The following is a 144,179-nucleotide window of genomic DNA, read 5'->3' as shown; positions in this document are numbered from 1 at the left end:
ATAAAAATAAAATCAAGAAAAGAATGTGTATTAAAATGGACCATTTAGAATAAACAATTAAAATAAAATATTAATATTAAATAAATATGAAAATAAAAATTAAATAAAATTAAAGAAGACATTAAGAAATATGAAAAATATTTTTTGGTATTTTTATGAATAAAGAAAATATTTTAAAATAATTAAAAGCAAAACAGAAATTAAGTGGAATTAAAAAAAGAAAATAAAAGGAGAATGTTGGTGGGCCATGAAGTGGAGGTGTGAAGAGCATAAAGCGCTGGCCTAGTCCAAGATAATAAATCCAGCGTGACAGCATGTGAAATGTACATTTTATTTTTAAAAGCATGTAACATGGTTGTCAATTGGTCAAGTCACTTAAGTGACTAAATGACAAAAACAAATGGGCGGCCACGATTAAAAGCTGAGCGATGGATCTAATGGTTCCTGAGTTGCCACGTCTGCATCTTCTTCCACACAACAAAACCCTAGCCCCCATGCATGCAAGAACACGTGAAAACGGCTGCGATTTTCCTCAACTTCCATTCAATAATGCTACCACTATAATGCACCAAATGCCATGAAATAAAAACCAAACATCAAGTACGAAATGTGTAGATCACCATGGTGACTTGTTTTAATAAAAATAATAGCTTTATCATGGAGAAAAGTTGACCACAAGAGGTCAACATGGACACGGCATGAACAGAAAATAACATCACAAATTCATAACATGAATCATTGCCTCGTGTTGAGGGCTTCACAAATACATGATTGGTATGGTAATGGCATAGTTAATAGTAATGATAATAAGCATGGTAATGGCATGAAAAATAGCATGGTGAACATGATGATGATAAGCATAGTAATCAATTCATGGCCATGGAAGAGGAGTGATAGAGCTAGCTAGTGAATGTAAGGTCCACTGCCTCTTTGATAGAAGAAGATGATGGAAGAATAAGATGCCTCCTTTGTGTTTCAAGAACCCTAACTTGAGCTTGTTGAGAGAGAATGGAGGCTGCTATGTGACCTTGCCTTGCTTGCTTGCCACGAAATTCACACTGCCTCCTCTAGGTTTAGGGTTTGCCTCCTTTAAATATGATGATCACATGCTTAAATGGGCCTTGAAATACTTGTTATCCATAACGCAAAGTGAGGTGTATTTGGTGAGGGCATGTGAGATTGTGTTATGGGCCAAATTTAATTGAGTAAAATATCCAATGCATGGCCAAATATGGAAAAAAACATGACTTGGTTCGTGCAGCATGCAACATGGTTGGTTTGGCAAGCAAGAAAAATATTCCAAGGTGGTGACTTTGTGACCATGTAACTTAATGAGCAAGCTACCAAATGATGAAATAATGCAAATAGTAGAAAGACCTCATGGAGCATAACATCTTTCATGTTGATCACAAGTTGAAATTATGAATGGAAGAAGGTGGAAAATGGCCCCAAAGTCATGTCATCACAACTGCAAAATTGATTGGGCCAGTTTGGCCTAAATGCTGCCTAGAAAATCATGTCATGGTGCCAACTTTAAGTGAATGCATCTCTCAAACCATAAACCCAAATGAGATGATTCTAAAAGGAGGTGAAAGAGGACATGGCAAGGTACAATTGTTGTGAAGAAAGTATTTTCAAATGATACCTTGAAGTGCAAGTAAACTGGCTAAGAAGTCTTGACAAACTTTGAAGATTTTTGGACTTAGAATTTTTTCTAAGTGTCCTAAAAAAATGTCTCACTTTGACTAAACATAAATTTCTTAATTCTGATCCAAATGGAGCAAACTTTATATCTCTAGAAAGCTTGGAACAAGAGGAACAACTTTCATGTTGGAGAAAGTTTCAAATGGAGCTTTTATCTTGATGGAAAATGGGCTTAAAGTGAGTGCAACAATCATGAAAACTTGCCCTAAATGGAAAGTCAACCATTTCCAAATTAAGTAACTTTTTCAATTCCTGATTAAATGATGAATCCATGATCCAACCTTGATCAAATTTCACATGTAGGCTCCCCTAGGCATGAACCTTTAGATTCCACTCTCAAAAAGCCAGGAGTTGACTTTTCTGGCCCCACTGTTGACTTTTCCCAAACCGTCTAATTCCCGATTCCAGTGATCAATTGAAGCACCTCTGGCTCAAATAAAGAGCTGATTTTTTGTATGTAGACCCTTGTGGACATAAGGAGGGCCATGGAAAAGAGTTTCACCCAAAGAATCGGAAATAAACTGATTTTATACCAAACCCTAGTTTAAGGCAAAATTGATCAAGGACTGATTGCACTGATTGCCAATGGATCTTTCTGAGATAATTGTGAGTCTTCCTAGGCCAAGATGCCTCTCCAATCATGACATGGATGAGCTCTTCTACTTCCAACCAAACATTGCCTGTTGCAGGTAACCATGAAACCCTAATTTTCTGATTAAATCGAGATGAACACTCTGATAGCTCTGAATCCTTCACTGATGAACTGAGGACCATAATAAGACACCTGGATCCCCCTGAGAACCTTGAGACTTGTATACTTAGATAATGAAGTCCAATTCTCAATCTTTCTTTGTGTGGGCTCCTTCTGTTAAGGAATGATCAATCAAACTCTGATTTCCATGTCACTAATGCAGTATGCAATGAGTATGACCTAGTATGATGCCAATGAAATGTGAAACATAATCTTATGCTTCCAAGAAAAATGAAGGGTAAATTTTGGGGTATTACACTAAGGTAGCAACTTATGATCTGCGACAACTTGGTCGATCATAGTACCTATCTCCATGATAACATTGGCAACTTCAGGGGAAGTTTCTAGCAGGTCAACTTGATTAAGAAGAGCCTTCAAGGTTAAGGGGGCAAAAGGATCAGCCAACAACAGTAGGAACAAGTCACCCTTAAAGATATTATCCTTAATCTTGGAAAGCACTTCATCCGCAGGAGTGCTCAAAGGTTGATCTTCAAACGCCGAAGCAGTGCTAAGGATTTTTTCAGAAGAACTTTCCCTACAGCTTAACATAACCTTCAAATATCCAAAGGCCTTGCTTCATTTCAAAATAGTCAGTCCTTCTGCAGAGAGACCCCCAGTACTACTTGTCAAAACTTTGCTTGTCGGAATAGCTGCAATAGTTGGAGTGGCAAGAGTTTGACTCTGAGCCTGCCTTTCGCCTATGTCGTCCTCCCTTTCTTTAGAGCATTCATCATCATCGCCAATAGGGATTGGGGTCTGATTACCTTTGTTCTCTTCCTCCATCACCCTACCTTCGCCATTTCCACCCTCTTCCTAGGTATCGATCGTTCCTTTGACGTTGCATGAATCGTCTCCAGGATTGTCTCCAGCTTGAACTCCTCCATCCACCACCATGGTATCTTGGTTCACTCCAATGTCATCTTCTTTGTTCGAAGTAGTTTCATGATCGGAGCCGATGGTGTGGGAGTGTTGAATAGTGGTCTTTGGTGGTGAAGTATCAAGGCCACCAGAAAGAGGTTGATTGATCTCACTCATGGAGCTTTTTTCAGATGACAGTCGATAGGTGGGTTCGCAAGCACTATTCAAGACATCTGCTATAGAAGCTGGCGCGAAGGAAGTTGTGGCTTTGGTTCGAACGGCGGTAATTGCGCCACCCTGAAATCAACACAATCGAAAAAATGAATGGTGAAAGATGATAAATAAACTAAGTAAGATAGAGTGAAGTATGTTTTACCTTGTCACCTTCGACCCCAGGGCTGAAGTTATCACTTTTACTTTGGGCTGCCGCTATCTTCGCCATGTCTTCAGGAGTAGGCTCTTGGATGGTAAGTGCAAAAGGCCTTTTCTTGGAATGTTTTGTTGGAGGCTGGCTTAAAGTGTCAGTAATCTTTGGTTGTTGTTTTCTCTTCCTAGAGGTTAGATCGAGCACATGCTACAAATCCTCTTCATCAGATTCTATTATGACGGGGGGTTTTGTGGGTTTTTGGATTTTTATGGGGGTTAGAGGAGGTTTTCGAGCAGCCTGAATTAAGCATTGGAATGTAAGTATCATTAAACATAACAAAGAGTAAAAAAGGATAAGACAAAGATATACCTTTGTAGGCTTGCTACCCCCCTCAGCCTTCAATTTGACTGGTCTTCTAATGGTTGTTTTCTTGGGTGGAACCCTGGTGGCTAAAATAAAATAACATAAAGCAATTAGTGTCAACAAAAGGTAAATAGCCTAAAAGAGGGGTTTGCTTCGAGGAAAACCTCTTGTGTCACACCATCATTATGCGAACATCTTTGATCCCTATTTGAAGATGCCCTTTGAAACTGTCTAGAGTATGCTTAGTCGTGAAGGTGAGAAAAACAAGAAAGGGGGGGTTTGAATTGTTTTGGAAAATAAGCGCTTTTCAAAATAAAGACCACACAAGGAATTTATACTGGTTCGCTTATAACACAAAGCTACTCCAGTCCACCCGGCCAAGGTGATTTCGCCTTCAACAAGGACTTAATCCACTAATCTTGAAAGATTGTTTACAACCAACGTCTAAGAGAAGGATCTCTTAGTCCTCTCAAGTATACAGACTGCGCAGAGTCACTTGAGGAAATAAAACAATAGATAAAAATTATGTAATCTAGAGTGCTTCTAAGACAAGCAAATATTACAACAGTAGGAACAAAAAGTGTTTCACGTTCTAAGCAAAAGCTTTGTGAAATATTGAGAGAGAGAGAGAATGTTTCAGTGTATGCTTGCGCGCCTCTCAATGTTGATTGTTGTCCTTTATATAGGAGTGAAAGGACCGTTGAAATTGATGGCAGATAATTTGTCTTGAATAGGAATTAATGCCATAACTTCTGTTGTTTCTTGCCAAAACAACTTTGTCTCCCTGAATAACTTCTTTCCAAAAATAGTTCCTTTCCATTTGAATTTGAAGTTAACGTTACTCTTCCTGTATTAGGAAATCCATTACCAAAATCTGCATGACTCTGGGAATCTTGGAATCTTGCTGTGTTGATTCGGAGCTTCTGGGATTGATATACCGTTGTTCAGAGTCAGAGCTTCTAGAGTGCACTTCTTCTTTAGTTGCTTCTGATGTTCTGCTGATTTGCTCAGAGTTAGAACTTCTTGAGCGTGTTTCTACTTCATATGCTTCTGATCTTATGATAATTTGTATCTGATATGATTCTGTATCTGATGACGTCATCAGATCTCTTCCTTCTTTCCTTAGAATCCTGCACACTTAGAAACTTTTCGTTAGGGTGCCATTTTTGGTTTCATCCTTTGTTATCATCAAAATCATGGAATCTGTTGTAGAGCAATTTTTGTTCTTACAAGTCGCAACCACCCACTGGGCTTTTTTTTCTGGGACTGCTGTCGAAGTATCTTAATGGAGTCCCCATAGATAAACCAGTCTGGAAATGGAGGGGAAAATGCCACTCCAAAGTCAACATTAGGCAGTGGAGGAAATTTTGGGGCAAACAGTTCGAAAGCCATTTTGTAGCGTTTCTCATGAGGAACGTACGGAGGAATTTTTAGACTTTCCATTTTCTTTGAAAATTTTTCTTTGAGCATGACAACTGCTTTGGTGATGGTTCGACTAAGATCATCAGGCCTATAGGCAGTTTGAAAGTAATTTTGAAAAGCTTGGATTTCTTTAATAAGCGTGTAGGTACCTTTTCTGGTCTTTTCCTGCACAAGAAGAAAAGTTTTGTCAAAATGTTGGATAAAGGAAGAGACATCACAAAACTCTTCAATATAGTATTTGGTTCATCATCTCCCAAATTATCGAGTGCAGAGGAAGTTAGGCTCTAAGTTGAGAGGAGTGAGTTGGGTCCTGCCAGTATATCTAGCTATCTGCTTGAGGGAGGTGGATTCATTGTGGACTGCATGTAGAGGAGAAGGTTATCCTTTTTATCATACAAGCATTTTGAGAGAGCCTGAATTAACCCAAACTGTCGAGCAACAAGGTTGGGTTGATAGGCGATCAAAGTAACCTGAACCTTTGAGGGGTTAAATCAAATGGTTAAGATCCTAGGGGTTAAAAAGGTTTCCTAAATCAGTAAAGATTATGTCTCTCGTTTTTTGGAGGGAGATGGGAAAGTCCTTGTAAACCATTATGGACCATACTTTCTAGAAGCAAATGGGGACATGCTCGAAGTAAAAACATGGTGCTTGGTGAACATCATTATGTAGCCCATGAAAGTTGGTTGAAGGGCTTGTCCTTCGTCATTGGGAGTCAGTTGGGCCAGTCGAATGCCTTCGATCCTTCTGTTTTTAACTCCCTCAGCTTCTTCATCAACGAGGCCTTTATTCGATAGACTAGCCTCGAAGATGGCATTAAGGGGCCAGAGAAGAGAAGATTCCATTTTTACCCAAATTCTTCAATTGAGCGACTACATCACTCAATGACTCATAAAGACTTGCCAGTATCATTTCACTTAGGCAAACATCATGTCCATCATGTAGTTGATTCACCAAGGTGAGGTATTTTTTGGCAACTTGCAGAGACTTCGAGCAGAAGACAGAATGAGACAAACACAAGGCTAAGAAAGTTATGTGCTCCACGTCAGAGACGATGTAGGTGTCTTTGTCATGATAATGGGCGATGTGAGTCGAATATGCTGCTCTAGAAGTCGAAAAGGCTATGGTGTCTTCAACATCAATCTCAAGGTCGTACGTATGTCCAGTGGGTTTTAGCCATGTGATAGCGGCTAAGTCGAAGAGTGTTGGTGTGGCCATGCCACATGGGAGATTAAAAGTATAATGTGTACTATCCCATAAATATAGTGAAGAAACTAACATGGGGGCACTATACTCAAATCCTACCTTCGACAACATTATCAGGTCGTAAATTCCTATATCTTTCCAGTTTTGGGCTTTTTATTTTTCTATTTTTTTAACCAATCCAAATAATATGTTGGATCTTTGAATGTGGGGGTAGTGCGGAAAACTCTAAATCCATTGTTCATGAACCTTAATTTATGGTTTCATTAGCATTTGGATTTTCATTGGCGATTATTCCAGCCCTAGGTTTTTTGCTTGCCCTATAGGCTTGAATTTATGATAAGAGGGGAAATACTCTCTAAGCTTTCTAACATCAGTGTCTAAATTAGTTAAAGGCCCAGATAATGCATGATTTTTTCCAGAAACAGAAACAGGGATAAGTACCCGAGAAGCATAAATTTTGCGTTGTTCCTCCGTTTTGGGTTATGGGATATATTGCTGATTACCCACCGTTACTGGATTAGGCAATGTAGGGAAATGAGGAAGCTCTGAAATCTTCTTGGAGCCTTTGATTTGACAATTATGGTCTTGATAGCTATGCTCACTTCTTGAGGGGATTTGCTTGAGGTTGCCATTTCTGTTGAAAGTTGGAAGAGGGAAAGATAATATGAGTTTTGGTTGAAGATTGTTTGAAGATGAATAGCTAGAGCGTTTGAAAGTTTAGGAAGCATAAAATGTGAAATTGGTAAGTTCATGGTTTTTATAAGCAAGTTTGGGAGAGGAAACACATCAAATCAACATTGATGGTTGACAAGTTAGTGGGACACGTGTCTTCCTTGGATAGTGTGGTGGAGAGGTGGTAATTAATGTATGAACCCACAATTTCCTAGAGTCTAGGAAACATGATGGTTGAAAATATTCGGTTGTGGGCTGAAGAGACGTGGTTAGGAAAAAGGTAATGATGACTCTGACATCACTAGACAGCTGGAGAAATTGAAAAGTTTTGCAACATTGGAACATTTGGCAAAATGTCAAAGTTGTTCAAGGTGTCGAAGCATGTTCTCAAAAAATGTCTTTTCTCTTAGATGTTGAAAATTAAAATTTTGGGGGGTAATTTGTTAGCTCATAATTTCGACGCCCACTTTAGAATTACCAAAATGGAAATCCCATGTGAAGATGTTTCGACCATGTGAAGATGTTTCGACTAATGGAGATGTTTCAACTGGATATAGTATTAGGGAGATCCAGTCGAGATCCCCTAGGTGACAAGGGCCAGCATGCAGTTACGACTTAGAACTATTTCTTTAAATTTTTTGAAGATATTTTCAACAGGAGATTCGAAATTCAAATAAAGGAGGGAAGTTTGCTCTTATCTGAAACTGATGAAGGTACACGTGGAGCATAATGGATAGTTGCATCCATGCAAGTGCCAGGTGTCTCGAAGTGATTGAAGGGCCGTTAGAAACATTTATTTCGATTGAGTATAAATAGAGGGTCTTAGTGTTAGGACCGGGGTGTGTGTCAAAGTGTGTATAGAGTCTGTAAAATTTACCAAGTACCCGTGTGAAGAGGAACCGTAAATTAAAAAATGTACGTTTGTTTACACCATTGTCAGTTATTTTGAAGTAATACAATTCATCTTTACCTTTTCCAGAAATACTTCTTCATTTCAAACAGTCTTAATACTTCTTTATTTCAAACATTTTCCTTTGCTATTTAGTTATCATCAGTTCTTTTACAATTTTTCTCATTAATTCGTATTAGTCTTTTACTGTCTGGGTTTTTAATCATCATTACCACAGACACTGTCGAAGTGTTCATATTTACTAGAATTTACTTTAAAACAATTAACACATGTCCTAGGATCAATATTATCGATCCTGTAAGTAACAAAATTTAGTAATTTGGAAGATCGGCGGTTGTTTACCGATTTTCACGGTAAACACCCGTAAATACTTCCCCATATATAATCCCCAGTAAATCAACTCATATCACTTTCATCCCTAGTATGGCAAATTTACGGATACTCTTTGGTATTTAATTCTCTCCTACCTTGAATGTATGAGAGTCGTTGTTATCCATACATTCAGGTCCGAGAAGATTAAATAGGGGCAACTATCATGCCCTTAAATTGACCATACCTTCATACAATCTTCATAAACCTTGTAGCGGTAGATTCATGATCATCAAGCTATGGATAAGCTAGACATCAAATAACAAAAGTCGTCACAACGCTTTTATTGTTTCCAAGGGAAAAGGGAAAAAGTACGAACAAAACCCAAAAGTAAGAAGTTTTCAAATCAAAACTAATAAAATGTCAGAGATTATAGGTAAGGGGGTTGATTACACAGAGGGAAGGTGTTAGCAGCCAAAGTATCCTAGGTACTCCTAGGGAACCTTTTTTGCGTGCATATGTATTTTGTATAAAATGATGTTTACAAACAAATAGAATGGGGGGATGAGAAAAGAATTCATTAATTATATTTTTCTGTTTGACAAGACCTTCGGACTTGTGTCTATGTACCAACATAAAAATAAGGGATCAAAACCTCGTAGTTCGTGATACAAATTTCAAAGTGGATGTATTGCTTTTAGCAAAGTTTAAGTTTGAAAAGCAACAAAGGCCTAAAAATGGTTTCAATGAGTTAGTTCTTTTTGGCCTTTTGAAAGTTTAGGTCAAGTATAGTTAAGTTTATTTACAAATTTGATTTAAGAAAAAAGGTTTGAAAATGCAATGGCATAAGGCCAAAGTTTCTATCTTTTTGCAATGTGGTCAAAGTTTAGAACAAAATAAGTTCAAACAAAGAAAGTTTTAAAAGGAGGGAGAGATTTTGAAATTAAAGAAACGGGGAGAAGATGAAGAGACTAATCCTATGCACAAAATTAAAAGTTAAGAGTTGAAAAGATCTGACTGACGGGTAGCAATCCAATAGGCAAGAATGCCATATAGAAACCCCAAATTCCCTTGGACATTTAGAATCAAACAAACACACCAATGCACAATTATATTAATCTTGAAGAGCAAAGGCATCAAATAAAGATAGCCACATCCAAGCTTAGCCACTCCATGATCTTCTTCAAATTAGCCCATGTAACAGATGAATTCCACAAGTCACAGGTTCAAAATAACAGCTTCACAATGATCATGTTGCAGATGAAATCAAAGGGATCTTGAATGATATATCAGATGAAGTTCCAAATTGCAAGCACTTGGTTTCACAAAAGTTGGCATTGTCCAAGTCCTTTAGCATAAGGAGGTTGCCTAAATTCTAAGTCCATTTGTCCAAGATCAAGCCAACAGTCCACATAAAAGTTTTTTAGGGTTTTTGTTGTTATTATGCATATTAATGGTCAAAGACCACATAAACAAGCAAAGTATACACAAACAAGATATATCACACAATATGGTCCAAATGGACAAAGTAAAAATTGCATCAACATAAACAATTAGAATGGTATGAATAATGGTAAATGAATAAAGACTAAAATTAAATGACATTAAAGTAAATGGCTTGAAGTTAAAAATTAGTTGTTAATGAGTTAGACGTTAGTATTGTTTTGCTTTTGCTTTTCATTTTAAGTCATTCTTTGGAGAACACTCAACCTACTTATCACAAGCATGGACCCTTGAGCCAATACATCTTCCAAAGGAAGGAAAAAAGGCCAAGTTTCCACACAATACCATGAAAGAGGGGAGGCTTACAATCTCACTAACTAGAATGATATGCCTTTTGTGTCACAAATTTAGCGCTATGTTAAGCAATCGTAATTGGACTTATGTAGAAGTCACAACTATTTGAGGCCACTTGATTTCCCTCATTAATTGAGGTGGCAGATCAAGTGGTCCTCAGCGCGCGTTCCACACTGGACACTAGTCAATGCGCTTCAGGGATGGTAATCAGAACTAACACGTGAGATTAAAACATTTGAAAAGGAGGACACAATATGAAAGAAAAATGGCGTAAAGCACGAATTTGACCTCAATTTCAACTAACTCCAAATATATAAAAAGATATGAGGAGTTGAGTTTTAAGGTGTGTCAACTGAGTTGCTTCGATTTGACCTCTAAGCAACTCAATCTTTTTGCCTACATTGGTAGAACTTCAGACAACCAAAGATCTAAGAGAATTGAGTAGAATTGAGTGAGAATCGAAGAGATGAAGTTTTTTGAAAATTACCTTCAATGTTGTGCAGTTCTTGATGTTGCTTGCTCCAAACACGATCTGATCACACTTGAGAAGCTAGCAGAAAGTAATTAGAGAGGTTGCAAGGCTTTGGATCATGGAGTTCTTTAATCTCCAACAGTTGAGATTCAAACTCAAATTTCAAATTGAAATCTCTCAGGTTTTCCTTTAGAATGAGAGGGTTTCAATGGGGGGCAAAGTTGGCGCGCAAAAAGTTGTTCAAATGAGCTCAGAGTCCTTCTAAGTGTCAAGTCATATATCTCAATATTCCACCTTACTTAACTTTTTATGTGAGCTTAAAATGAGAAAAGTGTATTCATAAAAGTTGTATCTATTTCAAAGACATTCAAAATGGTCACCAATTTCATGTAATTTGGATTTAGAATGATAGAGTTATGCATTTTTGAAGTTTGGAAAAATCACTTGTTCAATGGTATAGGTCCAAAATAACCTATAATGTAACCTCATATCACATGCTCATAAAAGTTGAATTAGCTCTCACTACAAACATCAAAGTTGAAGTAGACATATTGAATTTTCTTGTGAAACTTGGAAATATTTCATCTCATAAAAATTGAGCAAGTTATGGCCTTGGGAAGTTGACTTTCAAATTAGGGTTTAGACAAAATGACCTATAATGTTTCAACATAGAAAATGATATTCCAAGAAAAACTAGATCTAGGTATCAACATGAAAGTTGTTTAGAATATCATTTAGAGTAACTTTTCACTTGGAAGCATTTTCATATGGTGAAAAATGTAGGAGATAGGGTCTAGGGAGACCCAGTTTTGATTAGATGAATTCATCTGGCCAACCACCATCAGCCAACTTGCTAACCTTCAATTCTTTTGACTTTCTTGGCTCAGGGTAGATCATATATGCATAAGATGATGAAATTTGAACTGTCCCTTGAGAAATTTGATCAATTGGTGAGATAGCTTGTTGGAGAAGTTACTCAAGATACCCAGTCAAACTAGGGTTTCCAAGGCAAATCACCCTCAAACTCTTGAAGAACACTTGATCAATATATCACGTAGGAATCAATGGAACTTATATATGATGCTCATAAACATTCTTAGATCAATTCATGGTTGTGCTCTTTGTCACGAGGGTACAAACCCTAGATATGAACTTGATAGATCAATGGAGATCATGCCTTACCTACAAAAATAGTTAGGCAAATGCAAAGACATATTTTTGGTATTTTGGTTAGTAAAATGATGATATATAAGTATGATACAATCACATAGTGCTTGGTGATTTCTCCCAAAACAAACCCAATGAAAGAGGGGTATGGAGGATGCCAAGGTATGATCCCCATGCTAATGCATATGATGAAATTACATGAGGGATCTTAGGGTCAAAATTGGGGTCTTACAGCTGCCCCTATTTAAGGACATTCTAACTGAGGAGGCGAAGGTTAAAATATTCACGCCGACTCAGTAGAATGGGCTTAAATAACAACATAGAAATAAATTTTGGTCCCTAAGAGACCTCATGATGCAATTGATGTGAATGTAAAAGTTAAAGCTCTGTGAGGAAATATTGCCATGGAGGAAAAGAAATCAGAGAGACCGAAAGTCCGCAGGAGTATAATGCATTCCATGAGGAAAACTCATTGGGGAGACAAAGACTCTGGAGGGATAAATGAGGTTATGCGTAGGCTAGGCTACGACTTAAAACTGCTGGGGGACTAGAGGAATTCCATACAAAAACGGAAAAGACTCAGCGGGGGAACAACAACATCTGTAGGGGATACAAGTAAGTCAGGATAAAACTGAAGTACTTGAATCATGCAGGGAAAGAGATTTCACTAAGGAAATGCACACTCAATTCGACTGGGGAAGAAATAAACTTCAACACAGGAAGAGCATAAATCTATTATCTACTACCTGCTACTGGGTGAGGAGATAATAAAGATCTGACAGAAAGGACATTCGTTATCGGTTAGGATGAACATATCAAGGATGACTCACTAGGAACTACCAGGAGGGAGTATTCATTACCGGTTACTAGGTAAGGATAGCCTTGCTGGGGAAAACTTCAGAAAATAAGATTTACAACTACTAGTTACTGGCAGAAGACCGAGGATGAGAGTATCCGTCATCGGTTAAGATAGACTCAACAGGGAAGAGAATTCGTCATCGATTAAGATTAACATATCAAGGATAGACTTGCATGGGAATTGCCAAGGAGGATATCTGTCATCGGTTAAGATGAACATATCAAGGATAAACCAACCAAACAAAAAGTAAGAATTACATCTATCAAATGCTGGATAGAAGACCATCAAAGAGAAAATCCGTCACCAGTTAAGATGAGCATATCAAGGATAGACTGTGTGTGGGGAGAAAACAGGAATTACATCAATCAGTTACTGGATAGAATATCATTGAAGAGAAAATCCATCACCGATTAGGATGAACATATCAAGGATAGACTCTACGGGAAAAAGTAGGGTTTACAACTACCAGTTACTGGGTAGAATACCATAAAGAGAAGGAAACCCGTCATCAGTTAGGATGAAAATATCAAGGATTAACCTTCTGGGGAACACAATAGGGATTACATCTACCTTTTTACTGGGTAGAACACAATAAATGAGAATATTCGTCATCGGTTAAGATGAACATATCAAGGATAGACTCAGGCAGGGGAGAGAAAGACATCCGTCACCGGTTGGGGTGAACATATCAAGGATATACTTCCTGGGGAATCAGAAACAAATGAATCTACTGGGAACTCCATTGTTGGGAAAACAGGGGTACTTCTGCCGGGTATTGGGCAAGAAGTAACAAGCTGCAAACTGAGGAATATTATCAATTATTGGGTAATAAACTCTCAGGGGACCCAAAACATCTATCTAGGTAAGATCTATAGAGAAACGGTTAATCAAGACTCAACCCCATGAGGATATAACTCAATGAGAGTGGTCCAATCTAGATAATCAACTAGGAAGGAAACTAAAGTAATAATCATCCATGAGGAAACAACTCAGTGGGGAAGAGGAGAAAGGTTAAAGTCTATTTTGCCTAAGGGGATGACACTCTATAATTGAGGGAGGACAGACACCGAACTCGCATGGGGATAAAGTATCGCCATACAGAGAATGAGAATCTCAAATCGACAAATCAATCAAATATGATGGTGCCAATATGTAATTATGAAATTATATGAGTGTATATGTATATATATGTATATGATGATTATGCTGACAAAACGATCACGAAGGATACAAAGGTGTCGCAAAGAATTTGAATCATCGATACAATCCTCGGTCAATCCACAAAAAGAGGGAGACAACTACTGGAGAACAGAGAAACCAACATACCAAAGGCTCAAATCTAGCTGAGGGAGGAGATCTGCTGAGGAGAGGAGAAGTTATCGAGTCTACAGTGAATTTTAGGTCAACACCATACTAAATGGGAGACAACCATACAGAAGATAAACACAAAACAGCTGCTCAGAAACCATGAGGAAACTCTGACTGAGAGCAAGTCAGGTGGTGACTGGTGGGGAAACCAACTCGATCTACTGGGGAAAACATCTTTCTCTGCCGAAGATCAAACCTGCTGAAGAAACGTGAACTCCACTGGGGAAATACTACGCCGTAAGGTACTAAATCAACCAACTCAGCTGGGGAAAAGAATCGGAACTCTGCTAGGGAACAAATACTCCGCAGGGGAACCGGATCAACACAAACAACTAGGGATACCCAAATGGTTAACTGCTTAGGGAACCTCTGGTGTTTCGCACTTAAGGACTTGCTGTTCTTTGAAGTGCCGTTGATACTTCCTTTTAATTGCTTTGAAAAATTCTTATTTTTATATGTTTTAAGAAAAAAAAATGATTTTGATTAAAAATTTCAAATTTCCAAAATGATCATAATAAAATTTAAACTATTGGCTGAAGTAAATAAGAGTAGAAACAATTGGACAAAAGCTCAAATTTAATGGGATGGTAGTATGTAAATGACAAGACTCCATAGATTTTTACAAAGTTGAATATGGTAATTTACATGGAAAAGGGTTACATTGAATACAAATGATCCTTAATCCTTCTACCAACCCTTGATATCCACTGCACTCTTGACCACTACTGGGATGATGAATCAACGTCAACCCTTGTGCTCAACTAAGGCCTTTCTGATACTGGTCGATCAACAGACTGCAGTTACTTGCCATAATTCCTAATTTTCGCATAAGTTGCCCCAAGGCGGGGTACTCAACTTATCGGGAAATTATTTCTGTTTTTATGTCTCTAATTTTTGCCTGAATCGCCCCTTCGGGTTTTCAATCCACCGAGACGCTCTTTTTTGCCTAAGCCGCCCTTTCGGGTTTTCAACTTAGCGATTTGTTCTTTTCTTTTTAGGCGAAGTATTTCTTGACTGCATCCGCATTCACAGGACGAGTGAACTCTTCACCATCCATAGTTGTAAGAATCAAAGCACCGCCCGAAAAGGCTCTCTTAACAACATATGAGCCTTCATAATTAGGAGTCCATTTCCCCCTAGAATCTGGTTTGAACGACAGGATCTTCTTGAGCACAAGGTCACCTTCTGTAAACACACGAGGTCTGACCTTCTTATCAAAAGCTTTCTTCATTCTCTACTGATATAATTGACCATGACACATGGTAGTCAATCTATTCTCTTCAATCAAATTCAGCTGGTCATACCTGGTATGACACCATTCGACCTTAGTCAACTTGGCTTCCATGAGCACAAGTAATGAAGGAATCTCAACCTCCACGGGAAGCACTCCTTCCATACCATATACAAGAGAAAAAGGGGTTGCCCTATTGAAGTGCGGATGGATGTGCGATACCCGTGCAAAGCAAATGGGAGCATCTCATGCCAATCCTTATACGTGACAACCATCTTCTGAATAATCTTCTTGATATTCTTATTTGCAGCTTCAATAACCCCATTCATCTTAGGTATCTAGGGAGAAGAATTATGATGTGCAATCTTAAAGTCCTTGCAAAGAGCTTCTACCATACTATTATTCAAGTTCGATCCATTGTCAGTAATGATCTTGCTTGGCACACCATAACGGCATATGATCTGATTCTTGATAAACCTTACAACAAATTTCTTGGTTACATTTGCATACGATGCCGCTTCAACCCATTTTGTGAAGTAGTCAATTGCCACCAAAATGAAACGATGTCCATTCGAAGCTTTGGGCTCAATCATCCCAATCATATCAATTCCCCACATGGAGAAGGGCCATGGGAAAGAGATAACATTCAATAGTGTTGGAGGAACATGAATCTTATCAGCATAAATTTGACACTTGTGGCACTTCTTCACAAATTTGCAACAATCAAATTCCATTGTCAGCCAATAGTAACCTGCTCGCAACATCTTCTTTGCCATGGCATGTCCATTGGAATGAGTACCAAAGGAACCTTCATGCACTTTAGTCATCAACAAGTCTGCTTCGTGTCTATCCATGCATCTAAGCAAAACCATGTCGAAGTTTCTCTTGTACAGTATATCACCATTTAAGTAGAAATTACCAGCTAATTTTCTCAAAGTCTTCTTATCCTTCAAAGATGCCCCAAGCGGGTAAATTTGACTTTGGAGGAAACATTTGATGTCATAATACCATGGTTTCTCATCTTTGATCTCTTCAACATCAAACACATGAGCTGACCTATCAAGATGCATCACAGAAAAATTGGGAACCTCATTCCAATACTTCACCATAATCATTGATGCCAATGTTACAAGAGCATCTACCATCCGGTTTTCATCTCGAGGGATATGACGAAACTCAACTTTTGTAAAGAAAGATGAAATCCTCCTCGCATAATCTCTATATGGTATTAAACCAGGTTGATTTGTCTCCCATTCACATTTGATCTGATTCACAACCAAAGTTGAATCTCCAAAGACATCTAAATACTTGATTCTGAGATTCATGGCCTCTTCAAGCCCCACAATGCAAGCTTCATATTCTGCCATATTGTTTTTACACTTGAAAGTCAATCTAGCTGTAAATGATAGATGCGTGCCTTAAGGAGTAATGATCACTGCCCCAATGCCACTTCCATATTGATTAACAGCTCCATCAAATACCATGCCCCAACGGGAACCAGGTTTTGGCCCTTCTTCAAGCAATGGTTCATAACAATCTTTCATTTTCAAGTACAAAATCTCTTCATCAGGAAAGTCATACTGCACTGACTGGTAATCTTCAATTGGTTGGTGAGCCAAATGCTCAGCCAAGATACTATCTTTGATCGCTTTTTGGGATTAGTATTCGATATCATACTTTGATAATAACATCTGCCAACGGGAAATCCTCCCAGTTAAAGCAGGCTTCTCAAATATATACTTGATCGGATCCATTTTGGATATCAACCAAGTGGTATGATTCAACATATATTGACGCGGACGCTTAGCAGCCCAAGCCAATGCACAACAAGTCTTCTCAAGCATAGAATACCGAGTCTCACAGTCGGTGAACTTCTAACTGAGGTAGTAAATTGCAAATTCTTTCTTTCCAGTCTCATCTTACTGACCAAGAACACAACCCATACTATCTTCGAGCACAGTCAAATACATGATCAACGGTCTTGCTTCAACAGGTGGAGACAAAATTGGAGGTTTAAGCAGATATTCCTTGATACTTTCAAAAGCTTTATGGCAGTCTTCGGTCCAATCACAAGACTGATCTTTCTGAAGAAGCTTGAATATAGGCGCACATGTGGCAGTCATGTGGGAAATGAATCTGGAGATATAATTCAAGCGGCTGAGAAAACCTCTGACTTGCTTCTCAGTTTTGGGTGCAGGCATCTCTTGTATTGCTTTGACCTTGGCAGGATCAACTTCAATACCCTTCTCACTGACGATAAAGCCCAACAACTTACCAGAACGAACACCAAAAGTACACTTATTGGGATTCAAGCGGAGTTTATACTTCCTCAAACGCTGGAAAAGCTTCAATAAATGCTCAACATGTTCCTCTTTATCAATCGATTTAGCAATCATGTCATCTCCATAAACTTCAATCTCTTTATGCATCATATCATGAAAAAGAGTAGTCATTGCTCTTTGGTAAGTTGCATCAGCATTCTTTAGACCGAAAGACATCCCTCTATAACAGAATGTTCCCCAAGGTGTAATGAATGTGGTCTTCTCCATATCTTCGGGTGCTATCTTGATCTGATTATATCCAGAAAATCCATCCATAAACGAAAAGACTTTGAATTTAGCAATATTGTTTACCAACATATCAATGTGTGGCAGAGGGAAATCATCTTTCGGACTGGCTTTATTCAAATCTCTATAATCAACGCACATATGGACTTTTCCATCTTTCTTTGGCACTGGCACAATATTGGCCACCCATTGCGGATACTCAGCGGTTACAAGGAAATCGACATCAATTTGCTTCTGCACTTCCTCTTTGATGTTCGCAGCCATATGAGGATGCGTTCTTCTCAATTTCTACTTGACTGGCGGGCATTCTAGCTTCAACGACAATCTATGCTCCATAATCTCAGAATCCAAACCAGGCATGTCTTGATAGGACCAAGCAAACACATCTGAATACTCTCGAAGAAGATCAATCAACCTCTTCTCGACATCTGGACACAAGGGAGACCCAATCTTGACTTCCTTCACATCTTCCTCGGAACCCAAGTTGACTAGCTCAATCTGCTCTTCGAACGACTGAATGGTCTTTTCATCTTGCTCAAGAAGACGAGATAATTCATCACTCACTTCCTCATCACTTTCCTCCTCGGCTTCAAATACAGGGAATTCAAAATTTGGAGAAGGAGAAGGAGAAGGATCATTGTATTCAATGGGGTTAGGAACCAACCTGCATAATGATTTGATACTTTGATTTTAGAGAAGTAAATTTGTGACCAAATATTATGCAGATGGACAATTATATTATTTATTTATGTTTTTTGCAATTACCATTTTCAGAATAAAGCAAAAAGTAAAAACAAAACATCATAGATGTGGATGAATAGAATTAATTTTATTAATGATCAATTTGAAAATGTCCAACAATGTTCACTTCTCCCTTAGGCATAAGAGAAGGATTTTTAAAACATATAAAAGCAATTACTTAGATCAATGAAAAATAGCAGGAATATCAACAGCAGTCCAATTGTTGCAAGCCTTTCCATGCGTCACAAAATTGGTGAAGTCTTCCACTTTGTCATCCTCTAGCACAGCAGCTAAGTGTTGTTCATTGCCATGAATGAACCCCCCACTACGGAATCTAAGTTGCATATCTTCAGACCTTACGGTTGATGAACCTTTCTGAAACCCCAAATTGGTTCTGCCTTTGTTGTCGAAGACCTCTACCATGCGCCCCCACTGATCAACATCGCCTTCTTCCACAATCTTCTTATCATCTTTCAATGAGGACATAGGTGCCCCAACTCTCTTTTCAACAGCAATAGATAAGGCTTGGAATGGAGTTCCAACCTCATCCTCAGCTTCTACATAAGAGAAATATGACAAGTGGCTAACCAACAACGCTTTCTCCCCACCAACAATCACAAGCTTTCAATTCTTGACAAATTTGAGCTTCTGGTGCAATGTGGAAGTAACAACTCCTGCCTCATGAATCCATGGCCTTCCCAACAAGCAACTATAGGCCGGGTGGATATCTATTACTTGAAAAGTAATTTGAAAATCACTCGGACCTATCTTAACTAGAAGGTTCACTTCACCAATAACCGTTTTGCACGAACCGTCAAAAGCCTTGACGATTACACCGTTATACCTCATAGACGCTCCTTGGTATGATAACTTTGATAGAGTTGACTTCGGTATCACATTCAGTGACGACCCGGTGTCAAAAAGCACATTTGACAAAGCATCCTCTTTGCAGTTCATAGAAATGTGCAAAGCCAGATTATGATTCCTACCCTCCTTAGGGAGTTCTTCATCACAAAAGCTAAGATTATTGCAAGAAATGATGTTAGCCATAATATGATCAAATTGATCCACTGTAACATCATGTTCTACAAAAGCTTGTTCGAGAACTCTTTGCAGTGCTTCTCTATGCGCTTCAGAATTCATGAGCAGAGACAACATTGAGATTTTTGAGGGGGTTTGGAGAAACTACTCCACCATATTAAACTCACTCCTTTTGATCAATCGAAGTACCTCATCATCATCATTAGTCTTCAACTCGCTGGATTCACCAGACTTACCCTTTAAAGCACTAATCGGATCCACAACGGGCACTTCTACCTTCTTATTTACAACTGATTCTTCCTTATCTTTTGGGAACACCGGCCCAAACACTCGACCATTGCGGGTCACCTTGGTAACATCAGCAATGCTCACCATAGAGCTAGTCGTAGGCAACGGGACCTCTTGACCACCTTTTATCATTGTAGCATTATACTGATATAGCACAACTCTATCAGATGAATACGGGATTGGGCCCGCTAATCGTATAACCAATGACGATACTGATCTATTGCTGACATTGTTACTGTTGCTGCTATTATACTGGATTACCAATCTCTCTGGTTGCTTAAAAATGGGTACTATGACATTCACATTGTCATCTACATGACGGGATTGAACAATTTGAATCATGCCTTCATCCATCAGTCGCTGGATGTCCCTTTTCACAACTTCGCAACCCCTCAGGTTAATACTACAGACAACACAACCATCATGGTCATGCTCACAATCACTCACCAAACAAATGTCCTTATGCATCTGCACCAAGGACCTCCGGATAAAACGCACATCAAAAACCTTAAACTCACCAGGACAACCATTCACCATATTCACAAAAGTATTCCCATGAGTGGGCAATGGATTCGCTTTCACATTCGGCGCACGGTCCTCGAAAGATACCATTCCACTCTTCATCAGCTTTTGAACCTCATACTTGAGTAGATAACAGTTCTCTATATCATGTCCGGGTGCTCCTTGATGAAAAACACAACGGAGCTCAGGCTTGTACCACCAAGGAAATGGTTCTGGAATCTGTGGCGGGTTTCTCGGTTGGATTAGGTTCTTGAGAACTAAAGATGGGTATAATTCTGCATAATACATATGAATCGGGTCGAAAGAGACCTTCTTCCTCTCGAAGTTTTGTTGATGATGATTGTTGGTATTGTTGTTGTTGTAGGTGTTTGCTCGTTGTTGCGGTTGTTGTTGTTGACGTTGTGGTTGTTGTTGAACTAGTGTTGATTGTTGATTAGAAAATACAGGGATAACTGAAGATACTTGATGATGATGTTGACGGGATGGTGGATTCCTTCTGATCTGAGGCCTCATCTGCCTCCCACTGCTTATTGCATTCGCTTCATTGTCCTTTTTCTTCCCAAAATTGTTGTTATACCTCTTACTCGACAATGCTTCATCTTTCGACAAACGTCCCTCTTGGACTCCTTCTTCAAGTCTCATCCCCATGTTTACCATTTCGGTAAAGTCACTAGGGGCACTAGAAATCATTCGTTCATAGTAAAATGAACTCAGAGTTTTCAAAAAGATCTTTGTCATATCTTTTTCCTCTAGGGGAGGAGTGATCTGAGCATTCAATTCCCTCTATCTCTGCGCATACTCTTTAAAGATCTCCTTATCTCTCTGAGACATAGACCTCAGTTGGTCTCTATCAGGCGCCATATCCACATTGTACTTATATTTCTTGACAAAAGCCTCTCCAAGGTTATTGAAAGTATGAACGCTTGCACTGTCTAATCCCATATACCATCTGAGCGCAGCACCGGTCAGACTGTCTTGGAAGTAATAAATCAGCAGTTGATCATTGTCAGTCTGAGTAGACATCTTGCGAGCATACATCACCTGATGACTGAGTGGACAAGTGTTCCCTTTATACTTTTCAAAGTTAGGTACTTTGAACTTCACCGGGATCTTGACGTTGGGCACTAAACACAACTCAGCAACACTCTTTCCAAACAAGTCCTTACCCCTTAGCGTCTTCAATTCCTTATGCGACTCAAGAAACTGATCTTTCATTTCATCCATTTTCTCGTAAACATCCGGACCCTCAGACGGCTCAAAGTGATAAATGGTGTCCTCTACACAAGGTAAGGTGTGCATAATGGGAGGTGACACAGACATGACCGGGCTAGATGCCAGCATGGAAGCAAATGTAGGCGCAAAGCCTTCAGGCATAAAGTTGGACGACATTCCCCACGGGAATCCGGCAGGCATAGTGGGTGCAAAATAAGCGGTAGTAGCAGGCATGGTAGAGGTAGCCACCTCTGAAATAACTGTCCTCTGAGGAGGAGGAGTTGCAGGTGTTGGAGAAGATTGGCTTTGAGCAGCAAGAACTGACTCCATCATGGCAGTCAGGCGGGCGATCTCATCCTTCATCTCTCTGTTCTCTTGCTCTAGATGCTCCATGATTTTGATATGATTGGCGCGGGTGTTGTATCGATGAGTCATCTTGGCTAAAGCACAAAAGAAACACCAATGAGACATCTGGTGAAAGAGAAACCTGCTTATGCACATGATGCATGAAATGCAATGCTTGTTTTTTTTTTCAAGGAACTTACTATATGATTTGCAAATATATATTTAACAACAATTGCAATAATTTTTATATGACCAAAAATCTCTTTTCATTTATATAATTGGAAGGATTACACTGAGTACAATTTCAGAAACCAAATGAAAAATACAAGAGAAAAGGAGACTAGTCATCCTAAGGATCCCTAACAACAATTTCAGAAGACCTAGCTGAAGGCGCGTACTTCCTTTGGATGCGACAGATCTCGGTCTCAAAATAAGCCTTCATCTGAGTCTTCTCAAGGACAAGCTGATCAACAATCTTCTTCCAAGAAACGGAAGGCTGAGGCATGCTAGAAGATGAAACCTCTGGCTCTCCCTGTCTCTTTTTCACTCGGTCTTCAAGTAGCTCAATGAGTGCATATTTATCCTTAGACTCCAACTGCAACTCCTCATGCTTCTTACTCAAAGCGCATAAACGCTCTTCCCACATATCTTTCTCTCGCTACATCTTGACGAGTGTGTCTTCCAACTCCTCTACATCTTGGTTAGGGAGATTTAATGACTCAACCACCACCATAGACATAGGTCTCTCACAGGTATAAGGCATCTTCAATTCCAAAGCTCTCCTCTTCACCCAAAGAGTGTAAGATTCCAAAGCTACACAATTGCGTGGACCAAGCTCAGATCTTCATTTCCTATGCACATTATGCCAAGCATGCATAATCTTCTGCTTCAAATGTTAGGGATCTTTACACTCTTGATAGAAAAGACCTTCTAACAAAGTTTTATTAGGTTTTTCTCTTAAGGGGAACCCAAGTTGACGACGAGCCAAAGCAGGGTTGTAGTTAATTCCTCCTTGTGTACCAATGAGAGGCACATTAGAGAATTCACCACAACTATCAATAATCTACAAACTGCCCAAAGAAGGATCATACCAAACTATATCATCATTAGTGAGATACATAAGTCCCTGAGACCACCGTAGACATTATTTGTTCTCCACAAAAGCAGGTGTTTGAGGCAAGTGCGAAATAAACCACTTGTACAGAAGAGGGATACAACAGACAATCGTTCCAGCACCCTTAGAATTCCTTAGGTATAAAGAGAAATACATATTACCCAACATAGTAGGCACAAGATTCCTAATCAAGAAAAGTCTAATGGCGTTAACATCAACAAAACCGTCAATGTTAGGGAACAAAGCTGATCCATAAATGAACAACACAAAGATTGCTTCAAAAGCATCCATACTACCGGCTTGAGCAAAAGCAGTAGCTTCCTTGATGAGGAAATCATATGGCAACCCAAACAATCCTCCTTTCTTCACCCAATGAGCCTCTATATCAGACTTCTTCAAGTGAAGAGCTTCAACAATAATACTAGATCGGGGAATCTTCTCCAATCCACTAAAAGGCACTCTACTAGAAACAGGTATCCTCAAAAGATGAGAATACTCCTCCAAGGTAGGCACAAGCTGAAAATCTGGGAAAGTGAAACAACGGTAGAGAGGATCATAGAACTGCACTAGCACACTCAAAATTCCTTCAACCATATCAGTACACAAGATAAATAGAAGCTTCCCATGATGTTGTTTGAAGTCCAAGGGATCTAATACAAAAGATGCTACCTTCCTTAACTCTTTCAAGTCGGGACATCTGAAACTGTACTTCTTAGTGTTCCTTCGTCCACAATCCATGGTCTGAAAATGTTTGCAAATAATACCCCAATTCCTTGAAATTTTTCATGTGATGAATGTTATGATACGCATGAATGCATGGATACAACAATCATAAATAAGGGATCACATACAAGGAAAACAAAGGTCAAGGGATGAATCAAATCATTGTCAAGATCAATCATCCATTTTGGTGGATTATAGTTTACACCTTATCAACACCCAAGTTCCATTGATATTGACAAGACTTGATTGGATCAACCAAGAATCAAGGGTTTGTTGTAAGTCACGAGCATGGAGTCTGGGTAATAACCATCTCAAAGGAGTGAACTAAGGATAAAAACCTGTAGATCATGTTCTAAAGAGTTCCCAGAGTCTTAATTCCATCTATCGAACATTACAAGTTAAGATGGCTGACTTATCGACCCATAATATTCTCAAGAGAAACTCGTCTGAGTGTAGTATCGTGTAACAACTGTTATCAAGTCTACACTTGAACAGTTTCCGCACTACATCCTAAATAGGCCAAGAGGGGGTATATGTTCTACGGTCCTCAGCTTCTCGGACCCAAATTAGAGATAGTAATGCCTAACCACAAATACTTGTGTGACATTTCCAAATCCAAAAGAGTCTCCACTGAGCAGATGGATCTCAACCCAACTTCTTAAGGACTACTCCACACAAGTAGAACATGACTATACCATCCTCCTATCTTAATTGCACTCAAGTTCGGGTTAGAACTTATCTCACCACTCAGAGATCACCAAGCACAACAAGCAAGTTATATCACACATACATATATACAAACATAACACATATACAAATATATATACACACAAAAAGTAGGCTAAACCCACTGGAGACTACTCCCCATCCGAGTCGCCACTTAATTTTTGTAGCGGTAGATTCATGATCATCAAGCTATGGATAAGCTAAACATCAAATAACAAGAGTCGCCACTGCGCTTTAATTGTTTCCAAGGGAAAAGGGAAAAAATACGAACAAAACCCAAAAGTAAGAAGTTTTCAAATCAAAACTAATAAAATGCCAGAGATTACAGGTAAGGGGGTTGGTTACACAGAGGGAAGGTGTTAGCACCCAAAGTGTCCTAGGTACTCCTAGGGAGTCCTTTTTGTGTGCATATGTATTTTGTACAAAATGATGTTTACAAACAAATAGAATGGGGGGATGAGAAAAGAATTCATTAATTATATTTTTGTGTTTGACAAGACCTTTGGACTTGTGCTTACGTACCAACATAAAAATGAGGGATCAAAACTTCGTAGTTCGTGATACAAATTTCAAAGTGGATGTATTGCTTTTAACAAAATTTAAGTTTGAAAGGCAACAAAGGCCTAAAAATGGTTTGAATGAGTTAGTTCTTTTTGGCTTTTTGAAAGTTTAGGTCAAGTATAGTTAAGTTTATTTACAAATTTGATTTAAGAAAAAAGGTTTGAAAATGCAATGGCATAAGGCCAAAGTTTCTATCTTTTTGCAAAGTGGTCAAAGTTTAGAACAAAATAAGTTCAAACAAAGAAAGTTTGAAAAGAAGGGAGAGATTTTGAAATTAAAGAAATGGGGAGAAGATGAAGAGACTAATCATATGCAAAAAATTAAAAGTTAAGAGTTGAAAAGATCCGACTAACGGGTAGCAATCCAATAGGCAAGAATGCCATATATAAACCCCAAATTCCCTTGTACATTTAGAATCAAACAAACACATCAATGCACAATTATATTAATCTTGAAGAGAAAAGGCATCAAATAAATATAGCCACATCCAAGCTTAGCCACTCCATGATTTTATTCAAATTAGCCCATGTAACAGATGAATTCCATAAGTCACAGGTTCAAAATAACAGCTTCATAATGATCATGTTGCAGATGAAATCAAAGGGATCTTGAATTATGTATCAGATGAAGTTCCAAATTGCAAGCACTTGGTTTCACAAAAGTTGGCATTGACCAAGTCCTTTAGCATAGGGAGGTTGCCTAAATTCTAAGTCCATTTGTCCAAGATCAAGCCAACAGTTCACACAAAAGTTTTTTAGGGTTTTTGTTGTTATTATGCACATTAATGGTCAAAGACCACACAAACAAGCAAAGTATACACAAACAATATATATCACACAATATGCTCCAAATGGACAAAGTGAAAATTGCATTAACATAAACAATTAGAATGGTATGAATAATGGAAAATGAATAAAGACTAAAATTAAATGACATTAAAGTAAATGGCTTGAAGTTAAAAATTAGTTGTTAATGAGTTAGACGTTAGTATTGTGTTGCTTTTGATTTTTATTTTAAGTCATTTTTTGGAGAACATTCAACCTACTTATCACAAGCATGGATCCTTGAGCCAAGAGATCTTCCAAACGAAGGAAAAAAGGCCAAGTTTCCACACAATACCATGAAAGAGGGGTAGGCATGGCAATGGGGCGGGTCGGGGACGGGTTTTACCTCTCCCAAACCCAAACCCGAATCCCCAAACAATCCCCGTTCCCCGCCCCAAACCCAAACGGGGATGGGGAATCAAAACCCAAACCCGTCCCAAACGGGTTCGGGTTGGGTTCGGGTATCCCCACCCCGCCACCATTCATTTAGTAAAATCAATTTTTTAATAGAAATATTTATTTTTCCAAAATAAAATTACATTACAAATAATAAAATAAAACAATCTAAACAAATTCCATACATACATTTCAAATATTTTAAATAATAACTTCAAATTAAAATATCAAAATATTGACCACATACTTAATATTTTAAATTATCAAAAATAAATAATAATGTACATAGTAAAATAAACGGGGCGGGTTCGGGGACGGGTTCGGGGTGGGTACTAGTGTCCCCATTACCCGACCCGTCCCCATATTTTAAAATCGGGGAAAACCCAAACCCAAACCCAAACCCAGTCAAAGCGGGTTTTCCCCGTCAACTTCGGGGCGGGTTCGGGTTGGTACCCGCGGGTACGGGTTATATTGCCATGCATAAAGAGGGGAGACTTACAATCTCACTAACTAGAATGTTATGCCTTTTGTGTCACAAATTTAGCGCTATGTTAAGCAATCGTATTTGGACTTATGTAGAAGTCACAACTATTTGAGATTGGGCAATAGAATTTTGGTATTAATGCATGTTAGAGACATAGTATAATGGACTATGCTCATGAAATACACAATAAGAATATGCAAAAGAGGTGGCCTAATCTCATCCATACTTATGTTGATTTTTCAATCAACTAGCCTTAGGACTTTGAGATATCATAGACCAAATGAGATGAATGCATAAAGAATGGGAATGAGATGAAGAGGGGGGGAATGAATCAAAACTCAAATTGGTCAAAGGAGGACTTTTACCAAATTAATATCATCCATTCATTTTGGGAGATGGAATGTACATTCCATCAATCCCCTAAATCCAATGATATTAACTTGACAAAGTCAAATCAACCTTGACCAAGGCCCAACAACAAGAGTCAAACTCAAACAAGTCATCACAATGGGTCAACACAATTAATTGGCATTTATTCAAATTAAAAAGACTAAAATAATACATTTAAATTAAATATGGTTTGTCAAATTCCTAAAACCTCATCAAAACACCAAAGAAATGACCATGAGATTTATCATAGGTCAAACAAGGTCAAAGGACCTTGGAGAAAAAAATTCAGATTTTTTAAAGACTTAAAAGTATTTTTAAACAATTAAAAGTAAATGAAAAATCAATTAAAACATGAAAAATATTAATAATGATCCAAAAAATAATTTTAATTCAGAATATGAAAGAGGAAATTATTTGAAATTTTTTAGTGAAACTCTCATATTTTTTGGATCAATATTAAAATTAATATGAATTAATGAAAATAAAAGGATTAAAATGAAAATCATAAAATAGCAAAAAACGTGGACCACTTGATCTCCCTCATTAATTGAGGTGGCAGATCAAGTGGTCCTTAGTGTGCGTTCCACACTTGACACTAGTCAATGCGCTGCAGGGATGGTAATCAGAACCAACGCGTGAGATTAAAACATTTGAAAAGGAGGACATGATCTGAAAGAAAAAATGGCGTAGAGCACGAATCTGACCTTAATTTCAACTAACTCCAAATATATAAAAAGACATGAGGATTTGAATTTTGAGGCGTGTCAACTGAGTTGCTTCGATTTTACCTCTAAGCAACTCAATCTTCTTGCGTACATTGGTAGGACTTCATACAACCAAAGATCCAAGAGAATTGAGTAGAATTGAGTGAGAATCGAAGAGATGAAGTTTTTTGAAAATTACCTTCAACGCTGTGCAGTACTTGATGTTGCTTGCTCCAAACACGATCTGATCACACTTGAGAAGCTTGCAGGAAGTGATTAGAGAGGTTAGAAGGCTTTGGATCCTAGAGTTCTTTAATCTCCAACAGTTGAGATTCAAAATCAAATTTCAAATTGAAATTTCTCAAGTTTTCCTTTAGAATGAGAGGATTTCAATGGGGGGCAAAGCTGGCACGCGAAAAGTTGTTCAAATAAGCTTAGAGACCTTCTATTTATACCCAAAGGGAATGATATTTGCACACTTCAAAATTTGTCCAAAATTGGCAATGTGGATGGCACGAGTGCATGGGCATGTACAGGCCCATGATGCAATGCACTAAGGTCCAAAATGATTCCAATTGAGGTCTGAATGAAGCTTGAATGGCAACGAATTGTGAACTGAAGTTTGAGCAATTGATTCTTTCCAATGATGCAGCCCTGTTAAAGCCATGCGCAAACCCAACAATCTTTGTCCAAAATGCATGAACTTGGGTTCTTTGGAAATCTTGGATAAAGGGGAACAAGTTTGATGTTCAATACTTTTTCATTTGGAGCTTGGAACATGGAGAATTTTGAGGTGGAAGTTTGGAAATTTCAACATGTTGAAAAAATTTCTAAGTGTCAAGCCATATATCTCAATATTCCATCTTACTTAACTTTTTATGTGAGCTGCAAATGAGAAACGTGTCTTCATAAAAGTTGTAGATATTTCAAATAACTTCAAAAGGTCACCAATTTCATGTCATTTGAATTTAGAATGATAGAGTTATGCATTTTTGAAGTTTGGAAAAATAACTTGTTCAATGGTATAGGTCCAAAATGACCTATAATGTAACCTTATATCACATGCTCATAAAAGTTGAATTACCTCTCAACCAAAACATCAAAGTTGAAGTAGACATCTTGAATTTTATTGTGCAACTTGGAAATATTTCATCTCATAAAAACTGAACAAGTTATGGCCTTGGGAAGTTGACTTTCAAATTAGGGTTTAGACAAAATGACCTATAATGTTTCAACATAGAAAATGATTTTCCAAGAAAAAATAGCTCTAGGTATCAACATGAAATTTGTTTGGAATATCATTTAGAGTAACTTTTCTCTTGGAATAATTTTCATATGGTGAAATTTGTAGGATATAGGGTCTAGGGAGACCTAGTTTTGATTAGATGAATTCATCTGGCCAACCACCATCAACCAACTTGCTAACCTTCAATTCTTTTGACTTTCTTGGATCATGGTATATCATATATGCATAAGATGATGAATTTTGAAGTGTCCTTTGAGAAATTTGATGAATTGGTGGGATAGCTTGTTGGAGAAGTTACTCAAGATACCTAGTCAAACTAGGGTTTCCAAGGCAAATCACCCTCAAACTCTTGAAGAACACTTGATCAATATATCATGTAGGAATAAATGGAACTCATATATGATGCTCATAACCATTATTGGATCAATTCATGGTTGTGCTCTTTGTCACGAGGGTCTCAAACCCTAGATATGAACTTGATAGATCAATGGAGGTCATGCCTTACCTACAAAAATAGTTAGGCAAATGCAAAGACATATTTTTGGTATTTTGGTTAGTAAAATGATGATATAAAAGTATGATACAATCACATAGTGCTTGGTGATTTCTCCCAAAACAAACCCAATAAAATAGGGGTAAGGAGGATATCAAGGTATGATCCCAATGCTAATGCATATGATGAAATTACATGAGGGATCTTAGGGTCAAAATTGGGGTCTTACAAACCTAATACATGAGCATACATCCCTAATACATTTCATGTGCATCTACACTCATAGTGAACAATCTCAAACTCTAGGCATGGTGTTCATTTGAGAAACATCAAGACCCTTTGATCATGTTAAGGTGTGCCCAAACCACCTTAACTCTAACATTCTCAGGAATCCTTGGACCTTGGAGGATCACCCAAGTCATTCCGTCCACCTCCAAAGCCCTAATTGGATGGTAAGCCCTCATTTAAGGCTTTGAAGATTCACATGGGTCATCCATTGGACCCCAACCATAGTTCTTGATCCTCAGTGGCTTGTACAAGTCCTCATTCACTTTGTACCTTGGACATACCTTTGAGGACCCCTAATATCCAAACTTTGTTTATACCACAACCTATTAAATCATTTCAAAATACCTCTTGCACCCCAAAACCCTAATTTTTCTGAATATGGCCATTGGTCAAACTTGTGATCCAAGAAACCCTAATTTGTGTATCCCTTTGTTTCACGGCCTTGCCTCACTTGATCTCCCGTCATTAAACAGTCTATTCACCTTCAATTCAAGACATTTTCAACCAGTTTCTCATCAAACAAACTTCTATTTCACCATGGAACAATGTCCTTATTTTGGTCTTGATTCATCACATTCAATGCATTGGTTCCACCCATGAACATTGTTGCGCCGCAAAAAATACAGAGTCGCCACCGAATATTATTTATTCCAAAGGAAAGAGAAAATAGCGATAAAACCCCAAATGAAGAATGGTCTTGCAACCAGGAGCAGATTCGGAAGTCGGTTATGCAAGGGGAAGACATTAGCACCCGTCACATCCATCGTACTCGATGAGAACCACTTGCTTGTATTAATGTGTATGAATGTTGTTTACTTCTACGTTGCTTATCGGTGAATGAGATGGGGAAAGAAAATAAGTTTTAAATTAGTGTGCTCGCTAAGGATTTTGGCCCTTGCGCCTACGTATCCTCAAACTTGCAATGAGGAAGTCAGAGCTCCGTAGTTCCGCTCACAATGGAATATGTGTTTGGTTGTTTTTACTGAACAGTATTAATGTTCGCGTGCTGCTGTTCACTTGCTTATATACTCTGTCATGGGAGAGGGAAGTATTTTCTTGTTTGTGGTAATGTGGATGCACTTGGATTACACTCTAGTAGTTAAACATTACTTGCTCACACATGGAGGCTTAAGCGTTGTTCACGGTAGAACATAAGTAACACATCCTTTTTGAAAGGTTTTAAGAGATGTGCATGGAGGCAAAAGATGATTTAATTTGTCGGGGTTAATTTTATGTACAGAGACAAGCATCAGACCCTTGGCTAGATACAGTCAACAATCCAAAAACTCGGGAGTTGAGAGGAAAACGTTATCCTAACCAATATTTTTCGTCCAAAAGAGATTTGAATTGTGAAAGAGTTTGGAAAGTCTAATCATTGGAACTTAAAGGGAGACAAGTACCCGACCCTTGACTAAGTACAATCAACAATCAGAATACTTGGGAGTCGAGAGGACCATGGAGTCCTAACTACCCTTTTTCTCCCTCATAGAACCTACATATAACTTGTTTGAATCATTAGATATTTTAAGGGGGAATCAAGTGTCGGGTCCTCAAGGTAGGTATGGCCGACAACCCAAGTACTTGAATGTTGTGTACAAGCACGTACACCCCATTTTTGAATTCCAGTTTGTTATGAAAATGTTTTGAAAAAGGCACTTGACATTGGATCAAGTGTTTGAGTTTATTGTGAAAAAAGTGTGTGAAGAATGAATGTGAGTGGTAGAATGAGATTGAGAAGAGAATGGGGAAGAGATGTAGATCATGGAATGGATGAGAGATACTTGACGTTGGATCAAGTACTCGCGTTGCAATGGTGTGAGTTTTATTTAGAAAACAACTTGACGTTGAATCAAGTACCTTTTGTTTCTTTTGAAATGATTTGTTTTTATCGTTTTTTAAATCTTTTTAATTAGCATACATGATGAAATACTAAAGAAATAAACCTAGACTATTACATGTTCATGGGGTGGGGGGACATATGACCCATGTCATACCCCAAAATTCACCCTACCCTTCACATGTTCATCTAGGTCACTAACCATAAGCATTCACATATCCTAATAAGCATTCATCTCATCCACATATTCATTGTATCATAACACATTTCACTTGCATTTGAAAAATATAAAATCATAGGTTCAAGGGTTTTATCACACAAGGCATGGAATGAAGGTTAAGTCTCTAGGCTAGGGTTCATGTGATGGACATGGTTGTGTTGGAACTTTTCATCTTATAGGTATTCATCAGGGAGCATAGTGAAAACCCTAATTTAGGGAGGTTGCATCTGATTCGTTTGGTTCATATAAATGATTCAGTTGTTTGCTTAAGATTCATTGGTTAGAATTCATTTAAGATGTTACAATTTGTTGCTATATTAAGTATCATTTGGTTGGCTTGGATTGATCGAATTTTGAGTTTTGGAACTTGGCATATTTCGTCCGATTTGAAGGCACTGTGTTGTTCAGTCAAGTCCATTTTCATTCATTCTATCGAGTCATTATTCAAGTCTATTTCATACAAGTCATTATCTATCATTTCATCCAAAAATACATATTTTTACCTAAGTTGACTTTTGGTCAATTGTTGACTTTTTGGTCAACCAGTTGACCAAAGTCAACCATCTAAACAAAATCCATTTTTTATCATTTTCATATTTTGTAAGACCACTTTGAACTAGGGGTGGACATCGGTTGGGTTGGATCGGTTTTCGGGCCCAAATTCCCAATCCGACCTAACCATCGGTTGGAAAAAACATAACCAAAACCGACCGGTTTGCAATTCGGTTATTTTCGGTTTCGGTTTTGTTCGGTTCGGTTTCATAATGCGGTTTATTCGGTTTTAAAAATAATTGAGCTCATTCCAAAATAAACCCAACACAAGTGGATTTTATCTAGGATTTAAATAGCACAATTTTATACTAGTCTTTAAACTTTTAGTTTACTTATGAACAAAAAAATAAAACAATATATCTTAAAACTTATGAAATTGCTGCATTTTTCGGAAATGGATTGAACAATCATTGTTAACATTTGTATTCTAAATTTCTACTCATATTATATCTATCTTGCTGACATGGATACAGGGCCGTTCAATGTAACAAATGTCTTTGAGTTCCATAATGGACGGTGGTATATGGTTCATCATCACAGTTCTGTGATGAATGGGGATGTAGAGCAACAAACTATGCATGGATAGTAATAGTAAGGGAGATGATATGTTATTATGTCTGATACTGGTCTCAGAAAAGGTTTATTTGCAGAAGCAAGATGCTTGAAATTATTTTCGTAATTGGAAGTTTTGTTTTGAGCTTTGAATCTTTTGTTTTCATACTGTATATAATATAGGAAATTGCAATGGGGCCAAAAAAGTGTGAAAAATAGATTAAGTGGATTAAAGTAAATACAAAAGATCGATGGAAAAGATTACATGTGAATCAACGTCCAATACATCGGTGAGACTTGTGAAAAACCAAGGCTGTGCAGTTGCAGGAGTTACTAATTCAAAAGTATAGTCCAATTTTGGCGTGCATTTTAGTTCTCTAGCAGTGTGTGCATTTTTCAATATTGTAAGAGACAAGTCCATTCCGGCAATGCAATATCCAATCAACCTTCAATGCAATATCCAATCAACCTTACCTATAGATGATCATCAATCAACAATCGTATATATAAGAGCTAGTGCATAACAATTTCTATAACAAAAGATAAAATCAAATCAAATTCTTTTCATAAGCTATTACCAAGTTCAAGTGATGAACACGCGTTAACACCTTAAGCTCGGCAAAAAATTCTTTTGATGCTCTCATGTCCATCTTCTTTATTGCAGCTTTCTGTGTAATTAGATAGAACTTCAGCATTATCATATTCAACATTAGTTAGCATGAGAAAAACAAAAACCAAAACAGACACAATACATATCAACAGCATTAAACCAGAGGCCATGCTTGTTTTCACTTCATGAGCATATTCAGCACAAGCTAGACCAAGGAATGTTAAAGGGAATGAGTAGATCCACCATGTAATGTTTAACCTTTTTATAGTTTTCTTGAACAGTCCTGGCATGCAAATAATGTACCATTCCTAGTGAAAACATTGAAATCGCAAACTCGCTCCAACCGATTTCTGTCGCAACTTGAGCCGCCACCAAGTTTCCTATAACAGAAACAAGGTTAACAGGGTTTGCTACCACTGATAGAAACCTCTTTTCAGTAGGTAAACTTTGAGAACAATGGTCTTGTACTCACCAAAAACAAACATGGTAGCTCTGAATCTACCTTTCTTTCCCTTCCATTCAGCAAGAAGCTTGAGCTATTCAGTCTCCTCTTGATATGCCTGCAAAACAAAAAAAATTGAATCTCATCAACATTATGCATAAAAAAAGTATATAGAAAAATGGTTGAGTAAGAGTTCATTCAAATCCAAAACAGGAAAAAAAATTGAATTGTATTATTGATGATTAAGGGTACAGATTAATGATGCTTAACCAATCAATTATCATAATCATAATCAAACCTAACATATAGTATAGTATACCCCACGCTGTCTTTATTCCACAGCTTAAGCATTAGTACTGTAAGGTGAAATGTCTTGGGCTTAATGAATATAGATTTGTTAATCCCCAAGTCTGTAAGAGTGAAAAAAACCAGTCATATTTTAGATAAAAAAATAGCACATAAGCGAATGAGATTAAAACAGAAGCATACCAAAAAAATGTAACATTTCGAACACTGAATTGTTATGAAACTAGCAGCAGTGGCTGCCCAAAAAGTCTACCCAAAAAGTTTCTGAGTCATGATTCTCATAACAACAACAATATGAAATAACAACAATCTGAAATAAATAAACATGATTCTCATAAATAACAACAATCTGAAATAAATAAACATAACAAATGATCCATGAACATTATGCAGAGGCATTACCTTCCTGATGACCAGCAAACGCAGTAGCTACTGAAACGGTTCCATCCTTAGTTTCAAAAAATGACTCCAAAAAAGAAAGGCTTGTCTTATTGAATCACAAAGTGACTCCAAAATATTCAAAAATTCACAGCTGCAAATCAAATCAAATCAGTATAGTTAAACCAATGTAAGACATAAAACAAAACTATATTTTTCATACCTAGGCGAGAATTAAACAGGCCCAGCCTGTGTAGGAGCAGCTGCTCCACCAGTAGCTACTTGAAACTCTACAAGTTGTTTAAACATACGTTAAACATATAGCAAGAGGCTTAATTTTAACAAATATTTAAAATAATGTTAAAAGAGACAAAGTTTTCATTAATAACGTACCTGAAACAATTGATTCACTAATCTCATATTCTTCAGTCATATTAAGGACATTTAGATCATTGTCAGAAGGCTTCAACCAGTTTTGAGTACATATAAGCGCTTCGACCATATCTGGACTCAAAGAGCTCCTATAGATATCTAAAACCCCCCACCCCCCCCCCCCCCCCCCCCCCCGTGCTAAAAGCACTTTCTGAGGCTACACTAGAAACAGGTGTTGCCAACACATCCCGAACCAAGGTTGCTAATATAGGATAACGGGTGCAATTTTCCTTCCACCAATTAAGAATACTAAAATTTTCCCCCTCCCCGCAACAAGGGTCACCTAAGTACTTCTCTAGTTCATTTTCATTTTCAATTGTGTCTTTTTCCTTCAGATGTTTCTTAAAAGCATTAGCCCTTGTAAAAGGTGATGGTTCTTTTGGTTGGGAAGATGCTTCTCCAAGGGAAGTGCTCCCTGGTGCACTTAAAGGACTAGCCCCAACATTCTTATCATGATCAGATTTATGCCAATTATATAGTTTAAACAAACTAGTTTTGACACATTCAATATTTTTCTTGGCAAGGTCACTAGAATGCCCATACATATCATTAAAAGACCACTCAATATAGTTAAACTTAAACCTAGGATCAAAGATCACTCCATAGTAAAGAAAATGATTCACTTTTCCCACATCCCCCCAATACTTATCATATTTAACCTTCATATGTGAAATCATTGGAGCCACATAAGAATTCAAGTTAAATGAAGCTTCTCGAAGCTCACACAAAATTGAAGACAAGTTATGAAAAGCTAAATGCAAGGACACTTCTTGCGAAGTTGAAAACACTTTGGTTGCCTCATAGAAGGTTTGTAAGAAAACCACAAAAGCCCTAACTTTTTTCCAATCCTGAGAACCGGGTGGACCGGTAAGGAGGTCAAAATATTCGATGTATCCAGGATCCTCATCAATCATATTGTCAAATGCAGCTTCAAACTTTTCAGCAGCATCCAACATTAGGTAAGTGGAATTCCACCTTGTAGAAACATCAAGACAAAGTTTTTTTTACAAGTTATGCCCGCAAGTTCAACACACTCCTTAAACTTCATAGCTCTTTGTGGAGAAGACCTTACAAACCTAACAGCAGTGCGAACTGATTCAATAGACCCTTCATGTTCTTTTTCACCATCTCTCACTACCAAGTTCAAGACATGGGCAACACACCTCATATGCAAATAATCACCTACACCCAGTAAAGCATTCTTGCTCTTAAGTCTTCTATCCAAATAACTCACAGCCACATCATTTGCTGTTGCGTTATCCAGGGTAATTGTAGACACTTTCCTAAGCCCCCATTCCCTCAAAACGTCCTCGACTTTCATGCCAATGGTATCACCTTTGTGATTTGGAACTAAAGAGAAACTAATAATTTTTTTTGGGTACTTCCAAGCAGTGTCAATGAAGTGTGCAGTGGTGGCCATATAACTAAGGTTTTGTATCGAAGTCCAACAGTCTGTGGTTAGTGCAACCCTAGTACAATCAGATTTAAAAAAGGCTTTAAGACGTGACTTTTCAGCTAGGTAAAGCTGAAAACAATCCCTAGCAACGGTCCTCCTAGTAGGGATAGCCATTTGGGGTTGCAATTGTTTACACATTTGCTTAAAACCAACACCCTCAACCACTCTAAAGGAATGTTCATCAAGGATAACAAAGGTATTAATGGCCTTCCTACAGGCTGCAGCATTAAACCTTTGACTAGTTGGAACTAAAAACCCACCCTCGCCGCTTACAAGGTTTGTCTGATTGGGGTCTTTCAACAAAAGGGCAGGGTTTTTGTAACACACTTTCGAGTGAGCTAGCATGTTAGAAGTACCATGTGTTTTAGGGTCACATCGGTACCTTTTATGACAGTGTTTACACGCGGCTATAGGTTCAGGCTCATCCGGTAAAATGTTAAACTCTTCCCAAACCGTAGAAGTTTTTCTACTACCACTAGCATTAAGTTTCCTTTTTCGAAGTGGAGGGAGTGCAGTACCAGCAACTGCTCCTATAATTCATACATTTAAAAATGACAGCATAACATGTATCACTTATTAAACAAACACTCGGTATAAAAATGACAGGTGATGGCATTACCTTGACTCACTCCTTGATCTACAACTCCGCTAGGAACTCCAACTCCTTGCAAGCTAGGAACTCCAACTCCTTGCAAGCTACTTTTGCCGCGCTCCATTGGCGGCAGGACTCATCCAATTACCTTTAGAATATTGTTCCTCGTTACAATAACAACACATTGTGTTACCAGATATCCATTAGAAACAACCAAGATTGAAATCACTCTTGACCATGCCTCATAATTATTAAAATTTTCATTTCTTTTTTGATTTTTATCGAATATTCAAGACTTTGTAAACAAACTTGGTTGTTAGTCTACATCTTTTCTGTGTTAAAGCAAATTTCAAATTAAATAACACGACTTCCAAAACAAACTACAGTTGGACAGATCTATTGTGTAAAGCAAATTTCAAATTAAAAGATGTACATATAAACATATGTTAGGCCTGATTTGCACATACTTTCACCCTATAAACCAAATATGATGACAGAAACAGCATATAAATTACTAGATAACGTAATCAAAAAGACTGATGAGGTTCAGACATTGACAAAAAAAACATTTCAATATGCAGCTAAGGTAAAAATTTAAGTATATCATCTATATTTATATATCTATACAAATAGATGAAATGAGAAAAGAGAATAATAAACTTTACATGAACTAACAAAGTTTTCAACATTGGGGGAAGTAAGAATTCTCTAACGGAGAAGATATAAAAATTGAATTCCTCAATTCAAATTTATAATTAAAAGGTTTAAATCCTAGGATTAAAAGCAACAACTATTAAAATGAAGTGTGACTTATGATCCAACACCTAAGCATCGTAATATCTTGATATGTCCAACCATTCTCATAATATTCAAACAAGCCATAATAATCAGTATAAAAGCTATTCAAAACAAAACCAGAACTAATGTGAACCATACCACAAAACTCAAACCATCAAGTATAGCTTAGCTTACTCAAAACTAATAATGCCACACAACCCAAACAACTGAACAATGAAATAGTTTTATAATCATATTGAAATATCAAGAAAGTACAAAATAAATAGAAAATAAAACAGAAACAATGAGGCTGCAAAAACAGTAGTTCAAAAATACTTGCCCCAATCACAAATAACTAATTCTAAAAACAAATATTCCTCTATAACAACTTAAACTTATTTCTGTCAGATGCAAGACTAGCATGATAAAGAGCCTATTTGTTAATGCTTGAAAAAAGTGATTTCAAACTTGTGTAAGAAAATGATTATTTCTTCATAGCAGTAACTAATGATTCTTCATAGCAGTAGTTATAGCTTTAAAAATCACTTTTTAAAAATCACTTTTTATTTGAACAGCTAGTTATTAGTAGCTATAGATAACATGAAGTTTATAACGGCCAAGAGTAAAACCTCAGGCTTCTTATTCTGGAAGTTGTCGGCGAGCTGAGTAGGAACAATATTTACCGACAACACCTTCACAAAATCAATCTGAAGAAGCAGTTTTAGAATCGGAGTTAAAACAAAACAAAGTCAAACCCATCAGAAATAGTTCAACCAAACTTAACATTTCAACCATAGTCAGAGAGAAAGAGAGGGAAAGAGAGAAAGAAAGATAAGGAGTAACTTACATCGGTGGTGATTTGTGGTTGAATAATGGACGGCGACGGTTCTTCGTTAAACGATGAAACCACGAACTAGCATCAACCGAAAAATTGGAAGGTAGAAAGAGTTAGTTCTTAAACGATGAAACCACGAACTGGAAATTGAAAGGATGAACCCTAGAATCAACCGATTACCTGAGAGAATGATGAACCCTAGCGGAGTAACGTTGCTGTTTGTGCGTATGAATCTCACGAAGAAGTGGAACTAATGAATTGAGATTTGAGACTGAGAGAGAGTCTTGGTTTTGGTTGGGCCGGCCGGTTGATTTAGGAATTTATGGTCTATAACATAATTTCTACTGAACCGGTCGGTTTAGGATATCATCGGGTCCATAAATTCAAACCTAAACCGACCGGTTTAACCCATGTGAACCCAAGATTATTCAAACCGTCAAACCGAAAAACCGACTCACCCGAACCGGTGTCTAAGGGGCCACATGGTTTGGTCGGTTTGGACTGGGTTTCTTTATTCTGTCCAGCGCTACTTTGAACCATGTTCATTTTTCACCTTTTAAATCATGTTCATGAACCAATTTCCAAAAATTGCACTTTTCATATGCATTCAATTCCCATTTAAGTCAATTCAATACATTCTTAATCATACATCCAATTCAAGTTTTTGCTAATTCCATATCCATTCAAATCATTACAGTTTCAAGTTTCAAAATTTCAATTTTCATCCATAAACCATTGCAATTCCAATTTTCCAATTACATTCAATTTTTAAGCATTTTATTCAATCCTTCCATCCCAAAGCTATACAAGAATACATGAACCATTAATCCAATTTCTTTTTAAGCAATTCTTCATTACAAACATTCATCACTTAAAATCTTGTTCATTAAGTCATACGAAACAAATTACAACATTTCAAAGATCATTCCAATTTCATTTCAAAATTCCATCATTTCATACAACAATTTTATACAATTTCCAATCCCAAGATTACATTCATACATTTTCAATTTCCATTCACAAATCCAATAGTTCAATCCAAAAGTACATTCAACCATTCAACTGTTCTATTCCAATTACATAGATTCAATTTCAAACTTAATTTACATACCTACATTTACATTCATTTCCAACTTAAATACAACTTGAATTTTGATTATGAAATTTACAACAACAAAAAAAGCATTCCAAGCCAAGCTTCAAAGCCATACTCCATCAAGCATCCAAAATCCATAACATTTCATCCTTGTCCAAGCAAGAAAAAGCTCAATCCCATGACATCTCCATGATAGCAAATTCAAGGTCCTTTGCATTCCGATAAAGAACATTAACCTGTTGGAAATGGTTAACATTGAAGCTTCCCAATTGAAGTGAAAAAACAACAAAAATCCACATTTCACATAACCTCCAAAACCAAATTCTAAGTTTCTAAGTGTCATAACAGAAACTCCAAACTGAGAAACTGTCATGAAAACTCAATTGGAATGCAACCTCACTCTAACTGAATCTACAACCTATAACCGCCTCAACCAAATAACCAAAATTGGCGAATTGAACCATAACCGTCATAATTGTCTAACAACCAATTCCTCCAATGACATTTCCTCAACCATAATTCTGCAACCTGTAGAACTCTTCAACAATAACTTCTCAAAAAACCAATCCTGAAAAATCACCATGCAAACCCTCCATTCCCTCATCTATCAACCGACTTCACTCCCTTTTCAACAAAACTCCCACCAAACCCTTCAACCAAATTCACTTCCTCTAACTTCCATTTTTCAATCACTTGAGAATCTCAACAACAACTCCATAACAGAATTGAAGGAACTCCAACAAAAACTCTCCATAACCTTCCACTTCATCATAACCCTATAACATCTTCCCCTAACTTCCTTCTAACAGAACCACTTCTTCAACAACTAACCAACCCTCTTCTTCAACCTCACCCTTCATCATCCTCCAATCCCTCTCCATTCTCCAACCATAACTTCCACAACCGCTTCAACATAACCAATAATGACCCAAAAGACCTGCATAACAACAAAATTCTTCACTCCTCCAAGAACTTCATAACAAATTTCTCAACTCTCCCTAACCGAATATTCAATGTAACAGAAACCTTCCAAACCTCCATCAATTATCAACGCCCTGAACCTCACCCTCACCCTCACTTCAACCGATTTCCAGAAATCAATTCAACCACCAGCCATAACTCCATTCCAATTTCAAACAGAGTCCCAACATCCTTCAAAAATTCCAACCACATCAACGCCCAGAACGAAAACAGAAATAAGAAGAAAAGAGGAAGGAGGCGTGACTGAGAAATCGCAAAGAGAATAAAGAAGATTGGAGGAAGAGCTTACCCTAAGCCACAGTGTAGGAGTACGAATCTGGTAGGCCACTTCTTCCTTCTTCAGTCTCTTTCACTCCACGCACAAGCAAAGGCACCACGAATCTCATCAGAATACACAAACGCGAAATCATTTTCAACAAAAACGCAACGCACTAGAAGAACTCAATAACCATCATTCATTCCTCGTCATCAACAATGCAAAGCAAGCCACGAATTGGAGCGTCTTCATCTTCATCTCCGTGCAACACGCACAAATATGAGAATCTTCATTTTCCATCTCCATGCACGAACCTGAATGTGAATCCACATTCTTCGTTTCCATCAACAACGAACACAAGTATCCATTCATTATCACGATGCAACCCATGCAACGACCACGAATCGAACGAACGCACAACGCAAGTAGAGATCGAAAAACGAAGAACCAAAGATCGCCACCTTAGAGCCACCGTGTCGAACATTTTGGTAGGTCTTTCTCCCTTCATTCTCTTTATCCGTACGAAAAAAGTTGAATTGAGTAACAAAGATGGACGTTGATCCGATTTCGGTGTGGGAGCACGGGTTTGAAGTTGTTCTCTTCAGGTTTTGTTTGAAATTTCGTATTAGGGGAAGATAACATGTGAAAGCGCTACTGAGTTCTTGATGCAGTGTTTGTGAGCGTTTGTATTTGACCAAGATGTGTGATTTTGTGTAAACCGAGTCATTGTTTGGAAGCTTGGGCTTTAGGCCCAAGCAATCTTCTTGATCCACCCCTTCGATCCCTTGCACCCCTTAACCATTCACTAATCCATGTTTTGTTTTAACCTTATTTCATTCGTATTAATTTCGATTGGTTTGATTAGATTTTGATTTTCTTGTTGATGTTTAGGTTCAATATTTTCAAGGTTTTGATTAGGTTAACTCATAGTTCTTGAAATATTAAAGTTATTAGAGTTAATTAGGAATTAAGATAACTTTTTAGTTTGATTAGAAACTAGGTTAAGTCAATTTTAGATTAGATTTAATTTTCTTGATTTTTCAGAATGAATTCAATATTAGTTTAACCATACTATGATTAGAATAATTAGTCCTTAGGATTTGCTAATCCACTTTGTTGATTAGATTTTAGGTTAATTCTCATTCCGATCCGTATATCACATTACGCTAGTCATGATCATGTTCATTAGATTCAATTCTTTAATTTAGATTGTGAATTTTCCATTTGATTGATTTTTATCCTAATCCATATTTAGGTAGATTTTAATTTTAGAATTAATATTCATTGACTTGTAATTGATCCACTTGGTTTGTGATTATATTGATTAAATTGAAAATCTCATTTCAATTTGGGTGATAAACGTCTTGCATGTCTAATTTCACTTGTCATGATCACATGATAGATCTTCGATCGTTTTTCATTGATTAACCCATTACTTTTTGAATTGATTTTAACCATTGAATATGCTTACATATTGTTGCATCATTCTCATTCATTTGACTTAACCTCATGCTAACTCGTTTGTTGCTCTGTGTTTCCACATGTGATTTGGAGATTCGAGTACACTCCTAACCAATTCATTCTCATTCAATAGTCTTGTATTGTCTGAAGTACCATGCCACTTATATGCTTTAGGCATGGTACATAGTGTAATAGTTTATAACTTGTATCTTTCTTTTCATTCCCTTATGTTGTATTGTGTGGATCCATCCCCCCATTGTGGGTTCAGTGTTCCCCCACCCCATAGTCGTGTAATTGCTTAAATTCATTGCTTTCTAGTTAGTCCACCATGCATGATAAACAAAAAAAAGATAAAATACAAAACAATAAACAAAGCATTTAGAAAGAAACAAAAGGTACTTGATTCAACATCAAGTTATTTTCCAAATAAAACCCACACCATCGCAACATGAATACTTGATCCAACATCAAGTGTTCCCCATCCATTCCATGATACATTCTATCATATTTTCTCCATTCTCTTCTCAACTTCATTCTATCTCTCTCCCCCATTCCTCCACACACACTTTTCATAATAAATTCAAACACTTGATCCAACGTCAAGTTCCTTTTTCAAAACCATTTTCATAACAAATCGAAATGCAAAATGGGATGTATTTGCTTGTACACAACATTCAAGTACTTGGGTTGTCGGCCGTACCTAGCCTGAGGACCCGAAACTTGACTTTCTCCCTTAAACATATAATGATTCAAACAATTTAGATCTAGGTGCTATGAGGGAGAAAAAGAGTAGTTAGGACTCCGTTGTCCTCTCAATTCCCAAGTACTCTGATTGTTGACCGTACTTAGTCAAGGGTCAGATACTTGTCTCCCTCTAAGTTACAATGATTAGACTTGCCAAACTCTTTTCACAATTAAAATCTCTTTTTGGATGAAAAAGAGTGGTTAGGATAACATTGTCCTCTCAACTCTCAAGTTCTTGGACTGTTAGTTGTATCTAACCAAGGGTCTGATGCTTGTCTCCATACATAAAATCAACCCCAACAAATCAAATCATCTTTTTCCTTAGGGCATTCTCTTTAAAACCTTTCAGAAAGAACGTGTTAATTTCGTTATACCGTGAACGACGCTTAAGCCTCCATGTGCGAGCAAGTAATGTTTAACTGCTAGAGTGTGAACCAAGCGTATCCATTTTACCGCAAACAAGCAAATACTTCATGCTCCCATGACAGAATATACAAGCAAGTGAATAGTAGCACGTGAATGTTAATACTATTCAGTAAAAACAACCAAACAAATGTTCCATTTGTGAGTCAAACTACGGAGCTCTGACTTCCTTATTGCACGTATGAGGATACGTAGGCATAAGGCAAATCCTTGACGAGCACACTAACTTAAAACTTATTTTCTCCCCAACTCATTCTCTCATCTCATTCCCGATAGCAAGCAACATACAAATAAATAACATACATATGCATTTGATACGAGCAAGTGGTTCCCATGGAGTACCATGGATGTGAGGGATGCTAATACCTTCCCCTTACATAACCGACTTTCGAATTCGCTCTTGGTTGCGAGACCATTTCTCTCATCTGAGGTTTTATCGCTATTTCCCTTTCTTTTGGAATAAATAAAATCCGGCGGCGACTCTATATTTTTCGCGGCGCTTCAACCCATAATGGGGGGATGTAAGCAATTACAACATAAAGGGAAATGGAAAGAAAATTAGACAAGATTACAAATTATGTACCATGCCTAAAACATACAAGTGGCATGATACTCTACACAATACAAGTCAAGGAGATAGAAATGAATTGGTTAGAGGCATGGCTAGTTAGAAGCGTGCTTGAATTTCAAAGTCACATGTGGAAACACAAAACAACAAACGGGGTTAGTATGAGATCAAGTTAAATAAGAATGATACAATAAATGTAAGCATATTCAAAGATTTAAATCAATTAAAATGGCAATGGATTAATCAATGAAAAGTAATATGTGATTATGGCAAATGAACTAAGTACACAAGACATTCATTATCTAAATTGAAATGAGATTTTCAATTTATCAATATGATCACAAACCAAGTGAATCAATTAAGAGTCAATTAAAAAATGAATATTAATTATAAATATTAAAATCTAACTAAACATGAATTAGGATCAAAATCAATCAAATGGAAAATTCCCAATCCAAATTACAACTTGAATTCTAACCTCAATGGACATGAACAATCATCATACAATAATCAAATCGAATGAAAATTAACATAAGGTCTAATCATGGTAAAATCAAACATTAACCATATTAATCCACACAAAATCCACAAAAATAAATATCAAAATCTAATGACTAAAATTCTAATCATGGCAATGTTAAACTAATGTTGAATTAATTCTGAAAAATTCTAAAATCAAGATGACTTCTAACCAAATTAAAATCACAATTAAATCATGAACTAACCCTAATACTATAATTAATCTAATAAATCAACAAAACATGTTAATTCATAATATCTCTAAAACTATGAATTGATCCTAATTATACCATAACAGGAAAAGCAATGGCAAGATTAATTAACAAAAAATTAAATAAAATCCATGATTAACCATGGATTAAGGGGGATTAAGGAATGATTAAGCTCACACATTAATACTAGGCTAAAGGTGTGAAATCACATGGAGGGTGAACCAAAAAAAGCTTGGGCCAAAGGCCCAGATCTTCCCAAAGAGAGCCCCAAGACCGGGTTCAACACTGAGCCTAAGAACATACCCATGTAGCAATGCCTTCAATATACAGGGAATGAAGTGTTCACTAAAACTTATCGACGAAACGACATGAAGCACCTCACACTTCGACCACACACCCTCACCGTCACCACACCATCTCCGGAAGAATGGGATTCAATTCCATCTAACTTGTGCATCGTGTGCTTGTTTGAGATGAATGATGAAGACGAAGCTTGGTCACGAAATCGTTCGTTGCATGTGTTGCATCCTTGATTGAGATGACGGTGAAGATGAAGCTTGGTCACGAAATCGTTCATTATGGAAAGAATGCTAACAGGTAAGGGCGAGCTTCCTTCTTTTTGATCCTACCCTTTTTCTTATTTCTAAGCTTCTCGTTATTCTCTTCTTCTTGAATCTTTGGTTCGTTTTTGGATGCGAATTATTTTCATTTGTGGTGTGTATTCTATGGAGTGAGGTGAGGTTTGTGTGTAATGTTGTGGATTGAAGGTTACGAGTTCTTTGATTGAAGGTGTTATGCAGGATTGGATTGAAGAATTGTCAGAAGTGTGGCTGAATTGTTGTTGTATTGAGATGAAGATGATGAATCGTGGATTGAAGAGTGAAGAGGGTTGAATTTAATTTTGGGTCATCTAAGTGGTTGAAGTATTGTTCTGTTACCTCTGGTTGAACGATTCAAAAGAAAATGTCAGGGAGAATCAGTTTGGAGTTTTTTTGTTTCATTGTGTCAATGAAGGTGCGATGTGTATTGGATTCAATTGTTGAAGATTGGAGGAGGAAGTGATTGTGTTTTGTCAGTTGTGTGGAATTTATGCCAAGAGGATTGAGAATCGGTTTATTCTATTGAGTTTTTGGTTTGTTAGAGTTTGGGTAGAAGAGGTTGGGAGTTTATTGCAGGTTCAGTTAATCAGTTGGAGGTTTGTTACAGTCGGTTAGAAATTTGATTGAAGGGTATTAAAGAATTCAGTTAGAGTATGTAAGTGGAAAATCATGTTTTGTTATTTTGTTAAAAGTATGTAGGATGGAATCACATTGAACTATGGTTAGGAAAAATTGCAAGTGAGGCTTATGTATGATGTAAGTGAGATCAAGTTATGTTATGCAGTTGAATCCCATTGTGATTTTATGTTGGAAAACAAAACAGAAATGTAATAATCCCTTGGATGAACTGGGATTGCCAGGATTTGAATTGTCAGACCTTGAGCAGGGATCCGTGGTGCCCGTGTTGCAGTGCCTTGAGAATTTGAAAGCTCACTTTGTGTATAATGCTCAAGCTTGGCGTGCAACATGCCTTGGCAGCAGGGGCAATTGAAGAGAATAGCTCGTGACAGGTTGGGTTCAGAAGTTGAAGTTTTCTTTGTAGCTTGAACAAAAAGAACTTAAATTTCATCTTGCTGATGCGAGAAAGAAAGTGAAGGAATTGGAGTTCATTAGAAATAGTTGGTTTATATTTTGTTTATGTAGTTTCATGATGTATTGACTTAGATAATATTGGAAAATTGTGATTGTTGTAACATGAATGTGTGAGTTTGGAAATGTAATGTAATTGTTGAATATCTTTGTTTGTGGAATTGAAAATGAATGAATGTATGGTTGAATTGGATTAACTTATGATGTAAATCGAAATGTAAGTTGAAATGAACATGAATTGAAAATGGAAATGTAAGTTGAAAATGAATATGAATTGAAAATGGAAATGAATGGTTTATGAAATTAAATGTTGAATGGAAAGTGTATTTGGTTTTAAAATGGAGAAAGGTTGAAAAAAGTGCAAAGGGAACATGGTTAAAAATGGTCGAAATGAACATGAACATGGATTATGACTTGAAAAATGACTTTGGTTAGATGCTTGATGTTGGTCAACTAGTTGACCAAAAAGTCAACAGTTAACCAAAAGTCAACTTAGGTAAAAATGTGTATTTTTGTATAATCTCTTATGGAAAAATGAATGTGGACCATAATTCCCTTAAACCAAATGACTTATGCCATTGAATTAGACCTGAACCAAAGGACTCCAATGAAGCAATGCCATGGACATGTAAAACTTTGACTGAATGCACCATAATCAAAGCAATATGACCATCCATTATGGACCCGATGAAGCCTCAATCTTAAATGTACACACCACTGATGATGATGCCACAACCAACAACTAGGCTTTCAGGGGCTTGAATGAACCTGATGATGCTTACACTCCAACAACTCTGAATTAGGGTTTCCACTATGCTCCATGATGAATACCCATAAGATGAAAAGTTTCAATATCACATGAACCTTAGCTTGGAGATTCAACCTTCCTTTTATGCCATGTGTGATAGAGGCCCTTGAATTCATGATATTTGAATTTCCAATGCAAATGGAATTCACTATGATACTGTGGGTATGTAGATGAAATGAATGCTTATCGGGATATGCAAATGACTAGGATTAGTGACCTAGATGATCATTGTGAAGGGTAGGATGAATTTTGGGGTATGACAGCTGCCCCAATTTAATCTTCTCAAACCTGAATGTATGGATAGTAACAGCTTCCGGACATTCAAGGTAGGAGAGAATTAAATACTAAAATATCGAATTTTTTTCCCACCAAGAACAAATGAAATGTGAAGATAGGTCACATAGAAATTCTCCACTGGGATATACGATGAACAAAACTAGCTTTGGTACTGGGCAGCTGTTGGTGATTGAAATGTTATCTGGTCAATGGATAGTTGTGAAAGGTTAGAGATACATGACGTATGCAAGATGCTAATGCAATATGATTATTATCTTTTTTCACAACAAGCTCTCTATTTTATTTTTTTTCTTTTTTTTTTCAAAGCTATCTAGCAAGAACTAAGAAAAAACTTCCGTTGGGGAGAAAGGATGAAAGATGGTTTTCCAGATGAAACCTGGACTTTGAGGTGATAACTGGGAGAAGAAACATGATGGACCTATCATGCACTGGGCTCTTAGAGGGGGTTATTTTTGGTTTTGTAATTTGATAATTGGATATAAAAATAAGGAATTCCAAACACGGTTCGACTTTGCTGGAGAGATGGGTTTTCTCGTATAACCAGTAACGAGATCTCCTTAGCAAAAGGCTAAGAGAGAAAGGCGACAGATAGGGTATTGAGAATTTCTTAACCAAAGGGTTAAGATGAAGAGTGAGGTCCACATAAACGAGTGATGGATACCAATACAAACGAGTATCGGAAGGGGTCAGCATGGCTGAAAGCTGAAAAATCTGTATGAACGAATACTGGCAATGAGTCAAAATGAAGGAAGGTTAGAACTCAATACGACGAATATTGGAAAAAAGGTTAACACATAATAGGGAATCAATGCATATGAGGGTTACGAGGAGGATAAACACAGACGAGTGTTGACCGAGTATTGGGATCAATACTGACGAATATTGAAAATAAATTAACATAGAAGAGTGTTGAAAAAGAGGAATAATACAAACGAATATCGAGAATCAACACAGACGAGTATTAAGTAGGGTTGGACATCAGGCGGTTAGGGTCGGTTTCGGATCATAAATCGCTCATCCAAAGAAAACTGCGGGTGGAAGAATGAAGGCCATTTCCGTCCGTTCTAATTTTTGGTTAAGTCGGATTATGGGTTAATCGGGTTTCGGTTTGTTTGGGTGGTTTCAAACGATTTGAAATCGATCTAGATTTTAAACTCTTTAGAGGATAAGATGTCGTTTATGTTGCTGATGATATTTTGGATTTCGTCTCTACTAAAGCCGCAACTACTCATAAGATAAGAAGAACAAAGAGGTGAGTATCGCTGCTAGTTACTTCTCCCTCTTTTCAGACTTGAAGAAAGGGATATGGTTCCTAAGTTGGAAGAGATAGTTTATAGACTTAATCAATTCTTAAACTTAAAGATTATCTTGGTCTTCATCATATTGCAACTCATCACTCTTGTAAATCTCTAATGAAATAACGACAACAAACATTGAAATAGAGAAACCATTAAAATAACAACAACAACCATTAATATGAAGGGAAAAAAATAGAAGAACCATAACTCTAGTGAAATAGAATAACTGTCTTTAATTGGAATAAATAAAAATGGTTGTGAAAGAAGATGAGAGAAATAAAAAGATGATGGTGTGAAAGATGATAAGGTTCAAAGTAAGAAAGTAAGAAGATGAAGAAGAGAGAGATTGAAACAAGGAATGATAGAGAAGACGTGCCAATGAAAGAGTGAAAATCAATTAATTGATTTGTTGTGTCAGTCACGTTAGCCTATAAATAGTAGTGTAGTAGTAATACAGTTGTAGTGCAACCTACATCATCTAATGAGTTCAATTTCGGGAGGTTTAGGATACCGATAGATGTAATTTTAGAGACCGAATTCGTCCGAATATATCCACCATAAACTGTTTTTTTTAATTTCTCCATCCATTACCCGAACCGGCCCACCCGAAGTGATAATTAATATTTCGGTTTTTCGGCCGGGTCGACATATTTTGTCCACCCCTAGTATTAAGGATCAAAACATACGAATGTTGAAAATAAAATAAAATAGACGAGTGAATTAATACAAACGAGTATTAAAAAAAGTCTTTAGGAGAAGAACAAACGGGTGTTGGGGATCAATGCAGACGAGTATTAAAAAACAAGTTAACACAGACGAATGTTCGTGCCCAACACAGATGAGTATTGGCAAAAATGTTTAACACAAACGAGTGTTGGAGACCAATACAGACGAGTATCAGGAAAAGGTATAACACAAACGAGTGTTAGGGACCAATACAGACGAGTATTAGAAAAAAGGGTTTAACACAAATGAGTGTTGACGACCAATATAGACGAGTATCAGAAAAAGGTATAACATAAACGAGTGTTGGGGACCAATACATACTAGTATTGGAAAAAAAGGGTTTAACACAAACGAGTGTTGACGACCAATACAGACGAGTATCAGAAAAAGGGATTAACATAAACGAGAGTTGGCGACCAATACAGACGAGTATCAGAAAAAAGGTTTAACACAAATGAGCATTGGCGACCAATACACACGAGTATGGGGAAAAGGTATAACACAAATGAGTGTTAGGGACCAATACAGACGAGTATTGGAAAAACGCGTTTAAGACAACAAGTGTTGACGACAAATACAGACGAGTATTAGAAAAAGGGGTTAACACAAACGAGTGTTGGCGACCAATACAGACGAGTATCGGAAAAAAGGTTTAACACAAACGAGTGTTGACAACCAATACAGAAGAGTATCAGAAAAAAGGTTTAACACAGACGAGTGAATCAATACAGACGAGTATCTAAAAAAAGGGAATTAATATAGACGAGTGTCGGGGATCAATACAGACGAGTACTGAAAAAAGGGGATCAACACGGACGAGTGTTGAGATCAATGCAGACGAGTATTGAAAAAAATGGGTTAACACGAATGAATGTTAGGATCAATACAAACGAGTATTGCAAAAAGGGTATCAAGATGGACGAGTGTTAGGATCAATACAGACGAGTATTGAAAAAAAAGGGGGTCAACACAGACTAGTGTTGAGATTAATAAAAATGAGTATTGAAAAAAAGTGATAGACACTAGCGAGTGCTTAACTGGTTTCTTGAGGGATAAGGGTTACCAGCCATGAACTAGGTTTAAAAATGGTTTTTCCAATGGGGATTGGACTTTGAAAAAGGTTTGCCAATGGAATTGTACTTTGAAAGAGGTTATCCAGACAAGGTATGGGCTTTGGCAGGCTATGTCAATTGAGGACTTTGTTGTAGGCACGAAAACCTCATGTGGTCCCATAAGCACAATGACGGGGATGAAGTTTTCGAAACATGGCTACCCTTCTCGAGACTCACTAAATCTATATTGGGTATTTCAAAATAAATCAAAAGGAAAAGTCTTGGCAGAGACAACTGTAGCGGTAAATTCATGACCATCAAGCTATGGATAAGCTTAACGCCAATAAAACCAGAGTCGCCACCACGCTTTTATTGTTTCCAAAGGAAAAGGGAAAAGGTATGAAAACAACCCAAAGATAAGAAGTTTTTAAATAAAAACTAATAAAATGACAGAGATTACAGGTACGGGGGTTGGTTACACAGAGGGAAGGTGTTAGCACCCAAAGTGTCCTAGGTACTCCTAGGGAGCCCTTTTTTTATGTGTGTATGTGGTTTTTGGTATAAATGATATTTGAGAAAAATAGAATGTGGGAATGAGAAAAGAATTTATTGATTATATTTTGTGTTTGACAAGACCTTCGGACTTGTGCCTACGTACAAACATAAAAATGAGGGATCAAAACCTCGTAGTTTGTGGTAACAAATTCAAAATGGGTGAATTGCTTTTAATCAAAAGTTAATAAGAAAGGCACAAGAGGCCAAAAATTTGAATGAAGTTGATAATTATCTTTGCCTTTTGAAATTTTAAGTCAATATGATTAGATTTACTTACAAGTTTGATTTAAGAAAAAGGAGTTTGAAAATTCAATGGCAGGAGGCCAAAGTTTCTACTTGAAATAAGGTCTAAGTTTGAAATCACAAGAAAAAAGAGTTTTTGAAAAGGGGGAGATATTTTAAATTTAAGAATTGGGAGGAGGTGAAGAGACTAATCCTAAGCATAAAATTAAAATTTAAGAGTTAGAAATATCTAACTAATGGGATGCAATCCAACAGACAAGAATGTCATATAGAAAACCCATTTTCCCTTTGGACTTTGAATCAAGAAATAATCAATCAGGCAATTAGCAATATCAGACATCATAAAGATCAAGGCATAAAATAAATATAGCCACATCCAAGCAAGCAAATCTCATAGTCAACAGTCTTCTTTGTCTTCTCATTTATAAGATGAAATGCTCCTTGATCAACTCATAACAAAGCATTAGACACAAGATCAAAATAACAGTTTGTACCAAGACAATGTAGAAGATGAATTCAAATACAACCCCAAGACTTGCATCAGATGAAGGCTCAGTTCACAATAACTTGATTTTAGAATGTTGGCATTGGCCAAGTCCCTTTTGCACAGGGAACGTTGCTTAATCCTAAGTCCAGTAGTTCATATTAAGATCAACAGCCCACCAAATATTTTTTTTAGGGTTTTTGTTGTTTATTAAGTATTTTAAGGTCGTAAGACCACAAACAAAGATCAAAATGCACAAACAAATATATACAATCACAATATATGGCTTAAATGAGCAAAGTGAAAATGACATAAACATAAACAATTTAAATGAGGTGTAAATGACAATGAATGATAAATGACTGAGAATTAAATTGCATAAAGTAATGACTTGAAAGTAAAGCAATATTAATAAGAGTTAGTCAAATGTTAGTCAAGGTTAATTGAATGTTAGTGGTATTTTGCTTTTTAATTGATTAAGTCATTCTTTGGAGAACACTCAACCATCTATTCACAAGCATGGATCCTTGAACCAAGATATCTTCCATAGGAAGGAAAAAAGGCCAAGTTTCCATACAATACCATGAAAGATGGGAGACTTACAATCTCACTTACTAGAATGCTATGCTTTTAGGGTCAAATTTAGCTCTTTGTTAAGCAATTGTAATTGAACTTATGTAGAAGTCATAACTATCTGAGGTCGGACAATAAAAATTCAGGTGTTAATGCATGTTATAGATTTGGTATAATGAACTAAACTCCTAAAACATATCACACACTAAAAGAAAAAGATCAAAAGGGATGTACCTATCTCATCCATACTTATATTGGTTCATCTGACACAAAGTCATTGATGAACCAATTAGCCTTAGGATACTTGAGATTTCATTGGTCAACGAAAGGAATGGGAAAGAATAAGGATGAAGAGGAAGGGGGAGGGGAATGAGAGAAACACAAATTGATCATGGGAGGAGTTTTGTCAAATTAAAATCATTCGTTCATTTTAGGAGATGAAATGTACATTTCATCAATCCCCTAAATCCAATGATTTTAATCCAACAAAAGTCAAATCAACCTTGACCAAGGCCCAAACAAATAGTCAAACATCACAAGACCATAAAAATGGCTCAACACAATTTTTACACAATTAATCAATTTAAAAATGCATTAAAATACAATTTAATTTGGTCAAAACCTAAAATCTCTTCAAAACACCAAATAAATGGCCAAGAGATTTATCCCAGGTCAAACAATGTCAAAGGACCTTAGACAAAAAATTTCATGATTTTTTCAAAGTCAGACGTATTTTTAAATAATTAAAAATATGCAAAAAAATATTTAATTCATGAAAAATATCAAAAATAATCCAAAAAATAATTTTAATTCAGAAAATGAAAGAGACAAATATTTAAATATTTTTGGTGAAAGTCTCATATTTTTTGGATTTAAAATGAAATTATTATGAATTAATCAAAATAAAACAATTAAATGAAAAATCAGAAAATATAAAAAAATAAGGGCCAACAGATCTCCCTCATTAATTGAGGTGACAAATCTGATGGCCAAGCGCGTATCATCCACCATAGTCCACAGTCAACGCGCATGTACAAGTGGTAATTCAAATCAAAGGCTGAGATTAGATCCTTGGACCAAGATCAGATGGATGAGATGAAGCCAACTCACCACCGGAGCCCTAGTTCCGGTCATCTTCTCCGGTGATGACCACCGGACTGGTCCAACCTCAACTCCATGAAAAATGAAAAACAAGGACACTAGTTTGAAGAGAAAATGCTCAGGAGCTCGAATCTGGCCTCAATTTTCTCTAATTCCAAGTATATAAAAAGATACAGGGATTTGAATTTTGAGGATCATGAATTGAGTTTCTTCGATTTGACCTCAAAGCAACTCAATCTTCTTGCCTATATTGGTAGGACTTCAGTCAACCAAAAATCACAAAGAATAGTGGAGAATTAAGGGAGAATCAAAGAGATGAAAATTCTAAAAAATTACCTTCGAGGGAGCTTCAACCTTGCTTGATCTTGATCCCAATTGTGCTTGACTTGGCTTCAGAAGCTTGTAGGAAGTGATTAAGATTAGAAAATGGCCTGGACTCTTGGAGTTTCAATCTCAAAACAAAATGAGATTTGAAGCTCGATTTTCAAATCAAAACCTTCAAGATTATCCTTTAATGGTGAGGGTTTGGATTGCAGGTTCAAAGCTTGGGCATGAGGTCCTTAATTTTGAGCATGAAGGGTTGTATTTATAGGCAATGTCATTCATTTCCACACACTTCCAAAATTTGCTAAATTTAGCAATTCACCTTGCATGCTTGCACGAGTGTGTGATAGGCCCATCAAGTGATGCTATCAGGTCCAAAAATGTTTGAGTATCATGCTAAAATCATGTCATGTGGCCATGCATTTGAATTTGAAATGTGAAGGTGAAATTCATCCAATTGGTGCCTTGAAAAGAACCCATGCGCAAGCCCTTCATTATTTGGCAAAATGAGGTGATCTTAGACTTTTTAGAAAGGTGAGATCAAGGGGAACAACTTTCATGTTGAACACTTTTCCATTTTAAGCTTGGATCATGATGAATTTTGAGGTGGAAGTTTGGAAAATCAAACATATTTGAAAATTTTCTAAGTACCAAGCCAAATGTTCACTTCTTCCACCTTGAATAACTTTTGCTATGGACTTAAAATGGAAAATGTTTCTTCATAAAATTTGTAGCTATTTCAAACCTATTCAATTTGGTCACAAATTTGACCTCATTTGGATTTGGCATGAAGGAGTTATTCATTTTAGAAGTTGAGGAAAATCATTTGTTCAATGGTAATGACCCAAAATGACCTATAATGTTTCCTCTTGGCACATGCATTTGAAAGTAGAATTTGAACTTCTTCCAACATCAAAGTTGGAGAGAACATCTTGAATTTAATCATGGAACTTTAATGGCTTTAATCTCATAAAAAATAAGCAAGTTATGGTCCTTGGAAGTTGACCTCCTAACTAGGGTTCAGACAAAAATGACATATAATCTTTCATCATAAAAGATGACTTTCCAAGAAAAACTAGCTCTTGACTTAAACATGAAAGTTGTTTGGAATGTTATTATGAGTAACGTTGCCTTTGGAATCATTTTCATATGACAAATATTGTAGGATATAGGGTCTAGGGAACCCCAATTTTGATCTGTTGACTTTCTCTGGTCAACCACCATGAACCAACTTGCAAACTTGAAATTCTCTTGATATTTGGGACTCATGGGGGATTATATATGTGTAATATGATGTAATATGAAGTATACCTTGATATATTTGATCAAATGATGAAGAAACTTGTTGAGGAAGTCACACAAGATACCCAGATGAATTAGGGCTTCCAAGGCAAACACGCTTCAAACTCTTGATCATCACTTGAGTCTTCATCAGAACTTCATCTTCCAGTCAAGGCAGTCACAAGATTTGAAGACTCTTATGTTTCACTTTCATCAGACCAAGTGGCAGCAAGACTCCTCTTCTGTTTCTTGAGGTAGGTTCCACATTCAGTTCTAATGTATCCATACCCATCACGTTCATGGCACTGAACTCCTTTTCCTTCTTTGGAATTTTCATCTGATCTTGTTCTTCTTCCAGCATTGTTGGATTTATTGATGTCAGATGAGATGTTCTTGACATTAGCCTTAAACCTTACATCCATCTTTTTCAGAAGTCTGTTGAACTGTCTTCCCAACAATGCTACATCATTTGCCAGATCTTCATCAATATCATGACCACTTTCCTCCTCTTTCTCCTCAGTGTTTAACATGAAGGCTATGCTTTTGACTTTCTTTTCAGATCCATCAAACATTCCCATCTCAAATGTTTGGAAGGATTCAATTAGCTCATCAACTCTCATATTGGAAATGTCTTGAGACTCTTCTATGGCTGTCACTTTCATGGCAAATCTCTTAGGGAGTGACCTGAGTATTTTCCTCACTAATTTTTCATCTGACATCTTCTCACCCAGGGCTCCTGAGGCATTAGCAATTTCAAGGATATTCATATGAAATTCATGAATATTTTCATCTTCTTTCATGGTTAAATTTTCAAACTTGGTAGTGAGCAGCTGCATGCTAGACATCTTCACTCTAAGGTGCCTTCATGAGTGGTTTTGAGAATGTCCCAAGCATCTTTATCCACCTCACAGTTGTTTACCAATCTGAAGATATTCTTATCTACTCCATTGAATATAACATTCAATGCTTTAGAGTTCCCAAGGGCTAGATCATCCTCCTCCTTGGTCCATTGTTCTTCAACCTTCTTATCAGTTGTAGCTTCTCCATCCTTAGTAATAACTGGATTTTCCCAGCCTGTTAAAACAGCCTTCCAAGCCTTATTATCCAGATATTTTAGGAAGGCTACCATTCGAGGTTTCCAGTAGTCATAGTTGGATCCATCCAAAATAGGTGGTATGTGAACAGATCCCCCATCTCTTTCCATAGTACCAAAGAGTAACGTCCCTAGATCTCATCCAGAACCAGAGCATGATGCCTGCTCTGATACCAATTGAAATTCTGGTATCAGATATGAGATGTCGAAGGTAATGTCATGACACTAATATCTGAACAATACAAATAGGATGAAAGATAAAGAACAGTAATGCAAGAGACACAAGCAATTGTTAACCCAGTTCGGTGCAAACTCACCTACGTCTAGGGGCTACCAAGCCAGGAAGGAAATCCACTAAATAGAATCAGTTCAAAGACTCTCAGTAAACAACTTCAAGTTATAGTCTTTTCACCTAATCTCTACCCATGTGACTTCTACCTAAGAACTCTTAGATATGAGATCCTACTCACTCCCCCTCAATCACAGTAGTGATATAAAACAAGAATTACAATGAAAAGAAGACACTCTTCAAAGACACATACTTGATCTTGCTTAAAAGCTTCAATCAAGTAAACACACACTCATGCTTCAAAGCTTAGAGTGACAAATTACAACTCAAAAATCAGACCCATTCAATCATCTATGGATAAATTGAATGGCTTACAATTCACACGACCACACAAGACTAAAACCCTTATTCTCTCTTAATATTTCGTTCGTTATTTCTTGTGTATCAAATCAGGTTTTCATGTCCTTTTTATAGAAGCATTTGGCTAGGCTTGGACATCATAAAACCCTAAAACTATTTTCCATTCATATCTTCTCATGACAGTTGATTAGATCTCTTAAGAAAATAAGTCAATCTAGTTGTAATTACTGATTGACAGCGTGTTCAATCATCTCATCAATCAAACATAGATTTGCATTAAAAACGCAATCACATAATACATAACATTCAGACTGAATGTTCTGTATACAGATGTCACGACATCGGGTCTGACATCTCAGTAAAATCCTGCATAATCACATTTTAAATATCCTGCAGGTACATGATATCTTATGTCAAGACAACACATGTGACAACTTGTGAACACTCTAGGTTTTACCAAAATTGCTGCCAACACAAGAACCAACAATCTATAATTTACCCCCTATTATGTATGGAGTCACGTGCTCAACATTTTGAGCATCTATTTTACTTTTTTAACTTCTCCTTGATTCTGAAGCATTATGAGAGAGAGTTTTGCTTTGGGAGTTCTTTGATTGTTGATGAGATTCTCTGGATTTTGGATTATCTTTCGTGAATCAAGTTGCATTCCTCTTGGCTATTCAAAATCCTACATTTAAAATGTAAGGTATCTTTTCTCTTCTTTTTCGTTCATCTCTATTTTTGCTAGTTCTTCTAAAATGGAAGAGTTAGGAAATCCAAATTTAGGTATCCCCATTGTTACCTCAATGGCGATATTGAGGTTAGGATGATAGATTCCAAAGAGTACCTTTAGTTGGAAGATGATAATCTTGAGACACCATCCTGGTACAATAGTAAGAGTAGGATAAATTCAGCTTACCGGAATGTTGGCCCGTCCTCAAATTGGCAGGTGACCTTTCTAGGAAATGGTATGTTGATCAAATGACTTCAAACACAAAAGGGAATGGTGAATTATGTTGTGTTTTTTTATTTACAAAAAGATTATTTTAGCTTGGTCAAGTTTAAAAGATAGATGAAGTATATATTTAAGTGCACAAAGTAAACTACAGTAAAGTAAAAGAGGAAAGTTAGGAAAGTGCACACCAAGATATATTGTTCGGCCTTAAACCACGAGACCTACTTCAATCCTCAAGAGTTTTTTCTAGAGAGTTCCATAAACAACTTGAACTTTTATTATAGAATCAACCCACAATCTCCTTACACCACACTTTTACTTAGATTCATCTTGCAACCTTTATAGCTATCATAATATCACAAGAGAACAATACTTTTGATTTAAAATCACAACACAATTTAATTCAAACAATAAATTATACAACTCTTACTTTAAGTCTTCCGATCTCTCATTATTAAAATAATGAAGCGTATAAAAAAATCCAAGATAATGCGTAAGAGAGAAGAGTATAAAATCATATTTTTGGTGTATAGAAATGAGTTCAAGGCCTCTTTTATATATAGGAGAAGAAGTTTGGCAAAACAAAAGGAAAGAAATCATGGATCTAGACCGCTCTTTAATCGATTACACCTAGTTAATTAGTAAAAAAAACTAGTTAGATTCAGAGCCTTTGATTTCATAATCGATTAGGTGGCAAACTCTATCATATGATAATCGATTAGATACACGTTCTATTCAATTAGATAACGAATTTTTGTTTTTCTAATTGATTAAAAACTTGGTCAAAAATAATTTTTAAAATGGTTTTAAAAAAAACAATTTTTTTAAAATCATTTAAAATATGTGCCCATTCTTCTAATATATATATATATATATATATATATATATATATATATATATATATATATATATATATATATATAATTTGATGACTTCGACTTCTACATGATTAAGTTAGTTGGTTACAAAAGTAAAGGGCCTACAAATATTATGAAAATGTGATAGGGCCATTTGAATCTGCATGTGCACTCGATGATTATTCTACAAAATTTCTATTATTTCCTGGGATTTTCATTGACTAATTGCAATTAGTGGCCTCTCCATGTGAAATGAAGTCGATTTGATAGTGATTATACTCGTTTTCTTGTCAACTTTTGACAAGGGCATTGAAGATTCTTTGTCAATTTTTATTTATTTTTTCTTGGAATATATATTCACTATAAGATATGGATAGCCTAATAATATAATTACTAGAAAAGTTATGATATGCACGTTCATTATAAATTTTGAATGTGATAATTTTCTACTATGTTCTCTATTCATTTTAAAAGAGTATAAATTAAGTCTTTTTCTTAGAAAAAAAAATAATCCTTTTCACTTTAGAGTCTTGTTAGGTATTTTGTAATCTATATTTTAAATTATTTGCATTTTAGTAGTTGAATTAAAAAAATATATTACTTTAAAAATATTGATTATTAAAAAAATAGATAATAAGAAAAATAATTCAAAAAATAGTTTTTTTAAAAAAAATCCAATGTATAAATACACTGAGCAATATTTTGTGTAAAAAAACTGCTTATATAATATATTATATAAAAATTTCATTCGATAGAGTAGTGTTCAATTCTTTTTATTAGTAGAAAAAATTAATAATAATTATTAAAAATTCACACATTCACACGATGATAAAGTATAAAATTCAAACTTTAGTTGTAAATTTAATTAAGATCAGATGGTCTTGAATTAAGTTATATAAAATTTACTATGATAACAAGTTAAAATTAATATTTATCTAAACCAGGTAGAAATATTTTTACAAATAGAAATATTAATTTTAAGAAAATATTAATTTTAAAATTTAAACTATGATAACAAGTTAAACTATGATAACAAGTTAAAATTAAAAATATTTTTACCAATAGTTTTTTAAGAAAATATTAATTTAGTGGAGAAATATTTTAAATTATATTTAAAACAAATATTAAATTATTAAAGTATTATTAATTAAATAATATAAAAAATATTAATATAATTAATTTTAAAAAATAAGTGGGGGCAGCAGCCCTTCATTACACTATATGTGCCTTCGTCCCTGATCTGAACCATTGATTCTTAATCAAACGGTTATTAATTCTCCTGACGTGTGAATGAGTCACCGAATTAAGAGTTACTCGGCTTTAACGCCAGCGTGACAAACATGGTTTTCTGTGGTTGGACTTGGCCAAACTAACCAACTATAGTCATGTATCATATCTTTAGAATTAAATAATAATAAAATTAAAAATGGCTATTGTTGAACGGCTATTTTTTTCTCTTTTTTTTTACATTTTATTTGATTATAAATAAGTCTATTTAAAAAATTTCACACACCAATTTTCTCTCATTTTTATTTTTTAAAATTTTCAATTTCTCTCTCACAGTTTCATCATCTTACTCTTAAATTTTAAAATGTTCTCTTACAATTTTTTCTCATTAACCTTCATTTAACAATATATTTTATCCAAATTTTCATTTTTTTTATTTCAAAATTAATATTGTTTAGGTCAAATGGATCATACCCAATATATCTTTCAATCATCTATGTTAAATTTCATGCAAAATTTCAAAATCCTAATTCTCAAAATTCTCAATTCTCATCGATGTCAACAAACTCCGCTGCATTTTTTTCGTCACCAAACAATCCAAATTTGAATCATAGACCTCAAATGAATACTCATGGGATGGAATTTTTTCGTCATGAATCGGAAACACTGATTGGATTTATTTCAACAAATATCAACTCAAGTTAGTATTAAAAAAGAAGAAAGAAGTGTTGTTAAAAAAATCTCGAGAGCTATCTACAAGGGATGAGTATACACTTCTTATGTAATCATGGCTCAATATTTCAAAGGATTCAATTATGTGAGTTGATCAAAAAACTGAGAGTTTTTGGTTAATAATCGCTGCAAACTATAATTAGTATCGTGGGCAGTCGCGAGAAAAGCTACGCGGACAATTAAAATGACAATGGCATCAAATAAATGGTTTGGTTCAAAAATTAGTTGGGTGTTACAAACAAGTTGTTAATGGAAAGAAAAATGGAACATCAGAGAAATATATCTTTGCCACTGCACATGCTTTTTTTACTCAGAATGAAGGTACATCATTCAATCTTGAGTACGTATGGAGATTGTTAAAAGATGAACCTAAATGAATGGGAGCATCGACTATAAATTCTTCAAAAGAACAAAGAATTCTGCTAGTGTGACACACTTATCATCTTCTAACTCATATACACCTTCAAGTTGTGAGTATAACATATCATCACCAATGAAGCATTCAATGGAACAACAAGCAGTCAAAAGGAAGGGTAAGGCAAAAGAAAATGCAAATGCATATAAATCTCCTTCTAATATTATGCAAGATACATGGAATAAAATAGTAGTATCAATGGAAAAACTAGCTCAACTTAAGGATGAAGAAAATATATTGAAAGCAATGTAGTTTATTGTATCATACACTTCTACGATGAATGATAGTCAACATGATGCTCATGAAAAATATTGTAATAAGCTGAAAGAAAAATATGGACTTTAGTTAAGATGAAAAGTTCTAGTGCTTGTTATGTATCAACACCTATGTAAAATGGTCATTAGTACCATTTTAATTATAATAAATATTATGTTGTTATTCAAATTAACTATTATTGAAACTAGTTATTACTCAAACTAACCATTAGTTAAACTAGTGGTTAGTAAAATTAATCGTTATTCAAACTTATGTTATTCATATACCATTATATATATTATCACTTTTCTCGTTCTTTTCTCATTCTTCTCTCACTTTTCACTCACTTTAATGGATTCAAACAATTCAAATGATTTGAACAATCTTTTTTGGGACTTGATTGAAGAAGAATTTATGGATAACACAGATGAAGAACTACTAATGTGAATGCTCGAGAAAGAACGACAATATGGAAGTTCCTCTTGGTCAAAGAGAAGAACATTGATAGATCGAAATCGTGAAGAAGTGCACAATCTATTATTCAATTACTGCTTCTCGAAAAATCCAATATACACAAATGTTCGATTCCGAAGAAGGTTCAAAATGCATAGACATGTGTTTCTTTGAATTGTAGCCGCCCTTGGAAATCACGATGAATATTTCCAATGAGGATCGATGCAACTGGTAAAATAGATCTTTTGTTATTGCAGAAATGCACATATGTTATTCATATTTTGGCATATGGGTCTCCCGCTGAAATTGTAGACGAATATATTTGAATCGATGAAAGCACTTCAGTTGAGTGCTTAGAAAGATTTGTTTGGGGCGTGAATGTTGTATTTGGGGTAGAGTATTTGAGAAAGTCTAACAACACTTATGTTGAACATATTTTACAAATGGAGAGTCATGTGACTTGGTGCGAAAATAGCAAGTGTACTATTTTTCTCACTGTAGTAATAAAAGGGAAATTCCCCGTTTGTCGATCTCAAGGACTGCTTGACGATACAGAGTTTATAGATTGTTTCAATTAGACAAAAGCCTTTGGTTTTTGTGTTGTGAGTAATTATACTACCAATTGCAAATAAATAAAACAAGTAAAAAGGTTGAACGAGATACAAATGAGAGAAGATTGCTAGGGTCGGTGAATGAAACTTCCTGTAACAGATATAATTTATGAAGGCTTAGACAATATTCCTGTCAAATTAATTCCGGTCCTCAAGGGTATCTATTCCTAATTCCTTAGTGAACAGACCTTTGATTATGTAACCTAATTACTATGTCCATAAATAATTAAGTTCATACTCAAGCATTCAAATATCAAGAATTACCGGTCAGATAGAAAATCCCTAGTCCTAGGTTATTTTTACTATCCAAAGTTCTTATCCAGGTCAATGAATAATCGCTGTCCAGCTTAAACTATTCATATTAATCATCACTCGTTGGTCCGACGAATAAAGCATAAAGAACGGTAATAAGAACAAATCAATGGAAAAGAATAACTAATCAATGCATTCATAAACATCAAATCTGTCACATTCAGAATCAGGGTCACCCCCTAGCAATGGGGGGGTTTAGCTACTCATAATAGAAATAAAAACAAAGATTAACATTGTTGTCATTACAGAATTTCGTGAGGAATCAATCTTCAATCGTCGGAAAACTCTTGAACATATGAATCCTTTGAAAATCGTAGAGTCTCCAGCTCTCAAAACGCGTCTCTTTTCTCTCCGAATCGTCCAACCCCCGGAAAATCGTGTTCTCCCCTCTAAATAGCAATGCAGTTGGGCTTTTCCTGATTTTGGGGGCCATACGCGTATTGCCCAGTCTGGTACGCGTACTGCACGTAAGCCAGCCTCTGATACGCGTATTGCCCAGTATGGTACGCGTATTGCCCAGTCTGGTACGTGTATCACCAGTTTGGTACGCGTATCACCAGAAGCTTGTCTTTTTGCTTCATTTTCAACCCCTCTGGGCATTTGCGTATGCTACGCGTACTGGGAAGGTCCATACGCGTATCAAGTAAGGCCATACGCGTATGGACAGTAGGTTCTCCAAGAATTTGGTTTTTTCTTCCGTTTTCTTGCTCGGGCTTAATTTAGCATCTGACGTTTGATTCCCTGAGCTTCCAGACTACTTTTTGACCTGCTAACATACCCAAAAGTGTAAAATATCCTCAAGAAATTCATAAGCAACAACATACTTCATATTATAGAATTGAGCTTATATCTAACTAAAAATGCTTCAGTTTACGCAGTTTACCTGACTTATTTACGGTTAAATAGTGGAATGTCTAGCATAAATGGTGACTGATCACAACCCCAAACTTAGCTTGTTGCTTGTCCTCAAGTAACATTTTATTACCATACGATCATGTCACCCCAAACTTACTGTAAAACATTTCTTACCACAATACTGCTGAAATCTTTCGCACTGGACCTCTTGATGTTTTTCAGGTTTTCTGATTCTTCCACATGGCCAACGAGCTAGAAACTCTTTCCCTCAGAGATATGACTTTACCTGTCAGCTTATATCACACTCTCACCAAGTCTCTCTGGGTTACAGTGTTATCACTCTCAAATCACAATATGCAATATCAAATCAGAAGTTTGAATAAATTCTCTCATCCTATCAATATGTACAATCACACACACTATTTGAGGTCTTTTAGGGTTGTAACGGGGTTTTGGTTTAGGTAGGCTATGAAATTTTGAACAAAGGTTTTTTTTTTTTTTTTTTTTTGGGTTCAGAGTACATGAAATCATTCTCTCACTACGTTTCTTTTCTATTATTCCTGTAGGGTTATGCAATCCTCTTTTTCTTTTATATATATAGTGAATGTAGCATCTTTCAAAAGCTGTTCTTTTATTGTTTTTCGCTTTTCTCTTTCTTTCTTTTCATGTTGTTGTTGTTTTTCTTTTTTTTTTCTTTTTCTCTTCTTTTTTTTTTCTTTTTTTTCTTCTTTTTTTCTTTCTTTTATACGACATTCACTTACTATTCACGTACTGCAAAGCTACCCCAAACTTAAAGGTTGCTATTCCAACAGCAACCCCAAACTTAGATAGAAACGTAGAGATGAAATCAATCCTCACATACTCTGAACAGGGTAGGATAGGTACAAGGTCATGGCTTTAGAAAAACGGGTATATCAGAAATAAATGATTAACAGGCTCAACAGGGTAAAACAATGGATAATAATAATAATGGGATGGCTAGAAAGGCTCTAGGTGATAAACAAAAAACATGCCTCAGTGTGTGTAGTCGTACAGCTAATAATAACAAAAGAACATACGCAAACTAAGATTGATAAAGACATACCTGATATCTCTCATATGATGATAAGTGTTTGGCTTTTTATGATCTCACCAGGACGGGTTAAGCTGACTTGTTCTATCATACCTCTGAGTTCAAAGCTCATGCTCGTGGTTCTGCGGTTAATCTTAACCAGTGCGTCCAATCATAAACAACAGTATCTACAGTCAGGGGACTGAAAGAGAGGACGCCCAAGTATTTGGTGTAAGTGATCAAGAAACCCAATAGCCAGACATAGTCACGTATCTAACGAAATAAACAGGAAAATGGAGGTAAACCAAATCAAATTCATTAGATTAAGCCAACCCATAATAGGTGATTACATCAAAGCAACAGAAAATAAAAACTGAATAAAGCAAAAAGAAAAATACACAAAGAAATTTCAAACCTCCCTTGGGTTGCCTCCCAAGCAGCGCTTCGTTTAACGTCGCATGGCTCGACGGGACACCTCATACTCAGATGAGTTTAACAGTTTCAATTGGCCCCCCTTCACCGGGATCATATGGTTTCAACCTCTGACCATTAACCTTGAAGGTGTCGCCATTCTTCTCATTTAAAACACCAATACCACTTTTATGTTTCTTCAGTACCTTTTCATCTTCTAATTCTGGTGAAGATCTCAGATCCTCCCACCTGCGTGGTTTGTATTTCCTCCAAGGGGTTTGTGTGTCCAGCATAGCAAGCACTTCTTTTTCTTTTTCCTCATCCTTCTCCTCCATCTCTCTGACCGCCAGACTAAGAACTCTTTCTAACGGTAATTCAGGGAACTTTCTTTGAATGCTATTTACAATTTGATCAATCACTTCCACGAAGTGGTTTGTACACATATTCTCTTTATGTTTCATAGTATCTCGGACATCAATTCTGAGCTCTTCATCATACACCTTTAGGGTCATGGTACCTTCCTCCATATCTATATTGCATCTCCCTGTTTCTAAGAAAGGTCTGCCCAGAATCAGAGGTATCTCTTCATCTTCTGACATTTCCAAAATTACAAAATCAACAGGAAAAACAAATTTATCAACTTTGACCAGAACATCCTCAACTACCCCAAAAGGTCTCTTCACTGAGTGGTCAACAAATTGAAGTGTCATTCTGGTATCTTGAACATTTCCAATTCCTAGCTTCCTGTAAATAGACAAAGCCATAAGGCTAACACTAGCCCCCAAATCAATCAGCGCCCTTTTAAAGGACCTATCTCCAATGGTACACGGGATAGTCACAGAACCTCTATCTGGCTTCTTCACTGGAATCTTCATACCCTGCAAAATAGCACTACAAGTTTCAGTTAGTATAACAGGGTCAGCGTCAGTGGTGCGCTTCTTGGAGATGATGTCTTTCATGAATTTCGCATAGATAGGCATCTGCTCGAGTGCCTCAGAGAATGGAATATTGATTTCTAATTTCCTGAACAACTCCATGAATTTCTGAAAAAATTTCTCATCTTGCTTCTTCTTTTTGTTTCTTTGTGGGAATGGAAGCTTAATGATGGGTTTTGGTTCAGGGAGCTTTTCTTGTACCACCGGCGGTGTCACACTTTCTTCCTCAGGTGGTGTCTTGTTTTCTAAGATTTCCAGGTCCACTTCAAGCAATTGATCTTCTTCTTCCTCCTTCTTCTTAAGATCTTCAACAGATTTCCCGCTTCTTGTTGTTACCGCACTCACATTATTGTGCTCCCTCGGATTTGTCACTGTTGCACTAGGTAATGCGCCTGGTGTTTGGGAATTTGTTATCTGTTGTGCTATCTGACCCAATTGAATCTCAAGATTTTTAATGGATGCATTGGTGTTCTTCTGATTATTCCTGGTTTCTTCCTGAAATTGCATACTCTGAGTTGCCATCTTCTCTATAGCAATCTCCCAATCCGCTTTCTTAGGTACTTGTTGCTGGTAAGGTTGTTGTTGGTACGGTGGTTGTTGTTGTGGAGGTCCTTGGTTCTGAATATTACCTTGCTGATCCTTCCAAGAGAAATTAGGATGATTTTTCCACCCCGGATTATAAGTATTTGAGTAAGGATTATTCTGCCTCAGGTAATTTATTGCTTGCACCTGTTCTGCGGTTGCAACACAATGCATGGTAAAGTGTGATCCACTACAAATCTCACAAATCATGGTCGGAACCGGTTGCACTTGAGCAACAGTTTGGGTACCTAAATTCATAGCTTTCAATCTTCTTTCAACCTCAGCAGCAACCTGGTCTTCCATTTTCACTACCTGATTTGCTAATTTCAAGTCAATTTTTCCCTCCGGCTGATTCACAGTACGGTCATATAATTCCAAATGCTCATTCACTGCAATAGCTTCGATGATCTTTTTGATACCGGTTGCTGTTGAAAAATTAGATGAGCCACCAGCAGCTGTATCAATGAGTTGCTTAGTCTTCATCTTCAGCCCGTTTACAAAATTCTGCATTTGTTCAGTTTCATCCAGATTATGTGTAGGACATGCAACTAAACATCTCTTGAATCTTTTGTATGCATCTCCAAGTGTCTCTCCGTCTTTCTGTTTAAAATTTTTCACAATGTCATACCTCTTACGGATATACACAGAAGTAGGAAAATACTCGTTCAAGAATGTTGTTTCCATTTGTTGCCAAGTAGTAATGCTTCCTGCGGGTAGGGAATAGAACCATTCCTCAGCGTCCTCAGATAACGTGAATGGGAACATGACCAATCTCTTTGCCTCTTCAGAATGCCCATCAATTTTTAATGATGTAGTCATAGTCAGAAACCTCTGCAGATGCTTGTTTGCATCCTCATTGATCTTTCCTGCAAAAGGTTTGCTTTCTAACTGATGGATAGTTGAGGGGTGTAACTGGAAGTGAGCAACATTAACAGGTTGGTTAACAATGGTCAACCGCACTACTGGGTTATTCTGTCTGTGTTAGATGCCCAAAAGTGCTTATTAGAGCTATCATATGTGGGCATCTTTCACTCTTTTTCCTTGCTAAAACTGTCAAAACCACATTTGTTTTACATGGAATGCATTACAATGATAAACAAGCTTGGTGCCTTTGATTTGTGTGTTATTGTGCAGGAAAGACATGAACTAAGTGAAAATGAAGACACAAAGAAATTGGCAAAGGAACCAAAGAATACAAGCATTTCATCTGCCTGCTCGCTAGGCGAGGCTGTGGCGAAGCTTTGGTTCGCTAGGCGAGTTCCAGGCGAAAAGCTCCAGTAAATTAGCAAATTAATTCGCTAGGCGAGCTCAAGGCGAAGGTGGTAGCGAATTCATTCTGTTTTGGTGAAAAAACGCAGCCAGCACTCACTCTCTAGGCGAAGCTCTAGCGAGTCCCCAGCGAGCATTCCAGTAGCAAAACCTCTCAACCTCGCTGGGGCGAAGGTTGAAGCGTGTCCTTCGCTAGGCGAAGGTATGTTCGCTAGGCGAACATCACAGTTCAGCAGGCCCTGTTCTCTCTGGGCGCAGGGGCCTTTTGTGCCCATTTTAGACCCTCGCTAGGCGAGCCATTCTGCTCGCCTAGCGAACATGACAGACCAGCTGAGGTCTATAAGTAGCAGGTGCCACTTTTGAGCACCATACCTCATTTTTACCAACTTTTTCCACTTTTGTACTTTCTTCTAGATATTTTTGCAGCATTTGTTCTTGGGATTTTTATGCCCTAGTTTTCATTTTCTCTTCATCTTAGAACCATCTTCTACAAAAAGAAGGTGGATTCCCATCCAACTTCGATTATCCGACTTGGATGTTGATCAACCTTCTTTCCTTACTTGCCGAACAAGCTACCATGAAAATGAGTAGCTAAGTCATCCATTTGTCAAGGTTAGATGTAGGTGATTACTAGCTTTGTGTGTAAATGTAAGGATCCTCATATGTAAACTCTTTAACGGTAAATATATGATGAAAACTTTGTTTCTATTTAAAACTCTTTGTGTTGGTTTATGATCGAGAGATGTTTACCGACTCTTGACCTAGGTTTTCATCCAAACTTGTTTGTTAGCTAGAGATAGTAACGAATGATTTTGTTCACCATAAGGTTAAACCAAAAAGTTGTCATTTTGATAGATTGTGTTCGAGAGAAACAATGGATCAAAATGGCAAAACTCACAATATGTGTTCGAGAGAAACATATTGAGAGGACTTTGTGAAATGATTTATCATCTAAAGGAGTTTATAAGATTGTTGACCGAGCAAATACATGCAAAGTGATCATTGAAACCTAACTTTGACAATATTTCTCATTTAATCAAACCATAACTTTTACCGAAACTTATTACTTTTTATGCAAGATAACTTGATTAAAACCAAAACCCTATTGTTACATTGAGCTAAGATTAATACAACCATCGAACGGCGGTGATATCTTATAATCCCTGTGGATACGATAACAAAAACCCGACACGAAATATACATTTCAACAGTCTGCCATAGTCACCTAAAAGTCTTTCCGTTGGGGGTGGGTCTGCAGCCATGTTTACAGTGTCTGGATGTGAATCTGTGTCTGACTCAGATTTTTCGGAGTGAACAGAGACTGGTGTGCCAGTTTCTTTCTTCTAGCTTCTCTGAGCTTTGCACGCAATGTTCTCTCTGGTTCTGCGTCAAAATGAAAATTAGCTGAGGCCTTACCTCGCATACACAGATTAGACAGAAATTAGTTATAATAACAATAAAAATTAAAATTAAAATTAGCAGTAAATAAAATTTTGGATGCAGAGCAACAAAACTCTAATTGAAAATAAATTAATAAACTCTATTATCTTTGGCAGTCCCCGACAACGGCGCCAAAAACTTGGTGCGAAAATAGCAAGTGTACTATTTTTCTCACTGTAGTAATAAAAGGGAAATTCCCCGTTTGTCGATCTCAAGGACTGCTTGACGATACAGAGTTTATAGATTGTTTCAATTAGACAAAAGCCTTTGGTTTTTGTGTTGTGAGTAATTATACTACCAATTGCAAATAAATAAAACAAGTAAAAAGGTTGAACGAGATACAAATGAGAGAAGATTGCTAGGGTCGGTGAATGAAACTTCCTGTAACAGATATAATTTATGAAGGCTTAGACAATATTCCTGTCAAATTAATTCTGGTCCTCAAGGGTATCTATTCCTAATTCCTTAGTGAACAGACCTTTGATTATGTAACCTAATTACTATGTCCATAAATAATTAAGTTCATACTCAAGCATTCAAATATCAAGAATTACCGGTCAGATAGAAAATCCATAGTCCTAGGTTATTTTTACTATCCAAAGTTCTTATCCAGGTCAATGAATAATCGCTGTCCAGCTTAAACTATTCATATTAATCATCACTCGTTGGTCCGACGAATAAAGCATAAAGAACGGTAATAAGAACAAATCAATGGAAAAGAATAACTAATCAATGCATTCATAAACATCAAATCTGTCACATTCAGAATCAGGGTCACCCCCTAGCAATGGGGGGGTTTAGCTACTCATAATAGAAATAAAAACAAAGATTAACATTGTTGTCATTACAGAATTTCGTGAGGAATCAATCTTCAATCGTCGGAAAACTCTTGAACATATGAATCCTTTGAAAATCGTAGAGTCTCCAGCTCTCAAAACGCGTCTCTTTTCTCTCCGAATCGTCCAACCCCCGGAAAATCGTGTTCTCCCCTCTAAATAGCAATGCAGTTGGGCTTTTCCTGATTTTGGGGGCCATACGCGTATTGCCCAGTCTGATACGCGTATTGCCCAGTCTGGTACGCGTACTGCACGTAAGCCAGCCTCTGATACGCGTATTGCCCAGTATGGTACGCGTATTGCCCAGTCTGGTACGCATATCACCAGTTTGGTACGCGTATCACCAGAAGCTTGTCTTTTTGCTTCATTTTCAACCCCTCTGGGCATTTGCGTATGCTACGCGTACTGGGAAGGTCCATACGTGTATCAAGTAAGGCCATACGCGTATGGACAGTAAGTTCTCCAAGAATTTGGTTTTTTCTTCCGTTTTCTTGCTCGGGCTTAATTTAGCATCTGACGTTTGATTCCCTGAGCTTCCAGACTACTTTTTGACCTGCTAACATACCCAAAAGTGTAAAATATCCTCAAGAAATTCATAAGCAACAACATACTTCATATTATAGAATTGAGCTTATATCTAACTAAAAATGCTTCAGTTTACGCAGTTTACCTGACTTATTTACGGTTAAATAGTGGAATGTCTAGCATAAATGGTGACTGATCATGACTTTCCAAGTATGTTGGATTCCATTGATTATATGCACTGCGAATGGAAAATTTATCTTGTTGTATATTAAGGACAATTTTGTCGACGTGATCATGGTAAGCCCAAAATCATGCTTGAAGCAGTGGCATCGCAAGACTTATGGATTTGACATGCGTTTTTTAGTATCACATATTCAAACAATGACATTAATGTGCTAAACTAATTCAATGTGTTTAACGATATTTAGGAAGGACATGTTCCCACTATGCAATATACAATCAATGGGACACCATATAATATGTGGTATTATTTAGCGAAAGATATATATCCTAAGTGAGCTACATTTGTCAAGACCATTTCAATACCACGGGAAGAAAAGAGAAAACTATTTGCACAACATCAAGAATCAGCTAGAAAGGATGTGGAGCGGGCATTTTGAGTGCTCCAATCTCGATTTGCAATTATATGTGGTCCAACGTGTACCTGGCACATGAAAACCCTCAAGCATATCATATATGCTTGCATCATATTGCACAACATGATTGTTAAAGACGAACGACACAAAAATGAAGATGATTTTGATTACGCTTATGAGTATATAACAACAACAACTCAACAACTGAAACATTTAACGATCTTCATCTGAATCTTGCAACAAGACTTCAAAGAAGAGCAAGTCTTCGTGAAAAACAAGTTCATCATCAACTTTAAAGAGATCTACGAGTATATTTAGAAATGTTTTGGATACGAGGATGACAAAATTTAAATTTGATTAATTATGTGATGTTATTTATTTTAATTATTTTTAATTATATGTCATGCATTTGAGATTAATTTTAGTTATCATTTTAAAATTTAAGTTTAATTTGAATTTTATTTTTTATTTTAATTTAAATAATTTAAATAATTATTTTAAATAGAATAAAATTTAATATAAATAAAATATTAACCTATAAAATAAAGTCGTGAAATCCAATATAATTTTTTTAGAATTGTACCCCATAGTGAAAATTAGATCTACTCTTCAATGGCAGACATAGTCCTCTTAAATAAAGTGTACTTCATGTGAAAGCAACAGTTTTTGGAAAAATAATAAAAGCATAACAATAACCTTCAATTAAGAACCATGCCATTTAAAGCCTAGTCACCCCATCCTCTTTCTACCACAGTACAAAATTGTGTCACAACTTAAAATGACATTTTTCAATTCCTAAATCCTAACAATTTCCTAATAATTCAACCTCATTTAACCAAATATATACATAATAACACAGTATCTTAATTAGGAAAACATTAAATGCCAACAATAGATTCTCTCTTATGCAACATTAAAACATTACAAAAAGAAAATTACTATTACCATTCTGTGTAACACTCTATTTTCAACACTCTTTTATCGAGTTAAATTCACATTGATCTGAAATCCATCGATCAATTTAACTCGATAAGTTCGAGATTATTAAAAAGAGAGTGATAAAGTAACTCTTGCTAGCATTCTTCCTATGAAAATGGTGGATTTGGTAGGAAATGATTTGAGACAATGGTAGATATTGTTGGCAAGTTCTGAACAACTTTTCTACACTTTGAAACAGAACAATCAGAACCTGAAGAGAACACAAAATCCCTTTTCTGTCTCAAAGAAAGATCCTTCGGAGACGAAATCGAAACCGGTGGAATCTCAATTGAATTCATCTGTGGAGGTGGATGTTGCCACTGTGGTAACGGTCCAGCCAGAAGAAGTGTCTGCAACAATGGTCCAGCTTCAACCACTGCCTTCAAAAACTTTCCTTTCTTCGGCAACGGTTTCTTCTCTGCTAATTCCAACACTGCTTGAAACTGTGTCGGTAGTGTTGTTGAACTATTTTCTTCGCAATCCGAAGAAGAAGCATTTGGTGCTGAATGTTCATTTTCACTTTGTGATTTGTTCTCAATTTGAAACTCTTGTTTTTCAAGCATTAGGTTATGGCATTTTGCTCTGGCTTCGTCTCTTTCTTTGATGACTCTGCTTAAAAGATCATTAGCATTAATTAGTTCATATTCTTTCTTTGTAATCTCTTCTTTGGCAGATGCAATAGTTGCTTCTAGCTCTAAAGTTGTGTATAGAAGTGAATGCTTCAAGTCCTCTAATAATCCCTGCAAAAGTTCATGAATGAAAACAACAAAACTTAATCAAATTAGTGAATAAAAAACATAAGAAAATTTTAAGAGAAAAAGGAAAGATGTGAACCTCATCATGGTTATAGAATTCCCAATTAAGAGGGTTACATTGATATTCCATTTGTATTGCAATGGTTTTAGTTTAAGAGATGGAAGTGAGGAATATTATGGTGCTTACTTTCTTTATATTCTTGTTGTGTTAACTTTATTTTATGGGACAAGGAGTTGAAAAATAAGACACAAAAGGCCAAAAGAATTAAAGCACAAAAGGCCAAATGGTAAGTGCATTTGGCTTTGTGAAAAAATGTATGTTTCCATAAGGACTTAAATTCGGTGGGGATAGGGACTAAGGTATAGGGAGAGGGAATGTGATTTCGTTTCATAGGTCCAACTTGGACCCTTAATCCTCTTCATATTAAACCCTTTTTAGGTGATGGAGTATGGCACGTGTGTTTCTACATGTAAAAATTGAAAGTAAATTTGAGTATGTCAAAGTACAAATTCTAGTTTGGTCCATTTTGAAACAACAATATTATACATATCATATTATAATGTTTTTAAAAATCAAATATATATTTAAACCTTTCAAAAACAACAATATTATACATATCATATTACAATTTTTGTAATTTTCCATTAAAAAATTGCAATTAGGAGGATTTGCAGTTTTCTCCTTAAAAGTTGCAATTTAATGAGAAAGTTTGTAATTTTGTTTGTAAAAATTAGAAGTCGAATAATGAATTTGTGAGTTTTGTTTTTTAGTTTTTGCTTCTTTTTCTTCTTTTATGGATGTGCTTCTGCGTGCGTCCATATTTGTTTATTTGTTATTTTCTCAATAATTGATATAAGAGTTAAGGTTATGATTAATGGAGGAAGGAAGAGTAACAAAAATTATAATCAAGCAAAAAAGAATAGTAACAAAAATTGTGATCAAGGGAGGAAGAAGACAAAAAGATAAAAAGTAATAATTTTACAAATGTGACTACTCATTATAATCATTTTAAACGTTTTGAAGATGAAGTTGATAACAAAGTAAAAATATGTGACACTTCAGATGAATGGAGGATTTGTTGGGTCAAATTGTATATCCATCCAAGTCTCACATCGAGTAATAGGAATAAAATAGAATTGAAATATTAATATAAATAGAGATAGTTAGTTGGGGTTTTATACCCCACAACAAAATGTAGTTTTCAAAATAGTTTGTTGAGAGGGTATCCTATTTTTTCGTTCAAAAATAGTTTGTTGAGAGAGTTTGCAATTTTTTTGTCCAAAAATTGTAATTGAGAGATGATTTATAGTTTTTATGTTCAAAAATTATAATTGAGAGAGAATTTACAATTCTTCTGTTAAAAAATTGCAGTTATGAGGGTTTGCAATCTTCTCCTTAAAAATTAAAATTTAATGAGGGAGTTTGTAATTTTGTTCCGTAAAGATTAGAAGTTGATTAATGAATTTGTGAGTTTTGTTTTTGAAATTTTGCTTCTTTTTCTTCTTTTATGGGTGTACCTCTGCGTACGCCGATATTTATTTATTTGTTATTTTCTCAACAACTGGTTCCGATCAAGGAAGAAAGAAAGAGTATATAAAATTCCGATCAAACGAAAAAAGAAGAGTAACAAAAATTTTGATCAATAGAGGAAGAATCATGTGAGGAAGAAGACAAAAAGATTGTAGAGTAATAAGTTTACAATTTTGACAACTCATTATAATGATCTTAAACAATTTGAGTATGAGTTTGATGACAAAGTGAAGATATGTGAGACTTTGGGTGAATGGATGATTTGTTGGGTCAAATAATAGATTCATCCAAGTCCCATATTCAAAAGTAGTGTTCTGACTCAGACGAGAAGCTTCTGAGGTTGCTGTTCCAAAAGTGTGTTTTAACTTTTGAGTTTCTAGTTTAGCTTTTAGCAGTGCCTATGTGGCAATTCAGTTTGTGTATTTAAACAAGTTTGTAACTAGCTTTTCATAACGTGAATAGAGTTTATCTCTCCTTCAATGTTTGTTATAATCGTTTTCTCTATCTTCTTCCATCTTCATCTTCATCTTCTTCATCTTGTACTCCAACAATTGGTATCTAGAGCTCCGGTGAGATTCACGGGAAAGATTCACAGGGAAATGCGAGTGTACGGTGAGGCGCGTGTGATTGATTTCATTTCTTGAATTTGCATTGAATTCACAATCAGAATTATAATATAATTGAGCATGAGGGGACTACTCCATACACTCCTCAACACAATGGTCTTGTTGAAAGAAGAAACAAAACTTTTCTTGATATGGCAAGGAGCATGTTGAAGGAGAAGAAGTTTCATCACACCTTGTGGGGAGAAGTTGTTTCCACTTCAACGTATGTGCTCAATAGGTGACCAAATTAGAAGTTGAAGGAAATTATTCCTTTTGAGAAGTGGACTGGAGAAAATTAAAGTGCGGGTCATTTCAAGGTATTTGGTTCAATTTGTTACAAACATATTCCAGGTGCTACTAGAAATAAGTTGGATGACATAAGCAAAGTAATGTAACTAATTGGGTACCATAGTACATATGCGTATAAACTTTATTGGCCAGCCACTAATAAGGTTGAAGTGAGCAGAGATGTCATTATGAAGGAATCATAAGTGTAAGATTGGAGTAAGTCTCAATCCAACTCTGGTGTAGTGGCAACACCTGAGTTAACTTCTGAAGATACTTTAGAATTTGAAGGTTCTGAAGATGAGCCAGAATTAGAAGATGATTTTGAAGGTGGCTCTGAAGGCGAGTCTGACTCTGAAGGTGAACTTGATTCTGATTCAGACTCTGGTGGTCAAGCTTATGAAGGTGGTCCAACTTTTGGAGGTGGTCAAGCATCTAATATTGTTCCAACATATGAAGAAGATTCTAAACAAGTCCAGAGGCCATAAAGAATTAGACAAATACCAAGGAGATTTGTAGAGTTTGACATGTTACAAGATACTGAAGTAGACTATGTGGGAGAAGTCATTCAGTATGTCATGTTAGTAGACTCTGAACCAGTTAGTATTGAAGAAACTCTCAAGAAAAAATATGGCTGAAGGCCGTGGAAGAAGAACTTGAGGCTATAGAAAGAAACAAGATTTGAGAGTTGACTGGGCTTCCAAAGGAGAAGAAAGCCATAAGTGTCAGATGGATTTTCAAGGTGAATTTAAAGTTATATGGATCAATTGGAAAATACAAAGCAAGGTTAGTAGCAAGAGGAATTCTAAATAAACCTGGACTAGATTACTTGAAAGTGTTTGCATGTGTAGCTAGACATGAAACAATCAGATTAATGATTGATATAGCTGCTAATGGAAATTGTCATTTGAAGGTGTTGATGAATGAGTTTGAGATGATTGATCTGGGAAATATGATATATTTTCTAGGAATGGAGATTCGGTACTCTGAGAAGGATATCATTTTGCATCAGCTAAAGAATGAACTTGAGATTCTGAAGAGATTTGAGCTAACAAATTACAAGATTGCAATCACCTATGCTGAGATAAATCACAAGCTGGATTATGATGTTGAGGGTGATGATGTAAATACTACAACTTTTAAATAGTTAGTTGGCTCATTGAGGTATCTGTGTAACATCAAACCTAACATCTATTATGCAGTTGGGATGGTGAGTAGGTTTATGAATAAACCAAAGTGGTTGCATTACCAAGTTATTGTCAGGATATTGAGGTACATTAAAGGGACTCTTAGGTATGGAGTGTTGTTCCCTTCTAGTGTAAAATCTGACTCAGAGCTAATATGTTATTCAGACTCTGATTGATGTGGATACATAGTTGACAAAATAAGTATTTCTGGATATTTTTTCAAGTATCTAGAAAGTCTTATCTCTTGGTGCTCCAAGAAGCAACCAGTGGTTGTATTGTCAATCCGTGAAGTTGAGTATATTGCATATGCTTTATCTACGTGTCAAGCTATTTGACTTATAAATTTGTTGCAGGATCTAAAGATCAAAGTGAACAAGCCTGTGAAGCTGATGATTGACAACAAATCAGCCATAAGTCTTGTCAAAAATTCAGTCTTGCATGGAAGAAGCAAACATATTGACATAAAGTTTCATTTTCTGTGAAATTAAGTTCAGAGTAGAGTGTTAGAAGTTGTGCATTGTAGCACTCAGAAGCAACTTGCAGATGTTCTTATTAAAGCTATCAAGACTGAACATTTTATCCACTTGAGAGACGAAATTGGTGTTATAGAATTTAATTAGCTGAATATGAATTAAGGGATGGTGTTAGAAGTAATTCATATTCAGAAGTAGTGTTCTGACTCATAAGTAAAAGTTTCTGAGGTTGCAGTTCCAAAAGTGTGTTTTAGCTTTTGGGTTTCTAGTTTAGCTTTTAGTAGTGCCTACATGGCAATTTAGTTTGTGTATTTAAACAAGTTTGTAACTAGTTTTTTTATAACGTGAATAAAGTTTCTCTCTCCTTCAAAGTTTGTTACAACCGTTTTCTCTCTCTTCTTCCATCTTCATCTTCATCTTTATTTTCATCTTCCTCATCTTGTGCTCCAATAGATGCTTAGTTTGAGTTTTAAACACCACAACAAAATGTAGTCTTTGGTTATATTAGGGATTTGAATAATTGTGTCTGGAGAACGTTTTTCTATTTTTCCATTCAAAATAGTTCGTTGAAAGAGTTTTTTATTTTCCCGTTCAAAATAGTTTGTTGAGAGAGTTTGTAATTTTTCCCACCAAATATGTAATTGAGAGAAGATTTACAATTTTCCTTTCAAAATTTATAATTGAGACACGGTTTGCAATTTTTCCATTTAAAAATTGCAATTCGAAGAGTTTACAATTTTCTCCTTAAAAATTGCAATTTAATGAGAGAGTTTATGATTTTGTTTTGTAAACATTAGAAATTGAATAATTAATTTGTGAGTTTTGATTTTAAATTTTTACTTGTTTTTCTTCTTTTATGGATGTGTTTTCGTGTGCGTCTTTATTTGTTATTTTTCAAATACGATGTAGTTATACTCGGCTTAAAGGATTAACCTCTCCGATTAGAGTGTTTTAACTAGACATGACAACGGGGCGGGTTGAAGACGAATTTTACCTCCCTAATTCAGAATCTGAATTCCAAAACAATTCACGTTTCTCGCCTCAATCTCATCGGAGATGGAGAATTAAAACTCAAATCCGTCCCAAACTGGTTCAGATTGAGTTCAAGTATTTCCGTTCTGCTATCATATACTTAGTAAAATCAATTTTTTTAATAAAAATATTTATTTTTTCAAAATCAAATTACATTAGAAATAATAACATAAATTTTTTTAAAAAAGTTTTATGCATACATTTCAAATAATTTAAATAATAAATACAAATTAAAATATCAAAATATGAATCACATATTTAATATTTTAAATAATCTAAATTAATAAAGTATATAATAAAATAAATGTAGAAGGTTCAAGGATGAGTTTGGAATGCCCCCATTATCCGATCCATTTTTATATTTTATATTTGGAAAAATCTAAACTCAAATTTAAATTTAATTAAAATAGATTTTCTCCGTCAAATTCGAACAAATTCGAACGAGTTATATGAATATGAATATAGTAAGTCTAGTTTTAACTACTTAGGTAATACAACAAAATTGTTAATGAGTAGTCTAAATGCTATGAATATTTTTGTGTGCGCTTAAATTTTTTTCTTTCTTGTTGGAATCCTTATTCTGTTTTTGTCTCTCAGTAATTTTTTAATTAATCAAATAGGAAAAATAAGTGATCTTGATATGTTGATATATAGATGGAACTACTAATGCCTTTATCAAGATGAGACTAATGTAAACCATTGCTTTTCTGTTAGTATATAAAAAGAGTCTAGTTTAAGGAATGATTAAAGGCATGCAATCGTAATTCCTTTTTCTTTTGTGTGTATATGCTTTGTTTTTCCTTTTGACTAAAAAGACGATTTTGTTATGACTTTATTAGTTACTATCTATCACGTCATATACCATACCATACCATACCATAGTGTACTAAACAACAACAATAATATATGTGTTTTGTTTCCCTCCTTAATTATCATTCCCTCCATAATTTTCATGTTCTCACTCAAATGGTTATCATGCAATGTTGGATGCTTCTCTTTTCAAATGAAAGCGACACATCAACTTTTAAGATTTTAACCCAAATCTCCAGCCAATTTTAGAGTTTACCTTTTACCATATTGTGATTGGAAGTAAAGTGATGTAAATATCATTACATATCTGAAAAAGATATTAGGTATGTAAAGTGTTAATCACCACCATTCTAAAACAATAAACATATTATATTCATCAAAACTCAAAAATATAACCTTGAGTTGAAATTGTTAAATGAAATTCAATTAATAATAAATTATTCAATAAAACTTAAATATAATTGTGACAAAGACTATTACTTATCATTTCTACGATTGAGTTCTAAAAATTTAGAATGCGTTTGTTTTAATTTTGATGATTAGTTTTATTGAATTTTTTCTTCTCTTAAATCATTAAATTGGTCTTGACATGTTATCTCACACTTTGTGTGGATGAGTATCAAAATTGAGTTATATGTAGTTTCGATTGATCTTTATTGTTTGTTCTGATATTGTATAGTATTGGAAATTCACCACAATCTATGGAGAATTTCAATCAATCTTGATGAACAAGATTGTTATCACTCACACAATAACAATGAAAAAAGAAGAACAATGGAGAAAGAAAGTAAATAACGGTGAAGGAGAAGAGTAATAAAATTCTGCAGAGCTTCTCTCTACCCTCAAACTGTGAAAAACTTCTTATTCACTTTGCAACTGCAAAATACTATGAATTATAATGTTATGAATACTTTATTCACTTCATTACAAGAATAAGGGTTACTCCATCTATTTATAGATTTAGGTTAACTTGGACTTCAAGGCAAAAACCCAAAATTATAAAAGTCCAAAATAGCTAACACTACTAAAATAGGCATAAGTCGAAATCCTGTGTAAAGCAACATGCTTCGACACTTCGACACACTAACACAACTCAACATACTAGGTAGTTCGATACTTCATTGTTTTGTCGAGCAACCTGCTTCGACACAAGAAATTACAATCCAACACACCACTTAATTCATTGTGTCTAAGCTATCTACATTCATCATATCTCTTAGTCTTCTGAACACTTCGACTTGCACTCTCTTCGTCATGATGTCTGCAATTTGATTCTTAGTTATGCAGTGTTCCACATTCATCTTTCCATCTGCTACCTGCTCTCGAAGATAATGGAACCTCATTTCGATGTGCTTGCTTCGATAATGTGCTATCGGATTCTTCGCCAAATTGATAGCTGACATGTTGTCGATCATCATGGTAATTCTCCATGATTATTCGTTGTTATCTCTTCGACCATATTCACCATCCACGTTGCTTGACATGCACAAAGAGAAGCAGCTATGTATTCTGCTTCGCACGAAGATAATGCCACTACCGGCTCCTTTCTCGAACTTCAAGCAATTGATGCACTACCTAGCATAAACACATAGCCAATTATGGATTTTCGATCCTCAGCATCACTACACCAACTTGAGTCGGTGTATCCCACTAATTTGCATTATTTTCCTTCATTAGCTACAGGAAACAAAATGTCATAGTCGAGAGTTACTTTCAGATACCTTAGTATCCTCTTCACCACTGTTAGATGTGATACCTTTGGCTTCTGCGTGAATCTACACACCATACCTACAATGTATGCTAAGTCAGACCTTGTGTGACAAAGGTATCAAAGTGACCCAATAATTCTTCTATATTGGGTTGGATCGACATCATCTGAATCTGAATCTTTCGACAGTTGTAATCTGGGCTCAGCTGGAGTCGAAGTTGGGTTGCAATCTTGCATCTCAAATATCTTGAGTATTTCACCTACATACCTTCTTTGATGCATCATCAAACCTCTACTACTCTTATAGAATTCGATGCCAAAGAAATATGAAATGTCACTCAGATCTGACATTTTAAATTCCTTGTTGAGATCACCTTTGAAGTCTTCGATCTCCTTCTTGCAACTACATGTTATCAACAAGTCATCGACATAGAGACATAGTATAAGCAATTAACTCTTGCTTCTTCTTACATATACTTCACATTTATATTTGCACTTCACGAATTCCTTCTCCCTTAGAAATCCATCTATCTTCTTGTTCCAAGCTCTTGGAGCTTATTTAAGTCTGTACAGGGCTTTATGCAGCTTGTATACCTTTCTTTCTTCGCCTTGTTTCACAAACCCAACTGGTTATGCAACATAAACTTCTTTTTCTAAGGGGCCACTCAGGAATGCACATTTCACATCCATCTGACACATTTGCCAGTTGTTCATATTTATTAGACAACCAACCAACCTGATTATTCCGATCCTAGCAACGGGTGTAAAAACTTCATCGAATTTGATTCCTTGTTTTTGAAGAAATCCTTTTGCCACAAGTCTTGACTTGTGTCGAGTCACTTCTCCTCTGGGATTCAACTTCACCTTATATACCCACTTCACATTGATTTCCTTCTTGCCTTGAGGCAATTTAACAAGTGACCAATTATTGTTGACTTCGATTGACTTCAGTTCTTCGTTCATTGCTTTCATCAAATTTGAATCTTTCAATGCCTCAACTGCATTAACTGGTTCGACATTTGCATAGAAAGCATAGTGTACCAACTCACCTTCTTCATTGACCACATCATCAAATGTAATCACACATTCTTGCAACGTTGTAGGTATGTGTCTTGTTCTTTGAGGTCTGCTTGGGCCTGCTTCACCTTTGACTTCTTCCTGTCGAACTTTCCTTTTGACTTCACTAGTTAGTTCATCATAAAAGATTCTCACTGAATCCTTTTTAACATTCTCATTCCAATCCAATTCCTTAAGCTCATTTATGATCACGTCCCTACTGATCACCACTTGCTTATTCACCGGGTCGAACAACTTGTATCCTCCAGTCGAATGATATCCTATCAGGATCATCTGACTCGACTTGTCATCAAGTTTTCTTCTTAACTAATATGTCACATGTCTATATGCTATAGATCCAAACACCGTAAGATGACTCAATCTAGGCTTGACACCAGAACAAGATTCTTCTGGCGTGATTCCTTCTAGCTTCTTTTTCGGACATCTGTTCAGGATATATGTCGCAGTCGACACAGATTCTCCCCATAATTCTTTGGGTAGATGCTTTCCTTTCAACATATTTCTTACCATATTCATAATGGTTATATTCTTCCTTTCTTCGACTCCATTCTGCTGTGGAGTGTAGGGTGACACCACCTCATGCCCAATCCCTTCTTTCACACATAATGCATCAAAATCTTTCAACACATATTCTCCACCACTATCAATCCTCAAAATCTTGATCTTTCAACCACTCTCTCTTTTGACCATAGATTTAGACTTGGCAAATACCTCGATCACTTCACTTTTCTTCTTGATCAGGCAAGACCATAATTTTCATATGAAATCATCTATGAGTATAACAAAGTATTTTTACCTCCAATCGAATCCACCTGGAGAGGACCACATACATCAGAGTATATGACTTCAAGAATTGCCTTCGACCTGCTTCCTGCATCTTTCCTGAAGTTGTTCTTATGCTGCTCCGCCTGCATGCATTCTTCACACACTTCGTTTGGAATGTCGATTTCTGGTAATCCTGAAACCATATTTCTTCTCTTCAAATCTCTGATGTCTTTGAAATTGAGATTGCCAAGTCTATAATGCCATATCCATTCATCTCTATTGGCTGTTATTGCAAGGCACTTATGATCCATCATATTTATTTCAATCTTGAAGGTTTTATTTTGAGACATTGGAGCCTTCAATATCAACCTTCCATTTGAGTCGAGAACTCTCATCATCTTGTCTTTGATCAACACCTTGTAGTTCTTTTCGACTAACTGCCTTATGCTGAGCAAATTGCTCTTCATGCCTGGTATGTATAACACATTTGAGGAATTCCTTTCGACTTATGACATACAAGGCCGTTAAAGTAGATTGTTAGGTTTGATGGTCAAATCAGACGTGTTAGTGGATGAGATGCGTATGAGGGATGGACATGAGGAGGTGGTAGTTTTAGAAGGTTGATTGTGTTGTAACTTGGAAGACAAGTTGGTTTGTGGTTGTTGCTCTTTATTGAATAACATTATTTTGCATGCTAATTTGAAAGATAGGTGGTCTTGGAGAAGTGGCATTGATGAACCTTGTTCGATTAAACAAGCTTATTTACTCATTGCTCACAATTGGGGAGATCGAATAAGGTGATCATTCAGAGTCTCTTAATTTCACTTGGAACATATCGATGTTGCAAAAACTTTTTTTATTTGCTTAAAGGTTGCTTTCTGATCACAATCCTACAAAAGACATTTTGTTTCACTGTGATATTTTTCTTCAGAATTCTTACTTGTGCGTCAAGGAATATGGTGTTGAAGAATATTTAAATCATCTCTTCTTTGATTGGACCATGTTTTCATGATGTGTGAGTTGAAGTTTTGAAATGATTATGTCTTTCTTCTACTTTCATATGATGCAATTTCCTATGTTCAACAATTTTATAGGTTATAAATTGTGACCCTTGAAGCCAAAAGATAATTTTAATATCATACAGTTTATTACTATTTGGTTGATTTGAAAAGAGTGAAACAATTAAATTTATAGTAGTAAGGTGTTTTCGACTATTCTGATAGTGGATCAAATTAAGATTAATGTTTGGTGATAACACATAATTAAGGTTAAAAACGTTTTCTACCATTTTTTCTTTGGTGGCATAGTCTTTTAAAGTGACTTAAGATAAATCGTTAAATCGGTTAAGCCTGCATCTCAAATCTCAATCCCATATTCTAGTTTGTCGAAAGCCTTTAGGGTTTTGATCCAGCCTCCTATTTCTAAGATTGTTAAGGAAGTGATATGGAGTCCTCCTCTCCCAAACTAAATCAAGGGTAATTCTAATGGGGCCTCCACCCACAATTTGGCTATAGCTGGTGAGACTTTTCCATAATAGACGGGAGCTCGCTTGGGTAGTTTCTCGTATTTTCTTGGTCAAATTGACTCTTCTTTTGTAGAGATCGTGGGTGCAACTCTCACTATTGAGCATGCTATTGCTTCTCATTGACTTTGCTTTTGGTTAGAAACATACTCAATGCTAGTTATTCACTCCACATCTAACCCGAATTTAATGCCTTGGAGAATTAGAAATTGTTGGTATAACTGTCTCTTGACAACTAGATCTATTTCTTTTTTTGGTCACCCACATTTATAGATCTATTTTTTTTGTCACCCACATTTATAGAGAGGACAATCACTATGGATATATTTTAGTTAACTTAGGTCTATCTTCTAAGAACTATACGTGGTGAGATTATCTTCATTCAAGTGTAATTAATAATTACACTGAGACGAGTTGCCTTGTTTTTGAGACTCTAGTCTAATTCCTCTCATTTTTGTTCATCATTCTTTGTTTATATCATTTGGGCTAGGCACCTTTTTCAAAAAAGAAAGTAACTTAAAATATAATTTTTTAAAATTTTTATTACTGTGTCTTCCAATCAATTAAAACATATTTTTCGTTTCTCTTTTCTTTCTGACCTTGTGTCATAATTGTTTTAATCTACTATTAATTTTTTAACCGTTCCAAACCAAAATTAAATAGAATTTATTTTTTTAGTTTTCACGAACTCTGAAGTATTATAACCTCCATCTTTAAGAATTTTTTTCTTCTTGAGATGATGGGAATTTTGTGATCTCTCCACACTTTACATACTCCATATGTTAGTCAAACAAGGGAGCGGAGTAAAAATATGTTTATACCTACGAAAAAGAAAGGAGAAAATGAGATAATGGTGGGTCCTTTGTGTTTTGCTTAATAAAGTGAAATCCTTTTATATGAAATGGAAGAAAAAGAATAACGGCTCATGATACACTTAACTGTTTTGACAAGAAAATATTGCCAAAGATCTCATTGCAACCGTGTGGGGTCCTCTTCACACTCCTTGGTTTCCCAATCTTCATGCACTAAAATAGAATGTTTACATATCGACAACTTATTTTAACTTTTTTTAAAATGAAAAATCACATTTTCCTATGAATGCATTAAATGATATTTTCTGTCATTTCTAAAATTAAATCGTTTTTATATTTGTAACATTTCTTTATGGGGAGGAGTTCATACTTTTTTTGTTCAAAATCCGGAATTTCTGCCATTTGTATGAAAATTCTCAATATATACTCAACTTCTATTGAGGGAGAGACTCAACATGTTCCTTGATTTAATCAGTATTATATTAGAAAATAACAAAGCATAGTGTAGAAATCTCTATGCTATATTTGATGTATAATGAAAGTATATGAAAATAAAATAATAGAACCGATACAATTCAAAGTATGAACAATTCCTTTGAAGTATAAAAAGGTGATGGTGGCTCTAAGCGTGCATGGAACAGGAAAACTAAAATAATATAATTGACAAACAGTAATCTTTATCTTTGTAATTGATGGTATGTTCGTTCTTAATTATAAGATTCTTTTGATACAAATATGGAAATTAAAAATAAATAAAAAATAGTTAGTTACCACCTCCGTTTTTTATTATACTTTTTCAGAAAATATTTTGTACTATAATATAAATTATTTTATAATATCAATAAATCTTTAATATTATTTTTTTATTATACTTTTAAATATTTATAATTATTTTTATTTTTAATTATGTTAATTTATCTTTCCAATACCATTAATGAAGGACAATTTTATAAAAAATTTCATAATTTTTCCTTTTTATATCACAATTATTACATACGTAAAAGCCACTTATAATAAAAAAACAGAGGGAATATTGTTTTAATTTGATATACAATTTGTACAATTTTACAAAATGGTCTTTTAAAATAAAGAGTCAGCACATATGTTTATAAAAATATTCATTAGTGTCAGTTAAGGTATATTGATAATAAAAGTAATTGTAATATAGATAACATGATAAGATTATAAATGAAAATATTAAAGAAACGGTTGGGATAACTTCTATACTATAGAAGATAATAGAAAATATATTTAAGTGATATATATATATATATATATATATATCCGGAGATTAGTGATTTGACTAGAAGTATGGTCATAAATAGAACATTATGATGAAATCTAATCCATATAATCGACTTAGTCTAGTGGGATAAAACTTGATTGATTGATGTTGTTATTTTTTAAACAAAAACATCCATATTTTATTTCTTATTAGGTGAATTGGTTACAATATGAGCTTTTGACCTATTATTTTAAAGATTTTTATCATATCACCCCACACTTTGAATTGACACCCCATATAAGGGTTGATATTACAATTATACCTTTATTTAAGATTTCCAATTTTTTTGGAAGTATACGAAGTTATCAGATTTTTCATTAGAGTATCGATTTTTGGCAAATTTTTCATTTGAATGAAGAAATATCGAATATTTTGAAAAGTTATCGAATATTTTACAAATTTATGATGAAATACCGAACATTTACAAAATTTCTGATAAAAAATCATGGGAATCTATATAATTCTGGACGAAATACCGGTTTTTCTAAAAAAATCTAGTGCATATATACCATAATTTTTGAAAAAACGGTGCATATATACATGTTTTTTAGAAAAATCTGGTAGCCTATAAGACGTACCGATATTTTGAAATATCCGATACATATTAATTTTCAAAAAAATTTAAAAAAATAGAAAGTGGTGAGTTTTAGAAAAACCCATAAGTTTTTGACATTTTTAACAAACTATATCCGATAAAATATATACATATAATGCAAAAAGTGCTATAATATCAATACAAAACAAATTATATCGACTTCCTAACTTCTTCTTCCCAATGCCTAATATGTCTCGAATATGCTGATTCACATGCTCCTGGTCCTGCACCTTCACTATAGTTTTGTCTCCGTCGATTTGTGACGAGAGGCAACAGACAATTGAGTTTCAATTTTACCTGAACCCAGTGTTTGTTGTCAACAAAGCCAACTACAATAATTTTATGTCTATTCGAAGCTATGCATGGAGGTATCACTAATGGAAAAAATGTGATGTTAAGAATCCTGGACATTAAGACCAATATGACATTATATCTAGAAGCAATACAGTAACCTATATCAGGAATCATAATCCACTTGTCATAACCCTGCACACCCAAGCTAGCTACCACAACACACTTCTAACTTTCAGTACTGTGTCATAGAACACATTGGAATACATTTGATGGTGTTGATAAACTTTAGTATCTAACTGCGTCTGAACCAAAGGCCAAAACTTTTCGCCCCATCCAAGTAAAGTTGCAATAGCACAAAAATCAGAATTTCCATTTTTACCCACAACAACAATGTCATCAATGTATTGATGTCATAAAATAGGAAATTGAAACAAGTAAATATGTTTTGAAGACTGGCTACACGGTTGACTTTCAGTTGGTTTTGTACATGATCTCTTCGTAGTTCGACTTTCCTGTGGGCCCTTAACATACTCCCACTGCGAAGGATCATGATACACACCACTCTCTTAACCCTTTTTACTCTTCTTATTTCCCTTCTTTGGGTTTTACTTCACTGGTGGTGGACACATGGAAGTTATAGATGGATGTGTTAGTTCCCAAACTTTTTTCTTCATCACCATTTGACTTACAATATCCAGTGTATTAAAATAACTCTTCAACACTTCACACTCTTCTTCTAAATCCAATTGTTTCCTAATATCTTCTTGAGCGACCCCATGCCCTTCAATGTATAACTTCTTCCAAATCACATGAATCAATTCTAACGAAATAGGCTCATCTTGTATTTGAAGACCTGCAAACTCACTCGTACAAGGTAATCCATATGTTGTTCTAATGAAGAAACCATGTGTATCTTTGTCACAACCTGTTTTTACCCTTTCCAGCTCCTATCAAATGTGTGGTACACATTTTCTTGAAACGAAGACGTGTAATCTGGAGTATTATGTTGATGCTCAATGTTGGCAATACTTTTTTTAAATGATACTCTGATTGAACCTAATTGCAACTTTAACATGGTGTTCACAACATCCAAACTTCTACATAAATCTCCCTGCTAGATGTCAACATGTTTGTTAGTCTCTAGTGAGCAGACTCAACCCTTATAAACATACATAGAAAAAGGATGTCACTATTTGATACTTAGTAATGTAGCCACCCATATTCAAAGTCACATTGATGTACCTATTCATTTTTATGTTCCCTAAATGAGTGACTCTACAAGTCCAAGCAACAACAAACCTTTATTTATAGGGCGTCAGCCAAGTTTCGTGCACATACTAAAGAAATAAAGAAATATCAGCACATACAACCTAAAAATGCTTCAGGTATACCAAAAACTTAGACTCCCTATTTGAATATATGATGTTGTTCCATATATCCATAACATGTTCATGCATATGTGATTCGACATAATTCTTACACTCGATACCAACTTTTTTTGAAATATGGAACATATACAACATATGAGTTGAGTTAGGAAACACAACTTCCACAAAATTCATCAACGGTAGTTCACGGTCCTTCACCAAAGCTTCGGTAGCAACTTCTGATAAGCAAACAACTATTTCAGCTTCTCTAGTGCTCATGTGAAGTTTTCCTCCATTTCATGTTCCATATAAGAAAATCCAACCAAAAACATCAACTTCATGGATTTAACACCAGCAACTTTAAGTAGTGGTAGCGGTTACTTGTTTGTTTTGTATGTACAGCCAAAAATCAACACCAAATGAAAAATGTTCAACAACTTCACTGAATCAGAATGCGTCCAAAAGATATCAGCAACAACATTTGAATCGTCCTTGTTTCTTGTCTAATACATGTATTTCTCTTCATGAGTAAGACTCAACAGATGTCGCATTTCAGTCAACGAACCTCTTTTGCTCGTCTTGTATGTATATCTTGTCTTATACACCTAGGTAACGCTCGTCAGGTTTTATGGATATCTACCTTTCAAAGCAACAATTATGTATCTAGAATCCATATTGTATTTGGTCATGTCATTCACAAACTTTATTTCATTATCTTTTTAACGATCTAATATGGCGTGGCCATCTAATTCCTTAGCTAGTATATGAATGTGAAACCCATATCAAACTGTGATATTCCAACTGACTTGGCACAGATCTCAGCATACATAGACATTTAACTTTCATACTATAATTGTCATTAGAAGAATTATTGTTTTTGTAGTTTCATCCTCTCTCACAACCCATAATCAATTTGTCTCTCCTCCCTTTGATCCCATTTGTGGTATCATAATAAATAGTATCATGTTCTTTACCAATGGACTATGCTTGTGCTAACACGTTAGATCACGAGGGAAATATCTCTCATTTACAACATATACAAAATAAATTATCAATGTCAGAGATATCGTAAGCCTATTTTAACAAGTTAAAAATTAAAGATGTAAGTAAAATATACAGTGATGAAAAACTATGTAAAATCTGCAAAAGAAGCATCAGGATCTAGATTGCACAAATGAAGTATTTTGGACTACGGATTTTTTACAGCACGAGTTTTTCCAAAAATTCGGAACTTTTCAATGTTTCCCGGATATTTTGAAATATCCTGTAGAAATATTATGAATTTTTTAAAACATGTGGTAAATACTAGTGGCGGAGCCAGATAAAAAAAATTGGGATGACCGCTAACGTAAAATAAAGATTATAAATAAAATGTAAATAGTATTTTAAATAAAACATTAAAGTTAAAATAAATACAAAGTTAATTACTAAAAATTTAAATTACATGACTTAAAACTACCTTAAAGTAATGCTTTACGCGTTCCGAGTGACTTGAAATCGTCAATAATTGACTCCGAACTAATACTTGCACTAATCTCCGTTTCAATATATACTGTCATGCTATCTCCAAGAAACCCATCATCCATCTTGTTTCTCAACTTAGTCTTACTAATTTTCATTGCTGAAAAAGACCTCTCAGTTGTGGCCGTAGAAACGGGAAGAGTCATGATAAGACGAAGTAGTCTATCAATCAAGAAGTAAGTTTCAGTCTGTCCAGATGCAACCAAACATGAACATAGTTCTTGAATAGTTGATAAATTATTCAAGTTTGATGCTTGACGAGCAACAAATAGAAAATGTTGGAGTTGAAATTGCAAATTATTCTTCTCTTGATCACTAAAATCCATAGGATAATATTTTTCAACTAAAGAACAAATAGTATCAATGCTAAAAGCTTTATATCCATCCTTAGAAGATAAAGAACAAGAAAGAGTTAACAAATCCATTGCCTGCTCACTGAATCTGCTATTCAACTCTTGTAACCGTTTGTCAATGATAGTGAAAAAGATTTCAACTTTAAAGTAATGTTGAATTGTGACTTGATTCTCTTCAAGACGGGAGCGTCCAAATCTTGTTGTTGAATGAACATCATTAAGATCAGGAATCTCAATATCATGCTTTTCACAAAAAGATACCACTTTAGTAAACAATATATCCCAACCATTTTCTCTCACACCTTGAATAAGATGTTTTGTTGAACGAACCAAGTCCATATCATTAACTACATCTTGATTTTTTTTTGTAAGGCTTGACAAAGCATGTTTGTTATTCCCATGATTTCTTTCATCAAGTGCAAAATAAATATAAAATCAAATGCCTTCAAGTAATTGTAACAACTATCTGCATCCCCACGTGTAGCATAACTTCCTCTATCTTTTGCATTTTTTTTAAAACTAAACAAGTTGCTTCATACATGTTTATCAAGCTAGAAATTGAATCGTAATGTGATCCCCAACGAGTATCTCTAGCTCGTTTCAATGTACAAACTTGATTTGCACCTTTACTAGTTACAATCTCATCAATCTCTAACAAGTAAGCAATTTCTTCTAATTGGGCAGCTTGTAACTCATCATGACGCTTTGTAGAAGAACAAACAACATTCACAACAAAGATCAGCTTCTCAAAAAATTTATGAACAGGTTTGACTTCTCTTGATGATGTAACTAATGCAAGTTACAATCGATGAGCAAAACAATGAACATAGTATGCATAAGGACAATAAAGAGGGCTTATAAACCATTTCATTCTCCTCTCATATTGCTAGCATCATCATACCCTTGGCCACGAATGTTAGAAACATCAAAGTTATATCGAGAAAGTATATCACATATTGCTTCCTTAAGAGTTAAGGATGTGGTGTCTTTAACATGTGCCACATCAAAAAAACTCTCTTGTATTAAACCAACTTTATCAACAAATCTTAATACAAGAGCCATTTGTTCCTTTTTTTTACTCATCACGAGCTTCATCAACAACAATACAAAATTTGGAATCATCAATTTCCTCACGAATACTCTTTTTCACCCTACCAGAAAGAATTTGCAAGAGCTCTTTTTGAATTTGATGTGAAGTATACTTGTAATTTTGTGGAGCATTTTCCAACACAACTTTTGCAAATTCATCATTGTAGGATGCTAAAAGTTTCAATAACTCAAGAAAGTTACCTTGATTTCTTGATTTGCTACTTTCGTCGTGACCCCTAAAAGCACAAGCTTGTAGTGTTAACCAACGAACAGTGTCAATTGAAGTCTTGAGTCGTAACCGATTATTCATTCTTTGACTTGAACTTTGCACTTGAACAACATTTCTAATATGACCATCTTGATTCAACAAGTCTTGACAAGCTTTCATTGCATTGTTGTGTGGTGAGCAAGGATCCTTCCCTATGTGTTTAAGAAAGGAACAATGTTTTCCATTCCTAACTTTCTTCCAATTTCTAAAACCCATAGAAATAAAGACAAGTGATCCGGGACGTCCACTTGGTTTTTTGCTAAAAAGGTAACATGGTAAGCAATATGCGGCATCTTTGATAACGCGAAAACACATCAGATAAATGCCTTAATTTACACTCAGAAATCACATCATTCCGATTAATATCCCGATTATTACGCAAGTATTCGTGTTGTTTTTGCAGGTATTTGAATCTGCATGCACTAAAGAGCAAAATGAAGAAAAGGAAGAAAAAGAAGAAGAAACAAGTGAAAACGCACAGGAAAAACCAGAAGAACAGAAAATACAGATTCTGCTGCTGTGACGATCGCCACACATTCATGACGCTCGTCACGACCCAGACTATGATGACCATCACAGGCCCATGACGAGCGTCACACGGCCACAAACTGCGCTTTGAAGTAGTTAGCAACAGGCACCCAAAAGTGCCTATATTTCCTCCAACAGACTTTTCCCACGGATTCCACCCTCAAGACCAAGTTTTCCTTGATTTTCTCAACTACCAAGACCTAATGGACACTATATAAAGGACTCAATTGGGAAAAATTGGGGAGGCCTACTTTGATATTTACGCTCTACAATTTAATTTTCAGCTTTCTAGCTTTCAGCATTTTTTCTTTCTTTCCAGCAACCTTGTTTCCGTTTCCTTATTGTATTCGCCATTCTTTTTTATAGTTTCCCTTTTTCCAGTTAGTTTTCCAATTAGCCAAGTAGTAGTTTCCTACATTGGGGAACTACTACACTTTATTTTATTTTAGTAGTAATCTGTATTGAAGAAGCAAAGCCTACCGACTTGTGGAGGACTGCTCAAGTGCTCCAAGAATCGCTATACTCTGTACTTCGAACTCCAGGTTTTTATTGAATTATTATTACTATTGCCCATTTATTGTTATAAGCATGTCTGCCGCAATATTAATCTGTGTATGCCTTGTGTTTGCTTTATTTAATATGTCCGGCTAAACTACCGGTATCGGTATGTAGCAACCTAATTTGATGGGATTTAATAATAACCGGTGAAAACCCTTTTTCTCAAATAACCTTTTAGGCTGAAGTTTTTAATCTAAATTTAATTAACTTTATCACAAAAGCGTGAAAAGCTATTTAACACGATTTTGCCACGAGAGTGGGAAATTAATTAAGGTTAGAACCGACAAACGCGAGAGCGTGAGGCTCGAGCTGGATAGTAAAAATTAGGCATTGAATTTAAAAACAGCGAGAGCACTTTAAAAGCAATTAGAACTTATTTATTTTTAAAAAGTAATTTTGACTTCAAATGGGACAGCGAGAGCGTACATTCTGACTTAAAGTTATAGGCCGAATCAACAATCACGAGAGTGTGAGATAAAGTCTTTTAAATAAACATTTTCTACTGAGAGATATTTGGCATTTAAACTATTCACCGGTGACTTATCAAATCCCTGACGATTAATGCGCTGCATACTGATCCCTTCCACTAATTCTTTCTTAAAACCTAAAATTTCCCTTAGATTTACTTTATTACCCCCGAACTTCTACTAATCAATTCCCTTAGCTAAACATAGTGACGTTAGCAGCACTAGTTTGACCATAGGTCCCTGTGGGATCGATATCTTTTAAAACTAAAGCGACTAGACTGTGCACTTGCAGTCAAGTACCCGACATACTATATTTTATATATAGCCACGACAAGCATCAAGTTTTTGGAGCCGTTGCCGGGGACCTGTTTTAGTCGAATAGTGTGATTCTTTCGTTGCACGGTATAGACTAAGGTAAAAACAAAACAAAAACTAATTTTCTCTCCTTTTCTTTCCCTGATTGTATGTCAAGTACTCGCTCACAAGGCGATAACTTAGCACCACCAATCCCTGAATTAGAACGTTTCCTTTACGTGAGACGCCGAATACACGAATATCAACAAAAATACGGTATTCCAGATATCCCCTGTCCTCCTAAATCAGAAGAAAAACCAAACATGGCTGAAGAAGGAGCCCAGAATCGTCCTCTTAAATACTACGCTACCCCATCTCAACAAGAACCTCATAATAGCATTGTTGCCCCCGCTATTAATCGAAACGATTTCGAGCTGAAACCCTCACTCTTATCAGCCGTCCAACAACATCAATTTGTTGGAAATCCAACAGAGGATTCTAATGAACACCTGACCAAGTTTGTGAAATACGCCGATACTATAAAAGCGAATGGTGTATCTCAAGATGCGATAAGACTGCGCCTTTTTCCCTTTTCACTAAGAGACAGAGCTTGGGCTTGGTTGCAATCCTTGCCCTCGAACTCCGTTACGACATGGGAGGAGCTGAAGAACGTCTTTTTATCCAGATACTTTCCGCCGAGCAAAACTGCTATGCTGAGAGCTCAAATCAACGGATTCAGGCAAAAAGATGTGGAATCTCTCTACGAAGCATGGGAGAGATACAAGGACATGATGAGAATATGTCCACATCACAATCTAGAAGACTGGGTGATCATTCACACGTTTTATAATGGGCTTCTGTATAACATAAGACTTACAATAGACGCTGCCGCAGGCGGTGCACTTATGGATAAGCCATACACCGAAGCCTATCAACTCATTGAAAACATGGCCCAAAACCATTGCCAATGGGGAGGTGAACAAACTCCAGTGGAAAAATCCCAGACTAAGGGTGGAATGTACGAAATCAGTAGCCTTGACCATGTTCATGCAAAGGTAGATGCCCTTGTCCAAAAATTAGATAACTTGACCATACCACCCCCAGCCACCGTGGCTGCTGTAACTCCAAACTGTGAGTTATGTGGGAACCCTTGATACACTGCACAAGAATGTCAAATACTAACAGGAGTCCCAACAGATCAAGTGAACTACACACAAGGAAATCCCTATTCAAATACTTACAACCCTGGTTGGAAAAACCATCCAAATTTCTCGTATAAGAATAACAATGCCCTTTATGCACCTGGCCAAGCACCAGCTGTTCCGCCTGGATATCAAAAGCCAGCTAATAATGCTCCTAACATGCCTAGGAAGTAAAATCTCGAATTAATGATGGAGAGCTTCATAGCTACTCAAGCTCAAACGAACAAGGACTTCTTGAACCAGAACATACATACTAGCGAGCAACTTAAACAACTAGCGAATAAAGTAGACGCCTTAGCCACCCACAATAAAATGCTTGAAACACAGATTTCACAAGTGGCTCAACATCAAGCGTCTACAGTCGCTCCAGCTGGAACATTTCCTTGACAGCCGCAACCCAATCCAAAGGGACATGCAAATGCCGTTATACTGAGGAGTGGAAAAGAAGTAGATGGACCCGTAGATCCAAGACTCCAAAACCCTGCCATGTACCAAAAACCAGATAAAACCTCAACTGAGCAGGTGGATGAACCAAAGGAAACAGAAGTTAATACCCAGGAGGCCGAAGAGAAAGAGAAACCTTATGTACCTCCACCTCCTTATAAACCACCAATTTCGTATCCTCAAAGACTCAAAAGTTCTAAAACTGCGAATCAATTTAGGAAATTTATTGAGCTTCTGAAGCAATTAAACATTACAATACCCTTTACAGAAGCCATCACAAAAATGCCCTCATATGCCAAATTTCTTAAGGAAATCTTATCCAATAAGAAAAAGATTGAGGATGACGAAACAATTACACTTACTGCCGAGTGTAGCGCTATAATCCAGAACAATATGCCTCCCAAACTTAAAGACCCGGGTAGTTTCTACATACCCTGCGTCATTGGAAAATTCGTCATAGACAAAGCTCTATGCGATCTAGGAGCCAGCATTAGCGTAATGCCCTTAACCATTTGTAGAAGGCTCAGTATGGGAGAATTAAGACCGACAAAGATGTTCGTTCAACTAGCTGACCGCTCGATTAAATATCTTGTCGGTATACTAGAGAATGTCCCAGTTCGTGTAGGGCAATTTTACATTCCTACCGATTTCATAATCATGGACATTACAGAAGATGCCAGTACACCTATCATTCTAGGAAGGCCATTCTTGGCTACCGCCGGAGCCATCATAGACGTAAAAAGAGGTAAGTTGACATTCGAAGTTGGAGAGGAAAAGGTTGAATTCATCTTAACCCAATTCTTACAAGTGCCAGCTATAGACGACACCTGCCATTTGCTTGATGTCATAGATGAATGCGTGAGAGAAATGGAGATGGAAGAAACCACGTACTCCGAAATAATGAAAATCCAAATCCCTCCAATCCTCGAAGACAACCATTGGCATGAACCATACCAAAACGAAAGTCTAAGCGAATGCTTAGCACTTACACCCGACCACATGCCATGCCCAAAGAAACCTGACTTGGAATTAAAAACACTACCAAAGAACCTAAGATACGAATTCCTAGACACCGAACTAAAAAGACCAGTAATAGTCAACACTGACTTAGGACAGATGGAAACCGAAAAATTACTAGATGTCCTAAGAAAGTATCCAACAGTGTTAGGATATAACATCGCCGATCTAAAAGGAATAAGTCCTTCAATCTGTATGCATCGTATTATGCTGGAGGAAGACTGCAAAACCTCTAGAGAACACCAGAGAAGGATCAACCCAATCCTAAGTACCATAGTCAAGGATGAAGTAAAGAAACTTCTAGACGCTGGAATCATATACCCGATCTCAGATAGTCAATGGGTTAGCCCCGTTCATGTAGTATCCAAGAAAGGAGGTGTTACAGTTGTTAAGAATGAGAAGGGCGAATCCATAGCACAAAGAGTTGTGACCGGAAGTAGAATGTGCATTGACTATAGAAAACTAAATAAAGCCACTCGTAAAGATCATTTCCCTCTACCTTTCATAGATCAAATGCTTGAACGACTGGCTAAGCATTCCCACTTCTGCTATCTAGACGGTTATTCAGGATTCTTTCAAATCCCAATCCATCTTGATGACCAAGAAAAGACTACCTTCACATGCCCTTATGGTACATTCGCCTACAGACGAATGCCGTTTGGCCTATGTAACGCTCCTGCAACATTTCAAAGATGCATGATGGCAATCTTCGCAGATTTTATAGATGACATCATGGAAGTCTTCATGGACGATTTTTCTGTCTGCAGTCAGAGTCTCGAAGGATGTCTATCTAACCTCGAAATGGTACTCCAAAGATGCATGAAAGTAAACCTCGTTTTAAATTGGGAGAAATGCCATTTCATGGTTCAACAAGGAATTGTATTAGGTCACGTGGTATCTGACAGAGGAATTAAAGTGGGCAAAGCTAAAATCGAAATTATAGAGAACCTTCAACCTCCGAAAACCGTTCGAGAAATTAAAAGCTTTCTAGGCCACGTCGGTTTCTACCGACGTTTTATTAAAGATTTCTCAAAAATAACCAAGCCACTTATAGGATTATTAATGAAAGACGCTGACTTCATATTTGATGAAAAATGCTTAACAGCGTTCAACCAACTGAAAACATCTTTAATCACCGCACCGATAATGCAACCACTTGACTGGAGATTGCCATTTGAAATTATGTGCGATGCGAGTGAGTACGCAGTAGGCGCAGTACTAGGACAAAGGAAGGATAAGAAGCTTCGTGCTATTTACTATGCGAGTAGAACACTTGATCCTGCCCAAATGAACTACGCCACCACTGAAAAAGAACTTCTAGCCGTCGTGTTCGCTTTGGACAAATTCCGTTCCTACCTGGTAGGGGCAAAAATTATCATCTATACCGACCACACCGCTATTAGATATCTGTTAAGTAAAAAGGATGCCAAACCAAGACTTTTAAGATGGATCCTGCTCTTACAAGAATTTGATTTAGAAATAAAAGATAAGAAAGGTACTGAAAATTATAGCGGGGTATTCGTTACCGTTAGAGATATTGACTAAATCCAAGGTAAATCATACAAGTCGAGTCGCCACCGCACTTCTATTTATCCAAAGGAATGGTTAGAAAGCGAACAAAAAACCTAAAAGTTTTATCGAATCAAAAACTAGTAAAAGAGAGTCAGAGATCTGGGTAAGGGGGTTGGTTATGCAATGGGAAGGTGTTAGGCACCCAAAACATCCTAGGTACTCCTAGGGAGCCCTTTCATACTTGTTGTAAGGTTGTTGTTTTGTGAAAACTTGTTGTGCAAACATGATTGAAGAGATGAGAAGAGAATATACAAGTTTATTTACATTTGTGTTTGGATGGATAAACCCATTGCCTACGTACCATCTTAAAAAAGATTAGGATCAAAACCTCATAGTTCGGGGTAAAAATCTAAAAATGAGTGAGTGGATTGATGGGTCCAAAAGCCTTAAGGTATTTTGTTATCCAAGGGAGAAAACTCAACCTAAAACCACAAATCCACCATGTGAGGATAGCTTCAACATGCTAGTGAGGGGTTAACCCTATAATAAGCATGGAAGACTCATTGTCCATCACTAAGGATATAGGTGAGTATTATATCTACCACAAGGATAACTCAAACCTAATAGCTAAAGGTTATGAAAAAGTTTTGATTAAGAGAGTGTCCATTGAAACCACAAAAGACATTTGAATGGGTTATATTTACCAATGAAAAGTATGTACAAAATATGGTCAAAGTTGACTTAGAAGTTCAATTCAAAATAAGTGTTATGAAAAGAAAGTTTGAAAATCAAAAGCATAAGGCTTAGGTTTCTAATGTTGAAAACAAGTGTTAGATGTTTTCACAAAGGTTTTGGCTTGGGTTAGAGTGGAGAGAAGAAGAAGAAGAGCTAAGGTCCTAAACATACAAGAGATGAGGGATAAGAAACAAAACCACAAAAAGGAGTTCCTCTCTTGAGATCATATGGATGATCCAAGTAGCTCCCATCCTTTGGAATAAGCAATCACATAAGCATAAACTCAAGCAATCAACAATCAAATGAACTCTTGGAAGGTTCCTCAATGTATCTTGAATCTCTCTCTCTTAGGAGCTCGTGGTAATGGTTCCTCAATTTGGCTCAAATGGAAATCCCTAGCACAAAGAAACACACACATCAAAAGGTTTTATTTACAAATCAAAGAATGGACAAGAGGGAGTTTAGAATATGGTCCTTTCAATGTTCATCTTCAAGCTTTAACCATTCTAAAGGCATGAGGCCTAGTTGCTCTTTGACATTTATAGCATTCTAAAGGCATGAGGCCTAGTTGCTCTTCAAACTCCATTAGCTTGGGTAAAGTCCTAAGATCTAAGTCCATTTTGTCCAATTCTTTGCATTTGGTTCACAAGAAACAGATAAACACAAGCACAACAGATATATACACAATTATATGCTCAAGTGAGCAAAAGGCAAATTGCATTAACATAAACATGTGCTCAAGTGATCAAAGGAAAAAAAACAAATGGATAATATGTGCAAGAATAGTAAATTGCATAAAAGTAAAGAGCAAAAGTAAATGTTAATGGTTAATAGTTAGTGTTAGTAGTTAGTGTGCCATAAGGCAAATTTAGCGCTATGTTAAGCAATCGTAATTGGACTTATGTAGAAGTCACAACTATCTGAGGCCGGTCAATAATAATGTAGGCAACAACACAAGTTAGAAGTCTTGATTAGTGAACCAAGTTCCAACAACTTGCCATGCCAAAAAGAAGAAGAGAATTGATCTTGTATTGGTTTAAGTCTTTTGCATGTTTAGGAAACAACATATCCTTAATGTAAAGTCATTCACTTGATCAATTGATCAAGATGAATTAGATTTGAATCAAGGAAGATTAAGTTTCCCTAATAAATTCTAACTTATCAACCTTCAACTCATTGATCAAAAAAGAAAAAGAAGAAGAAGAAGAAAGAGATGAATAATGGAAAAGGAAATGGAAAGAATAAAGTGCATAAGGTGAAATAAAATGTACCAATCCATGTGTGTTGACCAAATGACATTGAAAGTCAAAGTCAAACCATGAGAAACCAGAAAAGGGATGGAGATTGGAGGTCAAATAATAAGCAAAATATTTTTGGCATTTTTAATATTAAAATAAACTTGAATTAAAAATAAAAGAAAGGTCAAACTTCAAAATCACTTCAAATCAACCTTGAAAGGTCCAAGTGATTTATCCCAAGTTCAACAAGGTCAAACAAGGTTTGACAAAAAATTTCAGCATTTTTAAAAGTCAGAAACTATTTTTAATCAATTAATAATGAATAAAAATAACCTAATTGAACTAAAATCTCAAATAAATCTCAAATCAATTAAAAAATTGATGATAATATTTTTCATAAATCCATCGTCATTCAAATAGGTTAGAAAAATATTTTTGTATTTTTTGAATATCAAAAACTATTTAAAATGAATTAAAAATAACCAGAAAATAGAAAATTCACAAAAAATATCAAATGACAAAATAAAAAAATATTAAAAATCAGAATTAGAAACTAGAAATTATTTGGAGAAGAATGCAATTGGTCCCATATTTTTTGGAATTAAAATGAAGAAGATATGAATTTTTGAAAATAATGGAAATAAAAGAAATAAAAATCAGAAATTAAGAAAATAGAAAAAGCGTAAGCCGTCTGATGATGATTCATTAATTGATGTGGATCATCACACGGCTAGGAAGCGCGTGTTCACCATACAAGTGGGTCAAACGCATCACACCATGCCAAATGAAAAGTCATAACAATGGATGTACGTGATTGCATCTGGGAAAATGGATGAACGATCCAGATTGAATCTGGAGACCAGACGGTGGCCAGCGCCACCGTCTTCTCCGGCCAAACTCCGGCCACGTTCAAAAATTGTAGAGCAAAAAGAGGTAACCAAATGGCACGATCCATACATCAAAATGAAGCTGGGGCGATGTACATCACCCCTGTAACCTTGAATTGTACTCAAGCTTTCTATAGAATAAGAAATCTAAGCTGGAAGATTTAGGTACATAAATTGCAGTTCATCAAAACACAAAATCAAAGCCACCACTAGCTTGCCTCTCAAGTGAGGACTTCAGAAATCACAATAGCCAGGCAAATAGATCATGGAACAAGGAGATTCAAAGCAAAAATCAGTTGGACCATACCTTTAATTTAAGAAGATTTGAGCTGATTTATTTGCTTCTGTCATACGGTGAACTGGACTTTTTGTTTTTAATCGCAATGTCGCGGTTAGCAAGAGTCGCCACCGACTTTTCTTTTATCCCATAAGGAAAGGTGGAAAAGAACAGGAAAGACCTTAATTTAGATTCTTAGGTTCGGGAGGTACGTTATACAAAGGGAAGGTATTAGCACCCTTTGTATCCATGGTTATCCATGGGCTCTTAATTGCTCAATCATTTATGTTTTCTAGTTTGAAAAAGGTGGTTGAGAAATGTGTAGGAGGGGTTTTGAAAATGAGAATTGAACTTTGTAATGATTCTTGCATGAATGTATACAAAGTGGTTATCTCATTTAGATTTGAAAGTTATTTAGAAAAATATAACTCAGCAATGATCCTAGTACGGATGTATGCTAAGTGATGATTTTCCAAAAAAAAGGAGGATGTTTGAAATGTGTAAGGTGGAAAAATATTTTAGGTTATGAATGAGCAATTAAGGGTTATACCTGTCCGAGGTCTTTACTGTCATTTTCTATCCTTGTGAGGGTAAAACTGTCCTTACTATTGAGAAGTAAGTAGTTTATCCTTGGGATGTAGAAGGGTCATCGTAGGGTCATTGATTGGTCATTGAAGGCAACAGTTATGAGGATACCTTAGCATTCGAAGGGACTATCATCATTTAACCGTAGGCTACTCCGAAGGGTCATCGAGGGACAAAATCGTATTTCCGAAGGCAACATCCGAGGGACCATGATTTATTTTATGATGATTTAACCGAGGGGTCTTTGCTAAGGGTATCCCCACATTCGCGGGACATGACCGTATTACGTAATCGGGGGGTAACAAAGAGAGGTCCGATATCATTTATTTAAAGTCCATATTTTAACGTTCATTAGGTAATTATGATGAATCTCCATATTAAAATCAACACATTAAAATCAATACATTAAAAATTAATACATTAAAATTAATTAGGCAATCAATATGAATCTTCACATTAAAGTGAAGCAATTTAGAATCCATCTCCACGAAGGTCTCCCACACGTAAAGTGGAGTACCTAGCCGACCGCTTCATTGGGGATATGGAAGCTTTTACACCATTCAACACACGGGTTAGAGCATTAAGATAAAATATGATTTGACAATTGCACCATAAAATAGACATAACAGTTATGAGTTCGGGCCAAGTGATGCAAAAATCGCAATTAAACAAACATAAGACCAGCAAAGAGACAAAGCAGCCACTGTCCCGTTCGCCTCTGCTTCGCCTAGCGAAGGCTCAGCGAAGGCTCGCTGCAGGCTCGCTTAGCGATGAGCTAGCGAGCGGCCACGGGTTTGGAGTTTGACAGCAACATGACTTCCGAAAACCTGCACTTTCATGGCATTGGATTATAGGCATAGCATATACAATTATACAGGATGTTCATACTTAGATTCACATACGAAATCGAATTACATATCAAAACTTTAATCGGAATGCATCATGTATGTAAAGAATATCAATTGGAAACGTAAAACAGCGGTGATACGCAAACCTGTGTGCAATTGCGATATTGAAAGGGACTGATTGCTTGGAGGCCGGATTGAGTTGGGCGGCGGTAGCTTCGGCGCGGATGGGCTGCCTTCAGGTTAGCAGGGTTTTTGCACCAGGGTTTCCGTCCTTCGCCTTGGTCTCTCCGTTTCGGTGTCCGTCCGTCTGTCTGTGTGTTTCTCCCTTTGGGTCTGTCTCTTATTTTCGTGGCTGAGGAGCTGGTATTTATAGTAGTAGTGGTGGTGACCTAATGGGCTTAAAATGAGGTCCAAAACTTCAGATTTTCGCAAGCTTCGCTAGGCGAAGGAATTGCTCGCCTAGCGAGCAAGCTATTCTGGGCTTTTTTTTTCTGGATCTGATGCTTCGCTGGGCGAGGGTCATGATGAAGTGTTCGCTAGGCGAAGGAATTGCTCGCCTAGCGAGCAAGCTAGTTTGGGCCACTTTTGGACTGGGCCTGTTGTGAGCTGGGCTTGTGTTCACTTGATGTCAGTGCCTTGCAGAACAAATCGGAATGCCTTGAAAGATGCCTTGTAATATCAACGGGCAAATTTTGGGGTATGACAGCTGCCCCTGTTCAATATTCTTGAACCGAGAGAGTAGAATGGTATGTGTCGTTCATGGTCTGGAGGTGAAAGATTATTGAACACTAGAATGCCCCAAAAATTTGCGATGGTCAATCAGGAGCTAGTCTTGATGGAGATGGGCTTAGAGATACCATCCAGGAAGTTTGATGACGAGCTTCCGATTGTGTCGTACGTTAGACGATGTCTGAAGACATGGATGTCATACCGGGTCTTACGCTAGACCGTATAGTGAATCATCCATCATGCTGTTGACTTCGCTGGGGAGTCAGCGTATGCTATATACTGCTGAGGATAAGGGATCAGAATGGATCATACACTGGACTGTGTCTGGATACCAGAGTGAGCTGTTCGTTAGGCGGATGACTTTGCCGAGGATGAGAAATCAGGACGGATCGTACGCTAGATCGTCTCTGAGTTGAAGATCCAAATGGGTCTTATGCTAGACTGTATTGGAGTTGCAGGATGAGCCGTCCGTTAGGCTGTGTCTGATGATGAAAGGGGGGTAGTCGTACGCTAGACTACAATTCAGAAATGTACCTGTCCTAAGGTAGCATCTGAGTAACAGAATGAGCCGTCCGTTAGGCTGAATCTGCTTTAAAGGGAGTAGTCGTATACTAGACTACCATTCAGAAATGTACCTGTCCGAAGGTAGCATCTGAGGAGATGAAGGTCTAACTTGGTCGTACATTAAACCATATCTGAGCAGAATGAGCCGTCCGTTAGGCTGAATCTGCTGAAAAGGGAGTAGTCGTATACTAGACTACCATTCAGAAATGTACCTGTCCGAAGGTAGCATCTGAGTAACAGAATGAGCCGTCCGTTAGGCTGAATCTGCTTAAAAGGGAATAGTCGTATACTAGACTACCATTCAGAAATGTACCTGTCCGAAGGTAGCATCTGAGTAACAGAATGAGCCGTCCGTTAGGCTGAATCTGCTTTAAAGGGAGTAGTCGTATACTAGACTACCATTCAGAAATGTACCTGTCCGAAGGTAGCATCTGAGGAGATGAAGGTCTAACTTGGTCGTACATTAAACCATATCTGAGCAGAATGAGCCGTCCGTTAGGCTGAATCTGCTGAAAAGGGAGTAGTCGTATACTAGACTACCATTCAGAAATGTACCTGTCCGAAGGTAGCATCTGAGTAACAGAATGAGCCGTCCGTTAGGCTGAATCTGCTTAAAAGGGAGTAGTCGTATACTAGACTACCATTCAGAAATGTACCTGTCCGAAGGTAGCATCTGAGGAGATGAAGGTCTAACTTGGTCGTACATTAAACCTTACTTGAGTTGTTGAAGATCAGAGTGGATCGTATGCTAGATCGTATCTGAGTTGTTGAAGATCAGAATGGATCATACGTTAGATCGTATCTGAGCTGGAGGTCCAAATGGGTCGTACGTTAGGCCATCGTCAACAGTCAGGTTAGCAACATAGTCTTCGAACTCATCGACGGAGGTCTCTTGAGGTACATGAGCAGTCTTCAAGAATTTTATCAAGGCATTGGCATGAGATTCAGAAGATAACAACAAGGACAACATCGAGATCTTAGACGGGGTATGCCCCAACTGCTCTACCACATCAAAATCACTCTTGCGGATGATTTTCAGCACCTCTTCCATTTCTCGTTTGGCAACGTCTTCAGTAGTAGCTTCGATCGGTATCTCTGACTGAGAAGGGTTGACTGGTTCCTTTCCTCGGTTTTCGGGAACTGGAGGTGAGATCTCTGGAGAGAAGATCCTTCCGCTTCGAGTAACTTTACTAGTCCCAACAATGTCATTAGGATTAGCAGAATCACCAACTTGCTTTACGCCATGGATGTAAACATCACCTCCATAATTCCACGGAATGGCTTTGCTTGAAGAATACGGTACTGGGCCAGGCGCAGTAATAATTAGGGGAGCTACCCTGGGCTCAGCAATAATCTTCACAGGTATTCTGGGAGCAGTAATCTTCACTGGAACCTTGGACCTTGCAATCACAGATACTTCTTCAATAGGGTTTTCCGTCTTAGAAACCCTTTCAAAGAGAATTGTACGATCGTCCATCAGCTGTTGAACACCATTCTTCAATTTCAAACAGTCCTCAGGCCAGAGTATGCAGAGATTGCAATCTTCAGTACAACCTGGAAATAAACCAGCTTGCAATAAATTCCTCTTTATGATCGGGAGAGGAGATGTTAAGTCCGCTACAGTAGTAATGAGAAAATCGTCATCGAGAGCATTAACAGCCTTGTCATGATTAGGCATAGGAGCAGTGATGACATTAGGAATCTCCGGAGGCTCGAATTCAATTTCTCCAGCGTCGATCATATCCTGAATTTTGTTCTTCAACAACCAACAGTCGTTTGTATCATGCCCGGGGCTATCGGAGTGATATGCACACCTGGCATTGGGATTATAACGAGGGGAAGCAGTGTTGACATTTGCAGGAGGACCTCTGAGAGTGATTAAATTTACCTTCAGCATGCTTTGCAGTGCTTGTGCTAAAGTCATATTGAGCTTGGTAAACTGCCTTCTTGGTCTGTCTTGTCTTTGCTGGAAGTTTTGAGCTGGCGGGGCTACGATCGTCACTGCTCCAACGGCGTGGTCACCATTTTTCTTATTATGATTCTTTTGACCATACACAGCATTCGATTCATTCTTCCCATGGTAGGACTTTTTACTGCTTGTAGAAGTAGCTGCTTGTAACTTTCCACTTCGAATGCCGCTCTCCACCCGTTCACCTGTCAGTATAAGTTCAGTGAAACCTGATGAAGAACTCCCCAGTAGGTGGCTGTAGAATGGGCCAGTCAGGGTACCCATGAACAGGTCTACTAATTCTCGGTCAGTCATAGGGGGTTTGACCCTGCCGGCCAAATCTCTCCATTTCTGGGCATACTCTTTGAAGCTTTCTTTAGATCCCATAGCCATATTCTGCAGCTGTAGCCGAGTAGGCGCTAGCTCAGAATTATATTGGTACTGTTTATAGAAAGCTGTTGCTAGATCAGTCCAGGTGCGGATGTCAGAACTCTCGAGCTGATAATACCATTCCAACTGTGTGCCAGACATGCTCTCTTGGAAGAAATGAATCCACAGCTTCCTATCAGTGGTATGCGGCTGAATCTTTCTCACATAAGCCCTTAGATGCATCTGAGGACAGGACGCACCATCGTACTTAGTGAAAGTGGGGATTTTGAATTTGCGAGGAATGGTCACATCGGAGACCAGACCCAAACTTTCGAAATCCAGACCAGGTGCCTTCTGGCCCTCCATGGCTAGCATGCGTTCTTCCAACAATTTGTACTTATCATCTCTTGGAGAGTACTGTTCGTTTTCATACTCTTCATCGTCATCCTCAGGGCTGGAGAAATCAGCATTCTCTTCCTCTGAATCATTCTCCGCCCCCTCTTCTGGGCCATTCGGGATTCCAAATTTGATTCCCGTAGCCTGTCCTTTACGCCTTCTTCCCGGGTTAATGAAACTCACAGCTTTCTTGTCTTTCTTCTTCTCGACCAAAAGAGCCTTCAGTTCCTCCTGCCCCTTGGATAAGCTTAGCATCATCTCCTTGAATTGAGCATTCTGAGTCTGGAGATCTTTGACAGTTTGTTCGAGATCCATTTTTCTGTGTAAGAGGCAGACCGTGAGAATATGGTCCTTTAGAATACCTGTTATGCAATGTTATGTTATGCGATGCAATGCATGAAATGTTTTCAAGGACTTTTGGAATTTAACTTTGCGTAAATCACCAACAAGAGAGAAATGTTTATTGCTAATTTTTTTTTTATCAATGTTCATTACAAAAGGAATAATAGTAAAATGCAATGAAAGCTCAAGTCTCCCAGGGGCGACTTCTTTTTGGGCGAAGATATGCATTGAGTCTTCGTTCCTCATTAAGCTGACTGGTGAGCTCTAGTACTTTCTTCCTTTCTGCATTGAACTGAGCTTCGAAAGTATCTCTCTCCTCTCTCAACTGGGTCCAGGATCTTTTCAATTCCTCAACATCAGTAGGCATATCTGGATAAGGAATGATCTGGGAAGTACCTCCTTCGACCTCTGATTCAACAATCAATGGTCCGACTGCAAGATATGGCATGACAAGTTCACGAGCTCTGGCGCGTACCTGTCATACGGTGAACTGGACTTTTTGTTTTTAATCGCAATGTCGCGGTTAGCAAGAGTCGCCACCGACTTTTCTTTTATCCCATAAGGAAAGGTGGAAAAGAACAGGAAAGACCTTAATTTAGATTCTTAGGTTCGGGAGGTACGTTATACAAAGGGAAGGTGTTAGCACCCTTTGTATCCATGGTTATCCATGGGCTCTTAATTGCTCAATCATTTATGTTTTCTAGTTTGAAAAAGGTGGTTGAGAAATGTGTAGGAAATGTTTCGAAAAGGAGAATTTAACTTTGTAATGATTCTTGCATGAATGTATACAAAGTGGTTATCTCATTTAGATTTGAAAGTTATTTAGAAAAATATAACTCAGCAATGATCCTAGTACGGATGTATGCTAAATGGTGATTTTCCAAAAAGGATGTTTGAAATGTGTAAGGTGGAGAAATATTTTAGGTTATGAATGAGCAATTAAGGGTTATACCTGTCCGAGGTCTTTACTGTCATTTTCTATCCTTGTGAGGGTAAAACTGTCCTTACTATTGAGAAGTAAGTAGTTTATCCTTGGGATGTAGAAGGGTCATCGTAGGGTCATCGATAGGTCATTGAAGGCAACAGTTGTAAGGATACCTTAGCATTCGAAGGGACGATCATCATTTAACCGTAGGCTCCACCGAAGGGTCATCGAGGGACAAAATCGTATTTCCGAAGGCAACATCCGAGGGACCATGATTTATTTTATGATGATTTAATCGAAGGGCCATTGCTAAGTGTATCCCCACATTCGCGGGACATGACCGTAATACCGTAATCGTGGGGTAACAAAGAGAGGTCCGATATCATTTATTTAAAGTCCATATTTTAACGTTCATTAGGTAATTATGATGAATCTCCACATTAAAATCAACACATTAAAATCAATACATTAAAAATTAATACATTAAAATTAATTAGGCAATCAATGTGAATCTTCACATTAAAGTGAAGTAATTTAGAATCCATCTCCACGAAGGTCTCCCACACGTAAAGTGGAGTGCCTAGCCGGCCGCTTCATTGAGGATATGGAAGCCTTTACACCATTCAACACCCGGGTTAGAGCATTAAGATAAAATACGATTTGACAATTGCACCATAAAATGGACATAACAGTTATGAGTTCAGGCCAAGTTATACAAAAATCGTAATTAGATAAGCATAAGATAGAACAGCAAAGAGACAAAGCAGCCCCTGTCCCGCTCGCCTCTGCTTCGCCTAGCGAAGGCTCAGCGAAGGCTCGCTGCAGGCTCGCTTAGCGATGAGCTAGCGAGCGGCCACGGGTTTGGAGTTTGACAGCAGCATGACTTCCGAAAACCTGCACTTTCATGGCATTGGATTATAGGCATAGCATATACAATCTATACAGGATGTTCATACTTAGATTCACATACGAAATCAAATCACATATCAAAACTTAATCGAAATGCATCATGTATGTAAAGAATATCAATTGGAAACATAAAACAGCGGTGATACGCAAACCTGTGTGCAATTGCGATATTGAAAGGGACTGATTGTTTGGAGGCCGGATTGAGTTGGGCGGCGGTAGCTTCGGCGCGGATGGGCTGCCTTCAGGTTAGCAGGGTTTTTGCACCAGGGTTTCCGTCCTTCGTCTTGGTCTCTCCGTTTCTGTGTCCGTCCGTCTCTCTGTGTTTCTCCCTTTGGGTCTGTCTGTTTTTTCGTGGCTAAGGAGCTGGTATTTATAGTAGTAGTGGTGGTGACCTAGTGGGCTTAAAATGAGGTCCAAGACTTCAGATTTTCGCAAGCTTCGCTAGGCGAAGGAATTGCTCGCCTAGCGAGCAAGCTATTCTGGGCTTTTTTCTGGATCTGATGCTTCGCTGGGCGAGTGTCATGATGAAATGTTCGCTAGGCGAAGGGACTGCTCGCCTAGCGAGCAAGCTGGTTTGGGCCACTTTTGGATTGGGCCTGTTGTGAGCTGGGCTTTTGTCCATTTGATATCAGTGCCTTGCAAAACAAGTCGGAGGGTCTTGAGGAATGCTTTGTAATATCGACGGGCAAATTTTGGGGTATGACAGCTGCCCCTGTTCAATATTCTTGAACCGAGAGAGTAGAATGGTATGTACCGTTCGTGGTCTGGAGGTGAAAGATTATTGAACACTAGAATGCCCCGAAAATTTGCGCTTGTCCATTAGTCTTGATGAGGATGGGCTTAAAGATGCCATCCAGGTAGTTGGATGATGAGGGCCCCAGATTGCGTCGTACGTTAGACGATACCTGGAGACATGGGTGTCATACCGGGTCATACGCTAGACCGTGTAGTGAGTCATCCATCATGCTGTTGACTTCGCTGGGGAGTCAGAGTATGCTATATACTGCTGGGGATAAGGGATCAGAATGGATCATACACTGGACTGTATCTGAATATCAGAGTTAGCTGTTCGTTAGGCGGATGACTTTGCCGAGGATGAAAAATCAGAACGGATCGTACGCTAGATCGTCTCTGAGCTGAAGATCCAAATGGGTCTTATGACAGGCTGTATTGGAGTTGCAGGATGAGCCGTCCGTTAGGCTGTGTCTGATGATGAAGGGGGGTAGTCGTACGCTAGACTACAATTCAGAAATGTACCTGTCTGAAGGAGCGTGCCCAAACTGACGTAGGGCTAAGGCAGGATTATAAGTAATACCTCCTCTTATCCCTATGAGTGGTACATTAGGGAATTCTCCACAACGGTCGATGATGATAACATTTCCTTCGAGCTTAGAACACCAACGGATATCTGAATGGGAGAGTGCCATTATCCTTTGAGACCATTTCAGATTTTGATCATTCTTCAAGACTGATTGAGGAAGGTGCGAAATAAACCACCTAGACAGTAAAGGTATGCAGCACATGAGAGTCCCTTGTCTCTTCATAGTACGGATGTGAAGGGAATGCAAAATATCTCCGAGCAAGGTAGGCACAGGGTTATGAGTGAGGAATATCTTAATAGCATTCATGTCTATGAATTGGTCCGGATTAGGGAATAGCACCAAACCATAGATTAGCAATGCTAGAACATCTTCAAAAGCATGGACATTCATAACTTTTAGGAATTCTCGGGCCTTACTTATCAGAAATTTGGCAAGTAAACCCTTAATTCCACTTCTTGTTACCCAATTAGTTTCAATGTCGGACTTTGTCATGTGTAAAGCTGCGGCAACTTCTTCAGACTTCGGAATCTTTTCCAGACCACTGAAAGGTATTCGATCAAGGATAGGTATCCCAAGCAGCTGGGAGAATTCTTCTAATGTGGGTACCAGCTGATAGTCTGGGAAAGTGAAGCAATGATGTTTAGGATCGAAGAACTGGAATAGGACTCTCATCATATCTTCTTTGAAACCAGTGGTAACCAAATTGAGGAGATGACCATGTTTCTTGTTGAACTGAGCATGATCGGGAAGTTCTGACACCAGATCCTTGAGTTGAGGAGAGATCGTTGCAAGATTGATCCGGATAGTCTTCCTGGAAGCCATAACCTGTGTAACAGAGCAAAGCTAAATTCCTAAGTCCTTGAAATGGTTAGTACAATGATGTTATGATGTTATGATGTTATGATGTTATGATGTTATGCCAGCACAAGCATGTCACACAACAATCACTCCTAGGTTTTAAGGCTTGCCTGAGTTCCATAGGTAAGTACCCTCCCCACTGAAGTTTGGTTGGTTCAACCTGTCCTAGAATAGTAACCGGGTTCTAGAAGGATCTCAAATCATCGACCTTTCCTTAAGTCCACTTCAGTGCAACACCAAGTGGTTGACCGAAGCTTCCCTAAGGTCCAATCTCAAAGAGTGTAGTATCGAGTATCAACCAACCTCAGTCGGAACCGAAGCCAGTCATCTCACTACTTTCTAATGGCTAGGATGAGTCAATTAGGGTTCTAAAGGTCTGGTTAATGCTTTGATGACACCACGCGAATGCCAAATTTTTCCTCAAGTGAACATGAGGAACATCAGGACATCCAAAGTGTCACATTAACCGTAGCCATCATTTTAACCATTCCAGTATACGCCGGATAGTCGCGATGATCTATTGCTACTTACCTAAGGTACACTAGATCCGGGTGTAGGATCTTTCACTCAAGAATACCCAAGCAATCCCTTAAAAGTAAATCAGACAATTTGGAGTAAGTGATCTTGTTCTTTAAGGTAACCTCTCTTTATCTCCCCAGCAGAGTCGCCAGTTCTGTCATACGGTGAACTGACTTGGGGTGTTTGCTTTTTATCGCAATGTCGCGGATAGCAAGAGTCGCCACCGACTTTTCTTTTATCCAATAAGGAAAGGTGGAAAAGAACAGGAAAGACCTCAATAGATTTTGGGTTCGGGAGGTACATTATACAAAGGGAAGGTATTAGCACCCTTTGTATCCATGGTTATCCATGGGCTCTTAATTGCTGGATCACTTATATTTTTGTCTGAAAAGTGTTCGTGAATTGTTTAAAAAATGTTTCGAAAAGAGAGTTTAACTTTGTAATGATTCTCGTATGAATGTATACAAAGTATTTATCTCGTTTGATTTTGAAAAACAGTTTAGAAAAATATAACTTGGTAATGATTCTAGTATGAATGTATACCAAGTGGTGATTTTCTAGGATTTGCAAAGTGTGAGGGGTGGGAAATGTTTTAGGTTATGATCCAGCAATTGAGAGTTATACCTTCCTAAGGTCGTTATGAACGTTTCCTATCCTTATGAGGGTAAAACTGTCCTTACTATCGAGAAGTAAGTAATTTTACCCTTTGGATGTTTAAGGGTCATCGTAGGGTCATCGATAGGTCATTGAAGGCAACAGTTGTAAGGATACCTTAGCATTCGAAGGGACGATCATCATTTAACCGTAGGCTACACCGAAGGGTCATCGAGGGACAAAATCGTATTTTCGAAAGCAACATCCGAGGGACCATGATTTATTTTATGATGATTTAACCGAAGGGTCTTTGCTAAGGGTATCCCTACATTCGCGGGACATGACCGTAATACCGTAATCGTGGGGTAATAAAGAGAGGTCCGATATGATTTATTTAAAGTCCATATTTTAAGTTCATTAGGTAATTATGATGAATCTCCACATTAAAATCAATACATTAAAATCAATACATTAAAAATTAATACATTAAGATTAATTAGGCAATCAATATGGATCTTCACATTAAAGTGAAGAAATTTAGAATCCATCTCCACGAAGGTCTCCCACACGTAAAGTGGAGTACCTAGCCGGCCACTTCATTGAGGGTATGGAAGCCTTTACACCATTCAACACACGGGTTAGAGCATTAAGATAAAATATGATTTGACAATTGCACCATAAAATAGACATAATAGTTATGAGTTCCGGCCAAGTGATGCAAAAATCGTAATTAGATAAGCATAAAATAGAACAGCAAAGAGACAAAGCAGCCCCTGTCCCGCTCGCCTCTGCTTCGCCTAGCGAAGGCTCAGCGAAGGCTCGCTGCAGGCTCGCTTAGCGATGAGCTAGCGAGCGGCCACGGGTTTGGAATTTGACAGCAGCATGACTTCCGAAAACCTGCACTCTTATGGCATTTGATCACAGGCATAGCATAGGCAATTATACAGGATGTTCATACTTAGATTCACATACGAAATCGAATTACATATCAAAGCTTTAATCGGAATGCATCATGTATGTAAAGAATATCAATTGGAAACGTAAAACAACGATGATACGCAAACCTGTGTGCAATCGCGATATTGAAAGGGACTGATCGTTTGGATGCCGGATTGAGTTAGGCGGCGGTAGCTTCGGTGCGGATGGGCTGCCTTCAGGTTAGCAGGGTTTTTGCACCAGGGTTTCCGTCCTTCGTCCGTCTGTTTGTGTGTTTCTGTGTTTCTCCCTTTGGCTCTGTGTGTTCTTTTCGTGGCTGAGGAGCTGGTATTTATAGTAGTAGTGGTGGTGACCTAATGGGCTTAAGATGAGGTCCAAAACTTCAGATTTTCGCAAGCTTCGCTAGGCGAAGGAATTGCTCGCCTAGCGAGCAAGCTAGTTCTGGGATTTTTTCTGGATCTGATGCTTCGCTGGGCGAGTGTCATGATGAAATGTTCGCTAGGCGAAGGGACTGCTCGCCTAGCGAGCAAGCTGGTTTGGGCCACTTTTGGATTGGGCCTGTTGTGAGCTGGGCTTTTGTCCATTTGATATCAGTGCCTTGCAGAACAAGTCAGAGGGTCTTGAGGAATGCTTTGTAATATCGACGGGCAAATTTTGGGGTATGACAGCTGCCCCTGTTCAATATTCTTGAATCGAGAGAGTAGAATGGTATGTGCTGTTCGTGGTCTGGAGGTGAAAGATTATTGAACACTAGAATGCCCCGAAAATTTGCGCTTGTCAATCAGGAGCTAGTCTTGATGGAGATGGGCTTAGAGATGTCATCCAGGAAGTTTGATGACGAGCTTCCGATGGTGTCGTACGTTAGACGATGTCTGAAGACATGGATGTCATACCGGGTCGTGTGTCAGACCGCATAGTGAGTCATCCATTATGCTGTCGACTTCGCTGGGGATTCAGAGCGTGTTATATACTGCTGGGGATAAGGGATCAGAATGGATCGTACTTTAGACCGTGTCTGAATACCAGAGTGAGTTATTCATTAGGCGGATGACTTTGCTGGGGATGAAAGATCAAAATGGATCGTGCGCTAGATCGTATCTGAGTTGAAAATCCAAATGGGTCTTATGATAGACTGTATTGGAGTTGCAGGATGAGCCGTCCGTTAGGCTGTGTCTGATGATGAAAGGGGGTAGTCGTACGCTGGACTACACTTCAGCAATGTACATGTCACTAGGTAGCATCTGAGGAGATGAAGGTCTAACTTGGTCGTGCATTAAACCTTACTTGAGTTGTTGAAGATCAGAGTGGATCGTATGCTAGATCGTATCTGAGCTGAAGGTCATATGTTGAGCCGAATCAGGATGAACCGTACACTAGGCTATATCTGATAGTATTTGTATATGCTGTCATGGAGTATATCTGAAAGATGTATCTGAAGAAGAAAGTAGTCGTACGCTAGACTACACCTCGGAATATACCGTACGCTAGGCAGTATCTGAGGGATATAGTTGAGTCTTGAATGTAATTGATAAAGATGTCCGTCTGAATGGACCTTTGTGTTGGTTGTATCAAGAGGATAATTAACCTGTGAAATAAAGTTAGCTTCATGCCATGTCATGATGCATGAGATGCAAGTGTTGTACGCGTGCGTGTGCTGTGAAATGATGTGATGAGTGAATTATGTGTCTGGAATAAATGCGAGCATTGTATGCATGTATATGTTATGAAATGTTGTAATGTATATGATGCGGAATGAAAATTGTATGTAGGTATGTGATGTGGAATGATGTAATGAATGCACTATGCGTCTGAAACGTTCTTCCAGGGGACTCTACTGGGGGAATAAATCCCAGTCTTCTGGTCGGAGATATTTGTATCGATGACCCGGTCTCAGCTGGGGGTCTTTGACTTTTATCTGACGGCAGGGATATTCAACAGAGTCTGGCTGGGGGTAGAAGAGATGACCAGTCTAGTGATGCCAACTTCTTCTGGGGAGTAACTGGCGTTGCCGGGGGAATAGAATTAGCAACGGATTCATTGGGAAGCGTGATTAGACCTTCTCCTTGATCCTGACGTCGTGTAGTAATTGCTATTGCTATTTTAGGCATGCATTTTTGGTAAACATTGATCATATTCACATGCATATATCAATTCAAGTTAAATCAATGGACGTTTACGCAATCAAAACAGAAAAAGTAAAAACAAAAGCATCTTTTTTTGGAGATAAAATTGTATTGATTTTGAAAGAGGGCCTATAAACAGGCACTTTGAGTACAGGGAGACAGAAATCCTAGTAAGAGGAAATTGTCATGGAAACAGAGAGAAAGCTATGCAGAGAAAAAAAAAAGTCCTATCGATTCTAATTCCACTACTATCATTATGTCTTCAAGCATCTCATCCCTTGCCGTCGGATGGAAGTGATTGGCTTGTTCAGTCCTTGGAACTTGGTTGAAGCTGGAAGAGAACGGGACATAGTCATACGCTTTAATCCTTAATTTTTGCCTGGACCACCTTTTCAGGTTTTCAGTCCACCAGGATACCCCTTTTTGCCCAAGCTGCCTTTTCAGGTTTTCGACTTGCCGGGTGTACGTCTTTATATTTATCCCTAATTTTTGCCCGAACCCTTTTGGTTCGTCGGGATGCCCTTACTTTTGCCTAGGTACGTCGACCTAGCGGGTCTCTTTTATGCGTAGTATTTTTTAACTATGTCCGCGTTCACAGGATGTGGGAAATCTTCGCCGTCCATCGTAGCAAGGATCATGGCTCCTCCAGAGAATACTTTCTTGACTACAAATGGCCCTTCGTACGTGGGAGTCCATTTGCCTCTGGGATCACCTTGTGGTAGAATGATACGCTTGATCACCAAGTTGCCAACCTGATACACCTGTCTCTTGACTCTTTTGTTAAATGCTTGGGTCATGCGCTTCTGATATATCTGTCCATGACACACGACCGCAAATCTCTTCTCGTCAATCAAATTTATCTGATCGAGCCGAGTTTGAATCCATTCATCCTCGTCTAAACGTGCATCCTTCACAATTCTTAGAGAGGGAATCTGAACTTCCACTGGTAAAACGGCTTCCATTCCGCAGACTAGAGAGAAAGGAGTTGCTCCTGTCGAAGTGCGCACTGAGGTGCGATACCCATGGAGAGCAAATGGCAACATCTCATGCCAGTCTTTGTATGTTACTGTCATCTTTTGTATGATCTTCTTAATATTCTTATTAGCAGCCTCCACGGCACCGTTCATCTTGGGCCGGTACGGAGAAGAGTTATGGTGTTTTATCTTGAACTGCGTGCAGAGTTCAGTAATCATCTTGTTGTTCAAATTAGTACCATTGTCAGTGATAATTCTTTCAGGGATGCCATATCGACAAATAAGGCTATTCTTGATGAATCGTGCCACCACATTCTTGGTGACAGAAGCAAATGAGGCGGCCTCTACCCACTTTGTAAAGTAGTCAATAGCGACAAGGATGAAGCGATGTCCATTAGAAGCCGTAGGTTTAATCTCTCCAATCATATCGATGCCCCACATTGCAAAGGGCCAAGGTGCTGTCAAAACGTTCAATGGAACAGGAGGCACATGTACCTTGTCCGCATAGATCTGACACTTGTGACAGGTTCTGGAGTGATGGTGACAATCAGCTTCCATGGTAGACCAATAATACCCTGATCTCAGAATCTTCTTGGCCATTGTATGTCCATTAGAATGAGTCCCAAAAATACCGTCATGCATGTCTTCCATAATCTTTTCTGCTTCCTTTTTATCCACACAGCGAAGCAGAGTCGAGTCATGATTACGTTTGTATAACACTCCATTACTCAGAAAGAATTTAGCGGAGAACTTCCTCAAGAATTTTCTGTCATTGATGGATGCCCCCTCAGGGTATTCCTGAGCTTCTACATATCTTTTTACATCGTGGAACCAAGGTTTCTCCTGTACCCTCTCAGTGTTAAGTTCATAACAGTATGCCGGTTCATTTAATCGTTCAATAGCGATCCTAGGAGCTTCACTGTCCCATCTGACTCTGAACATAGATGACATGGTAGCTAATGCGTCTGCCAGCTGATTCTCCTCTCGTGGAATATGTTCAAATGTAACCTCTTCAAAGTATGGGATTAATATCATCACCCGCTCTCGATAAGGGATGAGATTCGGATGTTTGGTGTCCCATTCTCCTTTGATCTGACTGATTACTAATGCTGAGTCTCCATACACACTCAAAAACTTGACCCGCCGGTCTATAGCAGCCTTGAGCCCCAAAATACACGCTTCATACTCAGCCATATTATTGGTACAATGAAAACATAGTCTAGCCGTGAAAGGCGTATGGTAACCCTCGGGAGAAATGAGTACCACACCAACACCATGGCCCAATGCATTGGAAGATCCATCAAAAACCATAGTCCATCGGGATCCCAGTTCGGGCCCTTCATCCGGTTCAGTTTTTTCATCGTCAGTAACAAGCATGACATCTTCGTCTGGGAACTCAAAATTCATAGATTGATAATCGTCCACCGCTTGATGAGCCAAATGATCAGCGAGCACGCTTCCTTTGATTGCTTTCTGGGTAGTATACTGGATATCGTACTCCGTTAAGATCATCTGCCATCTCGCTATTCTTCCGGAGAGGGCAGGCTTCTCGAACATGTATTTGATGGGATCCATCCTAGAAATCAACAAAGTGGTATGATTCAACATATACTGTCTTAGTCGGCGAGCAGCCCAGGCCAAAGCACAGCAAGTTCTCTCGAGCAGTGAGTATCTTGTTTCACAGTCGGTAAACTTTTTGCTCAGGTAGTATATGGCATGCTCTTTTCGACCAGACTCGTCATGTTGCCCCAACACGCACCCCATTGAACTTTCTAACACGGTCAAATACATGATTAGAGGTCTTCCTTCCACTGGTGGTATCAGAATTGGAGGTTCCTGGAGATATTTCTTGATTTTGTCAAAAGCTTCTTGGCATTCGTCATTCCATATCATCTCTTGATTCTTCCTCAGTAATTTGAAGATGGGTTTGCAGGTGGCGGTCAAGTGGGAGATAAATCGGGCAATGTAGTTCAAGCGTCCCAAGAAACCTCTGACCTCTTTCTCCGTACGGGGAACTGGCATTTCTTGAATAGCTCTCACTTTAGCTGGGTCAACCTCAATTCCTTTACCACTGACAATAAAGCCCAGGAGTTTACCGGATCTTACTCCAAAGGTGCATTTGTTCGGATTCAATCTCAACTTGTACTTCTTCAACCTCTCGAACAATTTGTGTAAATGATCGAGATGTTCTTCTTCAGTATGAGATCTGGCTATCATGTCATCCACATATACTTCTATCTCATGATGGATCATATCATGAAACAAAACCACCATAGCGCGCTGGTATGTTGCTCCTGCATTCTTCAAACCGAATGGCATTACTTTGTAGCAGAAAGTGCCCCATTGCGTCACAAACGTAGTTTTCTCCATGTCTTCAGGTGCCATCTTAATCTGGTTATAACCCGAGAATCCATCCATGAAGGAGAATACTTTGTGTTGAGCGGTATTATCTACCAGAACATCGATGTGCGGGAGTGGAAAGTCGTCTTTGGGACTTGCTTTATTCAGGTCTCGGTAATCCACACACATCCGCACCTTACCATCCTTCTTCGGCACTGGTACCACATTAGCAACCCATTGAGGATAAGAAGTAACGGCTAGGAAACCGGCATTGAATTGCTTCATAACCTCAGCTTTGATTTTCTCAGACATCTCAGGACGCATGCGGCGAACCTTTTGCTTGACAGGACGACAGTCTTCTTTCGTCGGCAGCCGATGCACTACTATATTGGCATCCAGTCCGGGCATGTCTTCATAAGACCAAGCAAAAACCTCTACGTAGTCATGCAACATCTGAATCAACCTTCTCTTGACACTGTTTTCCAAGCCTGCTCCTATTTTGACTTCTTTCTTGTTTATTTCAGTACCCAGATTTACAGTCTCAACTGACTCCTCGTGTGGCTGTATAGCCCTTTCCTCTTGCAGTAACAGTCTGGCAAGCTCTCCAGGTACTTCACAATCTTCCTCACTTCCATCCTCGGCTTGGTTGATCGGATTTTCAAAGTCATAATGAACAGTAGTAGAACTATTGTCAACAGGATCCAGAGTGGGTATGGATCTGCAATTCGTTACGTGAGTGTGTGTAAGAAAACATAGCTCGTTTGGAAGATGACAGAAAAGATAAAGAGCGCAATATTTGAATGCAACAAAGTCCATTGATTTATTGAATATGAATATGTTTATGAAATGACAAAACCCTTAACAAATTAGCTATTGTGCCCCGGGCGTAGACACAATGCTTTAAGAAGTTTAATTGAAAAATAAAAATTTGCAACACTAAAATGGACAATAACAATTACTCCTGACTAAAGGAGATCGGGATAGTGTCTTCAGCCGTCCAATTATTGAGTCTGTCACCAATTGTTGGGTAGATCCAGCTATCCAGGTCGCAATCACTGTCGGCGTCTTCTACAGCATTAATTTGACTCTTGTCAGAGCTAAATCCCAGACCAGATTTATCAGACTTGTAAGGTATGTTGATCAGCTGACCCCAGCCAGTACATCCACCATCTTCAACCACAGCTTGAGCGTCCTTCAGGGAAACCATGGCAGGAGGAGCTCGAATAACCTTGGGCACAAGGGGAGTTGGCTTAAGGACAGGATTAGTCGGAGGAACTACTTCAAATGACTGAGAAGGAGTTTCGAAGAATTCGCCATCCATCTCAACGTATCTGAAGGTATGTACACTACTGACGATATACTCTTCTTCTCCACACACCGTGACGATCTTACCCTCTATTGGATATCTCAGCTTTTGATGGAGAGACGAAGCTACAGCACCTGCCCCATGAATCCAGGGGCGTCCCAGCAAGCAGGAATAGGCGGGGCGAATGTTCATTACATGAAAGGTAGTGTTGAAGACTTGAGGTCCTATCTTGATAGGGAGAACAACTTCACCGTGGACAACACTCTTTGCACCATCGTAAGCACGCACCACAATGTCACTAGGCTTCAATTCAATGCCTTTACAGTCAAGTTTATCGAGCACGGCTTTCGGTAGCACATTCAAAGAAGAGCCATTATCGATCAACACATGAGACAGGGTGATTCCCTTACACTCAATAGAAATATGCAGGGCCCTATTGTGATTCTTTCCTGCTGGTGTCAGGTCAGCATTGGAAAAACCTAGGCCATCGTCAACAGTCAGGTTAGCAACATAGTTTTCAAACTGATCGACGGAGGTCTCCTGAGGCACATGAGCAGTCTTCAAGAATCTTATCAAGGCATTGGCGTGAGATTCAGAAGATAACAACAAGGACAACATCGAGATCTTAGACGGGGTATGCCCCAACTGTTCTACCACATCAAAATCACTCTTGCGGATGATTTTCAGCACTTCTTCCATTTCTCGTTTGGCAACATCTTCAGTAGTAGCTTCGATCGGTATCTCTGACTGAGAAGGGTTGACTGGTTCCTTTCCTCGGTTTTCGGGAACGGGAGGTGAGATCTCTGGAGAGAATATCCTTCCGCTTCGAGTAACTTTACTAGTCCCAACAATGTCATTAGGATTAGCAGAATCACCAACTTGCTTTACGCCATGGATGTAAACATCACCTCCATAATTCCACGGAATGGCTTTGCTTGAGGAATAAGGTACTGGGCCAGGCGCCGTAATAATTAGGGGAGCTACCCTGGGCTCAGCAGTAATCTTCACAGGTACTCTGGGAGCAGTAATCTTCACTGGAACTTTGGACCTCGAAATCACAGATACCTCTTCGACAGGGTTCTTCGCCCTGGGAATCTTTTCGAAGAGAATTGTACGATCATCCATCAGCCGTTGAATACCATTTCTTAATTTCAGGCAATCATTGGGTCGGAATGTACAGAGATCGCAATTTTCAGCACAACCTGGAAATAAACCAGCTTGCAATAACTTCTTCTTGATGATCAGGAGAGAAGATGTTAAGTCCGCTACAGTAGTGATGAGAGAATCGTCATCGAGAGTGTTGACAGTCTTGTCATGATTAGGCATAGGTGCATTGATGACATTAGGAGTCTCCGGAAGCTCGAACTCAATTTCTCCCGCTTCGATCATATCCTGTATTTTATTCTTCAATGACCAACAATCGTTTGTATCATGTCCGGGGCTATCGGAGTGATACGCACACCTGGCATTAGGATTATAACGAGAAGAAGCAGTGTTGGGTTTCATAGGAGGATCTCTGAGGGTGATCAGATTTGCCTTTAGCATACTTTGCAGCGCTTGTGCTAAGGTCATATTGATCCTGGTAAACTGCCTTCTTGGCTTGTCTTGTTTGGGTTGGAAGTTTTGAGATGACGGTGCTGCAATCGTAACTGCTCCAATGGTATGGTCACGATTTTTCTTGTTACGACCCTTTTGACCGTACACAGCATTTGATTCATTCCTCCCCTGATAGGACCTTTTGGTGCTTGCAGAGGTAGCCGCCTGTATCTTTCCACTCCGAATGCCACTTTCAACACGCTCACCTGTCAATATAAGTTCAGTGAAACCTGATGAAGAACTTCCCAGTAGATGGCTGTAGAATGGGCCGGTCAGTGTGCCCATGAACATATCCACCAATTCTCTGTCAGTCATAGGGGGTTTGACTCTGCCGGCCAAATCTCTCCATTTCTGAGCGTACTCTTTGAAGCTTTCTTTGGATCCCATGGTCATATTCTGCAACTGTAGCCGGGTAGGCGCTAGTTCAGAGTTATACTGGTACTGTTTATAGAAGGTTGTTGCTAAATCAGTCCAGGTGCGGATGTCAGAACTCTCGAGCTGGTAATACCATTCCAACTGTGTGCCAGACAGACTTTCTTGGAAGAAATGGATCCATAGCTTCTTATCCGTGGTATGCGGCTGGATCTTTCTCACATAAGCTCTCAGATGCATCTGAGGACAGGATGCACCATCGTACTTAGTGAAAGTGGGGATCTTGAATTTGCGAGGAATGGTCACATCGGAGACCAGACCCAAGCTTTCGAAATCCAGACCGGGCGTCTTCTGACCCTCCACGGCTAGCATACGTTCTTCCAGCAATTTGTACTTATCATCTCTTGGAGAGTACTGTTCATTTTCATACTCTTCATCGTCATCCTCAGGGCTGGAGAAATCAGCATTCTCTTCCTCTGAATCATTCTCCGCCCCCTCTTCTGGGCCATTCGGGATTCCAAATTTGATTCCCGTAGCCTGTCCTTTACGCCTTCTTCCCGGGTTAATGAAACTCACGGCTTTCTTGTCTTTCTTCTTCTCGACCAAAAGAGCCTTCAGTTCCTCCTGCCCCTTGGATAAGTTTAGCATCATCTCCTTGAATTGAGCATTCTGAGTCTGAAGATCTTTGACAGTTTGTTCGAGATCCATTTTTCTGTGTAAGAGGCAGACCGTGAGAATATGGTCCTTTAGAATACCTGTTATGCAATGTTATGTTATGCTATGCAATGTATGAAATGTTTTCAAGGACTTTTGGAATTTAACTTTGCGTGAACCACCAACAAGAGAGAAATGTTTATTGCTGATTTTTTTTTTTGATCAATGTTCATTACAAAAGGAATAATGATAAAAGTACAATGAAAGCTCAAGTCTCCCAGGGGCGACTTCTTTTTGGGCGAAGATATGCATTGAGTCTTCGTTCCTCATTAAGCTGGCTGGTGAGCTCTAGTACTTTCTTCCTTTCTGCATTGAACTGAGCTTCGAAAGTATCTCTCTCCTCTCTCAACTGGGTCCAGGATCTTTTCAATTCCTTAACATCAGTAGGCATATCTGGATAAGGAATGATCTGGGAAGTACCTCCTTCGACCTCTGATTCAACAATCAATGGTCCGACTGCAAGATATGACATGACAAGTTCACGCGCTCTGGCGCGTACCCATCTGAGATAAGGCTCCATAGGAATAGAATTTTTCTTTCCTAAAGTGCTTCTTTTCACCATGCCCCAAGCTCGTACAAACCTTTGACGGAGATTTTGAGGGTCATTGTCATAGTCGAACACTGTACCTTGAATAATCATTTCATGTGGACCATCTCTTTGAGCGTGCCCAAACTGACGTAGGGCTAAGGCAGGATTATAAGTAATACCTCATCTTATCCCTATGAGTGGTACATTAGGGAATTCTCCACAACGGTCGATGATGATAACATTTCCTTCGAGCTTAGAACACCAACGGATATCTGAATGGGAGAGTGCCATTATCCTTTGAGACCATTTCAGATTTTGATCATTCTTCAAGACTGATTGAGGAAGGTGCGAAATAAACCACCTAGACAGTAAAGGTATGCAGCACATGAGAGTCCCTTGTCTCTTCATAGTACGGATGTGAAGGGAATGCAAAATATCTCCGAGCAAGGTAGGCACAGGGTTATGAGTGAGGAATATCTTAATAGCATTCATGTCTATGAATTGGTCCGGATTAGGGAATAGCACCAAACCATAGATTAGCAATGCTAGAACATCTTCAAAAGCATGGACATTCATAACTTTTAGGAATTCTCGGGCCTTACTTATCAGAAATTTGGCAAGTAAACCCTTAATTCCACTTCTTGTTACCCAATTAGTTTCAATGTCGGACTTTGTCATGTGTAAAGCTGCGGCAACTTCTTCAGACTTCGGAATCTTTTCCAGACCACTGAAAGGTATTCGATCAAGGATAGGTATCCCAAGCAGCTGGGAGAATTCTTCTAATGTGGGTACCAGCTGATAGTCTGGGAAAGTGAAGCAATGATGTTTAGGATCGAAGAACTGGAATAGGACTCTCATCATATCTTCTTTGAAACCAGTGGTAACCAAATTGAGGAGATGACCATGTTTCTTGTTGAACTGAGCATGATCGGGAAGTTCTGACACCAGATCCTTGAGTTGAGGAGAGATCGTTGCAAGATTGATCCGGATAGTCTTCCTGGAAGCCATAACCTGTGTAACAGAGCAAAGCTAAATTCCTAAGTCCTTGAAATGGTTAGTACAATGATGTTATGATGTTATGATGTTATGATGTTATGCCAGCACAAGCATGTCACACAACAATCACTCCTAGGTTTTAAGGCTTGCCTGAGTTCCATAGGTAAGTACCCTCCCCACTGAAGTTTGGTTGGTTCAACCTGTCCTAGAATAGTAACCGGGTTCTAGAAGGATCTCAAATCATCAACCTTTCCTTAAGTCCACTTCAGTGCAACACCAAGTGGTTGACCGAAGCTTCCCTAAGGTCCAATCTCAAAGAGTGTAGTATCGAGTATCAACCAACCTCAGTCGGAACCGAAGCCAGTCATCTCACTACTTTCTAATGGCTAGGATGAGTCAATTAGGGTTCTAAAGGTCTGGTTAATGCTTTGATGACACCACGCGAATGCCAAATTTTTCCTCAAGTGAACATGAGGAACATCAGGACATCCAAAGTGTCACATTAACCGTAGCCATCATTTTAACCATTCCAGTATACGCCGGATAGTCGCGATGATCTATTGCTACTTACCTAAGGTACACTAGATCCGGGTGTAGGATCTTTCACTCAAGAATACCCAAGCAATCCCTTAAAAGTAAATCAGACAATTTGGAGTAAGTGATCTTGTTCTTTAAGGTAACCTCTCTTTATCTCCCCAGCAGAGTCGCCAGTTCTGTCATACGGTGAACTGACTTGGGGGGTTTGCTTTTTATCGCAATGTCGCGGATAGCAAGAGTCGCCACCGACTTTTCTTTTATCCAATAAGGAAAGGTGGAAAAGAACAGGAAAGACCTCAATAGATTTTGGGTTCGGGAGGTACATTATACAAAGGGAAGGTGTTAGCACCCTTTGTATCCATGGTTATCCATGGGCTCTTAATTGCTGGATCACTTATATTTTTGTCTGAAAAGTGTTCGTGAATTGTTTAAAAAATGTTTCGAAAAGAGAGTTTAACTTTGTAATGATTCTCGTATGAATGTATACAAAGTATTTATCTCGTTTGATTTTGAAAAACAGTTTAGAAAAATATAACTTGGTAATGATTCTAGTATGAATGTATACCAAGTGGTGATTTTCTAGGATTTGCAAAGTGTGAGGGGTGGGAAATGTTTTAGGTTATGATCCAGCAATTGAGAGTTATACCTTCCTAAGGTCGTTATGAACGTTTCCTATCCTTATGAGGGTAAAACTGTCCTTACTATCGAGAAGTAAGTAATTTTACCCTTTGGATGTTTAAGGGTCATCGTAGGGTCATCGATAGGTCATTGAAGGCAACAGTTGTAAGGATACCTTAGCATTCGAAGGGACGATCATCATTTAACCGTAGGCTACACCGAAGGGTCATCGAGGGACAAAATCGTATTTTCGAAAGCAACATCCGAGGGACCATGATTTATTTTATGATGATTTAACCGAAGGGTCTTTGCTAAGGGTATCCCTACATTCGCGGGACATGACCGTAATACCGTAATCGTGGGGTAATAAAGAGAGGTCCGATATTATTTATTTAAAGTCCATATTTTAAGTTCATTAGGTAATTATGATGAATCTCCACATTAAAATCAATACATTAAAATCAATACATTAAAAATTAATACATTAAGATTAATTAGGCAATCAATATGGATCTTCACATTAAAGTGAAGAAATTTAGAATCCATCTCCACGAAGGTCTCCCACACGTAAAGTGGAGTACCTAGCCGGCCACTTCATTGAGGGTATGGAAGCCTTTACACCATTCAACACACGGGTTAGAGCATTAAGATAAAATATGATTTGACAATTGCACCATAAAATAGACATAATAGTTATGAGTTCCGGCCAAGTGATGCAAAAATCGTAATTAGATAAGCATAAAATAGAACAGCAAAGAGACAAAGCAGCCCCTGTCCCGCTCGCCTCTGCTTCGCCTAGCGAAGGCTCAGCGAAGGCTCGCTGCAGGCTCGCTTAGCGATGAGCTAGCGAGCGGCCACGGTTTGGAATTTGACAGCAGCATGACTTCCGAAAACCTGCACTCTTATGGCATTTGATCACAGGCATAGCATAGGCAATTATACAGGATGTTCATACTTAGATTCACATACGAAATCGAATTACATATCAAAGCTTTAATCGGAATGCATCATGTATGTAAAGAATATCAATTGGAAACGTAAAACAACGATGATACGCAAACCTGTGTGCAATCGCGATATTGAAAGGGACTGATCGTTTGGATGCCGGATTGAGTTAGGCGGCGGTAGCTTCGGTGCGGATGGGCTGCCTTCAGGTTAGCAGGGTTTTTGCACCAGGGTTTCCGTCCTTCGTCCGTCTGTTTGTGTGTTTCTGTGTTTCTCCCTTTGGCTCTGTGTGTTCTTTTCGTGGCTGAGGAGCTGGTATTTATAGTAGTAGTGGTGGTGACCTAATGGGCTTAAGATGAGGTCCAAAACTTCAGATTTTCGCAAGCTTCGCTAGGCGAAGGAATTGCTCGCCTAGCGAGCAAGCTAGTTCTGGGCTTTTTTCTGGATCTGATGCTTCGCTGGGCGAGTGTCATGATGAAATGTTCGCTAGGCGAAGGGACTGCTCGCCTAGCGAGCAAGCTGGTTTGGGCCACTTTTGGATTGGGCCTGTTGTGAGCTGGGCTTTTGTCCATTTGATATCAGTGCCTTGCAGAACAAGTCAGAGGGTCTTGAGGAATGCTTTGTAATATCGACGGGCAAATTTTGGGGTATGACACCGGGGAATAGGATTAGCAACGGATTCATTGGAAAGCATGGTTAGACCTTCTCCTTGGTCCTGAAGTCTTGTAGTAATCGCTATTTCTATTTTAGGCATGTATTGATCATATTCAAATGCATATATCAATTCAAGTTAAGTCAATGGACGTTTACGCAATCAAAACGGAAAAAGTAAAAACAAAAGCATCTTTTTGGAAATGGAATTGTACTGATTTTGAAAGAGGGCCTATAAACAGGCAATTTGTGTACAAGGAGACAGAAATTCTAGTAAGAGGACATTGTCAAGAAAACAAAGAGAAAGCTATGCAGAAAAAGTCCTATTGATTTTAATTCCACTACTGTCATCATGTCTTCAAGCATCTCATCTCCTGCTGTCGGATAGAGGTGATTGGCTTGTTCAGTCCCTTGAACTTGGCTGAAGCTGACAGAGAACGGGACACAGTCATACGCTTTAATCTCTAATTTTTGCCTGGACCACCTTTTCAGGTTTTCAGTCCACCAGGATGCCCTTTTTTGCCCAAGCCGCCTTTCCAGGTTTTCGACTTGCCGGGTGTACGTCTTTATATGTTAATCCCTAATTTTTGCCCGAACCCTTTTGGTTCGTCGGGATGCCCTTACTTTTGCTTAGGTACGTCGACCTAGCGGGTCTCTTTTACGCGTAGTATTTTTTAACTATGCCCGCGTTCACAGGATGCGGGAAGTCTTCACCATCCATTGTAGCAAGTATCATGGCTCCACCAGAGAATACTTTCTTAACCACAAATGGCCCTTCGTATGTGGGAGTCCATTTGCCTCTGGGATCACCTTGTGGTAGAATGATACGCTTGATCACCAAGTCGCCAATTTGGTACACCTGTCTCTTGACCTTTTTGTTAAATGCCTGGGTCATGCGCTTCTGATATATCTGCCCATGACAAACAGCCGCAAGTCTCTTTTCATCAATCAAATTTATCTGATCGAGTCGAGTTTGAATCCATTCATCTTCATCTAAGCCTGCATCTTTCATAATTCTTAGAGAGGGAATCTGAACTTCCACTGGTAAAACGGCTTCCATTCTATAGACTAAAGAGAAGGGAGTTGCCCCTGTCAAAGTGCGTATTGAGGCGCGATAACCATGGAGAGGAAACAGTAACATCTCATGCCAGTCTTTGTATGTTACTGTTATCTTTTGTATGATCTTCTTGATATTGTTAGCAGTCTCCACGGCGCCGTTCGTCTTTGGCCGGTACGGAGAAGAGTCATGGTGCTTTATTTTGAACTGCGTGTAGAGTTCAGTTTAGTACCATTATCAGTGATAACTCTCTCAGGAGACAGCGGGTTTCCCAGATGTATATTTGATATAATCCATCTTAGAAATCAATAAAGTGGTATGATTCAACATATACTGTCTTAGTCGGCGAGCAGCCTAGGCCAAAGCGTAGCAAGCTTTCTCGAGCTGTGAGTATCTTGTTTCACAGTCGGTACCTTTTGCTAAGGCAGTGTATGACATGCTCTTTTCGACCAGACTCGTCATGTTGCCCCAGCACACCTTATTGAATTTTCTAACACGGCCAAATACGTGATTAGAGGTCTTCTTTCAACTGGCAGCATCAGAATTGGAGGTTCTTGGAGATACCTCCTGATTTTGTCGTTCATCATTCCGTACCATCTCTTGATTTTTTCTCAGTAGATGGGTTTGCAGGTAGCAGTCAAGTGTGGGATGAATCGGGCAATGTAATTCAAGTGCCCCAAGAAACCTCTGACTTCTTTCTTGTCTATTTCAGTACTCAGATCTATAGTTTCAATTGATTCCTCATGCGGCTGTATGGTCTTTTCTTCTTGTAGTGCCAGTCTGGCAAGTTCTCCAGGGACTTCACAATCTTCCTCACTTCCATCCTCGGCTTGGTAGATCGGATTTTCAAAGTCATAATGAACAGTAGCAGAGCTATTATCAACAGGATCCAGAGTGGATACGGATCGGAAAATTGTTACGTGAGTGTGTGCAAGAAAACATAGCTTATTTGCAAGATGACAGGAAAGATAAAGAGCGCAGTATTTGAATGCAAAAAGTCCATTGATTTATTGAATGTAAATATGCTTATGAAAATGACAAAAACCCTTGAAAAAAAAATAGCTATTATGCCCCGGGTCTAGACACAATGCTTCGAACCACAAAAATAGCAATAACAATTACTCCTGACTAAAGGAAATCGGGATAATGTCTTCAGCCTTCCAATTATTGAGTCCGTCACCAATTGTTGGGAAAATCCAGCTATCCAAGTCATAATCGTTATCAGTATCTTCCACAGCATTGACAGTCTCGTCATGATTAGGCAGAGGGGCAGTGATGCCATTAGGAGTCTCCGGAGGATCAAAGGTAGTCGCCTGTATCTTCCCACTTCGAATGCCACTTTCAACATGTTCACCTGTTAATATAAGTTCAGTGAAACCCAATGAGGAACTCCTCAATAGATGGCTGTAGAATGGGCCAGTCAGTGTGCTCATGAACATGTCCACTAATTCTCGATCAGTCATAGGGGGTTTGACTCTGCCGGCCAAATCTCTCCATTTCTGAGCGTACTCTTTGAAGTTTTCTTTGGATCCCATGGTCATATTCTGCAACTGTAGCCGAGTAGGTGCCAATTCAGAATTATACTGGTAGTGCTTGTAGAAAGTTGTCGCTAAATCAGTCCATGTGTGGATGTTAGAGCTCTCGAGCTGATAATACCACTCCAACTGTGTGCCAGACAAACTCTCTTGGAAGAAATGGATCCATAGCTTCCTATCAGTGGTGTGCGGCTGAATCTTTCTCACATAAGCCCTTAGATGCATCTGAGGACAGGACGCACCATCGTACTTAGTGAAAGTGGGGATTTTGAATTTGCGAGGAATGGTCACATCGGAGACCAGACCCAAACTTTCGAAATCCAGACCGGGCGCCTTCTGACCCTCCATAGCTAGCATGTGTTCTTCCAGCAATTTGTACTTATCATCTCTTGGAGAGTACTGTTCATTTTCATAATCTTCATCGTCATCCTCAGGGTTGAAAGGATCATCATTCTCATCTTCTGAATCTGTCTCTGTTTCCTCTTCTTGATCCTTCGGAATTCGAATCTCGACTCTTGTGGCATGTCTTTTAAGCCTTCTTCCTGGGTTAATGTAACTCACAGGTTTCTGGTCTTTCTTCTTCTCGAGCAAGAGAGCCTTCAGTTCCTCCTGCCCCTTGGATAAGTTCAAGATCATCTCCTGGAGTTGAGCATTCTGAGCCTGGAGATCTTTGACAATTTGTTCGAGGTCCATTTTTTCTGTGTGGAGGAAAACCGTGAGAACACTGATCCCTTTAGATGTTATGTTATGCTATGCAATGCATGAAATGTTTTCAAGGCCTTTTGGAATTTAACTTTGCATAAACTACCAAAAAAAGGAAAACTTTTTTTTTTTTTTTTATACAAAACAGAGCAAAGTTAAATCCCTAAGTCCTTGAAATGGTTAGTACAATGTTATGATGTCATGATGTTATGATGTTAAACAAGTATAAACAAGTCACACAACAATCATCCCTAGGTTTTAAGGCTTGCATGAATTCCATAGGTAAGTACCCTCCCCACTGAAGTTTGGTTGGTTCAACCTGTCCTAGAATAGTAACCGGGTTCTAGAAGGATCTCAGATCATCGACCTTTCTTTAAGTCCACTTCAGTGCAACGCCAAGTGGTTGACCGAAGCTTCCCTAAAGTCCAATCTCAAAGAGTGTAGTATCGAGTATCAACCAACCTCAGTCGGAACCGAAATCAGTTATCTCACTACTTTCTAATGGCTAGGATAAGTCAATTAGGGTTCTAAAGGTCTGGTTAATGCTTTGATGACACCACGCGAATGCCAAATTTTTCCTCAAGTGAACATGAGGAACATCAGGACATCCAAAGTGTTACATTAACCGTAGCTATCATTTTAACCAATCCAGTATACGCCGGATAGTCGCGATGATCTATTGCTACTTACCTAAGGTACACTAGATCCGGGTGTAGGATCTTTCACTCAACAATTCCCTTAAAAGAAAGGAACAATTTAAAACATAAATGATTTTTAAGGTGACCTCTCTTTATATCCCCAGCAGAGTCGCCAGTTCTGTCATACGGTGAACTGGACTTTTTGTTTTTAATCGCAATGTCGCGGTTAGCAAGAGTCGCCACCGACTTTTCTTTTATCCCATAAGGAAAGGTGGAAAAGAACAGGAAAGACCTTAATTTAGATTCTTAGGTTCGGGAGGTACGTTATACAAAGGGAAGGTGTTAGCACCCTTTGTATCCATGGTTATCCATGGGCTCTTAATTGCTCAATCATTTATGTTTTCTAGTTTGAAAAAGGTGGTTGAGAAATGTGTAGGAACTGTTTCGAAAAGGAGAATTTAACTTTGTAATGATTCTTGCATGAATGTATACAAAGTGGTTATCTCATTTAGATTTGAAAGTTATTTAGAAAAATATAACTCAGCAATGATCCTAGTACGGATGTATGCTAAATGGTGATTTTCCAAAAAGGATGTTTGAAATGTGTAAGGTGGAGAAATATTTTAGGTTATGAATGAGCAATTAAGGGTTATACCTGTCCGAGGTCTTTACTGTCATTTTCTATCCTTGTGAGGGTAAAACTGTCCTTACTATTGAGAAGTAAGTAGTTTATCCTTGGGATGTAGAAGGGTCATCGTAGGGTCATCGATAGGTCATTGAAGGCAACAGTTGTAAGGATACCTTAGCATTCGAAGGGACGATCATCATTTAACCGTAGGCTCCACCGAAGGGTCATCGAGGGACAAAATCGTATTTCCGAAGGCAACATCCGAGGGACCATGATTTATTTTATGATGATTTAATTGAAGGGCCATTGCTAAGTGTATCCCCACATTCGCGGGACATGACCGTAATACCGCAATCGTGGGGTAACAAAGAGAGGTCCGATATCATTTATTTAAAGTCCATATTTTAACGTTCATTAGGTAATTATGATGAATCTCCACATTAAAATCAACACATTAAAATCAATACATTAAAAATTAATACATTAAAATTAATTAGGCAATCAATGTGAATCTTCACATTAAAGTGAAGTAATTTAGAATCCATCTCCACGAAGGTCTCCCACACGTAAAGTGGAGTGCCTAGCCGGCCGCTTCATTGAGGATATGGAAGCCTTTACACCATTCAACACCCGGGTTAGAGCATTAAGATAAAATACGATTTGACAATTGCACCATAAAATGGACATAACAGTTATGAGTTCAGGCCAAGTTATACAAAAATCGTAATTAGATAAGCATAAGATAGAACAGCAAAGAGACAAAGCAGCCCCTGTCCCGCTCGCCTCTGCTTCGCCTAGCGAAGGCTCAGCGAATGCTCGCTGCAGGCTCGCTTAGCGATGAGCTAGCGAGCGGCCACGGGTTTGGAGTTTGACAGCAGCATGACTTCCGAAAACCTGCACTTTCATGGCATTGGATTATAGGCATAGCATATACAATTATACAGGATGTTCATACTTAGATTCACATACGAAATCAAATCACATATCAAAACCTTAATCGAAATGCATCATGTATGTAAAGAATATCAATTGGAAACATAAAACAGCGGTGATACGCAAACCTGTGTGCAATTGCGATATTGAAAGGGACTGATTGTTTGGAGGCCGGATTGAGTTGGGCGGCGGTAGCTTCGGCGCGGATGGGCTGCCTTCAGGTTAGCAGGGTTTTTGCACCAGGGTTTCCGTCCTTCGTCTTGGTCTCTCCGTTTCTGTGTCCGTCCGTCTCTCTGTGTTTCTCCCTTTGGGTCTGTCTGTTTTTTCGTGGCTGAGGAGCTGGTATTTATAGTAGTAGTGGTGGTGACCTAGTGGGCTTAAAATGAGGTCCAAGACTTCAGATTTTCGCAAGCTTCGCTAGGCGAAGGAATTGCTCGCCTAGCGAGCAAGCTATTCTGGGCTTTTTTCTGGATCTGATGCTTCGCTGGGCGAGTGTCATGATGAAATGTTCGCTAGGCGAAGGGACTGCTCGCCTAGCGAGCAAGCTGGTTTGGGCCACTTTTGGATTGGGCCTGTTGTGAGCTGGGCTTTTGTCCATTTGATATCAGTGCCTTGCAGAACAAGTCGGAGGGTCTTGAGGAATGCTTTGTAATATCGACGGGCAAATTTTGGGGTATGACAGTACCCATCTGAGATAAGGCTCCATAGGAATAGAATTCTTCTTTCCTAAATTGCTTCTTTTCACCATGCCCCAAGCTCGTATAAACCTTTGGCGGAGACCTTGAGAGTCATTGTCATAGTCAAACACTATACCTTGAATAATCATTTCATGTGGACCATCTCTTCGAGCATGCCCAAACTGACGTAGGGCTAAGGCAGGATTATAAGTAATACCTCCTCTTATCCCCATGAGGGGTACATTAGGGAATTCTCCACAACGGTCGATGAGGATAACATTTTCTCTGGGATTAGAACACCAACGGATGTCTGAATGGGAGAGTGCCATTATCCTTTGAGACCACTTCAGATTTTGATCATTCTTCAAGACTGATTGAGGAAGGTGCGAAATAAACCACCTAGACAACAAAGGTACTCAGCACATGAGAGTCCCTTGCTTCTTCATAGTACGAGTGTGAAGGGAATGCAAGACATCTCCAAGCAAGGCAGGCACAGGGTTATGAGTGAGGAATATCTTAATAGCATTCACGTCTATGAATTGGTCCGGATTAGGGAATAGCACCGAACCATAGATTAGCAATGCTAGAACGTCTTCAAAAGCATGGACATTCATAACTTTTAGGAATTCTCGGGCCTTACTTATCAGAAATTTGGCAAGTAAACCTTTCATTCCACTCCTTGTTACCCAATTAGTTTCAATGTCAGACTTTGTCATGTATAAAGCTGCGGCAACTTCTTCAGCCTTCGGAATCTTTTCCAGACCACTGAAAGGTATTTGATCAAGGATAGGTATCTCAAGCAGCTTGGAGAATTCTTCCAATGTGGGTACCAGCTGATAGTCTGGGAAAGTGAAGCAATGATGTTTAGGATCGAAGAACTGGAATAGGACTCTCATCATATCTTCTTTGAAACCAGTGGTAACCAAATTGAGGAGATGACCGTGTTTCTTGTTGAACTGAGCATGATCGGGAAGTTCTGACACCAAATCCTTGAGTTGAGGAGAGATCGTTACAAGATTGATCCGGATAGTCTTCCTGGAAGCCATAACCTGTTCAACAGAGCAAAGCTAAATCCCTAAGTCCTTGAAACGGTTAGTACAATGATGTTATGACGTTATGATGTTATGATGTTATGATGTTATGATGTTATGATGTTATGATGTTATGATGTTATGATGTTATGCAAATCACACAACAATCATTCCTAGGTTTTAAGGCTTGCATGAGTTCCATAGGTGAATACCCTCCCCACTGAAGTTTGGTTGGTTCAACCTGTCCTAGAATAGTAACCGGGTTCTAGAAGGATCTCAGATCATCGACCTTTCTTTAAGTCCACTTCAGTGCAACGCCAAGTGGTTGACCGAAGCTTCCCTAAAGTCCAATCTCAAAGAGTGTAGTATCGAGTATCAACCAACCTCAGTCGGAACCGAAATCAGTTATCTCACTACTTTCTAATGGCTAGGATAAGTCAATTAGGGTTCTAAAGGTCTGGTTAATGCTTTGATGACACCACGCGAATGCCAAATTTTTCCTCAAGTGAACATGAGGAACATCAGGACATCCAAAGTGTCACATTAACCGTAGCTATCATTTTAACCCTTCCAGTATACGCCGGATAGTCGCGATGATCTATTGCTACTTACCTAAGGTACACTAGATCCGGGTGTAGGATCTTTCACTCAACAATACCCTTAAAAGAAGGAACAATTAGGAAAACATAAATGATTTTTTTTAAGATGACCTCTCTTTATGTCCCCAGCAGAGTCGCCAGTTCTGTCATACGGTGAACTGGACTTTTTGTTTTTAATCGCAATGTCGCGGTTAGCAAGAGTCGCCACCGACTTTTCTTTTATCCCATAAGGAAAGGTGGAAAAGAACAGGAAAGACCTTAATTTAGATTCTTAGGTTCGGGAGGTACGTTATACAAAGGGAAGGTATTAGCACCCTTTGTATCCATGGTTATCCATGGGCTCTTAATTGCTCAATCATTTATGTTTTCTAGTTTGAAAAAGGTGGTTGAGAAATGTGTAGGAGGGGTTTTGAAAATGAGAATTGAACTTTGTAATGATTCTTGCATGAATGTATACAAAGTGGTTATCTCATTTAGATTTGAAAGTTATTTAGAAAAATATAACTCAGCAATGATCCTAGTACGGATGTATGCTAAGTGATGATTTTCCAAAAAAAGGAGGATGTTTGAAATGTGTAAGGTGGAAAAATATTTTAGGTTATGAATGAGCAATTAAGGGTTATACCTGTCTGAGGTCTTTACTGTCATTTTCTATCCTTGTGAGGGTAAAACTGTCCTTACTATTGAGAAGTAAGTAGTTTATCCTTGGGATGTAGAAGGGTCATCGTAGGGTCATTGATTGGTCATTGAAGGCAACAGTTATGAGGATACCTTAGCATTCGAAGGGACTATCATCATTTAACCGTAGGCTACTCCGAAGGGTCATCGAGGGACAAAATCGTATTTCCGAAGGCAACATCCGAGGGACCATGATTTATTTTATGATGATTTAACCGAGGGGTCTTTGCTAAGGGTATCCCCACATTCGCGGGACATGACCGTATTACGTAATCGGGGGGTAACAAAGAGAGGTCCGATATCATTTATTTAAAGTCCATATTTTAACGTTCATTAGGTAATTATGATGAATCTCCACATTAAAATCAACACATTAAAATCAATACATTAAAAATTAATACATTAAAATTAATTAGGCAATCAATATGAATCTTCACATTAAAGTGAAGCAATTTAGAATCCATCTCCACGAAGGTCTCCCACACGTAAAGTGGAGTACCTAGCCGGCCGCTTCATTGGGGATATGGATGCTTTTACACCATTCAACACACGGGTTAGAGCATTAAGATAAAATATGATTTGACAATTGCACCATAAAATAGACATAACAGTTATGAGTTCGGGCCAAGTGATGCAAAAATCGCAATTAAACAAACATAAGACCAGCAAAGAGACAAAGCAGCCACTGTCCCGTTCGCCTCTGCTTCGCCTAGCGAAGGCTCAGCGAAGGCTCGCTGCAGGCTCGCTTAGCGATGAGCTAGCGAGCGGCCACGGGTTTGGAGTTTGACAGCAGCATGACTTCCGAAAACCTGCACTTTCATGGCATTGGATTATAGGCATAGCATATACAATTATACAGGATGTTCATACTTAGATTCACATACGAAATCGAATTACATATCAAAACTTTAATCGGAATGCATCATGTATGTAAAGAATATCAATTGGAAACGTAAAACAGCGGTGATACGCAAACCTGTGTGCAATTGCGATATTGAAAGGGACTGATTGCTTGGAGGCCGGATTGAGTTGGGCGGCGGTAGCTTCGGCGCGGATAGGCTGCCTTTAGGTTAGCAGGGTTTTTGCACCAGGGTTTCCGTCCTTCGCCTTGGTCTCTCCGTTTCGGTGTCCGTCCGTCTGTCTGTGTGTTCCTCTGTGTTTCTCCCTTTGGGTCTGTCTCTTATTTTCGTGGCTGAGGAGCTGGTATTTATAGTAGTAGTGGTGGTGACCTAATGGGCTTAAAATGAGGTCCAAAACTTCAGATTTTCGCAAGCTTCGCTAGGCGAAGGAATTGCTCGCCTAGCGAGCAAGCTATTCTGGGCTCTTTTTTTCTGGATCTGATGCTTCGCTGGGCGAGGGTCATGATGAAGTGTTCGCTAGGCGAAGGAATTGCTCGCCTAGCGAGCAAGCTAGTTTGGGCCACTTTTGGACTGGGCCTGTTGTGAGCTGGGCTTGTGTTCACTTGCACTACAACAAACAAGACCTTAGACAGCGCTTTTTTTAGCCTTAGACAGCGCTTTAAAGCGCTGTCTAAACCTCCGCTGCTAAAGGTTTAGACAGCGCTTTTTTAAATCTTAAAAGCGCTGTCTAAGCCCCCCCCCCCTAGACAGCGCTTTAAAGCGCTGTCTAAACCTCCGCTGCTAAAGGTTTAGACAGCGCTTTTTTAAATCTTAAAAGCGCTGTCTAAGCCCCCCCCCCCTAGACAGCGCTTTGGCCAAAAGCGCTTTATAAGACCCTCTTATTTTAAATTTTTTAGGTATACCTTAGACAGCGCTTTTGAAAAGCGCTGTCTAAGCCTCACCCCCTTAGACAGCGCTTTGGCCAAAAGCGCTTTCTAAGACCCTCCTATTTTAATTTTTTTAGGTATACCTTAGACAGCGCTTTTCAAAAAGCGTTGTCTAAGCCCCCCCCCCTAGACAGCGCTTTTGCCTAAAGCGCTTTCTAATCCCCCCCTTAGACAGCGCTTTTTACAAAAGCGCTGTCTAAGGTATACGAAAATTTTTGAAGCTTTTGTTTTAAACCACATTTTTTCCAGGTTTATAAATTCTTCAACCCTTTGACCATTCTCAAGTGTGTCCATATTGTCTCCATATTGAGAAGCAACCAATCCATATAAGGTCCATGCAACCGGACACATCCAATAGTACCATTTCCACCATATCGGTATTCTCTGTCATTGTTATCGAGTTTCAAAGTTAGGTCGTGTTTCGATAAACAACTTAATTAAACGTATGAAAATAAGATGAAAACAACTCACGGATAAGGGAATGATGAAGCCTGAGAAAAGGCACCATATTGCATAGAATGAAGTGGACAATATGCCAGCAACATGTGGATTTGGAGTTATGGCCATTGTCATCATACCATAGTAGGTATAGTATAAGAAACTAAAGTAAGTGAAGAAGAGATTCCACAAAACTTTTGATGTTGTCCACTCAAATCCCATCATGGCATAAACTATGATCCCATATACAAGAGCCTGAACCAAAATGTGGAGAAGCTCTATAATAACCTGCAATTCGAATGTTCGGTTTAGTGAACTAGACGGTCGAATTTAGCCGAACAGATTATTTAAACTATGAATGACGTAATAATACCTGCGCAAGAGAATATGGCAAAGCCGAATACATTCCTGCCGCTCTTTCTCGATAGAAAACTGTTCTCTCAATCGCTACTATTGGTTGCACCGAGGCACCATTTACAACTCCTATGAAGGTGACAGCAGCATACATTGATCCTATTGCATTGAATAGATCTTGCTCCTTTTTCCTGTGATTTTCAATGATAAAACACTAAGAATTCGTTTAGAATTTCATTTTTCATGAAGAAGCTATTTTGAGATCAATGCACCTTTTCAAGCCAACATCCCAAAAAATTAGGCCAAACAATAAAGCTGTCATGATAGTAAATAACAGTCTAACAGCCGTATACGATGTGTTCCGCCAGTATGATAAATGTTGTTTCCATAGACAAGCTACACATTGTGCCATAAAAGTTTGTGAATATTGCGCATCAAAGTGTAGATCTTTTGAATCTTGAGAAGGAGCACTAAGCTGCTGAATCAACTGTTTATTTCTCCTGAAAAAATGGATGAACTAGTATCAAAATCATAAAGAATACAGGTGCGAAAAAACGCGAGTTTTTACTAGAGTCTAACCTGTTTAGTTCTGAGTTATTGTACACATCAGTGAAATTGACCTTAAGATTTGTTTCTGATCCTGCTGATGTAACTTCCAACATCCATGTCGCAGGATTATAACCATCTTTGATCTTAGGAACTCCTTGAATAGCCTATAGTATTCATACACTAAGTGAATATGCTTATGCTACATAAGCTACATTATAATATTCTCGACATTGTTTACATTAGACTCACCGCAAAGTACTCTATTAAATCGAAACATTGGTCGCCTATTGGATTAGCATATATCTGCTCACCTCCCAATTTCAGAAGTAGAAGCTGAAAATTTTGATATTGAAACACTTAATTCAGAAGTAGAAGTAGAAGCTGAAAATTTTGATATTAAAACAAAATGGTGGTTGAGGATTCTTACCTCATCAAAGGCGTCAAAAATGTCGATACTTGGCTGATGGATCGTGCAAACCACGGTACGTCCTGTGTCCACTGTGTTCCTTACTGTTCTCATTACTATAGCAGCTGCTCTAGCATCAAGGCCAGAGGTCGGCTCATCCATGAATATTATCGACGGATTCGCTACAAGTTCAACCGCAATTGTAAGTCTCTTACGTTGTTCGGTTGAAAGTCCGTTCTCGCCAGGAAATCCAACAAGTGCTTCTCTTAATGAGTTAAGTTCTACTAGCTCCATAACTTCTTCAATAAACATCTGCATTTTCGTGAAATCGGTTCGAAGTTGATAAACTACTACACCTCGATTCATCTAATTTGAAAAGAAAATAGATTATACCTTTCTAGTTGCATGATCAACTTCAGGCGATAAACGAAGCCATGCAGAATATAGCAAAGATTCATAAACTGTAACATTGGGTGAATGGATATCGAATTGTTCGCAATATCCCGATATGCGAGCGAATGTCTTTTGGTTCTTTGGATAGCCAGAGATTGTGATGCTTCCTTCAATATATCCACTTGTTTTTCTTCCTGCATAAATCTTATACTGTGTTTGCCTATATGGAATGAAAGATAACATTTCCGTCAGTAAACCAATTGGCAACATGTGTCTGTTATATCAGAATTCACCAGTTTGCTTATTATTATTATCCCCAAACTGGGAAACACAACATCTAAATCACCAGCCAAAACAAATAAACGGGCTGTCTTATTATTATTATCCTGAAACCAGGAAAATTCATTCCAAATCAACCCAGTGTGGTCATACATATGCTGTTAGTTCTGTCATACATATGAGATCACCCAAATGGTATGTATAGTATAAAAACTGTCTAAAACCAATCAAACACAAGTGATTCGTACAAGCATAAAGAATTTTGGTAGCAGAGCAGAGGACATCTGAATTGGTATGTAAGAAATATTAAAGTCGGTAAATCAACTAGGCATAAAATGTGAGCATACATACATTCATTATACAGAGTCTAAAATTTCTCCTAAGCAAATTACATTGAAGGGAAATCCCTGCAAAGTAACCTTATTTAACAACAACTTAAACAAACAAAACAAGGAAAATGATGAATTGTGATTTTCCTCAGTGCTCCCCAGCCTTCACCTGCAACAGCCATATTCTCAATCACATTGATGTATTGAACAATAATTCAATTCTATTATACGAAATTCAATCAGCAATTTGTACGATTAATATGAGATTTATGAAGGAAGATAATCAAATCGTCAATCGATGCAATAGAAAAGGGATAAGATGAAATCGAAAAAACCCTAATTAAAAAACAGAAGGAGAGAGAACGGTACATGGTGAGAAGAGGAAGAAGCATTGGCCTTGTTGTAAACTTGCTCAGCGACGAGGTAAACACCAAACGCAACAAGAACTAAGAAACGAAGAAATGAAGAAATATTGAAGAACATACCGCAAGAAATGAAGAACAGTAGAAACGAAAAACGAAGTCAACACCCAAATGTCGAGACACGTACGATTCTTCAAACACGTTCAATGATTGAAACCGAAAAATGGAAGTGTATTCGTGTTCGCTGTTATGGTTTTCGCTGATAGGGTTTCAACGTTCGCAGGAGGAAAAACAAAAGAACAGAGAACGAAAATTGAAATGGAGTCTGAAATTTTATTTTAATTAGACCTTAGACAGCGTTTTTGTGGAAAGCGCTTTCTAAGGTATGCCTTAGACAGCGCTTTCCAAAAGCGCTTTCTAAACCCCCCTTAGACAGCGCTTTTGGTTTTAATTTTTTTTTTAATTTAAAGACTTTAGACAGCGCTTTATCAAAAGCGCTGACTAAGGTCTATATTTAAAAGCGCTTTCTAAAAGCGCTGTCTAAGGGGGGGTCTTAGACAGCGCTTTTAGAAAGCGCTGTCTAAGACCCCCCCTTAGACAGCGCTTTCATTATTTTTTTGGAACATTTTCCGTGTTTTATTTTAATTTTAACCTTAGACAGCGCTTTCTTTGAAAAGCGCTGTCTAAGATGCGCTGTTAAAAGTCATTTTTGGCGTAGTGTTGATGTCAGTGCCTTGCAGAACAAATCGGAATGCCTTGAAAGATGCCTTGTAATATCAACGGGCAAATTTTGGGGTATGACAGCTTCCTTTTGCAAAACAGAAGTACAATGGACTATGAGAGAGAGGTCTAGGAACTTTAGATCCAAAGATTCAACCAGATTTAGTTGAATTTCAGATCTGAAAATTTTGAAGAAAAGTGAAATAGTTCCTTTGGTAATGGTTATGGATTCACTTGTGCAGCATCTCAGGCGCCATTAGGTTGGATTTCAAGTGAAGCAAGCAAGTGTATTTATAGCAAGAGCTGATGCAATGCATGATCAAACTCGTGTGCATGTGAATTGGGTCCTCCACGCATGGGCCTGTACAGGCGCATGTGAGGCCCAAAACTTGGTGCAAATGCAAGCTGAAATGAATGTGAGATGGTTTGGACGTGTAGTTTGGAGTGAATTGGCTTGTGTGATGAATTTCAACATGTTATGCATAACCATGCCTAAAATTTCTCCTCTTCGAAAATGCCATTTGCCAAATCCAAACATGAGCATGTGAGTAATGGTTGGAAAGGTCTTGGTGTAAGGAACAAATGTTATGTTGGGAAAAAATCCATTTGAAGTGTGGAAATTAGTGAATTTTGAGTTTAAAGTGTAAGGTGCAAAACATGCAAAGGTGAGGTTTCCAAATTTGGCCAATGTTCAAGCCCCTCTGTTTTGATGATGCAAGCCTCAAATGAAAATACCTACATCATAAAAGTTGTAGACCTTTTCAAGACAATCAAAATGGACTTAAAGTTTGCATCATTTGGATTCTTGATGAAAGAGTTATGGGCACTTGAAGTTGGACTTTTTTGACTTTCAATGCATTTGGTCCAAAGTGACCTATAATGTTTTGCATTATCACATGTATTTACTTTGAGATTTTGAAATTTTGTTCAACATAACATTTTAAGTAGACATCTTAATATTTCCAATGCATTTGTTCCCACCTCAAAATCATAAAAAATGAATGAGTTATGTTCTTGGGAAGTTGACCCAAAATTAGGGTTTTAGTCAAAATGACCTATAATGTCTTGGAATGGTAGATGACCTTCCAAGCTTCAAATCAATTTTTTATTAACATGAAAGTTGTTCATATTGTCCTTAAGAACATTTTTTCTTTTGGGATAATCTCCATTTGACCAAAACATAAAAAGTTAGGTCTCAGTGCATTTCAAAATAGCCAGATGAATTAACTGATCAACTTCTCAAGTCCATGTCTCATATCTTGATGAATTGATGATTGAGGGCACTCAAATAAGTTCCAGTATGCATTAAATGATGAATTAAATAACTTCCCTTGATTGTATTTGATCATGGGCTAAGGTTGCTTCAAGAGCAAGGCATTGTGGTACACAGATGAATTAGGGTTTCCTTGGGGAACAAACCCAAAACTCTTTGACTTGATTTGATCAAAAATGATGAATTGAGATGCTAGGGAGGCATATTTGATGTATGAGAGCTTTGGGAACCATTAGCATGCTTGTTTTCATCTTCTCTTGGCCATATCTCCGCACAAAGGATCTCCTTGAAGCTTTTGACCTTGTGATTGCTCAAGCTACAAACAAAAGATGTTAGTGACATATTTTTGTGCTTTTGGTTAGTAAACAAAATAAGAAAAGCAATGATATACAATTCAAACATGCTTGGTGATCTCAAACCACTCACAAGAGGTCCCACCCAAAGGTAAGGGGAACCAAGATGCTTATGATCCTTGAGGAAATGCAAATGCAATGTTATGATGCCATGAGGGATCTTAGGGACAAAATTGGGGTCTTACCAAAACGTAGTAGCAGACCACTTATCTCGTATCGAAGGGAACAAGCCTGAACAAATCCCAATAAATGACGATTTCCCTTACAAACGACTCATAGCCCAAATGGAAAGTGATATGTCTAAACTAACATTAAATGATACAGAAATAGATGAATATGTGGAAGAAGTACACGCGAATGCAACTCTGCCATGGTACGCCGACTTTGTCAACTATCTAGCCGTCGGAGTACTTCCACCGGACCTATCTTACCAACAAAAGAAGAAGTTCTTTCATGATCTGAAACAGTATTACTGGGATGAACCCCTTCTTTTCAAACGAGGGACCGGCGGTATTTTCCGCCAATGTGTTCCTGAGGACGAAATCGATGATATAATCTCCAACTGCCATTCCGCCCCCTATGGAGGGCATGCAAGTACCTCAAAGACCTGCACTAAGATCCTGCAATCCGGCCTATTTTGGCCTACACTATGGAAAGACGTCCATAACACGGTTATAAAATGCGACTGGTGCCAACACACTGGCACCATCTTAAGACGCGATGAAATGCCACAAACAGGAATCTTAGAAGTCGAAGTCTTTGACGTATGGGGGATTGACTTCATGGGACCATTTCCAGCTTCTTTTGGCAATAAGTACATACTCGTTGATGTCGACTATGTCTCAAAATGGATTGAGGTTGTAGCCTCTCCAACAAATGACACACGAGTAGTAATTAAGTTATTCAAAAACATTATCTTTCCCAGATTCGGTGTGCCAAAACTAGTAGTTAGTGACGGTGGCTCCCACTTCATATCGAATATATTTGGAAAACTCCTTCTGAAGTATGGAGTCCGACACCGTATAGCAACACCGTATCATCCACAAACTAGCGGGAAAGTCGAAGTCTCGAATCGAGAAATAAAACAGATTCTTGAGAAGACCGTAGGAATATCCAGAAAGGCCTGGTCATCCAAACTAAATGAAGCTTTGTAGGCCTACCGGACGGCTTACAAGACCCCGATAGGAACCACGCCCTTCAAACTGGTTTATGGTAAATCATGCCACCTCCTTGTAGAACTGGAACACAGAGCGTATTGGGCAATTAAAACCCTTAACATAAGCTACACTTCTGCAGGCGAGAAACGGATTCTGGACATCCACGAATTAGAAGAGCTGAGATTGGACGCTTACGAGAATGCCAGGATTTACAAAGAACGAACCAAAAGATGGCATGACAAACGCATTTTTAGGAAGGAGTTTAAAGTCGGCGACGTAGCGTTGCTATTTAACTCAAGACTAAAACTCTTTCCAGGTAAACTCAAATCTCGGTGGTCTGGTCCTTTCGAGATCACCAAAGTTCTCACTAGTGGCGGGATAGAAATAAAAGGTAGAAATAGTGACCCTTTTGTAGTAAACGGGCAGTGCC

At 37.8% G+C, this 144,179-nt stretch overlaps 4 protein-coding genes, 6 long non-coding RNA genes and 1 other non-coding gene across 11 annotated transcripts; 2 read left to right on the top strand and 9 right to left on the bottom strand.

The window, feature by feature from the left end:
• Positions 1-33,514: 33,514 nt before the first annotated feature.
• On the bottom strand, positions 33,515-34,380 carry LOC127094541 (uncharacterized). The gene is made up of 2 exons (XR_007792633.1): positions 33,858-34,380; positions 33,515-33,753 (listed from the first exon to the last, which is right to left on the bottom strand). It is a non-coding gene; the product is annotated as an uncharacterized LOC127094541 (long non-coding RNA).
• Positions 34,381-34,656: 276 nt separating this feature from the next.
• LOC127092815 (uncharacterized) lies at positions 34,657-35,552 on the bottom strand. Its single transcript, XR_007792295.1, has 5 exons — positions 35,409-35,552; positions 35,239-35,305; positions 35,040-35,169; positions 34,821-34,886; positions 34,657-34,741 (listed from the first exon to the last, which is right to left on the bottom strand). It is a non-coding gene; the product is annotated as an uncharacterized LOC127092815 (long non-coding RNA).
• Positions 35,553-35,609: 57 nt separating this feature from the next.
• On the bottom strand, positions 35,610-37,619 carry LOC127095738 (zinc finger BED domain-containing protein RICESLEEPER 1). Its single transcript, XM_051034385.1, has 4 exons — positions 37,523-37,619; positions 36,524-37,433; positions 35,739-36,422; positions 35,610-35,649 (listed from the first exon to the last, which is right to left on the bottom strand). Exons 1-4 carry the CDS (start codon positions 37,617-37,619, stop codon positions 35,610-35,612), a joined length of 1,731 nt encoding a protein of 576 aa, XP_050890342.1.
• Positions 37,620-38,918: 1,299 nt separating this feature from the next.
• On the bottom strand, positions 38,919-39,614 carry LOC127092814 (uncharacterized). Its single transcript, XR_007792294.1, has 3 exons — positions 39,288-39,614; positions 39,120-39,185; positions 38,919-38,979 (listed from the first exon to the last, which is right to left on the bottom strand). It is a non-coding gene; the product is annotated as an uncharacterized LOC127092814 (long non-coding RNA).
• Positions 39,615-40,105: 491 nt separating this feature from the next.
• On the bottom strand, positions 40,106-42,230 carry LOC127092813 (uncharacterized). The gene is made up of 2 exons (XR_007792293.1): positions 41,474-42,230; positions 40,106-41,355 (listed from the first exon to the last, which is right to left on the bottom strand). It is a non-coding gene; the product is annotated as an uncharacterized LOC127092813 (long non-coding RNA).
• A 3,411-nt stretch (positions 42,231-45,641) lies between these two features.
• On the top strand, positions 45,642-47,252 carry LOC127092812 (uncharacterized). Its single transcript, XR_007792292.1, has 2 exons — positions 45,642-45,964; positions 46,157-47,252. It is a non-coding gene; the product is annotated as an uncharacterized LOC127092812 (long non-coding RNA).
• A 25,296-nt stretch (positions 47,253-72,548) lies between these two features.
• On the bottom strand, positions 72,549-73,852 carry LOC127092391 (uncharacterized). Its single transcript, XM_051031252.1, has 2 exons — positions 73,669-73,852; positions 72,549-73,574 (listed from the first exon to the last, which is right to left on the bottom strand). The coding sequence occupies exons 1-2, from the start codon at positions 73,717-73,719 to the stop codon at positions 72,942-72,944; spliced, it is 684 nt and encodes a 227-aa protein (XP_050887209.1). The 5' UTR covers positions 73,720-73,852; the 3' UTR covers positions 72,549-72,941.
• Positions 73,853-76,884: 3,032 nt separating this feature from the next.
• LOC127095737 (uncharacterized) lies at positions 76,885-77,679 on the top strand. Its single transcript, XM_051034384.1, has 2 exons — positions 76,885-77,133; positions 77,551-77,679. Exons 1-2 carry the CDS (start codon positions 76,885-76,887, stop codon positions 77,677-77,679), a joined length of 378 nt encoding a protein of 125 aa, XP_050890341.1.
• Positions 77,680-77,858: 179 nt separating this feature from the next.
• On the bottom strand, positions 77,859-139,519 carry LOC127095736 (pleiotropic drug resistance protein 1). The gene is made up of 9 exons (XM_051034383.1): positions 139,277-139,519; positions 138,905-139,195; positions 138,727-138,810; positions 138,508-138,641; positions 138,201-138,428; positions 137,948-138,119; positions 137,608-137,862; positions 137,404-137,520; positions 77,859-77,957 (listed from the first exon to the last, which is right to left on the bottom strand). Exons 1-9 carry the CDS (start codon positions 139,517-139,519, stop codon positions 77,859-77,861), a joined length of 1,623 nt encoding a protein of 540 aa, XP_050890340.1.
• Positions 94,726-94,832, bottom strand: LOC127099880 (small nucleolar RNA R71). The gene has a single exon (XR_007794343.1). It is a non-coding gene; the product is annotated as a small nucleolar RNA R71 (small nucleolar RNA).
• A 384-nt stretch (positions 139,520-139,903) lies between the features above and the next one.
• Positions 139,904-140,329, bottom strand: LOC127092920 (uncharacterized). Its single transcript, XR_007792329.1, has 2 exons — positions 140,254-140,329; positions 139,904-140,053 (listed from the first exon to the last, which is right to left on the bottom strand). It is a non-coding gene; the product is annotated as an uncharacterized LOC127092920 (long non-coding RNA).
• Positions 140,330-144,179: the final 3,850 nt, after the last annotated feature.

Source organism: Lathyrus oleraceus, chromosome 6 (assembly GCF_024323335.1).
Source record: "Lathyrus oleraceus cultivar Zhongwan6 chromosome 6, CAAS_Psat_ZW6_1.0, whole genome shotgun sequence".
In the NCBI taxonomy this organism is placed as follows: Eukaryota; Viridiplantae; Streptophyta; class Magnoliopsida; order Fabales; family Fabaceae; genus Lathyrus; species Lathyrus oleraceus.
The sequence above is the reverse complement of the archived record's forward strand: the minus strand, read 5'-3'. Positions and strand labels throughout refer to the sequence as shown.

Excerpts from the sequence above, each read along its gene's own strand:
- LOC127095737 (XM_051034384.1), top strand. The coding sequence starts at position 76,885 with ATGATTGATATAGCTGCTAATGGAAATTGTCATTTGAAGGTGTTGATG. Across the intron at positions 77,134-77,550 it reads ATGATGTTGAGGGTGATGAT|GATCTAAAGATCAAAGTGAA; the intron begins GTAAATACTACA and ends AATTTGTTGCAG.
- LOC127095736 (XM_051034383.1), bottom strand. The coding sequence starts at position 139,519 with ATGTTATCTTTCATTCCATATAGGCAAACACAGTATAAGATTTATGCA. Across the intron at positions 138,429-138,507 it reads AATAACTCAGAACTAAACAG|GAGAAATAAACAGTTGATTC; the intron begins GTTAGACTCTAG and ends CCATTTTTTCAG. Across the intron at positions 77,958-137,403 it reads CACTTGAGAATGGTCAAAGG|GCACTACTAAAAGCTAAACT; the intron begins GTTGAAGAATTT and ends ATTGCCATGTAG.
- LOC127095738 (XM_051034385.1), bottom strand. The coding sequence starts at position 37,619 with ATGGAGCGCGGCAAAAGTAGCTTGCAAGGAGTTGGAGTTCCTAGCTTG. Across the intron at positions 36,423-36,523 it reads TCAGTTCGCACTGCTGTTAG|GTGGAATTCCACTTACCTAA; the intron begins GTTTGTAAGGTC and ends TGTTTCTACAAG. Across the intron at positions 35,650-35,738 it reads AATGAAAATGAACTAGAGAA|CAACCTTGGTTCGGGATGTG; the intron begins GTACTTAGGTGA and ends ATCCTATATTAG.
- LOC127092391 (XM_051031252.1), bottom strand. The coding sequence starts at position 73,719 with ATGGAATATCAATGTAACCCTCTTAATTGGGAATTCTATAACCATGAT. Across the intron at positions 73,575-73,668 it reads AATTCTATAACCATGATGAG|GGATTATTAGAGGACTTGAA; the intron begins GTTCACATCTTT and ends GAACTTTTGCAG.